General features: G+C 33.5%; 4 protein-coding genes across 16 annotated transcripts; all 4 read right to left on the bottom strand.

Moving 5' to 3' along the window:
• Positions 1-6,909: 6,909 nt before the first annotated feature.
• LOC110650479 (protein FMP32, mitochondrial) lies at positions 6,910-16,155 on the bottom strand. The gene is made up of 7 exons (XM_021805451.2): positions 15,690-16,155; positions 15,464-15,595; positions 15,272-15,331; positions 8,280-8,356; positions 8,137-8,193; positions 7,360-7,426; positions 6,910-7,273 (listed from the first exon to the last, which is right to left on the bottom strand). The coding sequence occupies exons 1-7, from the start codon at positions 15,855-15,857 to the stop codon at positions 7,154-7,156; spliced, it is 681 nt and encodes a 226-aa protein (XP_021661143.1). The 5' UTR covers positions 15,858-16,155; the 3' UTR covers positions 6,910-7,153.
• An 8,269-nt stretch (positions 16,156-24,424) lies between these two features.
• On the bottom strand, positions 24,425-41,775 carry LOC110650480 (zinc finger CCCH domain-containing protein 19). Its single transcript, XM_058146956.1, has 10 exons — positions 40,067-41,775; positions 39,881-39,960; positions 37,406-37,593; positions 34,943-35,864; positions 34,710-34,837; positions 33,610-33,669; positions 33,481-33,531; positions 30,924-30,994; positions 26,797-26,951; positions 24,425-26,703 (listed from the first exon to the last, which is right to left on the bottom strand). Exons 1-10 carry the CDS (start codon positions 41,650-41,652, stop codon positions 24,569-24,571), a joined length of 5,376 nt encoding a protein of 1,791 aa, XP_058002939.1. The 5' UTR covers positions 41,653-41,775; the 3' UTR covers positions 24,425-24,568.
• Positions 41,776-59,221: 17,446 nt separating this feature from the next.
• LOC110646075 (B-box zinc finger protein 19) lies at positions 59,222-97,474 on the bottom strand. 12 transcript variants are annotated; one of them, XR_009148838.1, is made up of 9 exons: positions 97,027-97,474; positions 95,420-95,516; positions 95,198-95,313; positions 94,864-95,106; positions 62,758-62,846; positions 61,521-61,672; positions 60,427-60,917; positions 60,103-60,342; positions 59,222-59,589 (listed from the first exon to the last, which is right to left on the bottom strand). XR_009148838.1 is itself a non-coding variant. In XM_058146987.1 (6 exons), exons 1-5 carry the CDS (start codon positions 97,117-97,119, stop codon positions 62,763-62,765), a joined length of 633 nt encoding a protein of 210 aa, XP_058002970.1. In that variant the 5' UTR covers positions 97,120-97,474; the 3' UTR covers positions 61,748-62,214; positions 62,758-62,762. The 12 variants fall into 12 exon arrangements, 10 of the variants coding, with proteins under 10 accessions (XP_058002970.1, XP_021655088.1, XP_021655085.1 ...); XR_009148837.1 differs by lacking the exon at positions 61,521-61,672; XM_058146987.1 differs by lacking the exons at positions 59,222-59,589; positions 60,103-60,342; positions 60,427-60,917; positions 61,521-61,672 and adding an exon at positions 61,748-62,214.
• LOC110646072 (zinc finger CCCH domain-containing protein 19) lies at positions 62,777-83,961 on the bottom strand. Of its 2 annotated transcripts, XR_009148833.1 has the most exons (12): positions 82,250-83,961; positions 82,066-82,145; positions 79,308-79,495; positions 76,877-77,798; positions 76,647-76,774; positions 72,981-73,040; positions 72,861-72,911; positions 69,982-70,052; positions 69,238-69,392; positions 66,945-69,144; positions 66,295-66,521; positions 62,777-62,852 (listed from the first exon to the last, which is right to left on the bottom strand). XR_009148833.1 is itself a non-coding variant. In XM_021799388.2 (10 exons), exons 1-10 carry the CDS (start codon positions 83,815-83,817, stop codon positions 67,007-67,009), a joined length of 5,361 nt encoding a protein of 1,786 aa, XP_021655080.2. In that variant the 5' UTR covers positions 83,818-83,960; the 3' UTR covers positions 66,902-67,006. The 2 variants fall into 2 exon arrangements, 1 of the variants encoding a protein (XP_021655080.2); XM_021799388.2 differs by lacking the exons at positions 62,777-62,852; positions 66,295-66,521 and having other exon boundaries at positions 66,902-69,144; positions 82,250-83,960.
• Positions 97,475-144,179: the final 46,705 nt, after the last annotated feature.

The following is a 144,179-nucleotide window of genomic DNA, read 5'->3' as shown; positions in this document are numbered from 1 at the left end:
TCTGAATTTACATTTTTTTTAAATTGTTGAAATATTTCTACTCAATTCCCTGAGCATCATTTTTATGTTCTCTATATTGTAAAGCAATTTTCCTAGATTATTATCTTAATTATCTGGAGATTTAGAGAATTGATTAATATTTTTATGCATATAGTTTGTACCGATTTGTATCAAAAGATGAAAAATAAAGAGAGAATGAGGAGGAGAAGGATGTGGGTACGGAGGGAAAAAAAATGAGAAGAGAAAAATAAGGGAGAGGGGGGGTCAATACAGTTTGAATATAAAAAATAACATGAAGGATGAAAGAGTTGATGCAAACAAAGTACAAAGACTAATTAATTTCATTAAGATAGAGGAACAAATAGAAATTGGATATGCATTAAAATCCTTTGACTAACGAAAAATTTGACAGAAGAACTAAATAGTTTAACGGAAGCAAAATACATGGATTAAATAATGGATTTTTCAAAATATGGGGACCAAATAGTTAATTTCATTAAAAGTAAAAATTAAATAGTAGTTTTCCTTACATAATAAAGCTGGTCTCAAAAAAAACTTCACCAAAAAGTGACACGTTGTAAAATATTAGATTTTTTTTTCCAATTATCCATTTTGTCCCTATTAATAAATTTACAACAAGGCTGAATATATAAATTCACCCCTCTAAACTTTATTAAAAAAAAAAATCTCGTTGCACTATAAACTTTAAAATGTCCTATGACATACCTCAACTCATATAAAAGTGCCATGACACACCTCATCTCCTGTAAAAGTGGAATTAAGATACAACAGATTGTCATGTCAGTGCGATTGGAGTTCTCGCAGAGGTCTTATACGAGTTGAGTTGTGTCATGAGACGTTTTAAAAGTTTAGGATGACACGAGATTTTCTTAGTAAAATTCAGGTGGGAAATAATATAATCAGCCTTACAACAATCACAGAGTAACATGTAAAAAATATAATGAAAATGCTAGAATCAGACTTTAGACTCTCTATAATCAAGCTTTTGAGATGGGAGATCTCTAAATCACCCCTTCAATTCCTCTTCCCTTTTCTGTCTCCCTCTTAATTCTCTTGTTCCCTTAATTTTCCCTTGCTTCCATTCCGTCTCAACGTGGCCAACAACATGCATGCGGATTGGCATCCATTGCAACATAATTCACAATATGAAAAATTCTAATTTTTTCAAATATTTTTTTTTCTTGAACTTTTATTTTTGGCATCTTTGCATTGTTTTATTTTTTTTTTTAAATTTAATTTTTTAAGGTGATGTTGGTGTTGGTTTTGTAGGATCTGCAGGCACTTTTGTGTTCTTGAAGCAGTTTCTCCTAGTTTTGCTTATTAAGGTTATTTGATATATGCCTTCTTTGTTTTGTTTAGGGTTGAGAACTTCTATTTTTTCTCCCATTACCTAAGATTTTCATTTATTCATTTTTTTTTTTTGGGTTGAGGATGTTTAGTGTTCTAAGTTTGTCAGATTTGTTTTTGGATTTTCCTTTCATTTACGTATATAGTTATCATCATCGGAGTATCAAAAGTCTTACCTTTTATGGAATTTCTGTTAGGATTGTTCCCAATTGATATTCTTTCATTTTTCTTTCAATTGACATATATCTAATTTCTTTGTTTTTCTGTATTTCATATTTGATAAAAGGTTTGAAAGGTTCCATTCATTAAAGTAGCTGTAATTTATGCTGATTTTCCTGATCTAAATATTCAATAGATGAGGTTGCTGTTAAGAAAATGATTGCACAAAAAAAAATATTATAATCCCACAGAGATTGGAAAGCTGCACACAACAATATAAGGAAGCATTCAGAAGTCTTCAAATAATTCAAAATGTAAGGCACTTCTCTGTGATTTCTGTTATATAATTAGCTTATTTTACTTCACATGAAATTATAAATTAGTTAGTTACTCTTAGTTAACAAAAAAAATTAACCAAAAAAGAAAGACTCAACAATCCATATCCTTTCCCAAATATAAAATACCCAATATCTATATATATATATATATATATATGACAAGCTATTGAAAGAAAAATGGAAGAATATCACAAAAATTATTGAAAAAGTAAGATTTTGATACTATTTGTGTTATTTTCGATTTGGAATTAATATGAAGACAATGATTATACTTGCACAACGCGCGGGCAAAGGTCTAGTATCATATAATTGCCTAACAAATAAAAGCATTAAGCTTTAATTTAGTAGTACTAGAGTTATCACCAAAGCTATAAGATCTCGAATTCGAGTCATAATCGGAATCAATTATAAAAAAAAAATTAAAATTAAAAAAAAAACTAAATAATTGACCAAGTAGAAAGTTAGAGATGTACTGATATAATTATAAAAATGCATGAACGAACTTCTAAATAATGACAATAATTAAGGACCTCATAGTAATTCTCCCTCTAATTTTTATCCCTATCAACTAAACCAAATACATCGCTCTCATGTTATGAAGCCCAGAGATCATACCCACGGGCGGAACAAAGCATGGGTGAGGGGCCAAATATATACATACATACATATATACATATTGCAACTTTTCATTTTTTTTTAAAATATAATATTAAAATGATACTTGCTTTAAAATATGTGCAATTACGTGTTATTTTGTATATCTTTACTTGATTTGCTTCTTAACCAAATTCTCTTAGATTTCGATTCTCATAGTTTTTAATTTCAATTTATAGGTTCCAATTTGTAATTTTAGAAAGTTAATGAAAAAGAATTTAACCATTATAACTATGATTCAAACATTTTATAATTTTAGTTGTTAATCCTTTCATAAATGATAGTGATGTTATTCTTATAATACTAAATTAACTTTTTAATATTTTTTTCTTATTTTCATCTTCAACATGTTTAATAAAATGCCTCAATTTTATATGTCTCAGAGTGATTAATTGACTTTATTTTATTTATTTATAATATACAGTAAATTATTGATCGATAAAACATAATTAATCAAGTGATTAATTGGTATTATTTTATTTATAATATACAGAGATCGATAAAACATAATTAATTTAGTATTAGATTGATTATACTGTAAAATCTTCTTAATTTAAGATATGTGCAATAGTAAATTTGGGTGTGCCTTCTACATGTCACGACCCAACCTATGGGCCGGACCGGCACTAGGACCTGGGCCAGCCTAAAGCCCCCGAGGCCCGTAGTAAGCCTTAACTATTCATTAACCCAGCTCTAAGGCCCATTTGGGCCCAATATCAAGAAAACAAACGGACAGAGTCCGGCCATAAAATGGACTTTCCAACGGGGAGTTTTCGACTCACCCGACCTGTAAACACAATAAACAATCCATTGGGGAGCTCAGCTCACCCTCCACATACTCATCAACATAATAATAAATGGGAGCTCAGCTCCCTCATCCAATCCATCAAACAGACTTAAAATATTAAGTTTACAGGTCCAACATGAATATAATATTACAGACCAATTTCAAATAATTACTGCTAACACATGCGGAAATTCTAGGAGTAATTAAAATTACACAATATTGATAAACAACCTGCGAGGTAAAAAGGCAGGTTAACCTGAACAAAATATCCTCCGTGGCTGTAAAATTTTTGAACAGAGTGAGCGTTCGACTCAGAGTAAAATATCAATTTTAACCATAATCTCTATAACTATCTAAAACTAATGCACCCTGTAGAGTGAAATGCAACATCAACATCATTTTCACATCATAACATCAAAAAGGTAATTTGGATCACTCACACACCCTGTAGTATCAATCATAACATATGGGAGCTGATCCCCTATCTGACTCTCTTAAATCCAACTTTGGTGCCTGAATTACTCAAGCTCGGACTTCCAATTAATAACCAAATCGAGCGTCCCAACGAATTACTCAAGCCGTGACTACCCCTCGAAGGATCGGGTCCCAGCGAATTACTCAAGCCGTGACTACCCCGTCCTATCCATAGTCCACACCACATCACACGCACGCCAACGCACGCACACTGCTCCAAATTACCACAACAACATCATGGCACTTTAACAGTTATCATGCATCATAAATCGTGCCTAGAGTTTAACTACATAAATATATGCATATAAGTGATGCATGGGCATGCTGAACATATAATAATATCGAAATTACAATTAAAATTAATATTTTACTCACAGACTTGACGATGGTCACTGAGGCGGCTGGGCGGAGGAAGAAGGCTGTCCCGGCTCACCTGACAATTTTATTACAATCATTTAATAAATTTGACTCAATACAAACAAAGAAAAAGACCAATACGTCCTAAGTCGTGCCGAAAATCCGGCAGAGTCTCCCCTATACCTAGGACCTACCCAACCTGCAAAATGGCTCAAAACACACTTCTATATTTACAATCCATATATCCACAGCTCAATCATATCACACAGCCCCTCCTGGGCCCATCAAATCAATCATCCATCACAGTATGTAATATTTCAATTTAGTCCTTATAATTGACCATTTTTGCAAAAACTGCCCAAATAAGCTCTAAAAATTCTAAAACTTTGCCCGCGGTCCTTAGCAATATTACTAAGCTATTGCAAAAAGAATCATAATTTTCTAAGCTACCACGAATATTTTACGGATTTTTAATCCTATTTAAGCACTAGAAAATTACGTAAAAACAAGGTTCGGGTTTACCTTTGCCGATTCCGACTTCGGGAACGCGCTCGGGATGCCTGACAATGGTGGGGTAGCCAAAACCTCGATCCAATTCGGAGACTTTTCCGGTAGCTAGTCTGTCTGGCCGGAAATTCACAGATCCGGACAACTGTCAAATTTTCGCGAATTGAGGATACCTACACGAAGCCCAATAATAATATATAAAATCAGGGGTGTTACACTACAAGTCTGAAGTGATGGTCTATTTATATGAATATTATTAAATTTGTATTGTTTAATTTTTTTTTAAATTAATTGTTTGGATATTTAGTAAAACTAATATTGATTATTTTAATTTGTTGCATATATCTATATATGAGTGTGAAAATCATTTATAATTAATAAAATATATAATTCATGAAAAATGATGAATGTTGATTAAGTTTTTCTTATTAATTATTAATAATTATATAATTATTTAAATTTTAGTCACTCTCAATATTTAATCCTGTTCGCCCCTCCATACTCAACTTTATTTTTTTTTTCCCTTTTCTTTTAGCTTCAAAGGTTGCTAATGGTAATAAATTCAGAAAGAAAAAAAAAAAAAAAATATATATATATATATATATATATATATATATTTCTAAGAGTAAATCCATTAATGGAGATTAAACCGCACAAACATAGGATTACAAACACATAGTGCATAGGCGTACAAACCCATAAAACACCAGAATACATCACATAAAAAGAAAAAACCCAAACCCTAACCTAGCAAGAGCCCAAGGCCCAAAGAACCACAACCCTAGAGCTAACCAAAAAAAAAAAAAAAGGAAGGTAGCGGAGCCACCGCCGTCCATAGAACCGGAAGAAGAGCCAGCAAAACGTACAAGGTTGGAAAAACTTTAGATGATGAAGCAAACTTTAGTCCTAGCCTACATAGAACTCAACTGGAATTACCTCTTTACTTTTCATATTTATTGAGGGTAGACAAGACAATTTATGAAAATTATTCTGTTTGAGAGAAGGTGGATAGAATAAATTAATATTTTTTAAAGTAAATTTTTTAAAAACCATGAGTTCTCCTTAAAAAAAAAAATATGGGTTCTCATATACACGAATTAAAGATTTTAAAATCATAGAAAAATCTCTAATTACCTTATAAAACTCCTTCCGGAATTAGTGTTCCCAAAATAACAACATAAAATAGCAATGAAAATGAAGTGGCTGAGACTGGGGTATATGATATTTGCGTCATTGCGTTAGCACTAATGCAATGTGACGTGCATGTTGTTGGGAGAAGGTGAAAAGATAAGGATGGCACTGAAAGCGATGGATTCAAGTAATTGTCAAACTAATGCTCAGCTTAGCTTATTAGATTGATTGATATCTTAAGATGATGCCAGAGAATTCTTAGATGTCAAGGACTTATTCTATGAGCGTGTTATTTTAATAGTTATCAAAACCAAATACCTAAATTATCTCTCAAAAGTAAGCCATTTTTTTTTTCCTGTTTTAAAAAGTAACAATGACAGCTACAATTCTTGACCATGAACCACAGGTTATGCTGTTAGTTGCAAGTTGCAACACATGAATGCTCATCCAAACACAAGATCATCTACCAGATGCGCACAGGATCATCCTGAATGAACAATCAGCTAGGCCCAAAGCAGCTGATGGTTTATTTCAGAAGAAACAGAGTGGGGAAAAGAGAAGAGTCAGAAAGCTTGCACATGAGGGCTATTGAAGGGGAGTTATTTCTGTTAGAGAGCATTAAGGAGCGACTAACACCTGGAGATGCTAACAGAACAAGGGCAGCTCAAATTCCAGAATAATAAGGAGCAGCAGGAGAAAGGAGGGTGCACAAACTTTCAAAGAAACGGCCTAGAGCTGGGGCATGGTTCTTTTGCACGGGGGTGTTTCAAGGTTTATTTTATTTTAAGCATTTCTTGTATTTTTCACGACTGTATTAATAAAGAAGAGTGAATCTACTGCTGAGAAAACAGATTGGTTTTGTAATTGAGATTTCAGTCTTCAATACAATCAAAGTTACAATGCCTGCTCTTTACATTCTCATTTACAGTTTCTAATTCTATCAAATGACAACTTTGGATTGCCAATACTAGGTAAAATTAAAAAAAATATTTGACAATCTTTCAGTTAATGAAAACTCATTTCCTGTCTTCTTCCATACATAGTCGACTCTTACAGCAAAATCACATCATGGTGATGCCTATTGCATACCAATTATAATCGACGAGCAAAGAAATATTCCTAGAGCACATTAAATTTGCCATCAATGATTCTTTGGACTCTGCATAATGGCGAAAAGCCTAATCGCATAGATAGAGTTGCACAAAACAAAATATGCTTAACTCCTTTAGTTAAATTGACAACTGCTCTAATCATGTGGGTATTACCCCTTTTCACAGGGAATAGCTATCAAACAATCAGGCAACAGTTGCCACAGAAAAAGAATAAAATCGGCATTCTTACAGAATTTTACCATTAATCACCTAGGCAAATGAACAAACTACAACAATATACGGACAACGGCAAGCCCAACAGCAGATATTGAAACAAGGGTACCAATGCAGTATTTAATCACGTCATACTTTGCAGCTTCCAACTGTGCTCTTAATGAATGAATTTCCTGCAGATGGAAAAAAGTCCAAGAATTCATGTTATTGCTCTGCAAAAGCGATCGCAACATTTTTCATTTGAAATCACTAAGCTCACCCTGTCAAGCTTGTTCGTAAGGTTGTTGGTTTCTGCACTCTGATTAGCAAGCTCATCACGTATGCGCCTGCATCCAATCAAGTGTAAAAGGTGAAGCAAAGGTAAGCTCACAAAAGCATAAAACTGACAGAAACAAGGATGGATGTATCATCACAAAGACCAGCTAACCTTAGCCACATTCAAGCAGTGGCATAAAAAATGCCTATAATCAATTTTCTTGAGATAACAGTTCCTTACAAGAGGCATAAATGCTAGAAAAAATGATTTTTTTTTTATGTTGCTCTAATTACGTTTTTATCATGACAAGAAAAAGAAAAACTTCACAGGCAAGTCATCATTTAATCTATTCAAACAAAATCAGATCTCCATGCATATCAAAATTATTTTCCCGAATAAGAATCTATTCTGCCCATGCCCCGCCAAGCCTTCGCCCTTCTTTTGGTTTCACCCAGCACTGCTCCAAAACTTGAGAATTGCTAGGCAAACAAGCAACTGCCTTATTTACAAGATCAAATCATAACACTGATTGTCCCCACCATCTTCAGATTGTTGAACCGAACAACAAAAAGCATAGATTTGTTGAGGACACATAAAAAAGAGCAAAAACTTGGATGGAAAGATTGTTAATTTTAGTCCATTGATTCTTGAATTTAAACCACATATCAGGATTGCATCAACAATTTAATCCACTGGTATGCTGGCTCACACAATGGACCACGCAGCGCCATCTTAGGCAAGATTATGCAACTTACCAAATAACAGAGTTTATTTCCTTACCCTCTTTCAAGATTTAAATCCAAACGTTGCCCAGCTGTGACCTTGTCAATTTCATACCTGTTTCAGAAAGCAACATCTTAAACTGTAAACATCAACACATCAAACATTCAAGCAGATGTTAGCAACCGCTTGCTCACACAGACCTCAGTTCACTGCGCATTTTTTCTATGTCACTCCGTAGCTTTTCAGTCTCACGTTGCAACAAAGAAAAATGATGCTCCTGCATTATGGAGAATTATTCAGAAAGAATTTACACAAAAAGCGCCACTATCAATGAATTTCCAGAATGGATATGTAAGAAACAAAACTTATGCTTTTAAATTTACTTATTCTGAGAAATGCAGAAAAATATACATGAAAATGGTTCATCCCAGCATACAACTCAACTCAACTAAGCCTTTATCCCAAAAATTTGAAAATAGTTGATCCCAGCATACAACTCAACTCAACTCAACTAAGCCTTTATCCCAAAAATTTGGGGTCGGTTACATGGATTCACTTTCTTCACTCTAAACGATTTTGAGTTAAATCCTCATAAATATATAATGCTTCTAGGTCATGTTGTACTACTCTCCTCCAAGTCAATTTAGGTCTACCCCTTTTTTTCTTTCTATCCTCCAACCTAATGTGCTCTACTTGTCTAACTGGAGCCTCCGTATGTCTACGCTTCATATGACCAAACCATCTCAATCTCCCTTCTCTCAACTTATCTTCAATTGGCACCACTCCTACCTTTCCTCTAATACTCTCATTACAGACTTTATCTAGTCTAGTATGGCCACTCATCCACCTTAACATTCTCATCTCTGCAACTCTTGTCTTAGACGCATACGACTCTTTCAGTGCCTAACACTCACTACCATATAACATAGCTAGTCGTATGGCTATACGGTAAAATTTTCCTTTCAACTTATTGGGAATCTTATGATCACATAAACTCCCGTGGCACGTCTCCACTTCAACCATCCGGCTTTAATCCTATGACTAACATTCTCTTCACATCCCCCATCTACTTGAAGGACTGAGCCTAGATATTTAAAGTGATTACTTTGGAACAGTACCACTCCATTCAAACTAACTCCTTCTCTATCACCAGTTTGGCCTTCACTGAACTTGCAATGCATGTATTCTGTCTTCGTTCTATTTAACTTAAAACCCTTTGACTCGTACTTCTCCAAAGTTCTAGCTTTCTATTGACTCCTTCTCGTGTCTCATCTATCAGAATAATATCATCCGCAAACATCATGCATCAAGGGATACTCTCTTGTATATGTTTCATCAATTCATCTAAAACTAATGTAAAAAGGTAAGGGCTTATGGCTAATCCTTGGTGTAATCCAATTGAGATCGGAAAATCTCTTGTATCCCCTCCCACTGTGCGCACAATAGTAGTTACTCCTTCATACATATCTTTCAACACTTGTATGTACCTAATAGATAACCTCTTTTGTTCTAACACATTCCATAAGACATCTCTTGGAACACTATCATAAGCCTTCTCCAAATCAATAAAAACCATGTGTAGATCTTTCTTCACATCTCTATATTTCTCCATCAAGCTTCTAATGAGAAAGATCGCTTCCATAGTTAAACGACCGGGCATGAAACCAAATTGAATGAGAGAGATAGAAGTATCATGACGTAGTCGATGCTCCACAACTCTCTCCCACAACTTCATAGTATTGCTCATGAGTTTAATTCCCCTATAGTTTGAGCAACTCTGTATGTCTCCCTTATTTTTAAAAATAGGTACTAGGATACTCCTCCTCCATTCATCAGGCATTTTCTTTGAGTTTAGAATCTTATTAAATAATTTAGTTAACCATGCCACTCCCATATCTCCCAAACACTTCCACATTTCAATTGGTATTTCATCGGGTCCACAGGCTTTACTTACTTTCATTCTCTCAAGTGCTTCCTTTACTTCTAAAGATCTAATCCTTCTAGTATAATTCACATTTTTTTCTATTATTCTATAATCTATATTCACGCTATTACCATTTTGACTATTATTAAAGAAATCATTAAAATAATTTCTCCATATTTCTTTAATGTCCTCATCTTTCACCAACATTTTTCCTTCTTTATCCTTAATGCACCTAACTTGATTGAGATCTTGACATTTCCTTTCTCTCCTCCTTGCTAATCTATAAATATCTTTCTCCCCTTCTTTAGTTACAAGTTTCTCATATAACTTTTCAAAGGCCTGTGCTCTTGCTTGACTAACTGCCTTTTTTGCCTCTTTCTTTGCTATCTTGTACTGTTCATATGCCTCATTATTATCACATTTAGGTAATTTCTTATACCATTCCCTTTTTCTCTTCACTGCCTTTTGTACTTCCTCATTCCACCACCATCTCTCTTTTGAGGGTGGTCCATGTCCTTTAGACTCTCCAAGTACTTTTCTAACTACTTCTCTAATCTTTGATGCTATCTGTATCCACATACCCAGCTTGCATACTTCGGACTCGAGAAGCTCATTTTTGAACTTCACTTGCTTTACTCCTTTGAACTGCCACCATTTTGTTCGAGCTAAATTATTTCTTCTTACCTTACTTGAATTGTTCCTAAACTTGACATCCAAGACCACCAACCGATGTTGACTTGTTAAAGCCTCTCCTGGAATGACCTTGCAATCCTTGCATAGAGCTCTATTTGTCTTCCTGGTTAAGAGGAAATCGATTTGGCTTTTATGTTGCCCACTTTTGAAAGTCACTAAATGTGACTCTCTTTTTATAAAGTAGGTATTTGCTAGTATTAGGTCGTATACCATAGCAAAATCCAAGATGCTTTTTCCCTCCTCATTTCGACTTCCAAAACCAAAACCTCCATGAACATTTTCATAACCTTGTCTATCACTTCCTACATGTCCATTCAAATCTCCACTAATGAAAACATTCTCTTCATTCGGTATGCTTTGCATTAAATCATCCATATCTTCCCAAAACCTTTGTTTACTCTCACTGTCTAGTCCTATTTGTGGGGCATAAGCACTAACTATATTTATTGTTTATCCTTCTAGTACTAACTTTACTAGTATAATTCTATCTCCTACTCCTTTCACAGCTATTACTGCGTCTTTCAATGTCTTGTCTATAATTATGTCCACTCCATTCTTATTTCTCTCCTTTCCGATAAACCACGGTTTGTACCCTGAATTACCCACTTCCTTACTTTTCTCTGCTACCCATTTAGTCTCCTAAATGCAAGCAATATTCACCATTCTCCTTTTCAAGGTATCCACAAGCTCCATTAATTTTCCTGTAAGTGATCCAACATTCCAAGTACCAACCCTGATACTCCTCCTAACCTGCTCCTTCCTAATTGGTATCCTTCTATGATATCTTCTATTGTTTTCTATGTCTATCTTGTGTTCTGTTCCCAGCATGCATAAAACTATTTCAGCATCAAAAAGCACTGCATAAAATATAGCATGTTAAACTATTGCACTATCAGGATATGATCAATTCTAGAATTAACCCCATGTTCTAGAAAGGATCATATAATAAGGAAGCGGAATCAGAAATAATATTAAAAAGTCTTTTTTTATTTAATATTTGATAGAATATTGATTTAGCTTCTAGTTACTATAAAAAATACAAGCTAATTTCAACCTTGCAGCAGGCTCTTGCACAAGAATCATCCCATAAGCTCACAAATGTTGAAAGAATTTAGAGAGTTACTGCCCCGCCAATAAGAGAGCAGAGCAGAGATTAATTTAACATTCGAGGCAAGGGATCAGTTTTAGACAAGTACAATCTGAGGAAATTAATTAGGCAATAAACCAGAGCTCAAGGATGGACATTTACAAGAAGGTGACATAATTATGTTCTGGGTTTAGCAAAAATCATCTGCTTTGATAATGTTTTTGCTTTAGTTAACAGACCTCAATAGCGAAAAAGGATCCATATAGTTGAACCCAACTAGTTTGAGATTAACACTTAATTATTTATTGTGGTGGTGTTGTAACAACAAAGCGCAAAGAATTGTCAGCGATTTATTGATCTCAATTAAAAATATGTAAAGGCGTAATTATATCAGTAATTAGAGGTGAACATTCGGTTCAAACCGAACCGAATCAAATCATGAAAACTGAACTACATATTTTAGAAATCGAACCGAACTGAAATAGATTAAAAACCAAATCGAACCTAACCGCTCTATTTCGGTTCGGTTCTGTTCAAATCGATCGGTTTTGCTTTTAGATTGATTTTTTAATTTAGGCTTGATTTTCAAGTTATTTAGTCTGATTTTGACTTTTGTTTGAACTTAATAACCATTAATCAATAAAATTAAATAATTTATATTTATATAATTACATATAATTCATAAATTTCCCATAAAAATAAATCAATTCAAAAATCAATAAAACAATTCATTTCGGTTCGATTTAACCAATTTTTTTTTCTCTTCAAAAACAAACCGAACCAAAATAACCAAAATTTTTATAATATAAAACTGAACCGAACTGAACCAAATTATCTTAAAAATCGAACCAAATTACCGAATTAGGCGGTTCGGTTTGGTTTATTCGGTTTGAACTGAATAATGCTCACCCCTATCAATAATAGAGTTCATTATTATCTCGACTAACTAGACCTTGAATGGTAGATGAGTGATGAGCTCCCAAAACACCCTACACGTCAGTTTGAAGGTTTTCCAATATTATTAGACCTCAAACCAATTTTTTGATGAAATGACTTTCATGCAAACAAGCATGTAAAAAATTAATAATACATCCCATAACTGAGACAAGTTAACCGGATAGATCAAAAGTAGAGTGAACAAGGTTTTGTGGTTAATGGTAACTTGATGTTCTTAACTAGGGCTGTGCACGATTCTCAGAATAACTGAATTGAAAACATACCGAAATCGAACCGAGAACCGAATTTATACATTTTTCTATGATTTTTTAAATGTATTATATACTTTTAATATATATATATATATATATATATATATATATATATATATATAAACTAAATACAACCTAATATTATATTTCATTTCTCTATATTTTTTAGTAATTTTAGTTATATACATATATACATTAAATTACCTTATAATTCTTAATTATAAATGTACCATTATACTATATATATTTTAATTCATAATTACATTGGTATCTTATAGTCAAATATTACATAATTAATAAATAATTAAAATGTTTATTAGATGATATACTTAACTATTATATTATATAATATATTTAATTCTAAATTATATATGCACTTTATAGTTAAAGATTATATATTTAGAAATAAATAAAAGATATATTATATGATACATTATGTATTAATATTTTCAAGAACCAATAACCGAATTGAAACCGTATCGAACTGAATCGGAACTAAAGAATCAAGAACCGCACCAAATTGGAACCGAAATAACGAAGAACTGAACCAGAAACGTATTAAAATTTTGATTCGATTCTGGTTCCTAGGCAGACCCCAAACTAACCTGGAGCCGCACACCCCTAATCTTAACTATCCCTAGTCCACATGGCACATTACTAGCTGGCATATGCTAAAAGCATGCCCCAAAATTATAAAAGGGATTCAATGCCTCACAAACTACTAACTAGCCAATTTAAGGATGAAGAATAAACTCTCTCTTTGGCTTGCAACATCACACCACAAAAAAAGTTGAAGCAAACCACCACTTCACATTGGAAGGTCATCAGCCATCAGCAACTTTTGGTAGAGTTCAGTCCTATGGACTTTTGACATCGCATAGCAACTCTTTTTATGAATATTTGGGCATTATTTGAGGCCATAGGTTTAAACATACATGCAACAGGCAACAAAAAGAATGATCCTAGACCAAGCAAAATGTAGGTCACCAATTGCATCTGTCTCCACCCTAGCTCCAATACTGCAGTACTATAACCTGAACTTTACCATTGACATTTTTTTATCTCACTACTAGACTTCCACCAAAAGACAATAATCAATGCCTAGCTGAATATATAGAAAGATCCACAGCATACATCTCAATCAGCAAGATGCCACGACCCATTTTGTTACAATAGACTCCTCAACGATAACAGCAACAAACTGCCGCAATTTATTCTTAGTAATTAGTTATTCAATCACATCCAAGTATAAGAGAATTTCATTGCACCAACTACACAGAAGTATGCACGGAAAGGAGAAAAGAATTCACAACTTTACAATTGCTTTAGATGGCAGACAAATAAAAAATGTTTTCCCATATATATACACTTTTAGTGCACTCCTAGACACAGAGCCAGCAACTATTTTCAGGGGTGGCCAAAATAAAATTTAATATGTATTTATATATATTTATAATTTTTTTTTCATAAAAATACGTGGGTAAAAAAATTATTTTAACCAAGCTAGGGGGGGCCATGGTGCCCATCAGCTCCCCTGGCCCCATCACTGGTCTTAGTTCAACCTATTAAATTAGTATTCTAACCTGTAAACAGAATTTGTAAGGATAATATTAATCACCACTCACCACCCTCATGTAAGGACAATATTAATATAGTCTAAATCCACAGTAATAGCCTGTATTACTCGTATTAGCACTGATACACAGTTGCCTCTAATGTGTGACACAAGATCCCTAAGAAGCAGTCTTCCTTTCCCATGAGAAATTACTTTTTAAGTGATGTGATGCCAAAACTATCACTGGAATATCCATCATGAAACAGCCAGTATTTATGAATCTGAAAGCCTCAAAAGTTTTTTAATCACAGTCAGTCAAAATCTAAATTTTCTGAACGGTCAATTCTTTACCCAAGACAAACCTTTAAACACTCCCTAAAACTGTGAATAAATTTTCAGATTTTAAGGTTTCCTTCTAGACTCAAACTGAAAAGGTGCTCTAGCACAACCGTGCCAATTTCCAAACACAAGTATCGAAAAATTACAACACATTTCCCAAACTTTTAGATTCCCTAGTCTAATCTATACATTCAAGGAAAATGTCAATATAATCAGGCCAATATATATCAGATCATATGCTTTCATCCACGATATCACTAAATTAGTGTATTCTTCAAGATATAAATAGCTATTGAAATTCTAAACAGAAAATAAAGTAACCAAGAAAGCTATAAATCTAAAAACTTCACATGAAAGGAATTTCAGGAAGGAAATCAACGAAGTACCTGAGAACTCTGTACTTCAGACTTGAACTTTGACAAATTTGATTCCTGAATCATTTCGCTCTACAGAGCTCAAAAACACAGGGAAAAAATTACCTATTTATTTTACAGTAAAAACGTCGAACAGTATGCATGCAAAATATAACAGCTAAACTGACGAAAAATAAGGGGGAAAAAAGCGATCGAGATCATTACCTTCTGCATTTCAGCCTTGGAAACAAACGAATGCGCCACATTCTCCAAGCTATCGTTTAACACTTCAGTAATAGCAGCTGTTATCGCCTCTGCTTGCTTCGAAGGCACACCTTGCGCTTCCAAACCTCTCACCTTTCCAATTCAACCAAAAATTCAATAAATAAATAAATCAGACAAACAACACTTTTCTCTAACTTTGAAAGGAAGAAAACAGAAAATGAATTACCAGAGCCAATGTATCAACGAGAAAGGCGCGTTTTCCGTTAGAGCTAACGAGCTGCGATATCTGTCTGTCATGAAATCTATAAGTGGAAGATGAATTGATCGGTCGAAAATTGGTTAAATAAACCGCAGAATTCACCCCTAATTGAACCGCTCGCTTACACAGAGCCATCAAATCTCTCTCCAAAAAATAGATAATCTGGTTTTGCTTAGGTTAAAAGAATCAAATAACAGAAGAATGAAAGCGATTGTTACGAAGAATGGAACAAAAGGACTTTGTTCATATTTGTGATGAAATCAAAGAAAGAACGACAGATTCTGAAGGTGCGGAATTGTTGGGAAATGGGAAGGTAGTCGTTGTTGGATAAAAGCAACGAAGGATATACAGTTGCTTGCCCAAAACGCTTGTTAGAGCTTTCAACGAAAGACTTTTCGATGTTTGGGAGGGTGATTTTTATAATCTTTCCTCAACTTCCATGCGTGTTTCACTCCTATATTTTCACTACAATTTGTTATTAATTTTTTTTAAAATTTTAATTTTATTTCATAATTTTTTTAAATTTATAATAACATGTTTTTATAATGAAAAAAATTTTAAATTATAATATGATATTTATAAATATAAATTTAATACTTTTCATTAAATAGTAAAATTAAAGTATCAGAGTAATTTTTATAAAATAAAATTAAAATTTAAAAAATTTTTAATAATAAATTTAAATTAAAAAATGAAAATAAAATATAAAATAAAATTTAATAACGAATTATAAAAATTATCAATATTTGAAAGGAGCGCAAATATCTATAGGAAATATTTTTTAAAATAAGATAAGATAAATAATAAAAGATAAAGTGAAGTTTTTTAATCTCATAAAGTACAGTAACATAAAGTACTAAAATTTTAAAAATATCCTTGTTATAAAAAATATTTTTCACATTAAATATCAATTAAAAACATAATAATAATAATAATAATAATAATAATAATAATTTGTCTTAATATTAATTATTTAAAATTTCTGCAGATGTTTGCTCATGAAATTCATTTTTCTCGCACAGCTATACTCATTGTTAGTTCAACAGATTTTGTACTTTAATAAAAGTAAAATTGTGCATGCTGAAGTGAAATAATAAATGGGCAATAATGTACAAAATTGACAGTTAATTTTAAAATATACAATAAGAATAATATGGGTAATATAAAAATTATTATTTATTAAACATGTTAATCACACACACACATATATATATATATATATATATATATATATATATATATATATATATATATATATATATATATAATGGAAACTTGATTTGATATATTATTAGCCATTAAATTAAATCAGCAAAATAAAATTGTTTTTGATTTTTATATGAAAAAAATTAGAGGCAGATTTGAACTAGACATGGAGTACTTTCTTCCGTTAACACCATGTTTGGGAGAAGATTTTCGAAGGTAAAATATAGATTTTCAAGGTAATATATATGTATATATGTGCTGACGGAAGAATATCTATATTTTGCCTTCGAAAATCTTCTCCCAAACATGGTGCTAACGGAAGAAAGTCCTCAATGTCTAGTTCAAATCTGCCTCTAATTTTTTTCATATAAAAACCAAAAGCAAATTTATTTTTTATATGCGCTGATTTAATTTAATGGCTAAAAATATATCGATTCAAGTTTTCACCCCCAATTTTTATAAAATAAAAACAAAAGTAGTTTTTTATGATAAAATGTTCAATTTAGCATCTATGTTGATTAGAATAGTTCAATTTAACTTATTTTTAATTTTTTGCCTAAATTAAATAATAAGTTTTAATTTAAACTTAATTTAATCTAAAAATTAAAATTTATAAGCTAAATTTTTTATTTAGATCAAAAATAAAAAAGTTTAATTTTTTAATTTTGAGACTAAATTTATTGATTTCTTATTTTAAGTCTAAAAATCAAGAGGCTAAATTTCTTAATTTTTTTTTAATTTTAGGCTAGATTGAACAAAAAAAATTAAAAATTACACATTTTAAATAAGTATATGAGCGCAATTGAACTTTAAGCCCTTATTTTTTATATTTGCTTCATTTTCTTTAATTCATCAATTTATAAGTTCAATAAAATGGTTTTTATATCAAAAAGAATTTAATTGAAAGATTATTTTGAATTTCATTAGTCTCGCAGAATATTTCTTTTTTAATATGATAATTTTACAGTAAGATTTATATTACGAACCAATTCAATCCAAGTTTTACAAAATGTCTCAATTCAACATCATAATATGTTGGATTAAGAGTCTATTTAGTATTGTTATTAAAACTGCTGTTAAGAGAATTATTTTTTAAATGTATTAGTTACAGAGTATTAAAAAATAATTTAAAATTAAGTTTAATAAGTTTTAGTTATAAAAATTGAGTTATAAAAACTTTAACACCCCAACTTTTTAATATAATTATTTTATATGTAAATATTAATATTTTATTTTATTAAATATTTTGGAAATTTATTTGAAATTTTTTGAATTTTTAAAATTAGATTTGATTTTTTGAAGATAATAAATTTCATCGATTTTTAAAAATTAATTTAAAGACCACGTGGCAAAACCAAAAATATATTTAGACTCCAAAAATTTTTTTGAGTTTTTTAAATTTTTTTTGGAATTTTCGGGCCTCGTTTTTTGTCCCAGTACAAAGTAAAAATTTAATTTTGAATATCTCGAATCGAACTGGCCGAATTGAACCAGATAAAATCAAACTAATCGAATCGGACCAGTCCTCTTTTTCTTCTTTCTCTCTTCCCTCGCACGTCACCCTACCAGTCCCCTTTCTCTTTCATTTTCTCTCTTCTCTCTCCTCTCTCCTCCCCTCTCCGGCCAACCGCCACCCCACCCTCCCCAGTTTGCCGGCGCACTACCTGGGCACCTCCCCCACACTGGCTGCCACCATAGGATGCTGAAAAACATGCCCAAAGAAGCCTCCATGTGCAGTGCGACCTTTGATTTTTCTGGCCAAAATCCGGCCGATCTGGTTATCAATCGGATCAGGTCTTGTCCCAAACTTCATCTACACCTCGAGAGCTTTCCATAGACACCAAGATTACAAATTTTCATCTAACAGTTTGTCCAATTTTAGCTCGAGAAGTTTTAGCTCACTTCAATTTTTGAGCTAAATTTCTCCCAAATCAAGAATCCCACGGAGATTTCCAGAGTACCGGCATGCTTCACTATACGAGACCTTAATGTCAACAAAAATTTTAAAATTTTCTGACACTAGAAATTCGATAGGTTCCACAGATTTCACTGTGATTTTTTGAGTTTTAAATGAGCTTATTTAATTTCATAAATATTTTATTCTAACTCCTAGTGTCGTAAACTTTGTGTAGGTATCTTTGTTTTGTGGAAATTTTACTGATGCTCGGATTTGCATTTTCAGGCTCGGCAGATAGGCTACTGGAGCCGTTTCAGAATCAGGTCTAAATTACGGTCCTTTCCACCTTTTTCAGACGTTCCGGACGCGTTCCAAGCGTCAAAATCGGTATAGGTAAACCTAAACCCTAAGTTTCCTTTCCGTAAAATTTTCGTGGGTACTTAGAAAATTATAATTCATTTTATAATAGTCTTATAGCATTGTTAAGGACCGCGGGGTAAAATTTTAGAATTTTTAGAGTTAATTTGAATGACTTTTGCAAAATATCAATTTTAAGCCTTATAATAGAGTTGTTGGTTTGTGTGAGACTTACCTGGTTTGGAGGGCCAAGGAGGGGCCATGTATTGTTGTTGAGTTGTGGATGTGAGATTATGACCATTAGAAGTATTATTTGAATCACTTTGTAGGTCGGGTAGGTCCTAGGTATGGAGAGAACTCTCCTAGATTTTCAACAAAATTTAGGTTGTCATTTGACTCTTTAAAGTTTTGTTTTAAGTAAATATTGACAAATTTGTGATATAATTTTTAGGTGAGCCAGGTCATACTTCCTCCTTTGCCCAGCTGCCACAATGACTTTTGAAGTATTATGAGTAGATATTGATTTTAATTATAACTTTAATATTATTATTTTATATTCAAAGCATGCCCATGCCTCACATATAAATATATGTATTTAGCTATCATAGGCACACGTTGTGTTGCATTATTACTTGATTATATGGATATAGGTGTCGCCTCAGGGTAATTTGGAGCTGTATGCATTTGTCGGCATGCATGTGGTGTACTCGTAATGGCAAATCGACTTAAGCTAGTCTCTCTTGGGGCCTGGTCTTTTTTGTGATAAGTCGGGGTGAGTACGGCTCGAGTTAATCTCACTAACAAGCATTAGATAAAGAGAGTTGTATAGGGGATCAATTCCCATATTATATATATTGATGTGATACACGGATGTGTGAGTGCTACAAATTATTTTTTGTGTGAATATTGTTTAAATTTGATTGAATATGTTGATCTGTGTTGCATTTCATTACTTAAGGATATTAATGTTAGTTATAAAAATTGTAATTAAAATCAATATCATACTCTATGAGTCAAACAATCACTCCTGTTCAATAATTTTTTCAGGTTACAAGAGGACTTTTTCTTGTGATTAACCTACTTTCTTTCTTGCAGGTTTAGAATTGCAGTATCTATAATTTATGTTATTATTTCGAAATCTAAAACTCTGCATGTACTATGAGTATTTTATTTGGCTTGGAAACTGTAAAAGATTATTATTTTAAAATTGTAAACTTAATATTATGCACGTATAGTTGAATACGATGAATATATATATTTTCAATGAGGGAGCTGAGCTCCTTATATATATATATATATATATATTGTGATCACAGATTGGATGAGCTAAAAAATCTCCTTTAGGTAGTTCAATTTATAGTCGGACTCTATCCAGTTGATTTCTTGAAAAAGGGCTTTGGATATGAACTTTAATGTTGTGCTAGAGAATAGTTAGGCTTACTACGGGTTTTGAGGACCTTATGCTGACGCAAGTCTTAATGTCAATCCGGCACATAATTTGGATCGTGACAAAAATACTAAAATGACAAAATAGCTTTTTATAAATTATTTTTTTAATAGCATCTAAAATGATACTTTCATTCAAAAAAATAATTTCAATCTTTTGAAAGTAATGTCAAATAGGCATTAAGTCGGCCGGTTTGGCATTTGAAAAAGTTGGAATGGAGTGCTTTCAATTTTCTATTTCTATAATAAAAAATTATATTAATAAATTAATTTTTTATACATATTTTTATATGGTGATATTTTTTATAAAATTTAAATAGTAAAAAAATCAAATAAATTAATTCATCACACAATCATATTTAAGATATACAATAAAATGACAATTAAATTTTAAAATAATAAATTAAATATTATATTGCCTAAAATATGTTTCCTTTGCTCAAAGAATAAAAGCACTACTAAACTCTATTAGTGTTATAAATTCAACACTTCTAAATTCTGTTACACTCCAATTGTTGGTTAATAATAATTTTAAAAACTCTAAAAAAAAATAATTATGCATATATCAGTAAAGAAATCATGAAGCAGTAAAAAATAATAAAATTTTAACTAAGGAAATATTTTTACCTGCATATCTTTTCAAAGAATCATCTTTACATGTATTGATATAAATTTTTAATGTTGTGTTCTGATTCATAAATTTAAATTTATGAATTTAGATTTGGATAAAATATCTTGTTAAAGAAGCTTTAAAAAAAAAAAGAATGAATTTCAAATTCTAAATCCAAATTTCAAATCTAAATTCATAAACTAAATCACCTGTTTGAAATATAGAATTTTACAATAATTTAATTTAATTAATTTTTTTATTAATTAAGATAAAAAAATTCGTTTTTTTTTTAATTTAAAAAAAAAAAAAACTCATTTTTAGAGAAAGAAAGATCATGTAAGAATTCAATTGAATTTTTTTATTTATTCCAAACGAACTCAATATGTTTCTTCATTAAAACATGCACTGCAAATTTCTTAACAATAAAATAAATATGTTTCTTCAGTATATTTCCTTCTATATTTTATCTATGTGATGTTATTTACTACAGAAATAGAGATGAGATTAAGGGCATATGAATCAAAGAACGAGACATGAACGCCATGGATATCATCAATAGCAGATTAACTCTAAGAAGGCCACCATTTTGCATTTTCTCTTTGGTATTTCAGAAATTTTTAAAATGAAATTTTGATCATAATATGCTGAAACAAAGACAGGCTATGAACTAAGAAAACTGATCGCATGGACCATAAACGAACAAATGCCACAAGGAAGACGACCAAAACCGAAAAAAGAGAAATGCATATACATTGTCTAGCTCTAGTTAAGTAAACCCATTTACTAGTAATAGAAGGTCATTTGATAAGAAAATTGAGTAATTCTATAATAATAATCAAACCCAGAAAGTAAATTTGCTAATTAAACTCACATACAATGAAGAAAATCAATCAGTACAACACCTTCCTTAAGCTGCTGCTGCCACAAGCAATGAATGATACAGTCACATACTCGAGGTGATATGAAATGAAATAAATAATTAAATATTAAGCATTATAGAAAATTAATGTTTTGCTACAAGCTTTGGTGTATCATAATCACAACCAAAAATAGCACAGCAGTACAGAAGTCAGGATTAGTGGCTCAATCAGACTCTTGACTATTATTCTACTTCATCAAAATTAACATGGTATTTCCCAAGTCAGGACTATTCCAAACATACATGGTCACTCAAAAATATACGAGAAGAAAGTAAATTATTACGAAATTTCAATTCAAATGCAAACATGCATGTTGTGTAGCATCAGAAAACTTTACACAAAATCACTGCAATCTTTGTAACTTTAAAGGAAATGAAATATTACCATGCCACTCTACCCAAATCATTGCAAACCCAAATCAGTGACTCAAATCGCTGCAAACGTGAGAGCCCCTTTGAATACAATGAATAGAGAATGAGAGAAACAAGGACAATGCTCAACTAAGGGAGAGCATTCGGTTAAAACTGAACTGAACAGACCGAACCGCTAAAACCAAATTAACCGAAATCATGAATTTTACAAACCGAACCGAACCAAACAATTAACAAAACCAAACTAAACCGAACCATATTAATTCAGTTCGGTTTGATTTGTTTCGATTCAATCGGTTTCTCATTTTATAATTCCAATTTCTACATTCAATATCACATGCATCACAAACACAAATATCAATTATACATATTCAATTTATTCTCAAATTTAGAGTTTCAAGAATAAGAAATTTCAACAAATAACAATCATATAGATTTACATTTGCAATTTCATAATACAATCAACATACAAATACTCTAAAAAACAAAATTTAATACCAAATTTCAATAAACCAACTCTAAACATAATAATTAAAAATTCAAATCAACAAACTCCAAATATACTAAAAAAATTCGTTGAAGAAGAATTAACTTGCATACAGATCGATGTTCAAAACCCAAAAAAATAAAATAAGAATGCCCTTTGAATACCCAAATCATCAAATTCAAAAGACATTTTGATTTTTCCCTTTTGGGATTTGAGGATGAATCATGCATGAAGACCGAAGATGAGGCTCAAGCATGAAGACCAAACAGTATTGTCTCATGGTTATGGTGCTACATGCGAAGAAGAAGAAGAAGAAAAAGAAAGAAAGTGTGAGATGATCACGTCGCTTGGTGATGGTGATGGTGTGATAAGAAGAAGAACGAAGAAGTTGATAGTGACGATGTCATCCCACATCGGTTATGCAGGGAGGTCTTGAGTGTTATATATATGAGTTTGCAAATCTCCCTTTATGAGTTAACTTTTGAGGTATAGTTAGGCAGTTTCATATCATTTGGTAACTCTGTATGAGTTGGTGGACCCTCTTTGGGAAAGGTTGGGGTGAACAAATCATGACTCCGGTTGCTTTACGAGGACCTTCATTTAAAGGGGTCAGGAATGATGCGTCCCACATCAGTTCTGTAAGGAGGTCTTTGCAAAACTCTTCTTATGAGCTAGCTTTTGAGGTGATGTTAGGAAGTTTCATATCATAAGGTTTGTTAAAATGTTATATATATACTGCCTCAAAATGTAGCATTTGAAGGACAACAAAAGAAATCAATTCTATTTGATTTTTATGAATATTTCACTCCAATAACCAAACCAAACTAAACTAAAAAGCCAAATTGATTGAATCGAATTGATTCAATTTTTCGATTTGAACCGAATATTGCACAACCCTAACTCAACTGAGTACTGACTGTACTCCAAAAGAAAGGATACTACAATGTTTGATAGAGTAGAGAAGGAAGAAACAACAATTACGAATCTATCCCTCTCCAAGCAATAGAGAATCAGAGGAAAAATTCTATGATACTACAGAGGACATAAATTTAATACACCCTCTTTCAGAGAAATATGAATCTTTCTCCGAGTGAGCGACTAAAAGTTAACTAGGTGATTTTTAATATTTATTGCAACAACAATATTAATAACAATATTGACAACAATTAATTTTCAAAAAATCAACTGAAGTTAAAATTTAGAAGTTAATAGACACTGTTAATAGTAAATATTGTATCCCCATCACTAGGAATAACTATTCCTCTCTCATCCTATAACAAGTTGTTCCACGAAACATTTACTCAAAATAAGAAAAAAGACTGGAAGAAAATTAAACCAAGCTTATTTAATTGAATATGTTAATGCAATAGGAAGGCAAGCATCCAAAGGCGGATAAAAAAATAATTAAAAAACAAAAAAGAAAGATAAGCTGCTAAACTGCACAGGGTTTTACAAGTATAAAACATAAAAAGATTTTTATAATGTCTAACCTCTTTCAAATAAAATTACTGTACAGACTTAATTGCACTACGCTGCTCAAAAATTCTAAAGCTCAAGTATGCAAATAATCACACGCTGCACCCTTTTTGCAATGCCCACTTTCATGGTACTTGCACACTCTATGCCCTTTGAAGGGGGGCCTAGAAGAGTCTCCCCTGCCAAATGATGACTGCTTATTCCATGGCTTGCCTCCACCATAACCGGTGTCTCCACCCTGAGAACCACCATCCCTTTGGCTTGAGTATCTGTCCCCATTGTTCTTTTCACTTCCCCATGACCCCATGTTCCCTGGAGATGCTGCCCAACTGGGATTTGCATTCCCAGGAGGTGGCCCTTGGCCAGGTGCAACCCAAGCTGGATTGGCATTTACTGGTGTTTGAACTTGGCCAGGTGGCACCCAACCTGGAAATGCATTTCCCTGTGCTTGACCCTGAACAGGAGCAGCCCAACCCAGATTTGCGTTTCCAGGTGCTTGCACTTGCCCATGCACAACCCAGCCTGGGTTTGCGTTTGCAGGTGCTGGCCCCTGACCAGATACAACCCAACCCTGATTTGAATTTGCAGACACAGGTCCTCCCCAGCCCATGTTTGGATTTCCTGGAACCGGCCCCCAACCAATATTTTGATTTTCTAGCCCTTGTTTAGGTGTAACAGTTTGGTTATCAGTAATGCCCATGCCCCATGGCACATTAGATGGAGCAGCAGAAGGTTGAATGTTGGGTTGCCCAGGCATTGGACCTCTCCAAACATCAGATGGTGCCAAACCTGAAGCTCCTGGCGCAGGAGAAACACCGGTTGGGTTGCTTGCAATAAAGGATGAAGCAGAACTATGGGCAGCAGAAGTTGATGCATCGCCCCAGTTACCATACGCACCAGCTTGAGTGGGCATGGAAATTGAATTGTTCTGCTCTGGCTTCTGGGATGGTGCACTTCCCCACCCCTGAGATCCACTACCAGATATTGCGTGTGAAGCGACCATTTCTGGTTTTGAAACTGAAACAGCTCCCCATCCTTGTGTTCCAATAAGAGGATTATTATTGGTCACAGGATGAACCAAATTCTGGAGACTTTTCATATCAATGACAGTATTAACTGAAGCACCACCAGAATCAGGTGCCGGAAGCGGATGGGAAATGACCTGTACCCTTGGTGATTCACCAGACAATGTTGATTGAGAATGCATCTGAGGAGAATTTGCAGAATTCAACAGTTTTGTCGAAGAAGATGGAGTTGAAGAATGTGGCAATTGGCTGATTTCAGGGATAACCATAGCAAGGCGTTGCAGCTCTCCATTACCACCTGGGAGTGAGTTGGCCACCAAGAGAGAACCAGCAGGTTGAGCTGGGGTGGGTGACCATTTACTTTCAAATGGTTTCCCCTTTGTTCCACTTGTGGCAGCTTGGGCTGGTGTTGGGGAAGGCAGGTTTGTCTCAGAACCCCACTTTTCTGCAGAATACTTGGGAACATCAAGGGGTGCTGAAGCAGCTCGACCAGTAGAATTACTAATTTCAGACTGAGGTTTACAATCTCCTGTGCTTGTGGAATATGATGATGATAGATGTGGACTGTGACTTTTCAGGGAACTGCTGTCCACCAATTGAGGGTCTCTCTGGAAATTTCCAGACAATGCATCAGTCAAAAGAAAAGAGTCATCCTGCTTCTCATCAGTTCTCCATATTCTCAGATCAGCAGGGAAATATCCAGTATTACTCCATTTCCGCAGCTGCACCATGGAAAATGGTCCTTGTATTTTTCCAGATGGATCCTGGTAATGCCATATCTTGTCTGTTTCATTAATTTTGATTGCAGCTTGTGTTACCACTGCAGAGGAAGGTGCCACTGCGATATCCTGTTTAACACTAGGAACTGATTCTGATGATAGCACAGGATGGAAACTCTTAGTTTCCAAATTTGCTGCAGATTTTGGGTTCTCCCAACTTTGTGATTGTTGTGTTTCTCTGTCCCTTCCTTGACTCCATAAGCTTTCATTTAGTATCTCACCAGCTCCGGCATTATCATCCCCCTTGTTCAAGAAACCTTTATTGGACAAATTTCTGCTCAACTCCCGATTCGTGCTCGAGTAATTCCTAGTTCCCCACGAATCATTTGAAGCAAAACTTCCTCTTCCAGGAGGAATTGGCTCTCTCCCTCTCCTGTTAAAGCTACTACTTCCAGGCCTCAGATAGTCTGCAACACCAAAAGTTTTGTCAAAATTGAATGATAAAAGGTAAAACAAATATAAATAAGGTAAAGCTTGCAAAGTATAAGAAAATAAAAGACCTTGTCTCTTTCCATCCGTTTGGCCTTCATCTTCCTCAGACTCATAACTTGGATCCATATTTGGGTCAGCATGAATTTCTGGAATTTCTTCCAATCTGCGCTGGCGCTCCATAGGCGATTTCAGAAGCTGCAATTTCTCTACACATTCTCTAAGCGTGAAGCATAAGTTAAGGACTACACTAAACTGTTTCTGTAAAAAAGTGATTGCTTCCAAAGGAGAAAATACAAATGCAAAATAACAAATAAATCTATACAAGACATATTTTAAATTCACTTTCTTTCCTATGGCCGAGTTTATGCATATTACTATTCTAGATTGAATAGCACATTGTAAACCCTTTGCTTTATAGGCAGATGCCATGAAAAGGAAACATGTAAATGCAAAGCTCTGTAATCATCATACATGATAAAGCTACATTCTCAACTTGCAAAGAGCTTTTCATTAGAAATTAATAGAACAAACCTCCCTATTAAAAGAAACATTCCTTAGATGGTATTAGATAGTATCATCAAAGATTCAAAACTTAAAGCATCAAATTCTCATATTCAGTCTCAAAATACTTGGGTTCAATTTAATTTCTAAGTAACTTTGATACTAAATCATTTTTTTTTTCACTATAGCCCACATTATCTACCTACTCTCTTTATTGTTCTTACCACTTGAACTTTCTTACTCTTCCATGTTTATGCATCCACAAGTCTCAATACACCTAAAACCATCTCAAGCATGCCTCTCAATTTACCCTGAATGAGTGCCAGCTCTACATGCTTATGGAGGCACTCATTCCTTATTCAGTCCTTCATTACATTTCTTAATATCCATCTTAGCATCTTAATCTCTTCTTTCCTTGTTTTAGGGGCATACTACTCCACTACTCAAAAATCAAAGCAAGCCTAATCACACTTCTTAGAATTTTCCTTCAACTTAGCAAGGATTTCATAATCATATAGCAATTTTTATCAGCACTCATCCAATCCAACCACCTTTTCTTTAATTTTGTAGATAATATGCCTTTCCCTCTGCATGACTGAACCCAGCTACACAAGCAAGCATCTTGTGGTCTTTCATTGTTTAAAATGAATCAGACATTGTTTTCCCCTCTAACAAGTAAACAAAAACTACAACAAGAAAGACATGAAGGGGACATTAGCCATGCACATTAGGAATACAATTTTAAGAGTCTCCACAATCTACAAGTATGCCCAAATTGTTTCTATATGCTCAAAAGTCCTCAAATTCCATTTTCTCCAAATAGTCTATTGAGTTTCATATTTCTCTATGCATAGATCAACAAGCAGAGCCTCCCCAAGAATTCAATTCCACCAATATTTCCCCCAATAATACAATTATGTACAACAGCAAACAAAACACCAAAAAATCTCTCACATTGATAATGAAGAAGCATGACTCATCAGGACAGCTTGAGCCTTGCAAGAAAATATCCATCAAGAGAGGGGGAAAAAGGCCCCCTTTTCATAAAATTTTCAGCTTTTAAATTCCTTGTCCATTACATGTATGCTTTGCTTGCCATGCCAAATCTCTTAGAAAAAAAGAGATAATACTCAATGTTTGATGAAAAGAAGGCATTTTTTTACTAATATATATTTATAGGCACCTTCACTTTCATATTGCTTCCCATAGAAAAAATACACTCAATAGTCGACATGCTTGACCACCCCTGCCCAAAAATCTCATCCATTTCCCACAAAATCAGTAACTCGATTCATAAAAGTTTTCCATAGCTTCACAATTCCCTCTATCTCTTAATCTTGAGACTCCATTTAAAAAATATACCCAACCTTTCAGGTTTGTATTTTTGCCCAGCTCCTTTGGTTCTCCAATTCCATCTCCTATCTTTCTGTTTCAAGAGTTTCAAATCTAGGCAACTACTTTGACGGCCAGAACCTTGAGAGCATTCGTGTTCAAATTCAACATATAACAAGCTCCATTTTCCTCTCAAGCTCTGTAGGACATAAGCATGGTTTGTTTTGAGGAAGAAAATTGCTTATAACACCTGAAATCCAATATAAATTACCATTGAAAGTGCCAAAGTGGGTAGCAGGATTACAAGAAAAATTGTAATGATCCAAAAATGAAATAACAGAGAACAAATGAGTGGGGAAGATTCAATTAAAATGCTCTGATCTTGTAGGTTAAGAGAATAAAGTAGGTGTACAAGCCTAATTATGTGGAAGAAAATGGCTTGTAACACCTGAAATCCAATATAAATTACCACTGAAAATGCAAAAATGGGCAGCAGAATTACATAGAACAATAGCAATGATCCAAAAATGAAACAAACGATAACAAATGAGTGGGCAAGATTCAATTAAAATGCTCTGCTCTTGTAGGTTAAGAGAATAAAGTTGGTGTACAAGCCTAATTCAGTGGATGTAAGCCTTTTATTTTTCCATGTTCAAACCAGCACATAGATTTCTTCTTAGAAAAACAATAAGCAAATAGATTATTATATTACAGTACATGCTCTCCCATAAACTCAAAACTACTAGTAAAAAAAACCAACAAAATAACATTAATACATGACAATCTAATGGTGCAACAATAGCTCAGACTAACGACCAAAATAATCCACCCAATTTAACCAAATTTACAAATAATACCAATTCTTTGGGAATGCATTATTATAAACACAATTCATGCACCATTTGCAACTATAGCCAAGGTCTAAAATCTGCTACCAGGTAATAGTATAGCTATTAAAATAATGGTACTTATCAATATAATTTTCCTTTCTATGTAATGGAGTAGATAACAAGTCCAATGCAGCTCCCATCTGAGCCAGATGGAGTGATTTGCATTAAAAAAATTAATTTAATGTTCACATCATCACTTGAAAAATTTTACACCTCATAATTGTACTGAGACATCAAACATAGAACATAAAATTGCAATTCCAAAGAATTAGCCATAATCTCAACTTTGGCAAAAGCAGCTATGCTTGTCAGTTGTCACTAACCCAAACTGTTTGCTATTACAAACATGAGTAAACTTGTCGCCAAATTCTCCAAATTCAAGCTACAACACAATTTTGAAACTTTATATCTGAATCCAAATGACCAAATATTACAATAAGTCTGACAACAGAGCATCTAAAACTATTCATAAGCACTTAAAAGTTACATGCTTGTTTTATCCAAAGGAACAAATGCAATGTATATGAATGTGACATGAAAAAATAATAATGCATATCAAGTTCACTTTTCCTGAGCAACTGAATTCAAAATTTTCAATATTTATATTCCAACAAAATGAATTTTATACAAAATATTTAAATTATCATGTTTAAATCTTCTTTGCAAGCCATACAAACCAGTTTCATAGGTTTCTTTTGAAAATTTTATAGGTTCCTTTATCACATATTTTACAATAATACTACATGTGTTTTTGTGAAAAAGGTCATCAACTCATAATGTTCTTACAAAGAGAAAGAGGGCCAAGGTCTGATAGAATGAACAATTAGCGGTGTTGCAATAATGGCAACTTTATAACTGCAATAAGAGGAAAAGTAACAGGCTTCAAAAGGTTAACTATAGTACCAGTACTCTAACTTCCTCCCAAAGGTCACGGGTTCAGCATTTGTTCATGTTAGGGGGTCTATTTTTTTTCATTTCAAATGGAGTAGAACAGTGATTTAATCAGACTGGAACGACCAGTGATCCGGGTCATGGTTAACCCAGTCCGACCGGCTGGTCAGGTCCGATTCTGAAAACTATGAGAATGACACTCATGCCTCGTAGCATATGTTAAGAATGTATAACAGGAAGTAAAAAGTCAACTCAACTCAACTAAGCCTTTATCTCAAAAATTTGGGATCGTCTATATGGATTCTCTTTCTCCACTCTAAACGATTTTGAGTTAAATCCTCGAAAATGTGTAATGCTTCTAGGTCATGTTGTACTACTCTTCTCAAAGTCAATTTAAGTCTACCCCTTCTTTTCTTTCTATCCTCTACCCCTCTACCCTAATGTGCTCTACTTGTCTAACTGAAGACTCCGTATACCTACGCTTCACATGACCAAACAGGAAGTAAAAAGTCAATGACAAGAAACGAACTGAATGAACTAAGAACGTAAAATGGATGATAAAATTCATGAGCAAAGGATATTCCTTTCTCCGGCCCAAATCACTGGCTCGATCACGAAGATGACTGAGACGTGTTACCTCTGATTCCAACGACTGCATTAGAATATAGTGAACCATCATAGAAAAGCAGATTAATATAAAGAATCATCAATTTTTCAAATAGCACAAAGAATGATTGCAGACAAGGCAAAATAAACATTCATCAAGATGCTGAGTAAATAATTGAGTCTGCACTAGTTATAATTTGAACGTATAAGGCGTAAAACAACAGCTAGTATCTCTCAAGCAGAGAGTGACAATTTACAAAATACCAAGGTTTCAAATAATAGCCATTACATAAGGTAACATGACAGCCATTGTTTAACAGATTTTCAGAGTCCCTTTACTGGTGTCAGTAATAGACAAAATATTTCTGCATTGGTAATGACCTATCATAAAGGTTGTTTCATGTATAAAAAAGCAGTTTCTTTTTCCTCTGGCTCATCCAGCAACCATTTTCACTCTTTCTTCAACCTAAATCCTTTAATTCTTACTGAATGAAATGTTAGCTTGAAATATCTAGGGCCTAGGGGCATTTTCACACTTTGCTTTGTTGGTTCACACTTCACAATAATGGAAATAAATCATAGATTCAATGTCTCTATTTGATGTATATGTGCTCATTAGTTAGTTGTACTTTTCAAATTTTTTTATAAACTCCTTTAATATTTATTCATTTTATGCATTTTGCATTTTTTTAAAAAAAAAAAAAGATCTACATAGCAACAAGCCACAACTGCACAGTTTCCATTAAAGGTGACCACAATTGCTATCACAAAATGATTCCAATTTAAATTCATAAAAAGTGCTGTTTGAAAGATATTGTTCCATTTGCTAATCCTAGAGCTTGACATGGTCAAAAGGCTACAGATGGAATTTTATTTTTCTTTGCCCTGTCAGGCTTATCTCCCCAGCCCTAACTCAAGAAGGAATCCTACCACATTTTAATTTTGCCTCAATTTTACAAATATATTCTATAATGTATAGTTTTGTCATCTAAAAAATGTGAAAACTTGTTTAATTTTAGAAACTTCTAAATGATAATAAGAGAGGTTGTCTTCATGGAAACTTAATTCTTTACAGTCAACTGAAAATGACTGGATCCAGATTACAGGTGGATCCAAATAAACTTAACCATTTGCTATTTTTCCCACTGGTCTGGAAAGTTTTTAAATTTACTTACGATCTTTACCTACAAAGTAACATTAGGCCAGAAGTACATGCTACAACACTCTTTCAAATATAACCGTCTAGACTCTTTCAATTAGGGTACTTTGTATCAGCTGCCCTTCAACCTTGAGGGTTGTTTCACTTCCGACCCTCATCTTCAATTTGTTACAACAAAATCCATGAATTTTAATTTTATTTCACGAAAATCCCTCTAACCTGCAAGGCAGGTTTTCAGGTTAAAAATGATAAAATTATCTTTTTGCCTTCCCTTTTAAAGATAAAATTACCATTTTGCCCCTTTACTTTCTCTCTTTCTTACCATCATGATTAAATAAATACCAAATTAATATTTAATCAAAATAAATCTATAAATTATTATTTACTATTTGATTTTTATTTATTTTATTATATTAAAACAAAAAAATTTAGGAAATATCATTTATTAACAAAATAATATTTAAAAATTTAGAATTTATTATTATTATTATTATTAAATTGTTAAAAATTAAATTTTAATTAATAAAAATATATAGAATTAATAATTTTATTAACATATTTAATTGAAATAAAATATTTTTAATGATAATAATTATCAATTAATTTAATAATAAAGGTAAGAAAGAGGAAAAAAAAAGGAAAAAAAGGAAACAATAGTGATTTTATTCTTTTTGAGAGAGCCAAAATGGTAAATTTATTCTTTTTAACCAGAAAACCTGCTATTGCAGGTTATAAGAATTTTTGTAAAACAAAATTACAATTCAGAAATTTTGTAATGACAAACTAAAAAGATGAGGGGCGGAAGTAAAACAAACTCAAAGTTGAGGGACGGTTGGAGAAAATTACCCCTTTCATTTATATACGTACCAACAAAAAAAAAAACAGAAAATGTAAGTGATATGATGTTCTTGTCCAAAGAATTTCATAAAGCCCAAAGTTCATCCTTGATCAACCATTATTTATTATTCCTTTCAAGTTCTAGACCTTAGAGTCTCAAGTTTCAACTACTTAAATTATAAACATACTAATGAAACAAAAGCAGAAAAATTAGGCAACATGATACGTAAAAACATTGAGGATACCATTACTTTTGAAGTAGCAATAATGTTTAGATCTATCTTTTAATAAGTCAACCACAGTTTCTTATTATCAGAATTTTACCTCAGGAAGTCAGCATTACTACCTGGGGGGGAGGACGGAGTACGTTAAAGGGGAGAGTAGAGTAACCACATGGTAGCTCATAGATGGTCAAAAAAAGATTAACTTATTACTTCCCATGAATAGTTTGCTTTTGTTCAAAAATCAAAAAGACCATTTAAAATATTCCAAACGTCAAACATCATAACAGAAGTTGTTGACACTAAAAGACTTACATCTTCAACTCTGACTGCCTGAAGTGCCATGGCCTTTTCCTGAATGTCACCCTACAAGCAACAAATTGTCTCTTCAGGAAATGCAGAATGTAGAAACTAATACAGAGAATGCAAAGTAACATAGCATACCACAGTCAACCGATTGATAAGACCACATTTTATGCTCTGTCGCAGTCGCTTGCATTCATCCTAAGAAAATACAAGAACAAAATCCCCTTTAGCAGAGCAATAATCATAAAAGACACGGAGATAACAAAATAAGATTCATCAATTAATCTTTAATATTATCGATAATGTCTGATACGTAGCAATTTCAGTTGAAATATTGTAAAAAGGAAACACTGCTAAGCATTTTATGCCAAACCATCATAATCTCAATGTTTTAGTTCATGTTTGACAGTATAACAGGTTTACCCATTACACCTGAATATTTCCCTTAAATCATTGCGGGCAAGTGTCCATAACAGAAGGCTCTCTAGCACTAAAACATCATATTTTGACTCCAAACAAAATTCTAAAGTATTATGATCACAATGAAGCAATGCTGAGTTGGCCAGCAAATGAGCTCAGACTCGACTCATTTATCAAACAGCCTCTAAATTTAGACTCAAGCATGCCTCATTTATCAAACAAGTAAACCAACCAAAAAACAACCCTATTCATACATGGCTCATTGGTTAAATGTAAACAAGAAGTTCAATCAAAACTAAGTTCTTTCTCCGTAGACTTGAACTACATAAAAAATTCACAAATCTATTTTTTATATATGTTAAAAATATCAATATACTTAACCATATATGTTTTCTTTTAATATTAGCATGTATATGTGTAAAACATTAAGGCTTACAATGTAAGTATGTAAAATTTTTTTAAGAAAAAAAAAAGTTATTTCTCCATTTATTCTTTTAATAAACATTTTTAAAGAAGACTCTTATCCATGTTATAAATAGAGATACATATAACATAAAGTCAATCAAATTATTAATAGTTCATAAAAATGTTGACTGGTGAGCCTACAAGGTCGAGCTTCACCAAACTCAAGCTTAGCTAATTTACTAAAGAAAACTCAAAACCAAACTAGAGATTAGCACATTAACCTTAGCAACAAACTCAAGCAAGCATTTATGCTATCAAGTTCAGCTTTGAGCAACTCACAAGTGCCTCAGCTTATTTGCTACCCTATTGAAAATGCAAAAATAACTTGAAATAGAAGTGGTATCATTAATCACCTCAGTGAATTCTTGATTTGAGATTATGTCAATTGAAACAATCTCTGTCTTGTTTAAATTTAATATTTCCAGCAGGTAATCAGTTGTCTTTTTGCCAACTCTATAGGGTTCAGAAGCTTTGTTTGTACCTGCATAAGTCATAAAAGAACTTTATAATCATATGACATTTGTTTTCTACTAGACTCGGGCCAAAAATTTGTGAAAAAGTGAAACTACTTAAATACAATATTTACCAACAACTTGGACTAGCCTATATAAATCTTGCTTTTGAGCACTTCCAGATATCCTTATTCTCACAAAAGAACCAACAACTTTATCATGAAATGTTTCAGCATCCTCAATTAGATTCTCCAACAAACTCCGCCGTAAGTAGATTAAATTGATGTTGTGTGTATCAATGGCTGCATAATCATCAAGATTAGATTGCAATCCTCTTCCATAACCCTTTTTACGTGACCTACGTCTCTTGTCCTTACTAGTCTTCATTAGAACATCAGAGTTTCCATCAGCCTCCAACTGATTAGTTTCAGTATCAACAACGCTCCCTTGAAGATCATCTGCCTGAGAATCCTCTTTTAAAAGAAAGTGAGTTTCCAGAAGTTTTAACATTTCAAAATGCCCCACACGTGGCTTCCCAAACAGTTTCTCAAGCCTTGAATCACAAATTATTTGACTTTTACGACGAGGATCGCGAAGTTTATTCCTTTTTATATATTCCAGAAGAAGAGCTTGCACATCAAATTGAGAACACACAGATTTATCACCATTCTTCATATGCATAACAAATTCCAAAAGCTCTTTTGATGCCCACTGCACACTTCCATCAGGGGATGCCTCTTCAGCATCATTTACTGTTGTTGTAATCAGTGAATCCTTCTCCTTAGCATGAGATTTCAACCGCTTTTTGGCCTTTCTTCTTTTAGAAGTAGTTACTTCTGGATTTCCAGAACTGTCTGATCCTGATCCTGCATCATTATGAGAATCATAAGGTTCATCCATGGATTCCCGCTTCCCAGCATGTAACTCGGATCCTTTCCACGGATTTTTAGCTTGAGAAAGTTCGTCTGAAGTTATAGATAGCCTCCCATTTAAATCAATCCAGTAATCCTTGAAGAGATACTCCCAGCTACTTCTGTCATCAAAATTTATTTGGGCCTGCACAATTACAACCGCATAAGCAGAGCAGAAATAAAACAAAATTGTCATCAACAGAGAGAGAGAGAGAGAAAGAGAGAGAGAGTGCAAAATAAAAAATGAAATAAAACTGACACTCAAATTGCAACAAACAAAAAGTAAAAGAGGAAAAAAAGAAGAAAAGGTAATACATAAAGTAGTGGTGCAGACTGCAGACTAAGCAACTAAAAAAATATATTTGTGGGAAAATTCAGAAAAAGAAGTGGAATCAACAACCACCTCAGTATTCTTTCACAAAGCTGGTCAGGCTAAGTAATAAAAAAGAATTAATTGCTGAAGCACCAAGTTAAGGATGGACTGAAGCTTGTTTTATTGTTTAAATAGTTACTACTACAAGTGTGCTGCATCAGTTGTTAAGTAGGGAGAACATAAATACAAAGAGACAAGTCCAAAGGTATCAAGAAATGGGTAGATGGAAACTGGTTTTAAGCAGAGAACCCAATTTGGCAGTAAGCAAACACATTATGCTTCATTATGAGAAAGAAAACAGTATTAAGCAGATGCCAGAAAAGAGAGAAGAAAAGATGTGCAAAACAAGTAAATGGGAGAATTCCCTCTATCTTGTGATCAGTTCTTCTATTTCTTTTATAACATATTTTACGGGGAAAAAAAAATAACATCAAAAACTCTTTAAGACTTTTAATCTCTTTATCCAAAAATCTGCTTAAAATTATGAGAAACGTCATTATAAAGTGAGAAAAAGCAAAAAAAGGCTGACAGGGGAAGAATGTTGATTTTTTTGCATCTCAATTATTTCCACAAATATCATTACTCCAGAAGAACAAGAAATATGCAGTTAATTTCAATAAGTAACATTTAAAACAAAGAGCATAATAACAGATGTAAGTACAGAAGAGCAGTGACAACTGAACCAAGATGGACAAGGAATCTGGTAACATGACAGATAGACTTATAAAAAATGAAAGACATTCCTTAAACTATACAAGTATATAGTCCCACGGTTTCCTGACATAGTCCAATGGAAATAAAACTACAATTCGTTTATGGCATTGACCCCCTAATTAGCTTATTAGCTGATCAAACCAATTGTAACATGCAGATAACACACCCAGGCATGATTAGATGCAAAAAGAAAACACGTCAACAGTATAGTAGATTATGACAAATCACATCAAAGCAGATAACATGTTAGCAATTTAACACCAATCAGAGCCACATATTAATTATTGAAATTCACATTAGGGTATCAAAGAACCCAAGAACACAAGCTTAGTAGAGTTTATACATTCATCCCAAAGCAATCAATTCAGATGTATCTAAAAGAGTCACATCAGTCAAACAAGCACTCATCAGCAATTAAGACAACATCAAAATAACAACTGAATATTTGATAATATTATTTCCTTTCTCAAAGTTTAGTAAATTATACATAATTAAACCAAAACAGTGACAGATGTGCATCCTTCACAGCATCAACCGCAACAAAACATATGAAGAATGAGAACGCAAGAAGAAATTTAAGACCTGAAAGTTCAACATACCACTTCATTGTTTCCCTGCTCATTCCTTTCAATCAACATGACAGTTCTCATGCATGCCTGACAGAAACCTTTGTTACCTCTAACACATAGGATGACAGCATCTTTGACACAGCCCTTGCACAAGGAGAACGTGCATGTATAACACATATAGTAGGCATTCTTCTCACAGATGCTACACAGATGCCAACCTAAATTCAGAGAAAATAACATCGAACATATTAGATTATACAAGCAAGCTATAATAACAAAATATTCATAAAAAGTATATCAACAAATGAAAACATATACGTTGGAATAGACCTTTCAAGAAAACATAGATTAAAAAATAAAATCAAAACAAATCAAATTCATAATGTTGACAATGCCACAAAAATACTTGTACAAGCAAGCACCCTTGAGTAAATTTATAAATGCTCATTTTCTTAGCAATGTGGACAAACGAAGTCCATCTCACATTGTAATAGTTTTTAAACAATTTTCAAGTGCTTAAATCATTGTATGTGAGACCAAGGACATTACAATAATCCATCATTTTCAAGCAAAACACGAAGCAAAGGAAGAAGAATATCACAATAATTGAACCTACAAATTCATACAGCCAAGACCATAGGCTATTCTGAAACAAATCTGATTTTCCTCTTGCCATAGAATGAACTTCTTCAAAAGACTTGAAGTTTAGGAAATTATGCTCTCTACGAGTTGCCCAAAATATCACATATTCCATCCTGTATACCATCCAATCAACAATTGTTGAGCCCCCCTAACTCTATCATTTGGGCTATTTTAAAGACTTAGCCCAACTTAGCAGTCACTTAACCATCATTGAAATAACAAGAGGGTAGGAAAAAGGTCCAAGCAATCTTAACAGAAGTGGTCATAGAAGAAGTGTTTTAGCTTCTAAAGCTGTTCCAATAATACCAGAACAATTGATAACCATCAAGAATCAAGACTAGTAGGGCAAAAGCCAGGCAACAGGCATGTAGTTAGTTGCAAGGAAAGGAAAACTTGGCTGATTGAATGAGTTATAGTGTCCTGATGCTCTGACAGCAAAACTACACCCTGTATGATATTTAGCTCAAAATTAGACTAAATTGTCACTTCCATGTCCCCTATTATTTATTTTGTTTTCACAAGTATTAGTATTGGGGAAGTAGCAAGACAGGATTTCGTGGCAATAAATCTCTCTAAAGATGTAGCCCTAAACTAAATGGAACACAGGAAGTGGATCCATATAGTCTACCCCAACTAATTTGAGAATAAGACTTATTAGAGTTGAGTTGAATATTAGTATTAAGAATCCTGCCTGACTATGTATTCTCCTGCTAATAACATTCTATTAGTCTCTGTTCATTCCATCATAGACAGTTTCTTAAAGTTGGAGCCTGGGCAGGCAAGGAGGTAGTTTTAAACCAAATGCCTGAAACATAATCAAGTCCAAGCCCTTAACATAGGTGATCACAAATGGCTAACATTCTTCTTGCTTACCCTTTTATCCATATAGAATACAGAACTTCTTACAAAGAACAATCTCTATGAGATTATATAGGGCAATCTATCTTCTAGAAGCAGAAAGTGCTGCTCTTCTCATCAACTATCAACACTGATGCAGGTCATTCAAGGAACCAACACAAGAATGGAGCTGAAGTACATTGTAATATTTCCCCACAAAAAGTAGTATACAAAGCTAGGCTACTATTACAATTGCCTTTGAGACCTTCAGTATTTCATAAAACCTATCATGCAGTCACTAAAAGATGATTACTTCGCGGAATAGCAATCACAATTTTGCTGCCTCTACTTGGAAACAAATATCACTAATATCGGCAATTGGTGGGGACTTTCGACAATTTCATGAACACAAATCATTGGAGTCAATGTTACACCTCAAACCACGCACAATAAACCAACTTGGTGAGCTTGCAAAACTTAAAAAGTGTGCTGTGCAAGAGCTTCCTGTCCTTCACACAAGTCCACTCCTGCAAGCTTCGCTGTTGTGTACATGGAACCTTTTCGAAAGAAAAGAAAAGCAACAACTTCAATACTTAAAAAGAAATTCAGGTAAAAGGATACGCTGGAAAATTGGAAGTGTTTATATAGTTGAGATTTGTAAATGTTTTAAAGACCTTTAAAATAAACAAAAATTAAAATTTAATATTTCAAGCGGTGAAGGAAATTATTTACATCTTTTGCTAGAATTTAAATTTCCAAATGTGTACCATCACAATTGCATTAAAACGCCTTAATATAATCACTATGAAATTTATCATCAGCCCCTACATCCCTCTAATTAAAAATTTAAAAATGCAAAAAATGCAAGTGAAGAAAAGCCAAAAGCCACATCAGAAAAGTCCACTGATCAGCAGAAACCAAACATCTGAAACACTACAGAATAACAAGTAACAGAATAATCAAATAAAAATATACCCATCAAATAAAGATGCTAAAAACTTGGAAGCAGAAAGAAAAGCCACTTACCACAATTCCAACGACCCCTAGTTTGAAAGAATGCCTCATCTCGATTAACACAGGAAGGATGATATGCCTTAGGGCACCCCCTACACAACCAATTATATACTTAAACAAATAGTTAAAACCATAGTAGAATAAAGACTTCATCACAACCCATATAAATGGATTAGATGAGTTGTTCTTTTTTATTACCTGCGGTCACAAAGGACAAGGTCACCTCCATCAAAGCAAATGAAACAAACATCCTCCTCCACCTTCTTCCTGGTTGAAACTCTAGTGGGGGCTCTGGCATTCTTTCCCCGCTTCCTCTTCCCACCAGCATTTCTGTTCACTTCCTCCTCTTCATCTCCTGCCCCCTCCGCCTCAGTTCCATCTGCCAGTTCCATCTCCTCTGCATTATCTGCTTCTTCAGCCGTCCCTGATTCTTCTTTAGCATTTGTTACATCCATCTCCTCTTCCTGTTCATTTTCCTCTGTCATGTCAGCCATCTCCATCTCGTTCATGTCCCCATCCTCATTAACAACCTCCTCTGTCTCCTCTGCTACCTTAGTTTCCTCTGCATTGTCAGTCATTTCAGTCTGCTCTGCTGCCTTCATCTCCTCTGCCAACGCAACTTCTTCAGTCATCCCCTCCTTCTCCTCCTCCACATCCGCTGCAAACCCTTTCTCCTCTTCCACCTCCACGGTATCCTCTGCCATGTAAGCCATCTCTGCCTCTTCTGCCGTAACAAAAGCCGCCTCCTTTATTTCCTCTGACATGTGAGCCATCTCTGCCTCTTCTGCGGTGTCTGCAGCCTCCTCCTTTGTTTCCTCTACCACGTCCCTCTTCCCCATATCCTTATCCAACTTTACTGGTCCCTCCATCGTCCCCGTGATATCAGCTTCCACTGCCTTCCAAGAGTCCTCTGCTAAGTTAACAACAACCTCCATTGTAGTCTCTGTTTCCATATTCACTCCTGGCACGTCAACTCCAGCATCCACGACCCCATAATTATCCTTATCTGCATCCTCCTTGGTTTCCTCAGAGATATGAGCCATCTCTGCCTCTTCTGCGGTATCAGCAGCCTCCTCCTTTTTTTCCTCTACCACGTCCCTCTTCTCCATATCCTTATACACTATTGCCAGTCCCTTCATCGTACCAGTGAAATCTAATTCCACTGCCTTCCCAGAGTCCTCCACTAAGTTAACAACAACCTCCATTTTAGTCTCTGTTTCCTTATTCACTCCTGGTACGTCCACTCCATTATCCTTATCTTCGTTAGATGAATCACTATCGTTCAAATGTCCACGTCGTTCCTCTCCAGGAATCAAAACATTATCTTCCTCTTCTTTTCCAGGAATCTCTGGCACAATTTCTGGTGTCTCGACACGCTGGCCCTCCTCTTTCACCTCAGCACTCTCCTCTTCGGCCTTAGCACTCTCTCCTTCGCCTCCCTCAGCCACCGGTCGTTGCAACGATCGTGAAGGAGGAGATTGAGACTCGCCACCACCGCCAACAGCATCCAACTCGCTAAACTCTACAGCGGACGTATTCTCCCCCGCAACCACATCCTGACATTCGCCGTCGTCGGGAACTTTAGTTTCTGTTTCAGGTGGTGGTCGTGACTCGCCATCCCCACCGCCACCACCGAATTGTTGGTCGGGCAACTCGGTCACAGGGTGGGGCGTACATTGATGTTGGGTACATAAGAGGTTGTTTACAGTTTGAGGCTCTGTAGCGGTTGCCGTCATTGATGTTATTGTAGAGTGCCTTGAATTGTCTTCTTCTTCGGTTTCCATTGGAGATATTGAAGTGAGAATCAGAAAACCCTAAAATTTGTTAGGGTTTTGAAATTTAGGTGAAATCCGCGTCGTTTTCTAGCTATTGGAGTCTAGAAAGATGGAAGACATTCGCAGGGGGCAGGTTTTTATTTGCAACTCTTTTGATGTGCATTGTCCCTATATTGGGTCGGGTTTTCTTCTTGTGATTATATGGGCTGAAACCCAATCTCGTAAGGTCAGGTTGTTTTCTATATATTTTTATGAAAACATAAATTATTATTTATAATAATTTTATTAATATATAAAAATAATTACGTATGAATAATATAAATATATATTATTAATTTAATATTATAATTAAATAAAAAAATATTTTATAATAAATATTTTTTTAAAAAATTCTTAATGAAAAATATTTTACATATTTAAATTAATTTTTTAAAATAAAACAAAATATAATTCTGATTAATACTAAATTTAAGAATTTATAATTTTAAAAATAATATTATTATTAGACTAAATCGTATTAATAAATAATTTTTTATTTATTAATATTATTTAATTTAAAATATATTATTGTCAATCATTTTATTTAACTAAGCAATCAAATGTGAGGATATACTTTGATTTTGAAGGTAATTATATATATTTATAAGAAAAAAAATATATTTTTTTATATTTCAAAAAGACGCTCACATGACAAGAACCAAACTGTATTATAAAATATCAATTAATTAATTTTAAGTTAATATAAGGGTTTAATAGTAATTTAACCTTAATTTTATCATTTTGTTTTTATATTACTCATAACGATATTTTAATCATTTATCAATAAAGTTTAACAAATGACAGTTTAATTTATAATCTACATATGTAATCCACAATATTATAAAAGTGAAAAAGAGAAGAGAGAACATTAAAATACTGTTTATTATTTGTATTATTAATAAAAATATCAATAATATATATATATAATAATAATAATAATAATAATAATAATAAATATGTGAATTCATTGTTAATAATATATTATTAGTGACAAGAATTTGTCACTATACGATGGGATATTTATCAGTAAATTTATAAATAGTTCAATTTAAAATATTATTATATTTAATATAAATTAAAATTTTAATATTAAAAAAATAAAAATTAATTAATTAATTTTAAGGATTTAATAATAATTTACTCTCTTACTAAAAATCTGTTCATACGGATGAGATGATGACTCTCAAACCATTTTATGGTTACCTAAAGTTTTTTTTTTTTTCAAATAATTTTTATTTTTTTGTAATTGATTATGATTAATACTTAAATTCAATACTGATTTTAATATTACTAAATTAAATATTATTAATAAATAATTTAATTTATTAGCAATATTTAATTTAAAAATATATTATTTTCGATCATTTAATTTAACTATGCTCCCAAATTTGAGGATATGCTTGGATTTTGAAGATAGTGCAATGAAAAAACTGCCAAAAAACATATGATATTTATATGTAATATTTTTTATTTCAGTTTATTATAATTTTTAATGAAGAAAATAAAAACAAATTAAAAGTAAAAAAAAAAAGTTTAATAAAGGCATTCATTCTGAAAAATCAAGAACTATATTTTGTCCTTGGTTCCTTTTATCTATATTCTAAGAGGTCTAAAGTTTTTTCTATGCTTAATGGTAGCCCTAGTCTCGATTCGGACCGTCTTTGAACCAAATCTAAATCCATCTATGGGGAGCCTGAGATTTTCTCTTTCATGAACCATAATAAAAATTAGTCTGAAATCGATTGATTTAAACTTCAACGGTCCAATTAATTTTTTTTTTATTTTTTTTGAAAATTTTTCTAATTATATAGATGATTTTGTACATCTTTAATCCTAAATCCTAAACTTCAAATTTTAATTAAAAAATGGTAAGAATAAATAAATGTATTGAGAAAAAATAATAGATAAAGGTAAAGTTGAAAAAATATAATTAATATTTTTTAAAATTTTTTTAAAATTGTAAATAAAGTAGGATAAAAAAACTTTTCTATACCATCTATTATTATGGGAAAGAGAAAGTAACTTAATTAAATGATTCAATTGATAAAAATAATTTAAATATTTTCTCACATTATTAATTTTTTAATTATTTTTATTAATTTTAACAATTATTTATAAAATATGGTTCACATGCATAGAACATTGTGTTCATAATCTTATGTGAAATAATCATTATCTTTTATTTAAGTGTTAAAATCCCATTAGTCAAACATGAGAAGTAGTTTTCTAATTAAATGTCTATACATCATAATGTGTCCTTCAGATGGATTAATTTTTAAAATAATGTAATTCAAACAACTATTTATAAATATAGTGTGATTCTAAATCTATTTATCTAAATAATATTTGTTTAAGAAAATATTATTTAAAAAAATATTTTTAAATTATGTCATATCATGTCAAATTATTTAAGAAAATATCATTTCAAATAGTATTTTTTGAAGCGGTGTTATATTACATTAGGTAATACATAAATTGCTTAAGAAAATACTATTTGAAATGACGTTTTTTGAAATTATGTCACTTTATAATAAATAATGCATAAATTAAAAAAAAACACAATTTGAAATGACATTTTTTAAAGAATTTATTCCAGTTTACTTAGAACTTTAGGAAAATATGAAATTCAAAAAATTTATTCTCTACCCATTGTATTATCTACTTTACAATCCAATTTAATTTTTTTATAAACTTATTATAGGCAATGATCTCCTTGGCTATTAACAAAAATGGCAGTAATACAAGTAAAAATAATAATTTTTATTTTATTAATAATAATAATTGATTTTTTTAATTATTCAAGAAAAAATTTTAATTAAATCTTATTTTATTATATTTATTAATTTAATAATTATTTATCGTATTAAATAAACATGAAAATATTTTCCTTTCATTTTTTAAGAAATAGAAAATATTTTCAAGTTTATTTAATATAATAAATAATTATTAAATTAATAAATATAACACAATAAATTCTAATATTTTTCTTGAATAATTAAAAAAATCAATTTATATTAATAATAAAATAAAAATTATTATTTTTATTTATATTACTAATATTTTTATTAATAGCAAGAAAGATCATTGCCTATAGTAAATTTATAAATAAAATTAAATTGGATTGTAGAATAGATAATACAATCGGTAGAAAATAAATTATCTAAACTTCACGCATTCTCAAAGTTCTAAATAAATTTAGATAAATACTTTAGAAAATATCATTTCAAATGGTTTTTTTGATTAATTTCTGTATCATTTAATTTGATGTGACACTGATTCAAAAAATATTATTTCAAATAACGTTTTCTTAAGTAATTTCTGCATTCTTCGAGATGATTTGATACTGCTTTAGAAAACATTATTTAAAATGATAATTTTTTGAGTATTCTGACGTGATTTGATATCACTTAAAAATATTTTTTCAAATAGCATTTTCTTAAATAAATATTATTTTGATAAATAGTTTCAGAATCACACTACATTTATAAATAATTTTTAAATTACATTATTTTAGAAATTAATCCCCTTTAGATTTTCTAAATAATAGTGACCACTTGATTAAAGAGGGTGATGTGTGTTATAATTATCTATTTTTAAATAGAAAAGAAATAATGGATGTTAATGATTCTTAAAAAACATGTCCTCTCCTCTGCTTTTTAAAAAATGTGTTTATACCATCAATTAGCATACATAACATAAGAAGTAAGAAGAGTTGGGAGTGATAAATTCAGTTTTTCTTATGAAAAATTATTATTTAATTTATATATTTTAATAAAATTAATTATTTAGTTTTGTATTTGAAAATATATTATTTAGTTATTGTATTTATCTTTATTTTACTATTTGGATCTTTCGTCAAATTTTCTGTTATTTAATGCTTATCAAAACTATTATTTAGTATTTCTATTTTAGTAAAACTAATTAATTTGTTCATTTATTTTGAAATAATACTATTATTTAATCTATTTATTTTAGTGAAATTACTTAATTAGTTCTATATTTTAAAAAATATATTCATGGATGAAAATAAAAAATTTTGCTGCATGAAAACTAAATATGAATTTACATTTTTTTTTTAAATTATTCAAGCATTTTTCATTCAATTATATGGGCATCAGTTTGTGTTTTCTCTATCGGAAAACGAATTTTCTAAATTATCGTCTTGATTACGGAGATCTAGAGAAATTAATTAACCTTTTTGCTCATATGGCTTATACCAATTTCTATCAAAAGATGAAAAATAAAGAAATTGAGAGGGTGAAGGGTGTAGTGCAAAGGGAAAGAAATATGGGGAGAGATAAACAAAGGAGAAAGGGTCTGGATAATTTGGGTATTAAAAAATAATAGGAGAGACTAAAAGCTAACATTACCAAATTACATAGACTAACTAATGTATTTTTTAAAATATATGTATCAACTAATTAATTTCACTAAAATAGATAGACTAAATAGTAGTTTGACTGGTATTAAAATCCTCCTTTGATCGAAAGAAAATTCGACGGAGAGACTAAATAATTTAATAAAAGTAAATATAGAGACTAAATAATATATTTTTAAAATACAAGAATCAAATAGTTAATTTCATTATAATACAGAGAGTATATAGAATTTTTTCCTTTTCTTAATCCATAAAAGAATTCTTATTCTTTATCACTCAAGAATCCGTTGATCAAAGCATGCCTCTTTTCGATAATTTTTTAATTGTGAAATCTAAAAATCATGAAAATCGTTTATATTTTCGATTTACCTTTAAGCAAATTCTTACATTATTGTTAAATTGATAAAAATATCATTTTATTAAATAAAATAAAATATTATTTAATTAATTTATCATACTCTTTCTTTATATGTATGCTTTTTTTTTATAAATATGCATCATTTTATAAGTTATAATTAAATTTCTTTCTGTTATATTATTTACACTTATTTTATGTTTATATAATTGTTATATTTTTTTTTATGTCAAGCATCAAATTGAAAATAAAATGGCAAAAAAAGTGAATTAGAAGTATAATTAAGTAGAAAGAATAATTTTAAAAAATAAAACAACATTATTAGATATAGTATTCAATTATTATATTTTTTTTACCAATATAAAATTTGCTAAAAATTAATGAAAATATTAAAAATTATTGAATAAGTTAATAAAATTAAAAGAATCGACTAAATTAGAAAAATTAAAATTATTTTTTATTAATGAATAAATTCAAATGTTTTAATTAAATTTATTATTAAAATTAAAAATACTATAAAAATTTTGTGATGGAATTGATAAACTTAAAAATTTTAATTAAAATTAAAAATAACTTATAAAGATTTAAATTTTTTCTCCCACTTCCTTTTCGGTCTTAGAGCTCTCGCAATTTATAGTTTTGACTCGTGAATGACAATTATTCTGGAATTCAATCCGATTCACTCCACACCTGATTAATTTTCTTTGATTCTGTTCTGATTAGATATTGCGTAAGGTGAGAACAAAGAGAAGGTATCCTGCCCTGAATCTCTGTAACTCTCCCATATAATAATATATTATTATTTAGTGTTAAAAATAATTTATTTCTATGTATTTTATATTTAAATATTATAATTTTAAAAAATATAGTGTATTATAAAAATTATATTTAAGACATATTTCTAATTTAAAATTTATAAAGTTATGCTAAATTATCACATAATTTCTTAAAGTGTTTCAGAATCCAATTAAGCCATTCAATTTTTTTTAAAAAAATTAAATAAGTCTTTCAAATTTTAAAAATATATAAAATAAATCCTTTTACTATTTTTTGGATAAAAAAGTCCTTTAAATTAAAAAAATTAAATAAGTCTTTCAAATTTTAAAAACATATCAAATAAATCATTTTACTATTTTTTGGATAAAAAAGTCCTTTAACTTTTAAAAATAGATAAAAAAAGGTTGAACTATAATTTATCTCTAATATAAATCTAGCAAAGGCTATACATGAAAACATTTTAGTGCTTAAGGTTCTTATCAACAATCATGTGTATCTGATTTATAATATCCTGATAGAAATCAACTGTATTTAGAGCAGATTAATAAGTTGTTATTTACGTAATGATTCAATAAACTCATCTACATGAGTTTCTTAAACTCATAGAAAAGTTTCTTGAATCATTCGCAATGAATAATTTATTAATATGCTATAGAATATAGCAGATACTTATCAGAATGTTGCAAATTAGATATGCTGAATTGTTGATGAGGACCTCGTGGACTAAAAAATCTTCGTGCATGACATTGGTTGGATTTATATTAGAGTCAAATTATAGTTCAGTCTTTTTTATCTATTTTTGGAAGTTAAAGGGTTTATTTATCCCAAAAATAGTAAAAGGATTTATTTGATCTATTTTTGAAATTTGAAAAGTTTATTTGATTTTTTTTAAAACTTTAAGGGCTTGTTTGAATCTCAAAGTACTTTAAGGACTTGTATAACTATTGGCCCATACTTTAAAAAGTTCAAAATAGGCCTTTTACCATTTGTTTTTAATAAATAAATTTATCTCATATAATAATAAATTAAAGTAATTTAAAAAAAAAAAAAAGCCTCCATGGACATCCGCCCGCCCCAAAACCAAATTACTATGATCCCTGACCCATTGCCATTCCTTTGTCTCTAACCTTCGTCAAGGCTTCCTGCCGTCGCCTTCAAAGCCAATCATTTCCTCCCTTTTACTCTCACTTCTCCTCAGTCTTCACTAGTGCAAGCTCCTCTAGGTGTGTGCAATTTTCAGGTTAAATCGAAAAATCAAACCAAACCAAATGATTTTATGGTCTAAATGGTTTGGTTTTATTTTTTATTTTTTCATGATTTTGATTTTCGATTCGGTTTGGTTCGATTAATTATCCGAAACTAACCAACAAAACTGAACCGACTGATATTATTTAAACCTTTAATCCTTGCCGTTTTATACCTTAAATAATACCCTCTCATTTTCTTATGTGTTCTCAATTCTTCCTCTTAGCTTCATCTTTTTCTCCACTTGGCCTTTTGTTTTTTCTGCTCATCTTCTTTTCTTTCTTATTCTTTTTTTTTTTTTCTATTTTGTTACCTTCATGTTCTCACTCAGATCTGTTGGTGAAGATGGCTTGTACTCTCGTCTTGCTGTTCACCTTCAAATCCCCTTTACATCTTCCCCACATAGGCGAAGCTTGATGGTTCGTGGCGATGCGATTAGTAAGTCATCTTCCTTGCTCACAAGTCTCAATCATCCCACAAGTCTCCTCGTCATCATTTCATTCCTGCCAGGCTACCATGCATTGAATTGTTAGGCCAATTCTCATCTTTACTTTAACGCTGACAGAAAATAGATGAGCCAATGTGTTATGCCTCTTGAAATCTGAAAATTTCTAATGTTATTTGGGTATGTAATTTGATTTGAGTATTATGTAAATTTTAGCTTTTGCATTTTAGGATTTATGTTATTATTGATTTCTATTGAAGATGTGAAGATTTTAGCTTTAGATTGTGTTGATTCTTTATGAGGAATTTGTTGAAATCTATTTGTTGTTAGGAAATCTGTTAATTTCTTATTGGGTGGCTTGTGAATTAAATTTGGGGATACTCTTAGGCTGCAGGAGAGGGAAGTGTAGAATCTCAGAAACAAATTTGCACGTTGAAATTTTTTATTTGAATATTGAATGGAGGATTGATTTTTGGATCAGAACTAGTGAATAGAATACAATAAGAGAAACAGAACCGATAAATTAAAACCAAATCGATATTTATCGATTTGGTTTGGTTTAGATTTTTTATAAATTTTGGTTTTCGATTTTTCTGGTTAGGTTTGATTTGGTATTGCACACCCTTGCGCTCCTCACTGTCAACACCACTGCACCACCATCGAAATTTATGCCACAACAAGAATAAGCCCATCGAATCTCAACCACAACAAGAAAAGCCCGATAAATTGAGCAGTAGTGATATTTCACCGAGTAATTAGGGGATAAATTTAGATAATTGTCCATGAACTTATCTAATTGTAATATTATAATTTCTCAACTTAAAAATGTGATATAAAACCCCGTCAACTTTCAAATTTTGCATAGTAAAATCCCTCTAACCTCTAATCACCAGTTTTTCAGTTGGACGCTGACCTGGACAGTTCCAAACTTAGTCAGTATTTCTCTTTCTCTCTTAAGCCATGTGTAAATTGAATCATTTTTTCTCTCTATAGACAGAATAATTTTTCATACATAAAGAGAATAATTTTACACTTTATATAAGAGAGTAGAGAGAAATGTTGACTAAGTGCCACGCGGGAGCTATTCACATCAGTTTTTAACTAAAAAATCAGTAATTGAAAGTTTGAGGGATTTTATTGTACAAAATTTGAAAGTTTATGTGGTTTTATGTTATATTTTAAAGTTAAAGGACTGTAATGTTATAACTATATAAGTTCAGGGATAGTTGTTGAAATTTATCTAGTAATTAGGAGAAAAAAAAGAATATTACTATTTAATTTTGTATTTTAAAGAAAATAATTATTTAGTCTATGTATTTTGAAAAATATCTTATTTAGTCCCTTCATTAAATTTTATATTAATTAATACATTTCAAACTATTATTTAGTCCTTATATTTTATTGAATTTAATTAATTGATTTATATTTTTTGAAAAATATTACTATTTGACTTTTTTATTTTATTAAAATTAATGAATTAGTTCATGTATTTTAAAAATACAATATTTTGCAAAAATATTTTTCTAAATAAAAATTAAAATTTTGCTATGTGGAGACTAAACATGAATTTGTATTTTTTTATTAACCTTTTCATATATAAAGCTTATACCAACTTTGATCAAAAGATAGAAAATAGATAGAGAAGGAGAAGAATGTAAGTGCAAAGGGGATGACACTTGGGAAGAGAAAAATGAGAGAGAGATAGTCAAGACAGTTTGAGTATAAAAAATATAAAAGGAAGGACTAAAAAGTTAACAAAATCAAATTAAATGAACTAACTAATGTGTTTTTCAAAATATAAAAATCAACTAATTAGTTTCACTAAAATAAAGGGACTAAATAGTAGTTTGATTAATATTAAATCCTTTGATGATCATAAATTTTAATGAGGCTATTAAATAGTTTAACTGAAGTAAAATATAAGAACTAAATAGTATATTTTTTAACAGACATGAGCTAAATAATTAATTTTATTAAAATATAGGGATTAAATAGTAAATACTTCAAAAAATTCTAAGTTTTTTGTTTGGATTCACAGGAGGGGAAGACTCAAAGCAAACAACTAACTTCTCAATCTAATCACCCTAGGCATAGAAATGCCTTGAACATCAGCACTAATCAGTCCACCAATTTCCTCAGGAGCATCTGTAGGATCTGTAAACCCCTCTTAGCAAACACAGCCAAATTGGCTAGCTTATCTGCAACTCGAGTTACTTCCCTAAAGCAATGATGAATTGTCACATGCCAAGGTTTTTGAATCAGCATCTTGCATTGCATAAGCAAGCCCAACAAACGCAAATTGTAGCCACTCTTACCTAGAACCAGATCTACTAAAGCTTTAGAAGCCATCTCAACCTCAAATATTCCTATAGCCATTTAACCAAGCTAACTCTAGCCCTTGAACCAAAGCACGAAGCTCTGCTTACATGGATGTACACATTCTAAGCCTCATCATGAACCCACCCTTCCAATTACTCAAACAATCTTATAACACTCCACCTCCTCCGCCTCTCCTTGGATTCCTCTTACACGAACCATTTGTATTTAGCTTTATCCACCCTTCTATAGGAGGCTGCCAAGCAATAGCTAAAATAGAATAAGGCTCCCTTCCTAGCGACCCATTCGATTTGAAACTAATCCAAGCCTTTTCATTATAGTCCACTTAACTTTGTAACACAATCAACTCAAATTCCACATCTACCCTTTCTCCTCGAAAAGCATAAGCATTCCTTCATTTCCACAACGATCATAAAGTAATCCCAAAATCTTGAACCATAGCTCTAGTCATAACATCTCCACCTGAAAGGAATATTCTCAAATTTACAAATCATATGTCTCTTAACCCACACCTCTTTGACCACTGGACAATCTCGAAAAACATGAGCAATAGTTTCCTGTTCCACACCACACACTTGACAATTGGGATTCAAAGAGAATCTTTTGCAACATCTCTCCACATTCATCATCAGCTTAGATTGCACAAGCAATGAAAGAAAAAATCTAACATGCTATGGAACTTGTAACCTCCAAATATTTAACCACATAGGATTGACAACAGTACTAGCCCTATCACAAGCAATATAAAAAGCTGATTTCACACTGAACAAACCAGAAGGGGATGCTTTCCATGCTAGTTTATCCTTCACATTACTATCTGAAACCAAATTGATAGCTTTAAGTTGCAAACATACTTTCTCATCCAACCACTGTTTTAACAAAATCCCATCTCCACTCAGCACCAGTCCACAACTTCGCAACAGTGCAGTTTCCCCACTCTTCAGGTGCTTGACAGCAAGCTAAACTATGCAAAGGACGATCCCCAATCCACACATCATCCTATAACTTAGTAAGCATCTCATTACGTACTAATATATAAATTCCCTTGCCAAGAATGACACTACCCTTAACAATCCCACGCCAAATGACAGAGGCATTAGATTTAATTACTAAAGCATCCAACCCATCTTTACTCCTAAAGTACTTCTTTCCAATAATATTAGCCCAAAGACTTGATCCCTATGTTAACAGCCTCCATCCCAACTTAGCTAAGAACGCATCATTCATTTCCCTACAACAACGAATCCTTAAGCCCCCTTTTCTTATTGGCAAAGTGAGTTAACCCCAATTCACCAAATGAATGCGTTTTCTTCCCCTCTGATCTCCCCAAACAAAATCTCTAATTTTTTTATCCAAAGCATTACAAACTGACCTGGGAAGATACATATATTACATAATATGATTGGGAATCATACTCAAAACTGATTTAGCCAGAGTAACTCTCCCCGCCATAGATAAAAGAGGCACCTTCCACCCTGCTAATGGGCTATCCACTTTGCTTAATAAACTATCAAAAATACTTTTTTTCTAATCTTCCTTGCACCATTGGAATACCCAAATACTTCCCCAACTCGTCAGTTTGCTCCATACAAGCCATTTCATGAATTTCTCTTCTAAAAATCACTATCAACATTAGTAGAAAAAGTAATTTTAGACTTCCCAAAGTTCACCTCCTGACCTAAAACCAACCCAAACTCTCTTAAACAATCTGTAATTACCTTTATTTGTTCCACAGAATCCTTTGCAAGAAGAACCAAGTCATTAGCAAAGAAGATATGCAATAATGCATGCCCATGTCTAGTCACCCAAATCAGCCTCCATTTCTTCAACCCTACTAAACTACAAATAAAATGTGTCAAACTCTCAATACATAAAACAAACAAGTATGGCAACATCAAATCTCCTTGTCGCACTCCACGAGAAGGATTAAACTGCTCAGACAACTCCCCATTCCATATAACTTTCATTACAGTTGCCCAAAGACTGCTCATAATAACTTGTACCCAAGATATTGGCACCCTAACCTGAACTAGTGTTTTTTCTATAAAGGACCAACGAAGGCAATCATAAGCTTTCTCAAGGTTTATTTTAAGAACCATCCAACCCACTTTCCCTTTTCTACGCCTCATGGAATGAAGAACCTTTTGAACAATCACCATATTGTCATGCAGATATCGCTTAGGAACAAAACTACTTTGGGCAGGGCCTATAATATAAGGCAAAATTTCTTTCATATGATTCACAATAACCTTCATTATAACCTTATATGATACATTATGCAGACTGATAGGACGAAATTGCCCAACATTCTCTGGGGCCTTTGTCTTGGGAATGAGGGTTATAACCATATTACAACACTCATCTGAAATCCTACCCCCTTTCAGTATTGACACAACCATTTTAATAACTAACGAACCCACAACTCCCCAACATTTTTGGTAAAAACAAGCTTGATAGCCATATGGCCCTAGTGCTTTATAAGGATCCATAACAAAGACCGCTTCCTTAATTTCCTACTCAATGAAAGGCTTAGTTAGAAAATCCACTTGCTCAAAAGTAAGTCTTGGGAACAAAAATGAAGGAATCGCCCTAGCTATATCCGTCTATAACTTTTTATAAAAATTAACCACCATTTGCAAGACTAGGTTAGAATCCCAGCACCACTCGCCCGTACTATCTTTCAAACCCAAAATGTTCTTCTTAGCCCCCTTTTGAAGAGCAACAGCATGGAAGTATGCCATATTTCTTTCCCCCTCCGTGATCCACTTTTCCCTGGACTTCTAAAACCACAACATTTCTTCTTGATCAAGCACTAACTCTAACTACCCACAAAGCTTCTTTTCCAACTTCAACAACCCACCATTGTTTCCCTCATGTAATTTCTCTTGGACACCCCGAATACGAGCCAACAACCTATGCTTCCTATGATGCAAATTTCCGAAAACCTACTTATTCCACTGATCTAACTTTAGTCCAAGATAGCTTAAAGTCTCTGAAAGCTCCAAATTCGACTTCTACTAATGTTGCAAAAAATTCCCAAATTGCTTACGAGAGAGCCACAAAGCTTGAAATCTAAAAGATAACACTCTACCCAACCCCCTATTAGTATGTGTACAAATTAACAATGGACAGTGATTCGATATGACTCTTTCTAAATGACATACAGTGGCATTAGGAAACATATCCTGCCATTTTGAATTACACAAGGCCCTATCTAATTGAGTCGCATGATAATTTCCCCTATCCTTGCCTCTTCATAGGTAAATTTGGGACCAGAGAAACCCAAATCAATTAACCCCATCTGATTAATCCATTGGTGAGACCTTTGATATCTCGCTACAACATAAACATTACTACTAGTAGTTTCCTTTGTGGACACAAAAGAATTAAAATCCCCTGCAAGCATCCAAGGAAAATCTATTCCTAAACACAAGCGATAAAGATCATCGAAAAGAGGACCACTCAAATTAGCTTTCAGACTTCCATAAATAGCTGTGAACATCTAGTTTTACCCTCCACTATTCTTAACCATACACTGAATAAATTGAGAATGCATATGCATAATGGATAACTTAACAGTTTTGGCATTCCACAACACCCATATTCCTCCACTAAAACTAACAAATTCAACACGAATCCAATTGCTAAAACCCAAAGAACCAATAATCACATTAGCTCTAGCCCCATTAACCTTTGTCTCAACCAAAACCACAACAAGCAGCTTATACTGATGATAAAAATTTTTGAGAATACACTGACTTCTCTTTCTAGTGATTCCCTAGCAATTCCACATAAAAAACACTATAAACTAAAAATAAAAGAAAAGGGATTAGATCCAATTATTAGGCAACACAACAGGCAAAAGGCCAAAGCACCAACTTCAACCATCAAACCCTCCATCCTCCAATCCATCAATTGGAGCTGTCTAACCCATTAGCATATTCAAGCTCTCCCTACAATTCAAAAACACCATAACATCTAACAAATCTGGCGGATCTTCCTGATTCTGACCTCTATCCAATTGTGCAATTGGGTCACCATTCAAAACTAAATAATCTCGTCCCTGATCTCCTCATCGCACTGCATCCTCAACAACCCTCCTTTCAACAAATCCATTATCCAACCCTCCTAAAACAACAGTATGCTCCCCCTTCTCTACTGCGTTAGAGGAAGAGCCTTTACTAACATATTTGTTTGAACCAACATCTCCAACAATAACATCCAGCACCATTTCCTCTCCATCATCCATATAGGACTCTTTGTTGGATTTGGACAGAGTCATTTTTTTCTTCAAATTACCTAACCCCATATTATCATATATACTTCTAGAGTCCATCTGGCCCTTTCCCTTTGTATTTGCATTCTTCAACCTAGGCTTAGCAGGCATAATATTCACATCAATGTCATTGAATGCCATCTGCTTACTTGATTCCCTATCAGCTTGTTATTTCCTAAGGTCATCAGGCCCATCACCCATAACTTCCTATACTATTTGATCGTACAATGCAGAGAATCTGGACCCCACAGTAACTGTTTTGCTACCACTGTTGGCATTTTCGACTCCTTTTCCATTTCCAGCGAAATAACCAACTCGAGCACCAGTAGACTGCTTGCCCTTCCCTCCCTTCTTTTTCGCTAACATCCAAGGGCCAAATCTATCCATAACCTTCGTCGGAAAAAACCTCACCCACTTCCATTAAATTTCTAACACCCACATTCATAACCTATTGGTCACCTCTATCCTTCTTTGAGTTACCATTCCCTTCTGTCTCAAATGTACCAGTATGAACCCTTCCCCCTCCTCTTCACATTCCATATTCATCCCATTCATACAATTCTCACTCCTATGTCCATAAAATCCACAAGAAAAGCAAACTAAATGCATATCTTCATATTCGATGAGCCTTACCCATTTTCTCAAGCAAAACTTGAACAATAGCGGCTTGGATAAATCCACTTCGACACACATCCTTGCAAACTTACCCCTAGAAGCTTGAAGAGTATTCTCATATACTCTTATAGGATTACCAATTTTTTGCCCCAGTCGGAGTAACAATCTCCTTGCACAATACTTGATTGGCAAATTCGGAAAACGTACCCATACCAACACTTTATTAATCACATCTCTCTCTAGGTCAAAGTTTGGTTGCCGTTGACGAACAATTAAATAACGATCCGCTACCATCCAAGGTCCTCCAAACATCACCCAATCAAACTCTATATCATTCGTGAATCGCACTAAATAATACCCATTCACCAAACTATCAGATCAACTAGTGATTTCAACATCCAAATCTGATCAACCTAGGACCTTAACAATCAAAATGTGTTTTTATGGCTCCCTCAAACGTCTCTTCTCCTCCACAGACACCTTGATAGTAGGACAATATGGGTTATCCTCCTTTTTATCCTCATCACTCGATTCATCCTCCGAAACATTATCCTCATTTAAAAACCCATCCTCCATATCCTTCTGCCCCACATTATTTCCCAGAAAAGCCTCCTTAAATGATGTTTTTCTCCTCACTTCAATAACCGCATCCTCAGCCATACTAGACACCTCATCTGCTTGCCCATCACCTAATTTCATCTTTTCACTACTGTGATGCAGTTGATCCTGCTCCTCACTCGAGGAGAGAACTCAGGAGCTAGAGAGAATTTCTCACCCATATTCTTTGTACAAGTAATTAGAATCAAACTTTTAGTGTAACACAAATGTTACTCAACTTTAAATTGTATAATTTTTAATACAAAAAATTCTAAGTTCATTTTCTTAAAATTAGGATTACAAGTTGTCTTTTGATTTGATTTTTAGTCAAAAAAGAATTAGAATTACGTGTTGGGTTTTAATTAGAATTGCATGTAATGTTCTGATTTGGTTTATAGAACATTTTCTTGAAATTTTGATTTTATTAAATATAATAAGGTAATTTATAAATTAATTTTGAAGCATGCCAAAAATTATTGGTTATTTTTTCTTTAAATTTGTAATACTTTGATTCCATTAATTTATTAATTTTTTATAATTTAAAATAATTTAACTTTTAAAATTTTATTTTATTAACAAAATAATTCTTATATCTAAATTTTATATTTCAGTAATTATTTATTTTATATTTAAATAATTATTATATATTTTATATAAATATTAAATATTTTTATAATTATAATTATAATTATAATTATAATTATAATTATTTAAATATAAAAATACTAAAAATAATTAAATAATAATATATTTTTTTAAATAATAAAAAAATTATATGTTATCATAGTATAACATATCATAATATAACATAACATTAGCCAGTGGTAACTAGATTGAAACTGAATCGTAAGTCAAAAAGTTAGTTGTGGCTAGTTTGATCAAGCTGCTGAAATAGATTAGTCGACTAGAGAATGATATGGATCAACTGACAGAATGGCTCAGTGGGCTTATTTAGTTGAGGGCATTCTTCTTGAAACGGCAATACAAGTCCTCCTCATCTTCTGCGAAGGCCTCATCTCTATCTTTTACAAAGTCCAAGCAGGCAAAAAAACTCAACACATAGGACCAGCAGATGCTTCAAACACCACCAAGTCTCAACCATGAAATAATTCAAGTTTTAAATCCTATTGGAATTTGGAAGCCAAGTATATAGAGATCATAAGAAAGAGTTACCTTGCCCTTCTATTATCGTAGCTAATTTGCAAGACCCAATCGGCAAAAATTACCAACACTTGCATGAAGCTGGCCTTGCGATCATTTTACGGAGCTCATGATGGTTCACTATTGGATAGGATTGAAATATACCCTTTATTAGTAATAGAAAAAAAAAAAATCAAATGGAGGTAAAATAAGTTAAAAATCAAGTTTTCAATTAAATAAGTTCTGTACTTTTTAATTAAAGTCAAATATATTTTCACTGAATAAAATATTATTTTTTAAAAAATAAAATTTATCTTTTTTTAATAATAAAATATTAAAAATAATTTAACATTAAACAATTAAATAATTTTTGATATTTAACAATTAAGAAAATATATTTTATTAAGTGAAAATTATTTATTTAACTAAAAAATCGCGTTAAAACTTGATTTTATATTTATTTAACCTGCAATTAAACTTATCTGATTTTTTTCTATTAATCTAATAATAGCACAGTTATACACTATCAACCACAGTGGACCCAAAACAAGCATTTTGCTTACAAGTCCAACCACATATTCTGCATGATGGCAAAATTTAGAAAAGAAATCTCCATCACAAGAGGAGAAAGGCTGTGGATGAGACGAGAACTCATTTAAGTCGGTGGGACTGAGCCAATTAGAAGATGCTCAAACATGTTCACAGCAACCCGGGTAGCTTGTAATATTGTTGGAGGTGTCTATTGAATTTTGTATATATGTATATATATCAGTTTGATCCCAAGTTGTGAAAGCTATTTCATTTGATGTTGAAATTGCCATTCCAAACAAGTCACAATAACTTTATTGAATATAAACGCAAGGACCAGCAGGCAGTGCGTGCGTTCAACCGGTAATTGGACCAAACGCGAGCAGTGGCGTCATTTCTTAACACAGGCTATATTGCTTAAGATACACAGGCTGCAGTTCTCCCCATCTAAACAACTTTGCAAAAGGGATGAAAATCTAACCCAAAGAAAATTGGAACAAGAGGTTAATCTACTCTACTAGTCACAAGACATCCAAATATACCTGCAGCCACAAATTACAAGTATGAGAGGGGTCCGCATTATTCTCAGATAGTGAAGACTCTTCAACAAAGCACACGGGCAAGCATGAACTTTGTTGCCTTTCATTTTCATTCTTGAACTACTATACGGTGTCAATTTTCAACTGAAGGCGAAATGATATGCTAGAGATTAATTCTCCAGGCAATAAAGTCATACCAAAGAAACAATATGACCCCGCCTTTGATTTAAACCAAACTATGAATGGTGAAAGGATGATCCAGAAACAAGGCAAGTAAGCAGAAGAAAGCAGCTCATGTTCACCTTCATACAAATTCAACAAAATTTGGTAGTTGAATTGAGATTCAAATAATTGTACCAATTCAAAGTCATTTTTGGCCAATCACATCTCTAAAAAGAGCCTCTTCTCAAATATACTTTATAATGAGGAATACTCATGACTATGATCCAATATTGGAAGAGGAGTAAATTTAGGAATTACATTCATTGTAGAATTATTCTACATCACTAAACATTTCCTCCATCTCTCCACAACTCCACATTACACTGAAAGCCCACTTTTATTCAGAAGCCTTACTAGTATTCACTCCAGAGTGGCATTTATGGGTCTAGGCAATGCCTTCCTTCCTTGTAACAATGCAAGACCTCTATGCAAAAGTTCATAAAAAGAATAGGCCTATTGGCAAAAAAAAAATCCAAACCTTTACATTAGCAGCTCATTTTATCCAAAACTTGAAAATTTGAAAAATTTAATCATAACTTTCAAAATTGAATAAATTTTATCCAAATCCCATAAGCTGATTTGGAGATTTTGACTTTTGCCACTTCACATTTTTAAATATATTTAATACACCTCTCTCTCTCTCTCTCTCTCTCTGTGTGATTTGGAGATTTTAACTTTTGCCACTTATATAGCTAGGTGGAAATGCCACATCATATTTTTAAAAATGCCATATCACATTTTAAAATATATTTAATACACCTCATCTCTCTCTCTCTCCCCCTGATTTGGAGATCACCTCATCTCTCTCTCTCTCTCTCTCTCTCTCTCTCTCTCGTTCATCCCAAGGAACATACACTGGGTGTGGCTTTTCAATCCTACTCTCAGACCGAGGATACCCAATTCAAATTATTAGAGATGAAAATGTCATGAATATAATTTTATCAAATTCTTTAGAGAGGGCCATACCTGTCTTGGTTGGAGGTCTGCCAGTTCTACAGCGCCTAGGATAAGGCAAATCCTTACTACCTCCAATGAAGGTCTAGCAAGATCTTCATCCTTGTCAGGATTGCACAAATCATTATAAGGAGTATAATGATAAATCCTATCATGAAGCTTTCTCTTGCCTTTCCCATAGCCGTGAATGCTAAGCAAGTCTTCATGCCATAGATCGTTAATGCCAGGAGGTGTTTGTGATGGTAGGTAAGCCTGTTCAATAGCATATGCATCACTTAAACAGAACAATTTAGATAAAGGAAAGAAAAATAAGTAACCATTGAACAGTGTTCTCACTTGATTTCTGAAGATAATTCTGCTTTCAGATTATCTTTTTGGGAATGAATCCAGGCATTTGCAGAGAAGAAAAAGGGACCTCCACCCAGACAATGAATTACAATCTCCACCAAGTAGAACTTCTTGCCATGAAGATTGGTAATAAGAACAGCTCCAGGATTGCCAAAGTCGCAAGGAACTGTGAAGTCAGCTGCATGCTCAACAATATGAACATGGTTTGATGGCTTTGGCAACCAGCCTCTAACAGAAGACTGCACGTTCTTTCCTGAGTTGGTCTCAACAAGATAGAACAGAACAGAAAAAGAATGAATTTCAAGCAGAAGCAGCAGCCTTAATTCGAGAGAGAGAGAGAGAGATGCTAACAGTATCAATCTCCTCCCTGATAAGTTGAATCAAGATCCCTTGGCCTATCCCATTAACAAAATACTCCCACCGATCTTCAATCTTCTCATTGAGCGGGATCCTTAAGATTTTCAACCAAGACATCATACCTGCAAATGCAAATATGGTGTAGAGAAATGCTGTAAAAATTAGTTTACTCTACCTCACTTAGATGTATTTATAAATTCTCTTACAGAGAAAGAAGGAACAAGTTTCATGCCAATAATCCAGGTGGGAAATATTCTCATCTTGAAATGAGAAATCAGGTCAACTATAAGAAATATTATGTGGAAGGTTTGCGTCTAGTGAGGTGAGAGAGAGAGAGAGAGAGAGATGAACTAGAATAAATATATTTAAAAATGTGAATTTTGAGTTGTCCAATTTTGAAAGTTATGATTAAATTATCCAAATTTTAAAGTTTTCGATAAAATGAGCAACCAATGTAGAGGTTTGGATTTTTTTTGCTAATAGGCCAAAAGAATAATACTCCGTTTTTCAAGTTTACTTATGTTCTTTTTCTTTTGAGAAAAAAAAAAAGGCTTTCTATTCATCCGGAAGTCCCACATACCCACAAACAAATGAGTTGAGGACCCCGAAAAATAACCACTTAACAAAAGCAGAAACATAGAGGTCATCTGCAGAATGTGCACCTGCAAACAGTGCATATTCACATAGAACCAACTCTAGACCTACAAATGCGGATAAAAGAAAACCTGAAAGCTCTCCAGTTCTTTAATCGTCCATCAGCCAAGCTATAGCCCCCAATCCAATTAGCAAACAATTATCGCCGACAGAAGATGCGAGGATTATGTTTTTAAATTCTGTTCACTAGCTAAACAAACTGTCCTGAATCCTATTCAGCAACTTGTTATCAATCATAGACATGGACCATCTCTAAAGTCATCTAAGATCATATCAGTCATAATCAAATCAATGTCTTTGAACCAATCAACATGAATAAATGATGTATATTTTATCTAATCTGACACCTGAAAAATGTGAACAAGTGTAACATCCATGAAAAGTCCACGAATGAGGCAGTTTAATCATCCACATAACAAACAGTGAATTCTAACATAGCATCTGAACCACAAGCACATCACACGCATGCAACAGTAAAAATTTTCCTTTTCAAGTACACGAGCATCCTTCTTAAGTCAAATATAATATCCAGTTCTCAAAAAAATATTCCTATCTTAGCACAAAAAGAAAATTGGTTATTATGGATGAAGTTGCTCCTTTCTAAATATTCAAAATTTTTGTTTTAGGCTTGTCAATTACAGATTTACAGTGATCACAATAAGGTGGCAGTCAGCAGAACCACGCCTGGTGTAAATAGCTACCTTAGCATCTGCATTCCATTGCCAGTATCAGCTAATTAAATTGATTCATAATGTACGATGAAGCCTGACAGTTAAATCACCCAAAGTTTACTTATACTTCAGCTTTGCATATATTATAGGATAGTCAAAAGATGACTAGCAATTCAGTAAAGGTCATAGAAAATACAGAATGAAAAATCTAGGAAATTTTCAGAACAGATCAAACCCTATACAAGATTTTACCACCTTGTAAAATATGCAGGAAAAGGCCATACTAAACCATAGAACTATCAGTCCCCTAGTTAAATACGAATGACAATAATTACTTCTCTCCAAATAATTCAAGAAATGCTATTTCGTGCAATGCCCAAAAAAAAAAAAAGGAGAATTTGGTTTTTTTTTTTTTTTGGGGTGGGTGTTGTGGCAAAAGGGGGCACACTATGCGTACTACAAGCAGTACAGCTTTAAGTTTTAGACAACAGGTCATGTCTATCCATTAGTTTGAGGAATGCAATTTCAAAGCCAACTTGAAGCTTTCCCATGACATCAGCCTATATGTAAGCTTGATAACAAATGGAGGAAAGGATGTGAACCAGACTTGATGAATTATGAAGAATGTAGATTATACCTTGCTCACATTTCAGGCTCTCTTTTGAAGGATCCAACAGGGACCGCACTTGCAGATTCATGATTAGTACCACTCATAACATCCATACCCTGTTCCTTGAAACAAACAAAACCATGTAATTTTTTAAGATGTAAATCTACTGCATAACTCCGCCTGAGTAATTCGTGCTTAGCCGATCCCAAGCCCGGATAAAGGAGGAGGGTTGCGATAGGTGACAACCAGCGTAAAAATTTCGTTACACCCTATGATATGGATTCAAATGATATAAACGTTGGGGCGTCCTCTACTAACGACGCGCTACATCAGAGCCCGGGTGTAGTGATAAATATGCAAGGGTGTAGGGCGTTCACCGAAAGCGACGCGCCATGCCGGCGCCCGGGTGTGGTGTTAAGTGAGCAAGGGTTTCCACATTATGGACGAGTGTGGGTAAAGAAGTTAGTCCATAGGACAGATAGTAGAACAAATAGTGGAACAGAACACAAGATAGACATAGAAAACAATAGAAGATATCATAGAAGGAGACCAATTAGGAAGGAGCAGGATAGGAGGAGGATCAAGGTTGGTACTTGGAATGTTGGATCACTTACAGGAAAATTAATGGAGCTTGTGGATACCTTGGAAAGGAGAATGGTGAATATTGCTTGCATTCAGGAGACTAAATGGGTAGGAGAGAAAAGTAAGGAAGTGGGTAATTCAGGGTACAAACTGTGGTTTACCGGAAAGAAGAGAAATAAGAACGGAGTGGGTATAATCATAGACAGAACATTGAAAGACGCAGTAGTAGTTGTGAAAAGAGTAGGAGATAGAATTATACTAGTAAAGCTAGTACTAGAAGGAGAAACAATAAATATAGTTAGTGCTTATGCCCCGCAAATAGGACTAGACAGTGAGAGTAAACAAAGGTTTTGGGAAGATATGGATGATTTAATGCAAAGCATACCGAATGAAGAGAATGTTTTCATTGGTGGAGATTTGAATGGACATGTAGGAAGTGATAGGCAAGGTTATGAGAATGTTCATGGAGGTTTTGGTTTTGGTAGTCGAAATGAAGAGGGAAAAAGCATCCTGGATTTTGCTATGGCATATGACCTAATACTAGCAAATACCTACTTTATAAAAAGAGAGTCACATTTAGTGACTTTCAAAAGTGGGCAACATAGAAGCCAAATCGACTTCCTCTTAACCAGGAAGACAAATAGAGCTCTATGCAAGGATTGCAAGGTCATTCCAGGAGAGGCTTTAACAAGTCAACATAGGTTGGTGGTCTTGGATGTCAAGTTTAGGAACAATTCAAGTAAGGTCAGAAGAAATAGTGTAGCTCGAACAAAGTGGTGGGAGTTCAAAAGAGTAAAGCAAGTGAAGTTAAAAAATGAGCTTCTCGAGTCCGAAGTATGGAAGCTAGATATGGAGGCCAATGATATGTGGATACAGATGGCGTCAAAGATTAGAGAAGTAGCTAGAAAAGTACTTAGAGAGTCTAAAGGACATGGACCACCCTCAAAAGAGAGATGGTGGTGGAATGAGGAAATACAATAGGCAGTGAAGAGAAAAAGGGAATGGTATAAGAAATTACCTAAATGTGATAATAATGAGGCATATGAACAGTACAAGATAGCAAAGAAAGAGGCAAAAAAGGCAGTTAGTCAAGCAAGAGCACAGGCCTTTGAAAAGTTATATGAGAAACTTGAAACTAAAGAAGGGGAGAAAGATATTTATAGATTAGCAAGGAGTAGAGAAAGGAAATGTCAAGATCTCAATCAAGTTAGGTGCATTAAGGATAAAGAAGGAAAAGTGTTGGTGAAAGATGAGGACATTAAAGAAAGATGGAGAAATTATTTTAATGATCTCTTTAATAATAGTCAAAATGGAAATAGCGTGAATATAGATTATAGAACAATAGAAAAGAATGTAAATTATACTAGAAGGATTAGATCTTTAGAAGTAAAGGAAGCACTTAAGAGAATGAAAGTGAGTAAAACCTGTGGACCCGATGAAATACCAATTGAAGTGTGGAAGTATTTGGGAGTGGCATGGTTAACTAAATTATTTAATAAGATTCTAAACTCAAAGAAAATGCCTGATGAATGGAGGAAGAGTATTTTAGTACCTATTTTTAAAAATAAGGGAGACATACAGAGTTACTCAAATTATAGGGGAATTAAACTCATGAGCCATACTATGAAGTTGTGGGAGAGAGTTGTGGAGCATCGACTACGTCATGATACTTCTATCTCTCTCAATCAATTTGGTTTCATGCCCGGTCGTTCAACTATGAAAGCGATCTTTCTCATTAGAAGCTTGATGGAGAAATATAGAGATGGGAAGAAAGATCTATACATGGTTTTTATTGATTTGGAGAAGGCTTATGATAGTGTTCCAAGAGAGATCTTATGGAATGTGTTAGAACAAAATAGGGTATCTATTAGGTACATACAAGTATTGAAAGATATGTATGAAGGAGCAATTACTATTGTGCGCACAGTGAGAGGGGACACAAGAGATTTTCCGATCTCAATTGGATTACACCAAGGATCAGCCATAAGCCCTTACCTTTTCACATTAGTTTTAGATGAACTGACGAAACATATACAAGAGAATATTCCTTGGTGCATGATGTTTGCGGATGATATTGTTCTGATAGATGAGACACAAGAAGGAGTCAATAGGAAGCTAGAACTTTGGAGAAGTACTCTAGAGTCAAAGGGTTTTAAGTTAAGTAGAACGAAGACAGAATACATGCATTGCAAGTTCAGTGAAGGCCAAACTGGTGATAGGGAAGGAGTTAGTTTGAATGGAATGGTACTATCCCAAAGTAATCACTTTAAATATCTAGGCTCAGTCCTTCAAGTAGATGGGGGATGTGAGGAGGATGTTAGTCATAGGATTAAAGCCGGATGGCTGAAGTGGAGACGTGCCACGGGAGTTTTATGTGATCATAAGATTCCCAATAAATTAAAAGGAAAATTTTACCGTACAGCCATACGACCGGCTATGTTATAAGGTAGTGAGTGTTGGGCACTGAAAGAGTCGTATGCATCTAAGATAAGAGTTGCAGAGATGAGAATGTTAAGGTGGATGAGTGGCCATACTAGACTAGATAAAGTCCGTAATGAAAGTATTAGAGAAAAGGTAGGAGTGGTGCCAATTGAAGATAAGTTGAGAGAAGGGAGATTGAGGTGGTTTGGTCATGTGAAGCGTAGACATACGGAGGCTCCAGTTAGACAAGTAGAGTACATTAGGTTAGAGGATAGAAAGAAAAAAAGGGGTAGACCTAAATTGATTTGGAGGAGAGTTGTACAACATGACTTAGAAGCATTACACATTTCTGAGGATTTAACCCAAAATCGTTTAGAGTGGAAAAAGCAAATCCATATAGCCGACCCCAAATTTTTAGGATAAAGGCTTAGTTGAGTTGAGTTGAGTTGAGTTGTAAATCTACTGCATAAAACTGAAGTTCTTAGCATGCATATGAATATGAAGTCACGGACTTTAAAGAAAATAAACACAGATTACAGATGGTCAATGGAAAAGTGCTACCTGGTTAGTTGTATTTTGCCCGTGTATCTGCTGAGGTTTGGCATTAAGATCAATCAATGTATTGTCAATCTTGCAATCACCATCGGTGTTATTCTCCATCATTGGAATGGGCGATACTCTGTGATTTTGCTTATTGTCTCTCATCATGAGTTTAGGCAGCTGATTTTGGTCCCTCCATACTTCATTTTGATCAAGAGGTTGCCATCATCATGCACAATCATATTGCACTGCAGACAGAAGGAGCTACCATCTGTCTCAAAGTAAAAGAAAGCCACTTGCATGTTGCAAGGGAAGCATAAAACTCAAACAAGGAGTACATATAATTGCTCACAGTTAAAAACTACAAAAATTAACTCATTGATTTTTTATATTTATTACAACAACAATAATAACAACATTGATAACGATTACTTTTAAAAAAATCAACTTAAGTTCAAACTTAAAAATTCTAAGTTAATAGTAAATATTTCCTCCCCATCATTAGGAATAACTATTCCTCTCCCAACTAAGCCAAGCTTATTTAATTGAATCTGTTAATGGAAAGGAATGCAGGCATTCAAAGATGAAAAGAGAGAGAGAGAGAGAGAAGCTGCTAGACTGCACAGGGTTTTACAAGTATAAAGCATAAAAAGATTTTCATAATGTCTAACCTCTTTCAAATTAAATTACTGTACAGATTTAACTGCACTACGCTGCTCCAAAATTCTAAAACTCAAGTATGCAAATAATCACATGCAGCTCCTTTTATGCAATGCCCACTTTCATGGTACTTGCACACTCTATGCCCTTTGAAGGGAGGCCTAGAAGAGTCTCCCCTGCCAAATGATGACTGCCTATTCCATGGCTTACCTCCACCATAACCAGTATCTCCACCCTGAGAACCACCATCCCTTTGGCTTGAGAATCTGTCCCCATTGTGGTTCTTTTCACTTCCACATGACCCCACATTCCCTGGAGATGCTACCCAACTGGGATTTGCATTTCCAGGAGGTTGCCCTTGGCCAAGGGGTACCCAAGCTAAATTGGCATTTATAGGTGTTTGCCCTTGGCCAGGTGGCACCCAACCTGGAAATGCATTTCCTGGTGCTTGACCCTGAACTGCAGCAGCCAAACCCAGATTTGCATTTCCAGGTGCTTGTGCTTGCCCATGTGCAACCCAACCTGCGTTTGTGTTTGCAGGTGCTGGCATCTGACCAGATACAACCCACCCCTGATTTGAATTTGCAGATACGGGTCCTCCCCAGCCCATGTTCAGATTTCCTGGAACCGACCCCCAACCAATATTTTGATTTTCTAGCCCTTGTCTAGACGTAACACTTTGGTTATCAGTAATACTCACGCCCCATGGCACATTAGATGGAGCAGCAGAAGGTTGAATGTTTGGTTGCCCAGGCATAGGACCTCCCCACCAGTCAGATGGTGCCAAACCTGAAGCTCCTGGGGCGGTAGAAATACCGCTCAGGTTGCCTGCAATAAAGGATGAAGCAGAATTATGGGCAGCAGTAGTTGATGCATCGCCCCAGCTACCATAAGCACTAGGTTGAGTAGACATTGAAATTGAATTGTTCTGCTCTGGCTTCTGGGATGGTTCACTTCCCCACACCTGAGATCCACTACCAGTTATTGCATGTGAAGTAACTATTTCAGGATTGGAAACGGAAGCAGCCCCCCATCCTTGTGTTCCAATAAGAGTATTATTATTAGTTACAGGCTGAACCAAATTCTGGAGACCTTTCATATCAGTAACAGTATTAACTGGAGCAAAACCAGAATCAGGTGCTGGAAGCGGATGGGAAATGACCTGTACCCTTGGTGATTCACCAGACAAAGTTGATTGAGAACGCATCTGAAGAGAATTTGCAGAATTCAACAGTTTTGTTGAAGATGGAGTTGAAAAATGTGGCAATTGGCTGATTTCAGGGATAACTATAGCAGGGCGTTGCAGCTCCCCATTACCACTTGGGAGTGAGTTAGCTCCCAAGAGAGAACCAGCAGGTTGAGCTGGGGTAGGTGACCATTTGCTTTCAAATGGTTTCCCCTTTGTTCCACTTGTGGCAGCTTGGGCCAGTGTCGGGGAAGGCAGATTTGTCTCAGAACCCCACTTTTCTGTAGAATACTTGGGAACATCAAGGGATGCTGAAGTAGCTCGATCAGTAGAATTACTAATTTCAGGCTGAGGTTTACAACCCTCTTCTGCAATTGTGGAATACGAGGATGATAGATGAGGACTGTGACTTTTCAGGAACCCGCTGTCCACCAATGGAGGGTCTCCCTGGAAATTTCCAACCAATGCATCAGTCAAAAGAAAAGAGTCATCCTGCTTCTCATTAGTTCTCCATATTCTCAGATCAGCAGGGAAATATCCAGTATTACTCCATTTCCGCAGCTGCACCATGGAAAATGGTCCTTGTACTTTTCCAGATGGATCCTGGTAATGCCATATCTTGTCTGTTTCGTTAATTTTGATTGCAGATCGTGTCACCACCGCAGAGGAAGGTGCCATTGCAATATCCTGTTTAACACTAGGAAATGATCCTGATGATAGCACAGGATGGACACTTTTAGTTTCTAAATTTGATGCAGATTTTGGCTTCTCCCAATTTTGTGATTGCTGTGTTTCTCTGTCCCTTCCTTGACCCCACAAACTTTCATTTAGTATCTCACCAGCTCCAGCATTATCATCTGTTTTGATCAAGAAACCTTTATTGGACAAGTTTCTGCTCAAATCCCGATTCATGCTTGAGTAATTCCTAGTTCCCCATGAATCATTTGAAGCAAAACTTCCTCTTCCAGAAGAAATAGGCTCTCTCCCTCTCCTGTTAAAGCTACAACCTCCAGGTCTCAGATGGTCTACAACATCAAAAGTTGTGTCAAAATTGAATGACAAAAGGTAAAACAAAAATGGAGGAGGTAATGTTTGCAAAGTATAAGAAAATAAAATACCTCGTCTCTTTTCATCCGTTTGGCCTTCATCTTCCTCAGACTCATAACTTGGATCCATATTTGGGTCAGCATGAATTTCTGGTATTTCTTCAAATCTGCGCTGGCGCTCCTCAGGCAACTTCAGAAGTTGCAATTTCTCTACGCATTCTCTAAGCGTGAAGCATAAGTTACGGACTACATTAAACTGTTTCTGTAAAAAAGTGACTGCTTCCAAAGGAGATAATATGAATGCAAAATAACAAATAAATCTATACAAGATTAAAATGTCTCTGGTTTTTACTTACAAGAAACATTTTAATCTCCCCCAACAACCTAAAGCGGAAAAGAAAAAAGATAAAGGGTTGCAATAGGTATCTTAACACCAAGAAGTAAAGAAATAAATGTTTCAAGTCAAGCTAAATTTATCCATTTTTCTACTCAAAATACCAAGAGTTAGTTTTAATCAGCATCTTTACTCCAACTAATTTGCATGACCATAAATAAATGAACCATGAATGAATCTAAATATGCCTTGGGCAGGTATGCCTCAGGTAGTTATGCATCATATTTAAATAAGAATGCGAAAAGGATAAATTGATTTAAAAGCCACTGAGTCACTGACACATACTTCAAGAGAATGACACTCATGCCTCATTGTAGCATAAGTTAAGAATGTATAACAGGAAGTAAAAAGTCAATGACCAGAAGCCAACTGCATGAACTAAGAAAGTAAAATTGATGATAAAATTTCATGAGAAAGGATATTCCTTCTTCCGGCCCAAATCACTGGCTCGATCACGAAGATGACTGAGACGTGTTACCTCTGATTCCAATGACTGCATTAGACATATAGCGTACCAGTCATATAAAAGCAGATTAATATAAAGAATCATCAATTTTTTAAATAGCAGAAAGAATGATTCCAGAAGAGGCAAATTAAACATTCATCAAGATGCTGAGTAAATAATTGTCTGCATGAGTTATAATTCAAAAGAATAAGGTGTAAACAACAGCTAGCATCTCTCAAGCAGAGAGCGACAATTTACAAAATACTAAGGTTTCAAATAATAGTCATTACATAAGGTAACATGACAGCCATTGTTTAACAGATTTTCAGAGTCCCTTTACTGGTGTCAGTAACAGACAATATTTCTGCAGTGGTATTGACCTATCATAAAGGTTGTTTCATGTATAAAAGAGCAGGTTTTTTGTCCTCGGGCTCCTCCAGCAACCATTTCCACTCTTTCTTCAACCTAAATCCCTTTAATTCTTACTAAATGAAATTTAGCTTGAAATATCTAGGGGCATTTTCACACTTTGCTTTGTTGGTTAATAATAACAAAGATAAATCACAGATTCAAAGTCTCTATTTGATATATACATGTTCATTAGTTGACTTTTCAAATTTTTTTATGAAATCCTTTAATATTTATTGATACGGACCTGGTATATAATAGAACTGAAAGGCGAGAAAGGATCCATATAGCTGACCCCAACTAGTTTGGGATTAACGCGTAGTCTTAGTTGTTGTTGTTGTCCTTTAATATTTATTCATTTACTCATAGCAACAAGCCACAACTTTGCAGTTTCCATTACAGGTGACAACAATTGCTATCACAAAATGATTGCAACTTAACAACAACTTAGAGTTAATCCCAAACTAGTTAGGGTCAGCTATATGAATTTTTTTTCGCCATTCAGCTCTGTTAGACTCTAGGTCAAAATGATTGCAATTTAAATTCATAAAAAAATATTGTTAGAAAGATAATGTTCCATTTGATAATCCTACAGCTTGACATGGTCAAAAGGCTAGAGATGGAATTTTTTTTCCTTGCCGTGTTAGGTTTATCTCCCTAACCACAAGTCAAGAAGGAATCCTACCACATTCTAATTTTGCCTCAATTTTACAAATATATTTTGTAATATAGTTTTGTCATCCAAAAAATGTGAAAACTCATTTAATTTTAGAAATATACCATTTGTTACTCAATGTTATTCTTTTTTCCTCAAATGTTAAGAAATAATATTCAATATTTAATAAATATGTGTATAATATTAAGTGACAATACATAAAAATACAATTTTATTAAAAAATTACAAAATAACAAAAATAAAATGGCCCCGCCTCGCTCGTACTCCGAGGTGGGAATGAAAATGACAAACCCATCTCATTATTCCTAGTCAAAGACACAAGGGTAAGGAAATAAATTTATGTTATCCTATAAATAATCCAACCAATGAAAGCACGTAGGCGTAGATCCTGAATTTTAAATTTTTAAAGCCCAAGAGCATCTAAACATGGCATGCCATAAAATTGCCCCTATTTCAGATAGGACTACAGTGCATGCTACTTTTTCCTATCGAATGAATTTATACTCAAGGAAGCCATGCACGGTTTCAGATTAGACATGCACGCAAAAGTTATTTACAAATTGAACACAATGAATCCTTCCAATAGAAGTCAGTAGATGAATAATTTCATATAATTTCATAGCAATCAAATGATCAAGATTTTCCAACTAATTGGCTTTTTCAAACTTTATTATTGAAAGAATTAAGTATTGGCGGGTGCAAATGATCTTGTATGTTTATTTGTAGTAACATAAATAGGAGCCAGACACCAACCACTGGATGTGGGTGACTCGCATATATTATTTCTAAATAATAATAACAAGAGAGGTTGTCTTCATGGAAACTTAATTCTTTACAGTCGATTGGCAACGACTGGCTCTTGATTACAGGTTGATCCAAATAAACTTAACCATTAGCTATTTTTCCCACTAGCCTGGCAAGTTTTTAACTTTACTTGCGTTTTTCACCTATAGAGTAACATTAGGCTAGAAGTACATGCTACAAGCCTACAACACTCGATTAATTGAGAAAGTAGAAGACACTAAACCCAGCAGGCATGCAACATCAAGCCAAAAGGACTCCATAAAGCTATAAGCTATTCTTCCTTAATTAACCATGATTTAATATTTCTTTCAAGTTTGAGACCTTCGAGTCCAGACTCTTTCAATTTTATACACTCTTTCAATTACATACACACCGACAAAACAAGAGCAGAAAATGAAAGTGATATGATATACTTGTCCAAAGAATTCCATAAAGCTCAAAGTTTGCCCTTGATCAAACATGATTTATTATTCCTTTCAAGTTCCAGACCTTAGAGTCTCAAGTTTCAACTATTTAAGTTATATACAAACTAACAAAACAAAATAAAAGCAGAATAATTAGGCAACATGATATGTAAAAACATTGAGAATATCATTACTTGTCCTTTTGAAGTAGCATTAATGTTTAGATCTATCTTTTAATAAGTCAACCATAGTTTATCAGTATTTGACCTCAGAGAGTCAGCATTATAACCTATGGGACATTCCAGCAGTAAACTCTTAGTAATTGGAATCTCTATCAAGAGGTCCCAATTTTTAATTCCACTAGAACAAAGGCTGGATTGGGAGGAGGGAGTATGTTAAAGGGGAGAGTAGAGTAACCCCATGGTCTAGCTCACAGATGGTCAAAAAAGGATTTACTTAATTACCATGAATAGTTTGCTTTTGTTCAGAAATCACATCATGATTACTTAGAATATTCCAAAAGTCAAACATCATAACAAATGTTCTTGACACAAAAAAACTTACATCTTCAACTCTGACTGCCTGAAGTGACATGGCCTTTTCCTGAATGTCACCCTACATGCAAAAAATTGTCTCCTCAGGACACAGATAATGTAGAAACATATCCAAAGTAACATAGCATACCACAGTCAACCGATTGATAAGACCACATTTTATGCTCTGTCGCAGCCGCTTGCATTCATCCTAAGAAAATATAAGAAGATAATTCCCTTGAGCAGAGAAATAACCATAAAAGACACAGGGAAATAACGAAATAAAATTTATAAATTAATCTTTAATATCATCAATAATTTCTGATACATAGAAATTTCAGTTGAAATATTGTAAAATTAAAACTACAAGCATTTTATGCCTAACCATCAATATCTGATATTTCCATCAAAGTCTCAATTATTTTAGTCCATGCTTGACAGTATCTTGAACTTTCCAGAAACATGCTTACACCAGAATATTTCCATTACATCATTGCAGGAAGGTGTCCAGAACAGAAGGTTCTCTAGGCTCTAGCACTAAATATCATATTTTGACTCCAAACAAAATTCTAGAAATATTATGATCACAATGAAGAAATACTTGAGTCTTAGACACTGAAAAGTAAGCCTGCAAATGAGCTCAGACTCGACTCATTTATAAAACAGCCTCAAAATTTAGACTCAAGCTTGCCTCATTTATGAAACAAGTAAAACAAGCAAAATACAACCCTATTCATATATGGCTCGTTGTTTAAATGTAGACAAACAAGTTCAAATCAAACTCAACTCAACTCAACTCAACTCAATTCAACTCAACTAAGCCTTTATCCCAAAAATTTATTCGGGTCGGTTATATGAATTCTCTTTCTCCACTCTAAACAATTTTGGGTTAAATCATCGGAAATGTGTAATGCTTATAGGTCATGTTGCACTACTCTCCTCCAATTCAGTTTAGGTCTACCATTTCTTTTCTTTCTATCCTCTAACCCAATGTGCTCTACTTGTCTAACTGGAGCCTCCGTATGTCTACGCTTCACATGACCAAACCACCTCAATCTCCCTTCTCTTAACTTATCCTCAATTGGCACTACTTTCACCTTTTCTCTAATACTCTCATTACGGACTTTATCTAATCTAGTATGGCCACTCATCCGCCTTAACATTCTCATCTCCACAACTCTCATCTTAGACACATACGGCTCCTTCATTGCCCAACACTCACTACCATATAACATGGCCGGTCGTATGGTTGTATGGTAAAATTTTCCTTTCAACTTATTGGGAATCTTGCGATCACATAAAACTCCCGTGGCATGTCTCCACTCCAACCATCCGGCTTTAATCCCATGACTAACATCCTCCTCACATCCCACATCTGCTTGAAGGATTGAGTCGGGATATTTAAAGTGATTACTTTAGGGCAATAGCACTCCATCCAAACTAACTTTTTTCCTATCACCAGTTTAGCTTTCACTGAACTTGCAATGCATGTATTCTGTCTTCGTTCTACTTAACTTAAACCCCTTTGACTCTAGAATACTTCTCCGAAGCTCTATCTTTCTATTGACTCATTTTCGCGTCTCATCTATCAGAACTATATCATCCACAAACATCATGCACCAAGAGATACTCTCTTGTATATGTTTCGTCAATTCATCTTGAATTAATGTAAAAAGGTAAGGACTCACAGCTAAATCTTAGTGTAATCCAACTGAGATAGGAAAATCTCTTGCATTCCCTCCCACTATGCGCACAATAATAGTTGCTCCTTCATACATATCTTTCAACACTTATATGTACCTAATAGATACCCTCTTTTGTTCTAACACTCTCCATAAGATATCTCTTAGAACACTATCATAAGCCTTCTCCAAATCGATAAAAAACCACATGTAGATCTTTCTTCACATCTCTATATTTCTTCATCAAGCTTCTAATAAGAAAGATCGCTTCCATAGTTGAACGACCAGGCATGAAGCCAAATTAATTGGGAGAGATAGAAGTGTCATGGCGTAGTCGATGTTCCACAACTCTCTTCCATAACTTCACAGTATGGCTCATGAGTTTAATTCCCTTAAAGTTTAAGCAACTCTTTATGTCTCCCTTATTTTTAAAAATAGGTACTAAAATACTCATCCTCCATTCATCAGGCATTTTCTTTGAGTTTACAATCTTATTAAACAATTTAGTTAACTATGCCACTACCACATCTCCCAAACACTTCCACACTTCAATTGGTATTCCATCGGGTCCACAGGCTTTACCCACTTTCATTCTCTTAAGTACTTCCTTTACTTCTAAAGATCTAATCCTTCTAGTGTAATTCACATTTTTTTCTATTGCTCTACAGTCTATAATTACGCTATTACCACTTTGACTATTATTAAAGAGATCATCAAAATAATGTCTCCATCTTTCTTTAATGTCTTCATCTTTCACCAACACTTTTTCTTCTTTATACTTAATGCACCTAACTTGATTGAGATCTTGACATTTCTTCTCTCCTTCTTGCTAATCTATAAATATCTTTCTCCCCTTCTTGCTAATCTATAAATATCTCTCTCCTTTCTTTAGTTCCAAGTTTCTCATATAACTTTTCAAAGGCCTACGCTCTTGCTTGAGTAACTGCCTTTTTTGTCACTTTCTTTGCTATCTTGTATTGTTCATAAGCCTCATTATTATCACACTTAGATAATTTCTTATACTATTTCCTCTTTCTTTTCACTGCCTTTTATACTTCCTAATTCCACTACTACCTCTCTTTTGAGGGTGGTCCATGTCCTCTAGATTCTCCAAGTACTTTTCTAGCTATTTCTCTAATCCTTGATGCCATCTGTATCCACATATCATTGGCCTCCACATCCAGCTCCCATGCTTCGGACTCTAGAAACTCATTTTTAAGCTTCACTTGCTTTACTCCTTTGAACTCCCACCATTTTGTTTGAGCTATCATATTTCTTCTAGCCTTTCTTAAATTGTTCCTAAACTTAACATCCAAGATCACTAACTGATGTTGAATGGTTAAAGTCTCTCCCGGAATAACCTTGCAATCCTTGCATAGAGCTCTATTTGTCTTCCTGGTTAAGAGAAAGTCAATTTGGCTTCTATGTTGTCCGCTTTTGAAAGTCACTAAATGCGACTCCCTTTTTATAAAGTAGGTATTTACTAGTATTAGGTCGTATGCCATGGCAAAATCCAGGATAATTTTCCCCTCCTCATTTCGGCTACCAAAACCAAACCCTCCATGAACATTCTCATAACCTTGCCTATCACTTCCTACATGTCCATTCAAATCTCCACCGATGAGAATATTCTCTTCATTCAGTTACATAAAAAAAATTCACAAATCTATTTTAAAAAATCAAATTGTGTTAAAAATATTAATATACTTAACCATATATGTTGTCTTTTAATATTAGTACAATACATGTAACAAGGCTTACAATACAAGTATATAAAATTCTTTTAGAAAAAAAAATGTCATTTCTCCATTTATTCTTTTAATAAACATTTTTAAATAGACTTCTATCCATGTTATAAATAGAGATACATATAACATAAAGTCAAAATCAAATTATTAATAGTTCATAAAAATGTTGACTTCTTAGCCTACAAAAGTCGAGCTTCACCTAACTCGAGCTTAGCTCATTTACTAAACAAATCTTAAAAGCAAACTAGAGTTTAGCACATAAACCTAGCAACAAACTCAAGCAAGCTTTTATGAAGTTGAGTTTTGAGCAACTCACAAGTGCCGCTTATTTGCTGCCCTATTGAAGATGCAAAAATAACTTGAAATAGAAATGGTATCATTAATCACCTCAGTAAATTCTTGATTTGAGATTATATCAATTGATACAATCTCAGTCTTGTTTAAATTTAATATTTCCAGCAGGTAATCAGTTGTCTTTTTGCCAACTCTATAGGGTTCAGCAGCTTTATTTGTACCTGCATATATCATAAAAGAGCTTTATAATCGTATGAGATTTATTTTCTTCTAGACTCAGGCCAAAAATTTGTGAAGTGAAAGACATTAAATGCAATATTTACCAACAACTTGGACCAGCCTATATAAATCTTGCTTTTGAGCACTCCCAGATATCCTGATTCTCACAAAAGAACCAACAACTTTATCATGAAATGTTTCCGTATCATCAATTAGATTCTCCAACAAACTCCGCCGTAAGTATATTAAATTGATATTGTATGTATCAATGGCCGCATAATCATCAAGATTAGATTGCAATCCTCTTCCATAACCCTTTTTACGTGACCTACGTTTCTTGTCCTTACTAGCCTTCTTAAGACCATCAGAGTTTCCATCAGCCTCCAACTGATTAGTTTCAGTATCGACAACACTCCCTTGAAGATCATCTGCCTGAGAATCCTCTTTTAAAAGAAAATGTGTTTCCAGAAGTTTTAACATTTCAAAGTGCCCCACATGTGGCTTCCCAAACAGTTTCTCAAGCCTTGAATCACAAATTATTTGACTTTTACGACGAGGATCACGAAGTTTATTCCTTTTTATATATTCCAGAAGAAGAGCTTGCACATCAAATTGAGAACACACAGATTTATCACCATTCTTCATATGCATAACAAATTCCAAAAGCTCTTTTGATGCCCACTGCACACTTCCATCGTGGGATGCCTCTTCAGCATCATTTACTGTTGTTGTAATCAGTGAATCCTTCTCCTTAGCATGAGATTTCAACCGCTTTTTGGCCTTTCTTCTTTTAGAAGTAGTTATTTCTGGATTTCCAGAACTGTCTGATCCCGATCCTGCATCATTATGAGCATCATAAGGTTCATCCATGGATATCCGCTTCCCAGCATGTAACTCGGATCCTTTCCATGGATTTTTAGCCTGACAAAGTTCGTCTGAAGTTATAGATAGCCTCCCTTTTAAATCAATCCAGTAATCCTTGAAGAGATACTCCCAGTTACTTCTGTCATCAAAATTTATTTGGGCCTGCACAATTAACAACCGCATAAGCAGAAGAGCAAAAATAGAACAAAATTGTCACCAACAAAGAGAGAGAGAGAGAGGGAGAGAGAGAGAGAGAGTGTGTAAAATAAAGATGAAAGAAAACTGATACTCAACTTGTAACAAACAAATGAGAAGGAAGAAAAAAAGGTGATACATAAAGTAGTGGTGCAGACTAAGCAACTAAAAAATGTGTGAAAATTCAGAAAAAAAGAAGTGGAATCAACTACTACCTCAGTATTCTTTCACAAAGCTAGTCAAGCTAAGTAATAAGCATTAATTGCTGAAGCACCAAGTTAAGGATGGAATGAAGCTTGTTTTATTGCTTAAATAGTTACTACTACAAGTGTGCTGCATCAGTTGTTAAGTAGGGAGAAGATAAATATGAAGAGACAGGAAATGGTAGATGGAACCTGGTATTAAGCAGAGAACCCAATTTGGTAGTAAGCAAAGACCTTATGCTTCATTATGAGAAAGAAAAACAGTACCAAGCAGATGCCAGAAAAGAAAGCAGAAAAGATGCACAAAACAAATAAATGGGAGAATTCCCTCTATCCTGTGATCACTTCTTCTATTTCTTTTATAACATATTTGAAGGAAAAAATTATTGCAAACACCCTTTAAGACTTTTAATCTCCTTTTCCAAAAATCTCCTTAAATTATGAGAAACATTATTACAGAGTCAAGGAAAAGTAAAAAAGGCTAACAGGGGAAGAATGCTATTTTTTGGCATCTCAATCATTTCCATATATGTTTTTAGTCAAGAAGAACAAGAAATGTGCAGTTAATTTCAATAACATTTGAACCACAGAGCATGCAAGTACAGAAAAGTATTGACAACTGAACCAAGATGGACAAGGAATCTGGTGATATCAGAGATAGACTTTCTAAAAATCAAACACATTCCTTAATCAATACAAGTATAAAGTCCCTCGGTTTCTTTCGACAGTCCAATGGAAATAAAATTACAATTCATTTATGACATTGGCCCCCTAATTAGTTTATTTGCTGATCAAATCAATTGTAAACATGCAGATAACATACCCAAGCATGATTAGGCGCACAAAGAAAACAACATATCAACAGTATAGATGATTACAAAATCACATCAAAGCAGAATTATCTTGTTAGCAATTTAACATCAATAAGAACCACATATTAATTATTGAAATTCTCAGTAGGGTATCAAAGAACCCAAGAACACTAGCTTAGTAGAGTTTATTTATGCATCACCCCAAAGCAATCAATTCAGAATTTCAGATGCCTAAAAAGGTCACATCAGTCAAACAAACACTCATTAGCAATTAAAAGAACATCAAAATAACAACTTAATATTTGATATTACGTTACTCTTTCCTTTCTCAAAGTTTAACAAATTACACACAAGCAGACCAAAACAGTGCCAGATTTGCCTCCTTCACAACATCAACAACAACAAAACATATGAAGAATGCAATGCAAGAAGAAATTTAAAACCTGAAAGGTTCAACATACCACTTCATTGTTTCCCTGCTCATTCCTTTCAATCAACATGACAGTTTTCATGCATGCCTGACAGAAACCTTTGTTACCTCTGACACATAGGATAAGAGCATCTTTGACACAGCCTTTGCACAAGGAGAACGTGCATGTATAACACATATAGTAGGCATTCTTCTCACAGATGCTACAAAGATGCCAACCTAAATTCAGAGAAAATAAAATCATTCATATTAGATTATACAAGCAAGCCATAATAACAAAATATTCATACAAAAGAATATCAACAAATGAGAACATATATATTGCAATAGACCTTTCTAGAAAAACAGTAGATTAGAAATGCATTAGACCTTTAAAGAAAAACACTAGATTAAAAAATAAAACAAAATCATATCCATAATGCTTACAATGCTCCAAAAGTATTTGTACAAGCAAGCACCCTAGAGTAAATTTATACATGCTTGTCTTGTCAACAATGTGGACAAACAAAGGTCACCTCACATTGAAGTAGCTCTTAAAAAATTTTGAAGTGCTTGAATCATTGTATGTGAGACCAAGGACATTATAATAATCCATCAATTTCAAGCAAAACACGAAGCAAAGGAAAAAGAATATCACAATAATTGAACCTACGAGTTCATACAACCTAGACCACAGGCAATTCTGAAACAAATCTGAGTTTACTCTTTGCTATAGAATGAACTTCTTCAAACGACTTGAAGTTTAGGAAACAACTAAAATTCTTATTTTCTATATTTTTTCCTAAAATAAGTACTCCTAAAATCTTTAGGAGTGTATTCTGCATCAAATGCTCTCTATGAGTTGCCCAAAACATTACTTAGTCAGTTAGTCCATCTTGTATACCTTCCAGTCAATATTTGTTGAGCCTCCTAACTCCTCATATGAGCTATTTTAAAGACTTAGCCCAACTTGGCAGTCAATTAACCATCATGAAAATGATATTCGCTTGTAAAGCTGTTCTGATAGTACCAGAACAATTGGTAATCATCAAGGGTCAAGACTCATAGGGCAAAAGCCAAGCAACAGGCATGCACGTAGTTGCAAGGAAAGGAATACTTGGCTGATTGAATGAGTTACAGTATCCTAATGCTCTTACAGCAAACTCCAACCCATATGATATTTAGCACAAAATTAGACTAAATTGTCACTTCCAATTTCCCTTATCATTTATTTTGTTTACACAAGTGCTAATATTGGGAAAGTAGCAATAAAAGCTTTAGCGGCTCTAAATCTCTCTAAAGTTGTAGCCTAAACTAAGTGGAACACAGGAAATGGATCCATACAATCTACTCCAACTAATTTGAGAATAAGACTTAATAGAGTTGAGTTAAATATTTAGTATTAAGAATCCTAACTATTTATTCTCCAGCTAGTAGCATTCTATTAGTCTCTGTTCATTCCATCATAGACAGATTCTTAAAGTTGAAGCTTGGGCAGGCAAGGAGATAGTTTTAAACCACATGCCTGAAGCATAATCAAGTTTAAGCCATTAACTAAGTTGATCACAAGGTGGCTAACATTCTTCTTGCTTACCCTTTTCTCTATATAGAATGCAAAACTTCTTACAAAGAACAATCTCTACCAGGTTATATAGAACAATCTATCTTCTAAAGCAGAATGTACTGCTTTTGTCATCAACAATTACTTTAACACTAATGCAGGGTCATTCAAGGAACCAACACAAGAATGAAGCTGAAGTACATTGTAGTGCCAATCTAGCAATTGAGTTTGGAGAGCCTAAACTGTTTTTCTGAATAAAAGCATCATTTTAGATGCTGTTAAAAAAAGCAATTTGAAAAAAACTGTTTTGTTATTTTAGTGTTCATATGAATAAAACTTATCAAATTTAATTTTAAATTATTTTTTAATACTCTCTAATTAGTATATTTAAAAAAGTGATTTTCTCAACAGCAATTTCAATAGCAATGCCAAACAGGCCCAATATTTCCCCACAAAAAGGTGTGTACAAAGCTAGGCTAATATTACAATTTCCTTTGAGACCTTCAGCGTTTCATAAAACCTATCATGTAGTCACTAAAAGATGATAACTTCGCGGAATAGTAATCACAATTTTGCTGCCTCTACTTGGAACCAAATATCGCGAATATCAGCAATTGAAGGGGACTTTCGACAATTCATGAACACGAATCATTGGAGTCAATGTCACACCTCAAATCACGCACAATAAACCAACTTGGTGAGCTTGCAAAACTTAAATAGTGTGCTGGGCAAGAGCTTCCTTTCCCTTCACACAAGTCCACTCCTGCAAGCTTCGCTGACATGTACAAAGAACCTTTTCCAAAGAAAAGAAAAGCAACAACTTAAACACTTAAAAAGAAATTCAAATAAAAGGATGTGCCTAAAAATTGGAAGTGTTTAAATAGTTGTGATTTGTAAATGTTTTAAAGACCTTTAAAATAAACAAAAATTAAAATTTAATTTTTCAAGCTGTGAAGGAACTTATTTACATCTTTTGTTAGAATCAAATTTTCCAACTGTGTACTATCACAATTGCACTAAAACACCTAAATATAATCACTATGAAATTTATCATCATCCCTTACATTCCTCTAACTAAAAATTTAATAATGCAAAAATGCAAGTGAAGAAAAGCCCAAAGCCACATCAGAAAAGTCCACTGATCAACAGAAACCAAACATCTGAAACACCACAAAATAACAAGTAACAGAATAATCAAATAAAAATATACCCATCAAAAAACTTGGAAGCAGAAAGAAAAGCTACTCACCACAATTCCAACGACCCCTAGTTTGAAAGAATGCCTCGTCTCGATTAACACAGGAAGGATGATATGCCTTAGGGCACCCCCTACACAACCAATTATATTTAAACAAATAATTAAAACAATAGTAGAACAAAGACTTCATCACAACCCACATAAATGAATTAGATGAGTAGTTCTTTTTTATCACCTGCGGTCACAGAGGACAAGTTCACCTCCATCGAAGCAAATGAAACAAACATCCTCCTCCACCTTCTGCCTGGTTGAAACTCTAGAGGGGGCCTTGGCATTCTTTCCCCGCTTCCTCTTCCCACCAGCATTTCTGCTCAGTTCCTCCACTTCATCTCCTGCCCCCTCCGCCTCAGTTCCATCTGCAAGTTCCATCTCCTCTGCATTCTCTGCTTTTTCAGCCGTCTCTGATTCTTCTTTGGCATTTGTTACATCCATCTTCTCTTCCTTTCCATTTTCCTCCGTCCTATCAGCCATCTCCATCCCGTCCATGTCCCCTGCCTCATTAACAACCTCCTCTGTCTCCTCTGCTACCTTAGTTTCCTCTGCATTGCCAGTCATTTCAGTCTGATCTGCTGCCTCCATCTCCTCTGCCAATGTAAATTCTTCAGTCATCCCCTCCTTCTCCTCCTCCACCTCCACGGTATCCTCTGCCATGTCAACCATCTCTGCCTCTTCTGCCGTATCCAAAGCTGCCTCCTTTGTTTCCTCTGACATATGAGCCATCTCTGCCTCTTCTGCGGTGTCAGCAGCCTCCTCCTTTGTTTCCTCTAGCACGTCCCTCTTCTTCACATCCTTATCCACCATTACTGATCCCTCCATCGTGCAAATGACATCCGCTACCACTGCCTTCCCAGAGTCCTCTACTAAGTTAACAACAGCCTCCATTTTAGTCTCTGTTTCCATATTCACTCCTGGCACGTTAACTCCAGTATCCACGACCCCATAACTATCCTTATCCTCTTTTGTTTCCTCTGACATGTGAGCCATCTCTGCCTCTTCTGCAGTGTCAGCAGCCTCCTCCTTTGTTTCCTCTACCACGTCCCTCTTCTCCATATCCTTATCCACCATTGCGGGACCCTCTATCATACCAGTGAAATCTTCTTCCATAGCCTTCTCAGAGTCCTCTACTAAGTTAACAACAAACTCCATTTTAGTCTCTGTTTTCTTATTCACTCCTGGCACGTCAACTCCAGCATCCAAGACACCATAATTACCCCTATCTTCGTTAGATGAATCGCTGTAGTTTAAATGTCCACGCCGTCCCTCTCCAGGAATCAAATCATTATCTGCCTCTTCTTTTCGAGGAACCTCTGGCACAATCTCTGGTGTCTCGATACCCTGGCCCTCCTCTTTGACGTCAGCACTCTCCTCTTCGGCCTTAGCACTCTCTCCTTCGCCCCCCTCGGCCACCGGTGGTTGCAGCAATCGTGAAGGAGGAGATTGAGACTCACGACCACCTCCAACAACATCCAACTCCCTAAACTCTACCGCGGGCGTATTATCCCCCGCAACCACATCCTGATATTCGCCGTCGTCGGGAACATTGGTTTCTGTTTCAGGTGGCGGTCGTGACTCGCCATCCCCACCACCACCACCGAATTGTTGTTCGGGCAACTCGGCCACAGGGTGGGGCCTACATTGAGGTTGGGTACATAAGAGGTTGTTAACAGTGTGAGGCTCTGCAGTGATTGCTGTTGTTGAAGTGATTGTAGAGTGCCTTGAATTGTCTTCTTCTTCGGTTTCCATTAGAGAGAATGAAGTGAAAATCAGAAAACCCAGAAAAGGATTAGGGTTTTGAATTTTTAATGAAATCCGCGTCGTTTTCTAGCTATTGGAGTCCGGGGATGTGAAGACAATTTGCAGAGGCCAGTTTTTATTTGCAACTCCTTTGATATGCATTGCCCTGATATTGGATCGGGTTTGCTTCTTGTGATTATATGGGCTGAAACCCAATCTCGTAAGGTTCGGTTGTTTTCTATCTATTTTTATGAAAGGTTAAACTATTATTATATCCATGTATTTTTTTTTTTAATTTTAATTATATTAATAAAACCAGAAAAAAAACTTAACAAAAATGTTCGAACACCTTATACATCCAATCTAGGTCTAAAAATAAGTGAAAAAAATATCTAAGCAAAGGATTATCATTGAAAAGAACATAGCTAAGAAAATTTAGGGTTTAATTTAAACAACAAAACTAATAAGAAAAAAAGAAGTTTTAACCAAATAGCAAGTAACCTTGTTAAATTACTTAATAACCAAGGAAATAATAATCTATTATTTGATCTAAAAGCAATTTATAATATTGAATCACATAGCAAAAAACAATTCTTATGCATTAACCTCAATTTCTACATTGCATGATGCGTGCATGAGCAAACATTTTAAAGCTTCTTAAATACCTAACGCCATTGCCTTGTGAGGCTAACATAGCCCTTGCACAAAACCTAAACAAGCAGCCACAAATTCCCCCTTTTAATTATGCAACACTGCTCCAAAACCTGTGTAACTAGTTGTTATAGAACAAGCCGCATCAACGTTACATTTTATCTTCCCTTATTCAAGTTTTCTCCAAATATCCATGACCCCACCCATAAGAAAAGTTATACAATAAAATCGATATATGTATAATAGTTTTATCATAACTATTGATTGTAGTACGTTATACCATAATCGATGGTTATAGTGAAACCATTGTATGTATATCGATTTCACTAAATAAAAATTTCATCCATAATAACCTAGCCCATGTTAATAAAACTAGAAGAGCGAGCAGCATTCCACTCATGAAGGATAAGGAGAGCAGCATTAACCATGTCATGCAAAAATTAATGATGTCCATTCCAAACGAAACGATTCCTCAAAATCCAGAGTGTCCACAACACAACACATAATTTTGAAGAGATCTGAAAATCATTATCCTGAAGGAAATTAAAAAGACAACCTGCAAAATCATTTGTAAAATAATGCAAGTTAATATCCATAAGTTGCTGGCAAAGCACCATTTTAGGATAAATAGTATTAACATTTTTCTTTAGGCTTACCTTAAGGTTTTATAAAGTAAAATTTTTCAAAGTAAGATTTTTTATAATTTTTAGACCTTCATAAATTTTTAGTGTTTAAGAAAAAGGAAATGTTTTTTTTTTTTAAGTATTTGGAGGTTTAAAGAGAAAACTTTGTTAACGCACTAATTTTAGTGAGTTGGAAAATTGAGGTTCTCAAAAACCTCCAAAACCCATACCTTAAAAAACCTTATACCCTCCCAAACATAAGCTCAAGGTTTAAAAACCTTGAAAACCTTCAATTACTTCAAATGCACTAATAATTTGATATTATCTTCAAAATAACATATAATTTAATCAAACCCATGTAATTGCCTTTGATGAATTCTATAAATTAATGTCTGGAATTAATTTTAAATTAAGCGATTTTGATTTTAATCTCCAAATAGTCAAATATAAAACCATGATTTTAGTTCTTTAAAATCAAATTAAATGATTATAATAGAGGCTAAAGATTTGTGACGTTATCCTATGGCCAAGAAAAGGCTAAGGCAATTAGAAAATATAATGGCAATGGTGTAGTTTTAAAATATGATATACAGTGTGTTCAATAATATTAGTTGTTCTAATAGCTATTAGATATTATAATAGTTGTCAGCTATTTTACTAGCTGTGAGCTGTTAGAAATTAATTGTTGGTGGTTAACTTTTATATAGTGATTTAAAGCAAAAGTTTTTAGTAAAAATAGTTACTAGACTAACTGTTAAATATAAAAGTAATGGTATCATCTTTTTTACTTGGTTAAAATACTCCCCTAACCTCTAAAAGTTGTGTGAGTTAATATTTCATAAATTACTTTCTCAATCTTTAAAAACTAAAATAAATATTAGACCACTAAAATGTATAAAAAAAAATAGTGTTTTGACCTTTAACACTACCTTAAAAGCTATTTTCGAATATGACTAAAACAATTCATGTAATGGCAATTTCACATGTGACATCCAAAGTCTCATGCAGCCCAAAACAGGTGGCCTCTTTATAAATTGAACAAAACCAAGTTACTTTCATAAACAAAGGACGTGTAGCATTTATGCAATGACGAGCAAAATTATGTCCTCTTTTTTTTTTCTCAATAAAGATGTAACGGCAATGCTATAATAAGAATCAAAATAAAAGTTTTCTTCCAACAACTAAGCAGTAGCTCTTTTGGTAAATAAAAGCAACATTGATATTGCTCTTTCATCAAAAAGAACGATGGCCTTTTTGTAAAATTAAAAAAGAAATCATGCTTTTCGAGAAAACACGATGGTATGCTTGTAATTTGACATAGAAACAAAGCTCTCTAATAACTATTAGCTGTTGAATATAGTTGATAGATGAGAATTGATAGATGTGACGATCAATTAATAGTTGATATATTAAGTATTTAGTAAAATTATATAAAATGATTAATAAAAATATATATCATATAGTTTATCCTATTATTAAAATAAGTATATAATTATTAAATTATTATATTATTTTATTTTATTATTAATTATTGATAAATTATATAATATTATTTATCTTATTATTGAAATAAAAAAATAATTTTCAAAATTTAATTATAAAATAACAAAGTTTTGTCATTGACAAAGAAAAAAATCTTATAATTTTAAAATTTAGATGTAAAATGTGACTTTTCACAATAAATAAGTATTTTATATTTACGTTATTAATAGAAAAAGCTATATCTATCTATCTATCTATATATCTATATTAAAGTTAAAACAAAAGGAAATTGATCTTCTCTTTGTTTAGCATTTTATTTTCCTAATTTTTACAAATTTTAATTTTTTTTCTTATTTTTCTTCACTTTGATTGGATGAAATGAGTTTTTTTTAATGTAAAAAATTAATATTTATATACAATTAATTAAAACATTGAAAAAATAACTATCTTAGTTATTTTATTCATTGTGCATGACTTTTTTTTATTTTGTGATTTTTAATATTTAAAATTTTATCCCATTTTACAGTATTTTAGAATTTTATTTTTTTATCTTTCTTGTTTTCATTGGATCAATTAAGATTTTTTAAATTGAAAAATTAATATTTATATATAATTAATTATGAGGTTGGAAATGCAACTATTAGTTGTTATATTCATTGTATATGACTTATTTTTTTTTATTTTGTAATTTTTAATATTTAAAATTTTATCCAATTATATACTATGTGAAAACAATTCTACTAAATCATAAATATACTCTTCATTTATATACAAAATCATTTTTCAAAGTCAATAATAATCAATAACAAGCAATAATTTTTAAAAAAATCTTTAAAAAATCTATGAAGTTTAAGTTACAATCGATTTAAGAAAGAGATCTTAGATGCTTAAGAGTCATCATATACCAATATATAAACAATATATTTATAATTCTAAACCATCTCTGACAACAATGGACCCTAAAAATTATGCTCCCTCAATCAGAGACGGAGGAAATATAGGTCGAAGGGGGCACTGGGCCCCTCTAGAATTTTAAAAAACTTTGAGAATGTATTAGTAATATTACAACTCTCTATCCCTAAATTTTTTTAACCCAGTTGCAAAGTATAAACCCATAATCTTTGTCTTTTCCTCAACCCTTCCTTTTCTATCTACTCTATAGTTTTGCGGATCATCTTTGGCTAGCTTTATGTAAATCCTAACCCTTAAATTCACTTTAACTCTATAATTTTTATATTTATTTCTTTAATTTTTGTCTTTTTTTTTGTTATAAAGTCATCTTTTTTCTTTTCTACTTTATATAATTTCTCTGCATATAATTAGTCGAAGGAAGGAGGCTATAGAATAATAATAGAGAGCAAATCTGAAAATGGATTTGATTATTATTATTATTATTATTATTATTATTATTATTATTATTAATTTTTCTTTCTATTGGTTTGTTGTTGTTTGACAATTCCAATTTGGCAATTAAATCCATCTAATGAAATTCAATTAGGCAATTCCCTTTTTTCCAAGTAATTTGCAATTAATTAAAATGATAATAATGCATTAGAAAATCTATCATCTCATTCATTATTTTATTTAGTTGATATCTAAAAATGGACATGGATAGATAAATAGATGTATTATTATTATATGCTATTTTTTATAGAAAACATTAGATCGAGTATAAATTTGAAGTTTCAAACTTTAATTAAAATTTAATTAACAAAAAAAGTATACATTTAAAAATGAACATGTTAAAGAAATTATAAGATTTAACTAGATATTTCATTAATTATTTACAATGCAGTATATCCAATCTTGACATCTTTATTATAAAAAAAATGTAAAAATTGTAAAATGTCCTTGTTTTTTAGTTTAATAATAAAGATTACTCATTGTATTCATTGATATTATTCTCTCTTTTCTACAAAAATCGTTTACATATTTTATTTGATAAAATTTATTTCATAGTTGCATTGATATTGTTATCTCAATTTTATATAAATATTGACATTTTTTTTTTGGTTTTTAAAGATACGGAATGATTTAACAGAAAATTAAACACTGAATAATCATCATCATCAATCAATCAACCTATTTAACCAGGACCACCTAAGCACGTGATTGTTGAGGAAGTTGAGGTCGAAATAGAAACATTCCTTTTGATCCAGGACTACAACATAATATAATGAGCTATTCACCTGATATTAGGAATCAAGTATGTAGAGCTTACTTACTTAAAGGTTGTCCATGCCAACCACGCCATCATAAATTTCCTCAAAAGGTAGATGGAGCTCGAAAATGGAGATTTATTTCTTCTTGGTTTGATGAATTTCAGAAGTTGGTTGGAATAGTACTAAAATTAATGTTGCATATTGTTTATATTGTTATCTTTTTGCATCTGGGTGTAGTGAAAGAGGTTATGATACTTTTATATCTGAAGGTGTTACTATTTGGCGAAAGAAAAGAATATTGAGAGAACATGTAAAAGACCATAATAGTGATCATAATAAATGTCGATTAGCTTGTGAAGATTTGATGAACCAAGCTCAACACATTGAAGTTTCTTTTTCAAAACAATCAGAACAGTAAAAAATGGAGTATCGTTATAGGTTAAATGTATCAATTATATGTCTTCGTTATCTCTTGATGCAATGATTGATTTTTCGAAGGAATGATGAGTCTGAAAATTCATTAAATCAAGGAAATTTTCTTGAATTATTAAAAGTTATGGCTTCATGTAGTGAAGAAATTAATAATGTTGTGTTGAAGAATGCTCCTAATAATCTCAGACTCACTATTCTTGATATTCAAAAAGATATCATAAATGCAGTTGCAACTGAAACAACAAAGGCTATCATTAAAGATTTGAGCGATGATTTATTCTCTATTTTAGTTGATGAATGTCGAGATGTATCAGTTAAAGAGAAAATGAGAGTTGTCATACGATATGTCAATGGATTTGGATATGTCATCGAAAGATTTATTGGTCTTATGCATGTCCATAATACAAGTGCAGTATCTCTTAAAAAAGGTATTGAGTCTTTGTTCTCTACTTATGGCTTGAGTATATCTAGTTTGAGAAGTCAAGGCTATGATGGAGCTAGTAATATGCGAGGTGAATTTAATGGCCTTAAAGGTGAATTCTAATGCTTATTATATCCATTATTTTGCTCATCAACTCCAACTCACACTTGCTGTTGCTAAAAAGCATTTAAGTATAGGTTCTTTTTTCAATATTGTTACTCGTTTGTACAATGACAAGTCTTATATAGACAAATCTTACACACAAGGTGAATACAAAGTGAATACAGACAATTTGCTTTTAAAGTGAATACAAATGAATGACAACTCGTTTACACCCCTGGACAATCGGGTTGAGTTGTTTTATTTTGTGATTAATATATAGTTTCAAGAACTTAATAATCAATTTGATGAAGTGAATATAAATTTGCTTTTATGTATGGCATGTCTTGATCCTAATGACTCATTTTGTGCATTCGACACGGGCAAATTGATTAAACTTGCAAAATTTTATCCTCGTGAATTTTCTCCAGTTGCTTTAATTGAACTTGAATCTCAACTTAAGAACTTTGTTTTTGATATGGGTATGGATAAGAAATATTCTGAAGTGAGTGGCACTGGAGGTATTGCTAAGAAAATGGTTGCTACAATAAACCATATTGTTTTTCCTTTGGTGTATTTGTTAGCCAAATTATCATTAATCTTACTAGTTGCTACAGTCACAATGGAAAGAGTTTTTTCTACAATGAATATCATTAAAAGTTTACTTTATAATAGAATGGATGATCAGCTACTAAATGATCGTTTGGTGACTTATATCAAAAGAGATGTATTTGTAAGTATTGACAATAAAGTTATTATGAATAGATTTCAATTAATGAAAAATAGACAAAAATTGTTGTAATTTAATTGTAACAGTTTATTAATATTTTCTAAGTAATTCTCTTCGATTTATATTTGTTTCATGTGTATTATTTTTTCAAATCATATATTTTAATTAGAACCCTCAGTTAAATTTTTGCCTCCGTCACTGGCCTCAATGACTTTCTTTTTTTGACAGTAAAGTGAAACACACGCACACACGGGAGTATATATAACTTTCTTACTTCTTTTACATATGATATGTTAATGTTTTTTGAATATCTCAATGTAAAACAAAGAGTTAATCATGTATCTAGCAAAAGTAACATATTTCATATTTAATTAAATGTGTAATTCTACTTCATATTCAGGTTTATTAATGCATACATCCATTAAAATATAAGGTAAAATAATTTTCTTATTAGAATATCTACTAGATATTATATTTATTCACGTGTAGCATGGAATTTGACTAATATTTTTATAAAATTATCGCATGCCATTAACGTGCTAAATGACGTTACATAAAAAAAGGAAAAAAACATAAAATAAAAAAGGAAAGAAGCAACCAACAACAGGAGTTCACACAATTCTTTTGGATTATGATTAAGGATATTTTTTTTATCAAATACTATAAAAGTAATATTGTTGTTCATGAACTATTCTAATTATAGAGTTGATATTAAATACAGCTGATAGATATTCTATTAATTACCTGTCAGCTATCAGTTACTTTTTTTTTTAAGTTTATTAAACACATTGATTTAGCTATTTGATACTTGTTAGCTATTAGTTGCATTCAACTGTTGAGCTAAATACCCATTATGACTGCTCCACAAAATAATAGTAGCTAGTCATTGGTAGCAATTTCATAATTATTTTGAAAAATGGATTGCCCACAATGGGACTTCTTCTTCCTTGGTCGAAGAAACTTTCATGCAAGACTAGCAAAACATGCGATTTCTCATTTTGAAAATTAATATTTTTCATAAGTTTAAGATCTAAATTCCAATCAGATTCAATCCGGCCAGTATAAATTTTTCCTTGCCTTACATGAACGAATAAGGGAGGACAAAAAAATAATAGAAGAAACTTATATTACTTTTGGAAATTATTAAGTAGTGATGATAAGATTTTCTGGATGGATTGTTGTAAGTCACAAGACATCTATTTTGTTTGGCTTTAATCTTAAAAGATGGAAAGAAAGATATACATTTTTTTTTTGTGATTTTTCATAGACAACGTTACTCAAGAGAGAACACAAAGTAGACTGATTTGGGCAATCTCATACTTAAGTCAATAATAGCATTGAGTAGATTACAAAATTGATTAGAGAAAATAATATACCTAACTATGGAGACCTGACCTTCTTTATTCAAGCATCGAATAGAGTTAGAAGTCTCTAATAAAGTGGATATTTATTTTTAGTAGATAATATTTATATTTTAAGTGCTAATATATCAATAATTTTATTAAAATATGAAAATACATATATAAGCATGATATAAACGCATAATTTTAGTTTAACGTTGAAAATATTTTAGAAAATAATTTCCATAAATGCATTTTTCATATATAAATTATATTTTGCGAAATAAATATTCTTAATTAATTAATCAAATCAAATTGAATATTATATGTATTTTTTGTTTAATTCAGTTTATTGTAAATTTTGATTACGAAAATTAAAAACGAATTAAAAAACGTAAAGTTCTATATTTAAAATATTTATCCATGCGGCATTCATTTTAAAAATCAAGAATTATATTTTCTCTGTGATTCCTTTTATCTATATTCTAAGAGCCCTAAAGCTTTTTTATGCTTAATGGCTCTAATCTCCTATTACTAACAGACTTTGTCATTAATTAATTAAGAAAATGATAATTAATTAAAAAAAATACCAAGCAAGAAAGGTTAGAAACTGGTTGGCTTCGGTTGTTTATGGCTTGGCTGGGCCAAGTAACTAAACAAAATGGATAGACTAAGCTACTAATCCAACTGTTGTCTTTAAATTTAATTAAAACGACACCATTTTAATTACTTCTTATCAAAATCATCATGTTTGTGGCTTGTATGGACCATTGGAAATAGAGGGCAAACTTTGATTTTAATTAAAAAAAAAATTAATTGAATTATCTAATTTAATTTTTATATTCGATTTTGATTATAAAGCAGAAGCCGCTGAAATAGATTAGCTAACTAGATAAGGATATGGACCAATCAACAGAATGGCATTCTTCTTGAAATGGGCAAGACAAATCCTCCTCATCTCCATCTTTTAGGCAAAAATTTTCAGAAGGGAACAAAAAATGGAAAGAGGCCTTTTGTTGATCTCATCAACACAGGGGGCCAGCAGATTGTGTTTCAAACATTCGAAAGAAATTTTCCCCCACGTAGTGAAACTGCTGAATTATTCTGCCAAAGTGATAACCCTATCAAACATAACTTGTGTCGCAGGCCAAACGGGGTACCGACCAGAATCAGGCGGCATAGTTTTGATGAACTCATGGTGGCTACAGGCTAATGATGATAACCACACCAAAGCAGACAGGGCAAGAGATTTCTCTGTATTGTCAATGTCCCTTGTGGCACCCCTATCATTTATGGAGCTTATATTGGTTCACTATTTGACAGGGCTGGAATTATACTCTTTATTGGTATAATAACAGCATACTTTTACTCTATCATCCACCGTGGACTACTTATGAGTCTCACTATATATTTTGCTCCTTAATGATGATGGACAAAGTTTAAATAAAAAATTTCCATCACAAAGAGGAGAAAAGTTATGGATCAGACAATAGCTCATTTCAGTCAGTGGGATCAAGTGGATTAGAAGATAGTCAAACGTGTTCACAGCACGCGGGTAGCTTGTGATGTTGGAGTTATCTATTGAATTTTGCGTATATATATCAGTTTGATCCCAAGTTGAGCAAGCTATCACTTTGATATTGAAAAAAACATTGTCATTCCAAATGAATCACAACCACTTTATTGAATATAAACGCAAGGACCAGCAGGCAGTGGGCGTGTTCAGCCAGTAAATGGACCAAATGTTAACAGTTGTGTCATTTCTTAACACAGGCTATATTGCTTTAGATATACAGACTGCAGTTCTCCCCATCTAAACAACTTTGCACAAGGGATGAAAACCTAACCCAAAGAAAATTGGAACAAGAGTATAGAGCAGGTTGCTCTACTCAACTAGTCACAAGGCATCCAAATATACCTGCAGCCACAAATTATAGGTATGAGAGGGTCCACATTATTCTCAGATACTGATCAACATGAATAAATGATGCATATTTTATCTAATCTGACATCTAAAAAATATGAACAAGTGTAAAATCCAGGAATAGTCCACGAATGAGGCAGTGTAACCATCCAGCAGAACAGAACAGACTTTGAATTCTGACTTCACATCTGAACCACAAGCACATTACAGACAAGCAACAGTACAAATGTTCCTTTTCAAGTACACGAGCATCCTCCTTAAGTCAAATATAATTACCCAGTTCTCAGAAAAAATATTCCTTTCTTGGCACAATAAGAAAATTGGTTATCATGGATCAAATTGTTCCTTTCCAAAGATTCAAAATTTACATTTTAAGCTTGTCAATTACAGTGACCACAACCAAATCAGGCCCCAGTCAGCAGAACCATGCCTGTAGTAAATAGCTTCCTTAATATCTGCATTCCATTGCCTGTACCAGCTAACTAAATTGGTTCACCATGTACAATGATGCCAGCCAGTTAAATCACCCTAATACTCCAGCTTTGCTTATATTATATGATCAAATGGAGTCAAAAGATAGTCAAACCCTATACAAGACTTTACCACCTTATAAAATATGCAGGAAAAGACCATACTAAACCATAAAATTATCAACCCTCTATTTAATTATGAATGACAATAATTACTTCTCTTCAAATAATTCAAGAAATATTATTTTGTGCAATGCCAAAAAAACATAAGAACTTGAACATAAGTGGGCACACTTGGCATATTAAAAGCAGTACAGCTTTAAATTTTAGATAACAGGTGATGTCTGTCCATTAGTTTGAGGAATGAATTTTAAAAGCTAACTTGAATCTTTCCCATGACATCAGCCTATACATAAACTTGATAACGAATGGAGGAAAGGATGTGAACCAGACTTCATGAATTATGAAGTATGTAGATTATACCTTGCTTACTTTTTGGGCTCTCTCTTGAAGGAACCAACAGGTACCACGCTAGAAGATTCATGATTAGTACCACTCATGACATCTATGCCCTGTTCCTAAAACAAACAAGACCGTGTGATTTTTTTAAGATGTAAATCTATTGCATTAAACTACGGTTCTTAGCATGCATGTGAATTGAAGTCACCGACTTTAAAAAATATAAACACAGATTAAAGAGAGTCAATGGAAAAGCGAATACATGGTTAGTTGAATTTTGCCCATGTATCCTCTGAGGTCTGGCATTAAGATCAATCAACTTATTGTCAATCTTGCGATCACCATCGGTGTTATTCTCCATCATTGGAATGGGAGATTCTCTGTGATTTTGCTTATTGTCTCTCATCGTGAGTTTAGGTGGCTGATTTTGGTCCCTCCGAACTTCATTTTGATCAAGAGGTTGCTGTCCTAATTCATCCAAATGGCGAGGCTTGTCCCCTGGAAACTAAATCAGACAATCAAAGGGCAGCATATTAATTTTGGGAACCTTCTTTACAGAAAAGATAAAAAAATGCTCCCAGTCAAGAGACACAAACCTCAACTCTCTGCCTCAACAGGAGATATCTCCCATGGGTTCTTTTACCACCAACATGCACAATCATATCACATTGCAGACAGAGGGAGCTACCATCTATCTCACAGTAAAAGAAAGCTACATGCATGTTGCAAGGGAAGCATAAAACTCAAACTCTTGAGCAGAAGTTCAAAAGTGCATAGCCTTGCAAAAAGCAAAACTACTAAATGTTAAAAACCTATACCAGGTGCATTTTCACATATGTCACAACGGGGCACATCACTAGGGTCAGCAAGCCCAACACGTACATGTCGACTAGCAAGCTTGTTACACAAATGGACCTGCAACTCCAATGCATAAAAAAACAAATGATGCAGTGGCAGTTTTTTTTATTATTTTTTGGGTATAAAGTAAAATATTTACCAGAGACGTGGAAGAAAAGTTTGAAAATTATACAAGCAAGATCACCATATTATCATTATGAAAAGTCCACATTCCACATTTAATTAGTAATAAATCAACAAATAAGCTAACATTATCTACCAATATGAGTTCTTACACACACTTTTCATCTCTGGTGTGAAATATGAGCTTCAATATAAATTCTCCAGTCTCCAAACACCCAAGTTATTATTTAGAAAATACTCCCTAAGCCAATAATGAAGACCCGTATGGTATGTCCTAACACCAAAAATTTAGCACCACAGTGTCCCATTCTTGATCATGTCTAGCAGTCTAGCTCAGAATCTATTATATGTCTTACAATGAAAATGACGTATCTGACTATCTAAACATTGAGAATACATAGATAAAATCAAGTAAGGGCATATTTGGATATCCTCTTTTTTTTTTTTTTGGCAAGAAAAGCATGCAATCATACTTTACAGAGTTAATCAAGTGATTTTGTGTCTATAACAACAACAGGCTTGGGCACACTCAGATTGTTAAATGGGTAAGTTTACACGTCATCAGTTAGATTAGTTTCCATTCCCATAAATCAATCTCCCACCCAGCCCCAGACAACCACAATCACATCTTAAAGTTATACCCTCTCAATAAAAATTTCAAGCATTAACCACCAAGGTGTCCCTTCAGAGGCATTAATTGGCTGAATCACATAAGAAAGAAGGCAGCCTGCCAATGAAAAAGATACTAAACACCCATTTGCTTCAATTTGATAAAAGGTCAATTGATATGATCACATGCTAATAAAGCCAACACTTTTTTTTAGAGCTAACCAAATAAAGCCAACACTTACACCATAAGAGAACGAATAAATTCAAAGTTCCAAAACATCACAAGGGCAATTTGAGAACATTATTCCGAGATTTATCTCTAGGATAACGTGATTATCAGATTCTACTTGCATTCAGTTTGGCAATCAAGGGAAATAAATAGAAGAGAATGGAAAATAAAAATTTTGCACTATGATACCCTTAGAACAAGGATCCTTCCTTATATTGATAAGGTGTTTTGTTAGAAAAAAAATATATTATAGCCTAGAAAGTTCAATTTCCTACCATTTCTCTCCATATTGAGAGGAAACGTCGAAACGTCAGATGAGTTAATTTCACCTCGTTTCTTTTCATTTATGAAATTGAATTGATTTCATTTCCTTTCTTCCCATTTTCCCTCACTTCCCTCAAAACAAACAGACTATATTAAGAGTCAATTAATAATAGTTACTCCAAGTTTTACAAACATCTAAACCATATCAACTCAATCAAAATTTCCAAACATAAATCATATAATTTAACTAATTAATCACAATCTCAATCCAATAGTCCACTTCGATGAACTCAATTACATCCTAACCATTTTTTTTTTAAGTATCACAGGAAAGAAAACTACCTTCTCATCACAAGAGCGGCAAAGCGCGGCTTCATCGGCGGCGCAGAAGAGGATCGCGGCGGCACTCTCACACACGTCGCAAAGCGTTCGCATTTCTCTTTTATCTCTTTTATCTCTTTTTCTTATTTTACATACAAATTGGCTCAATAACTTAGTTTTTATTCTTTAATCAGCGCTGTTAATTGTTCGTCCTTTCTTCTCATGAACGCCATTTCTGTGGTTTGCAGAGTCTTAACTAAGGATATCAGATGAAAAGCATAAATTGAAGGATTAGGAATGATTGCGTATGGCGAGAAAGAAGAAGAAGAAGAAGAAGAAGCAGAGCAGATAAAACAGAAGGAGATGAATGAAAGTCGTCTCGTCTGGAAAGAAAAGGAATAGTTTCGAGCTCTGTTGTGTTGTGTTTCCTTTCTTCACTACTCGCTGCTTGTCCCCGACGCGTTTGTTTTTTTTTCCCAATCCAATCCTATTATAATAAATAATATTCCCAATAAATTTTTCATTATCTCGAGTCTAAAAAATTACAACTAAGTATTTAGGTTTTGCAAAATTTACGAAGTAGTCCTGATATAAATTTATGCGATTCGTCAGTTCCCAAAATTTATTAATTATATGAACTAATTTATCAATAAAAATAAAATATAATAATTAAATTATTAATAAAAATAAAATTTAGTGAGCATTATTAAATTTATATCAGAAATTAATATATAAATTTTGTTAAATTTCAAGAAATTAATTATAATTTATCTTTAATTTAAAAAAAAAACATTTTTTTTATCATTTTTAATGAAATACTTTAATTTTTTAACTTAAAATTTTTATTTTTAAAGAATAAAGATAAATATAATTGTGTAAAAATTTATTTAAATTTTTTAATAAATGATTTATTTTAAAAAGAGCTATATTAAAAAAATTTCAAACCTTGCTATTTTGGAATTCACTTTTGAATTCCATATAGAATTTAACTTAAATATAATCAATTTTGTAAAATAAAATATGAATTTTTATGTTTAAAAAAAAATTCAAAACATATAAAATGTAGAAAACTTAAGCTTTAAATTATATAATATTTTTGATTTTACAATAATATAATAAATTAAGAATTTATAAATTTTATTTTAATAATATTTAAACTGTTTTTAATTATAACAATATTTTTAGAATTATAAAATTTTAAAATATAAATTTTAATTAAAAAACATAATAAATTTTTTATTACATATGCAGGCGAGTATGATGCATTTGATAGTAGCCGCGTGGAGTAGAGTTTGTTGCAGCTGAGTTGTACATTACTGCTGCTAATGGTGAATGAGGCATATTACGAAACACGCTACCTTAAGGACTGTGAAAAGCACGTTCGGTGTTGATGCCACAAACCCATCCGGCGCTTTGGGTAGGTGGGTTTCACTCGTCTGGTAGCAGGTGTGGAAGTTGAACAGATGCTGCCTTTTATGACCATAGCAGACCTACCAAGTACACAAAAATTCATGGTGTCTTCGCGTTTTTCTTTTTTTTGTTTTTGTAATCCATGGTGTGAGAATTAAAATTTTATAAAAATTTAATTTAATTTTTTTTACCAATTTTCATATTTAAAAATTTAGTTAAAGAAAAAAATTTATATAAAAAAATATAATTATGTTATAATTTAATTAAAAAAAAATTTTATAAATGATTTTTTTTCTAAATAAGCTAATTAGTGCAATATTAAATTTATTAAAATTTATTAAATATTCGTATTTACTATTAATTTTATATTCATGACATAAAAATTATTCTCTTCCTGCCACATTTCAATAATTTTTTAATTTTTTTACATAAGAATTAAATAAATGATTGACTTAGATTGTTTTTATAAAAAAAAATGAATAATGGACTAAAATATTTTTATAATATTATTAAAATGTAAAAAGGTATTAAAAAAAATAAATACATTGAAAAAATAATAGATAAGGATAAAATTAGAAAAAAAAATTTTTTTCTTGATTTCCTAAAATAGGAAATAAAGTAGGACAAAAAAATGCTAAATAATCTATTATAATGGGACAAAAGGAGTATTTTCTATATGGTATTACACATTTTCTAAAGTACTATTTCACATTTTTATATAATATTAATAATTTTTTATGTAAAAATAGTGCCTTCTCTATGTAAAAATAGATTTAATAATATTTAAATTAAATATTTATATTAATTTTATATAAAGTTAATATTATATAAATTTTAATATAAATATTTAATTAATTATTATTAAATTTATTTTTATATAAAATTAAATTTATAATCAAATTTATAAAAAAAAAAACTATTAAAAATATTTATACCGGCTTATATTCACTCATAAATCTATATATATATATATATATATATATATATATATATATATATATATATATATATATATAATGAAATACTTAAAATAATTATATATATATAATGAAATATTTAAAATAATTTTACTAGTAGCATCTACATATACAACAAATAATATTTATTTAAAAAAAAAGATGACTGTGGAAATATTAATTGCATTTTTTAAAACATGAGTAAATACCTTTATTAATAAACTAAATTTTATAACATTTTATTAAGTTCATTTATAATTTTGATTCGTAAAGGAATAATTAATTAAAATTGTCATGATTTTAACATCGATTCACTTTTATTACTAATCCACGTGTTCTGCTTACAGACAAAAAAATGTCTAAAAAAAAAAGGCTATACTCAAATTAAATTCTATTATATTTCATATAATTTATGAATGAATAATGATGGAATTTTGAAATGTAATTAAAGTTCATAGATTTGCATAATAAAATCAGAAAATACTTTTTGAAAAAATCTCTCTTTAATATCATTAAAAAAAAGTGATTTGAAATAATTATATAACCATTTAAAGATTTCTATAACTAAAATGTATTAATTTTAATATATAATATAATAACATGTAATTAATATATTTAAAAAATTTTCTAAAGTCGTTATTATTGTTAAAAAAGTTTTTATTGAATACCGCTCACAATTCGAGCATGGAAATTGAATGTCTAAGATAAAAATATATTTAAAAGAATGATTAAAATAAAGAAAATTAAAATATTAACGAGAAAACTCAATTCAAAAGCGATCAATATAAATTATTCATGTCTTAAAAACTCTATATTATTCATTCAATTAAAAAAAAAAAACTTGAGTGGCTCTATACAAATAAAATATTGAAAATTATAAAAAAAGGTGAGTACAATGTCTTCATCAAAATTTTCATTTTACAATCACCTACCAAAAATTAGCTTCTATTCATTTTTTTAACAAACAAAAAGCGTTCTAAAAAAGTTGAAAGCTAGAATTTGGTATTTGTATGTGTCCATTTTTAAATAAATAATTGAAAATTAATTTTATAAAATTGTATTATAAATTTTTAAAACTAAAATTGTATAATTATTTAAGGAAAATATTTATTTATAATGAAAATTTTATTATATTATTATATAAGTAAAAAATAATATTTAAATATATAAACATATAAAATTAAATTATTTTTTAATAAAAATAATAATATATTATTGTACGGGATTATGGGGATTTGGGGTGGGACTCACACAATACTGATTCTGAGAAAATTGATCGAGTTCGGGCTCTGTCAGTTCGGGTTTGAGAACTTTTATCATCTCTAGTTGGACTCCTTGAAAATTTAAATATTGAAATGTAAGTAAAATTTCATGTATTTTAAAATTTAAAATTTTTATTTTTATATTTAAAGGAATTTTTACATTAATTTTGTCACAACTCAACCTATAGGTCGGACCGGCACTAGTACTTGGGCTAGCCTAAAGCCCTCGAGGCCAGTAGTAAGCCTAACTATTCCTCAACCCAACTCTAAGGCCCATTTGGGCCCAATTTCAAGAATTCAATCGGACAGAGTCCAGCCATAAAATGGACCATTTAACGGGGAGTTTTTGACTCGCCCGACCTGTAAATACAATATATAATCATCTGGGGAGCTCAGTTCACCCTCCACATAATCAAATGTCATGAAAATAAATGGGAGCTCGGCTACCTCATCCAATCCAACATACATGTTTTTAATAAGTTTACAGGTCCAATATGGCAATTATATTACAGACCAAAATCAAATAAATATTTCTAACACATACGGAATTCTAGGAGTAAATAAAAATTATACAATATCATAACATAAACAGGCAACCTGCGAGGGATGGGAACAGGTTAAAACTCAAAAATAAACCTTCTGTATCCTGAAAAAAAATAGGTGAACAAGAGTGAGCATTTGGCTCAGAGAGTAAAATATCAATTTTAACCATAATCTCTATACCTATCTAAAGCTAATGCACCCTGCGAAGTGAAATGCAACATCGTCATAATTTTCAAACAAATCACATGAAAAAGGCAATTTGGAGCACTCACACACCCGATAATATCAAATAATACATATATAGGAGCTAATTCCCTATACAGCCCTCTTAATCCAACCTCTGCCAGCGAAGATCTCAGTCGAGCTTTCGCTTAATAAATCAAATACGGGGTCCCAGCAAAGATCTCAAGCCATGTCTACCCCGAAGAACCAGGTCCCAGCGAATCTCTCAAGCCGTGTCTACCCGTCCTGTCCATATCCAACACCATACCACACATACGCCAACACACGCACACTGCTCCAAATTACCACAAACAATAACCATGGCAATCCATCAATTAAGAATGCAATATAAAATGTGCCTAGTGTTTAACTACATAGATATATACCTATAAGTAATGCATGGGCATGCTTGAACATATAATAATATCGAAATTATAATTAAAATTAATATTTTACTCACAAACTTAACCGAAGTCACTGTGACGGCTGGGCAGAGGAGGAAGGCTGTCCCAGCTCATCTGACAATTTTATTACAATTATTTAATACATTTGACTCAATACAAACTAAGAAAAGACCAAAGATGTCCTAAGTCGTGCCGAAAATTTGGCAAAGTCTTCCCTATACCTTGGACCTATCCAATCTGCAAAAGGGCTTAAAACGCACTTCTATATCCACAAACCATACACCCACAACTCAATCACATCACACAGCCCCTCCTGGGCCCATCCAAACAGTTAATAATCATAATATGAAAAATTACAGTGTAATCTTTCTAATTTAACTCTTCTGCAAAAACTACCCAAATGAGTTCTAAAAATTCTAAAACTTTTTTCCGCGGTCCTTAGCATTATTAATAAACTAATGCAAAAGGAATTACAATTTTCTAAGCTACCACGAATATTTTATAGATTTTTAATCCCATTCAAGTACTAGATAATTAAGAAAAAGTAAGGTTCAGGTTTGCCTATGCTGATTCCGACCTCGAGAACGTGCTCGGGACATCTAACAACGGTGGGGTAGCTAAAATATCTGTTTTGATCTTAGTTTCCTCACTTGGTAGTCCATTATGGCTACAGGTTGCTCCTTAAACGTCAAGTCTTCTTTTAGCTCTACTACATCCGGCTGCAGCACATGAGAAGGATCAGGTATGTATTTCCTGAGCATGGAGATGTGAAATATAGGATGAACATGAGAAAGGTTAGGTGGTAACTCCAACCGGTAGGTAACTGCCCAAACTCTATCAGTAACCTCAAAAGGTCCAATATATCGAGGTGTCAACTTGCCCTTCTTTCCAAATCTCATAACTCCCTTCATCGGAGAAACCTTCAGGAATACGTAATCGCTTACTGCAAACTCTACATCCCTCCGTCTGGGGTCTGCATAACTCTTTTGCCTACTGAAAGCTGTTTTCAATCGTTCTCTAATTAAAGGAACTATCTCTTCAGTGTACTGCACTAGGTCTACATCATGCACCTTCGCTTCTCCCAATTCCGTCCAACACATAGGAGACCTACACTTTCTGCCATATAGTGCCTCATAGGCCCTATGCTGGAATGATAACTATTATTATAGGCAAACTCTACCAAGGGTAGCTGATCATCCCATTGACCTCCAAAATCCAAAACACACATGCGAAGCATGTCTTTCAGTGTTTGGATTGTCCTTTTGGACTGCCCGTCTGTCTGAGGGTGGAAAGTGGTACTAAAGTTCAACTGTGTGCCAAGTGCCTCCTGTAACTTCCTCCAAAACTGAGAAGTGAATTGGGGCCCTCTGTCAGATATTATGAAAGTAGGAACTCCATGCAATCTGACTATTTCTCGAATATAGAGCTGAGCGTACTGTGCAACAGAATATGTGGTTTTCACAGGCAAGAAATGAGCTGATTCACTTAGACGGTCTACAATTATCCATATTGAATCATATCCTCATGTGGTACGAGGTAACCCAGTCATAAAATCCATAGTAATCATTTCCCACTTCCATTCTGGGATAGGAAGCACTTGCAGCTTCCCTGACGGCCTCTAGTATTCAAACTTCACATTTTGACAAGTCAAGCACTTGGACACAAAGTCTGCTATGTCTCTCTTCATGCCATTCCACCAATAGCTATCTTTCACATCATGGTACATCTTGGTGGAGCCTGGGTGGACATTGTACAGTGTATAGTGTGCCTCTCGCATGATTTCGTTTCTGAGATTGTCCATGTCGGGCACACATATCCTGTAACCTTGCATAAGGGCGCCATCATTGGCAAATCCAAACTCACCGCCTTCACCCTATTGTACTCTTTCTATGATCTTCATCAATTGCTGGTCTCTGTGCTGGGAAACTCTGACTCTATCTCGCAAGTCTGGCCTCACTGAAAAATGGGCCAACAATACCCCCTCATCAGAAAGATCTAAAATCAGACCTTGATCCATCAGCTCATGTACTTCCTGAATCAACGGTCTCTTCTCTGCTGATATGTGTGCCAAGCTGCCAGAAGATTTTCTGCTCAAAGCATCTGCTACTACATTGGCCTTCCCAGGGTGGTACTGGATGTACAATCATAGTCCTTCAAAAGCTCCATCCATCTCCTCTGTCTCAAATTTAAATCCCTCTATTGGAAGATGTACTTCAAACTCTTGTGGTCGGTGTATATCTCGCACATTTCACCATACAGGTAGTGTCTCCAGATCTTTAGTGCAAAGACTACAGCCTCCATTTCCAAATCATAGGTGGGGTAGTTCTGCTCATGCCTCTTTAGCTGCCTTGAAGCATAAGCCACTACTTTTCCATTCTGCATCAAAACACACCCTAAGCCAACTCTGGAGGCATCACAGTACACGCTATATCCTTCACCATTCATCGGTAATGTCAACATAGGGGCGATGGTTAGACACTTCTTAAGCTTCTGGAAACTCTCCTCACAATCATTTGTTCAAATGAATGGAAGATTATTCCGAGTTAACTTAGTTAGGGGAGCTGCTATCCTAGAAAAATCCTGCACAAAATGACTATAGTAGTCAGCTAGGCGCATAAAACTTCACACTTCAGTGACTGTTGTAGGCCTAAGCCAATCGGTTACAGCCTCAATTTTCTTGGGATCCACTTGAATGCCTTCACTAGAAACCATATGTCCCAAGAATGAGATGCTTCCTAACCAAAATTCACATTTTGAAAATTTGGCATATAGCTGGTGCTCTCTCAAAGTCTGCAACACCATCCTCAAATGCCACACGTGTTCCTCCTCGGTCTGAGAGTGTACCAAAATGTCATCTATGAATACGATGACAAAACGGTCCAGGAATGGCCTAAATATCCTGTTCATCAAGTCTATGAAGGCTGCTGGTGCATTAGTGAGTCCAAAAGACATCACCAAGAACTCATAATAACCATATCTTGTCCTGAATATTGTTTTGGATACATCTTCATTCCTGATTCTCAACTGATGGTAGCCTGATCGTAGATCTATCTTGGAAAAGAATCTAGCCCATTGGAGTTGATCAAATAGATCATCGATCCGAGGAAGTGGATACTTGTTCTTCACAGTCACCTTGTTCAGCTGTCTATAGTCAATACATAATCTCAATGACCCATCTTTCTTTCTCACAAATAGAACAGAAGCGGCCCGAGGTGAAGTGCTTGGACGTATAAAACCCTTGTCCAAAGGCTCCTGTAGTTGCTCCTTTAGCTCTTTCAATTCTGCTCGTGCCTTCCTGTAAGGCGGCATTGATATGGGGTTGCTACCCGGCACAACATCAATGCAGAACTCTATTTCCCTTCCTGGTGGCAACCCTGGAAGCTCCTCAAGGAAGAAATCCATGAATTCTCTGACAATAGGAACATTTTCCATTTTGATACCTTCTACAAATGTATCTCTCACCAATGCCAAATACCCTTCACATTCACGTCTTAATATTTTTCTAGCATGAATTGCTGACACCAAATTATATGGAGCCACGCTCCTGTCACCATCAAAGCTAAATTCTTCCACACCAGATATGTAGAAATACACATTTTTGTTCCTGTAGTCTAAAATGGCATAATGAGTTGCCAACTAATCCATTCCCAAAATTACATCGAAATCCATTACTGATAGAGGAACCAAGTCTGCTGGGAGGATTCTTCCATCCACTACTACTGGGCTACCCGGAAAAACCATATCTACATCTATGTTATCACTAAGCGGGGTAGTTACAGACAAATGGCATTTTAAAGTTGTAGGGTTCTTATCTAATCTCATGGCAAAAACTGGGGAGACAAATGAGTGCGTAACACCCGGATCTATCAAAATAAGAGCCTAATAGGAACAGACTAGAAGAATACCTGCCACAAAATACCTGCCACAACTGCATTGGAAGCCTGAGCATCTTGGTGGGTCAGGGTGAAAACCCGAGCTTGACCCCTACCCTGTATTGCAGAACCTTGATACTGACTTCTACCTCCTGATCTGCCTCCAAATCCATGTCTTCCTTGTCCCTGGCCCTGTTGGCCACTGAACTAACTGCCTGTCATGCTGGAAGCATCAGGATACAGCTGATGAGGAACATTTGCAATAGAACCCTGTGACCCCATCTGTGGCTCGCTGAACACGGGACATTATCTAGCAAAGTGACTCGGCTAGCCACACCTAAAACATACTCCTGAACCCATCATACAAGGTCCTGAATGTCCTCTTCCACACTGTGCGCAAGGTGCAAAGGAGGATCATGAACCAGACCTAGAACTATTGTATCGCGAACTGTGACCACTACTGAATCCGTACCCTGGTCTGAATCCTCGAGATTTGTGTCTAAAACCACTCTTCTTGTTCCTATTTCTTCCTCTGTAATGACTTTGGCCTCCGCTATCCGTAGTACTCACGTGGAGAACAATTGAAGAACCCTCTGCTCTATTTTTCTTTGCCCTTCCACTGTCATCTCGTATATAGCTAATCTCAATCTGTCGGGCTCGATCAATTACCATATCAAAAGACTGATCAGATATCATGGCCAAGTTTGCATACCTCCCGTCCAGCCCCTTTAGGAACCTTTTTACCCTCATATTTTCTGTAGCCACTGATGTGGGGGCATACCTGCTCAGTTCCAGAAATTCTGTAGCATATTCATCTACAGATCTGCCATTCTGCCTTAAGGCCTCAAAAGCCCACTACTTTTGATCTCTGAAACTTTCTGGCACAAACCTGTTGATAAACAGTTCCACAAATTGGGTCCAAGATAATCCCTCAATACGAGGTAGTACGTAATCTGTCATCCACTGTCTTGGCACTGGCCCCAATACATGCTGCACACACTCCATTAGCCTCCTATCAGTCAACTGCAACTCCATCCCTGCCTGTTTGCAAGAATCCAAAAACCGATAGGCATCGTCTAACACATTATAAGTACCAGGCACCAACTTCTTGAAATTTATTATTTGTTTGTAAGGTTCCTCTCTTGGTGCAGTAGACTGCTGCTGTTGGGGAGGGTGGACCATATACTATGCCATCATATCGATGGTTCTCTACAAATCACCTAGAGTAGCTGCCATTGGGTCCATGAAATCCTGAGCCATAAAAAACTGATCCTGAACTAGTGGTGGCTGCTCCTCTACTTGAGCAGCTCTAGGCCTCCTACCCTGCCTCCTCGGGGCAGGTGCCTCATCCTGTGCCAATACCCCATCAGGCACATCTGGTTCTGGTGCAATGGTAGCTCTGCTGCTTCTACGCATTTTCCTGAAATTCAGCAGCATTAGCCCATAAAATTCAAAACAGCATGTTACACAGCTCTATAGACTCATATTTACACACAATTATATAAAGCAGAAACTAGAAGCAAAGATGATAATGTAAGACGAATGTGGACCTTATATTTCGCATGCGACTCCTATTAGACTCTTTCCAACACTTTAGATAATTTTTCTCTATGAATCTGGAGCCTAAGCTCTAATACCACATTTGTCATGACCCAACCTATGGGTCAGACCAGCACTAGGACTTGGGCCAGCCTAAAGCGTCCGAGGCCCGTAGTAAGCCTAATTATTCCTCAATCCAACTCTAAGGCCCATTTGGGCCCAATTTCAAGAATTCAACTGGACAGAGTCCGGCCATAAAATTGACCATTTAACGGAGAGTTTTTGACTCGCCCGACCTGTAAACAATATGTATAATCATCTGGGGAGCTCAACTTACCCTCCACATAATCAAATGTCATGAAAATAAATAGCAGCTCGACTCCCTCATCCAATCCAACATACATGCTTTTAATAAGTTTACAGGTCCAATATGGCAATTTTATGACCAAAGGAGAAGCTTGACATCCACCACCACTAAATATTTCCAATACAAGGAATATGATTCTACAGACAGATGCAAGTGACACGCACTAGGGAGCTATTCTCATTGAAGAAACCAATAGAGAAAAGGACTTATGTAGTCACGCTATTGGAGAATTTAAAGCTGCTAAAAAGCATTATCATTCAGTCTATAAAGATATTCTAGCTGTCAAAAATAGCATAAAAAAATTTGAATTTTATCCTATGAAAATTAAAGGACATTGCCCATGGGATCTTCCTGGTTTAGGCAAATGTGAAACTAATGGTTTCTTGCATAGCTTTGGATTTGTGAGAAGGACATAGCTGGTGAGCATCCTAGAGGAAAACTGTCTGGTGAAAGAATTAAGAAACTGGGGCGTAGGCGTATGACAACTCATTGTATGAGGTATTCTCTTCTTACTCATCATTGAAGTGTATACTATTTCCTTTTAATTCAGGCTCTAATACCATAAGTGGCTGGGAGCCCCTTGCTATACATACCACAGTCATACTTATGCTCAACGCCGCTTTCCTCTCCATAGGTACTCTCAGGCTGGGAGCCCTTTTATACTTACATACTACGTATAGCAAGAGGACCGTCGTTTACAATACCAAAACAGATGCATTTTTGATACACAGGATCCTCTTGTGAGACAAGTGTAGAGCATACATGCAACTGATTGTAAAGAAATAATATATCTTCTTAGATTTTTAGAAGAGAGAGAAGAGTTTAGAAAGCCATAGTAAGAGAAGCTCAAATATTTTATTTCTGGTGAGGTTGATCTTACAAACTGAGAGAGCTTCTCTTATATAGAGAAGAGGCAGATACATAACGACAAACAACATAATTTTAAAGCTAAAGTAAACAGAATCCAGTACAAACTTTAAGTGCATTGACACTTTTAAAGTAAATAAGTGATAGACAAAGCAAGAGACCACATGTGATAGTAGGTCCAAAGGCATATTTTTATGGAGATGTGGATAAATTGAAGTTCCTGTAGTCTGAGTCATCAAAGTCAATTTCTCCATAAAAATGTTAGAACCATGGGCCACATTCTTCAGGTGATGATGCAGCTGCACTATCAAGTGCTTCACGTGCTTCTAGGTCCATAGGGTCCTGAGAGTCTTGCCAAGCTGGATTATTCCAATCAATAGGGCCATCTGGAGTAGAATGAGCTGGTCCTAAAGCAGTGCATGTGATATGTGAATCCAAGGCAGGTTGATAATTGTTCCTTTCGCACAAGTGCCTACCGAGCTGTCTTCTGAATGGTCTCATGTGATTTTTATCTGTGATAGTCCCATTATAGGTTCTCCATACATAATGAGGATTTTGTGATCAAAGGAGTCAATCGGGCCTTCTGAAAAAGGGCTTATGTAGAATGAAGATAGACCTAACATTGTGTTGTTGGGTTATGGGCCTGTCTTCTATTCCATGGACATCCATTAATCTTCTTAGGTCATAACTCCATGCTGAGATGGGTTTGAACCATTCCAGAAACCTCCATAGTAGTGATCTAGTGTTAGTATTTTGGACAAACTAGTAAAGAACCATTAATGTGAACTCAATGGCTGTTGAATACAGTACAGTCATGCACCATAAGAACTACAACTCTTCTAAAAGGAGATCTGTTTCAGGGTGTATAATGAAACATGTAAGGAATGGACAGTCAGGGTGAAACTGTGAGACAGGTGGGACAATCTATTTGAGAGTATTCATGGCACTCTAGAAGTGAAGCAGATGGTTTCTTGCATAGCTTTGGATTTGTGAGAGGGACATAGCTAGTGAGCATCCTAAAGGAAAACTGTTTGATGAAGGAATTAAGAAACTGGGAATGTTTGATATGCATATCTGCTTCAATCTGAGCTATCTCCCTTTTTAAGCTTCTAATCTCTGCTTCTTTCTGATTAAACTCAACTCCAAATTTTATTTGTTGGATCAAGGTTCGAAGGTCTGGTGGAGTCATACTTTTATGGGCTACTGTATCAAGAAATCCAATAGCTAAAATGGGCCTTGAATATTTACTGGGCAGTATATATAGGAAGACCAGTGGAACAAGAATTGTTTGTTGGGTCGGACTTTGCTGAGAGTGGGTTAACTGTTGGGTCAGATGCAGTAATGGATAAGGGTTCTCAATCAATAGGGCTGGAGTAGAATGAGCTGGTTCTAAAGCAGTGCATGTGACATGTGAATCAAAGGAGGGTTGATAATTGTTGATTTTATACAAGTGCCTGTCGAGCTATCTTCTGAGTGGTCCTATGTGATTTTTATTTGTGATAGTCCCATTGTAGGTTTTTTATTCATAATGAGAATTTTGTGACCAAAGGAGTCCATCGGGCCTTCTGAAAAAATCATGTGCTGACTCGCATGCTAATTTTCTGCATGCTCACCCATTGTGGAAAAATACTGAGTTCTTCGTCTCTAAACGAAGTTTTTAATAATATTGTTTCTCTAATGAGATAGTTATGTATTATTGTATTATTTTTTTTATTAATAAAATTTTAAAAAATTATATATATGACTCTGTCATCAATCGAATGGCTTTTTTTTATTACTAAAAAAATGCAAATACAATAACCAATCAAATAAACTTTTAGTGTGTTAATTTTAAATATTTAATAAAGGGTTATGAATAATCTTAAATATTCGTTTTTAATATTTTAATTGAAGGTAGGATTGTAGGAATAATTTCAACGATTCGTTTTTAATATCTTAATGGATACTTGTAACCATGGTTATCTAGGATCAATAATTTATTATAATTATTAAGACTTATTTCATAAAATAATTTATATATGAATTTTTCAAAAAAAGTATTTTTTTAAAAAATATTTTTCATAAAAATATTTTTAATTATTTAATTATAATATTAAATTAATAATATATATTTATTTTATATATATATAAATGTGTTTATATTTTAATAAGATCATCAAAATTTAAAAAATAAAAAATAAATTTTTTAAAAAAATAAAAGTTATTTTTTTAAATAATTTAATTTCTCATTTAATTAGAAAAATATTTTTTATTAATAATTTTTTTTTAAAATATTTTAAATATTATAAAATATGAAAATGTAATAAATATTTGTTAAAAAATATTTTTTATAAAATAAATAGATTTTAAATTAAATAAAATTTTCAAAATTTAGAAATTAAAAAGTGACAAGAAGAAAGTTAGAGAGAAATGGTAGGTGAGGGAAAATAGAAATGGTAGTGAGAGAAAAGTCAGGAACTTTGGTGATAAGTCACAACTAGACAAATACTAAAATTGATAGCCACAAATCTTAAAAGCAGGTGTGAAGTGAAAGCAGCTTCCAATCCATTCACAGCCACTAATCTCATATCTTCCTCATGCCCCACTCTCTCTGTTTTTCTAAGGTCATTGTTTTATTTATTTATGGTTTATGGACTGAATATATTTAAATATTTATTTGTATTACTTATTTTATTTAAAATTTTTAATTTTAAATAATTTAATTATAATTTTTTAAATTTAAAAAATTTTATTCCAAATTTATAATTTAATTTAAAAATTTTAACTTTTATCACCTAAAAAATATACCATAATAATGGTATAATCACAAAAATAATAGAAATCATGTTATAAATCAGAATCACTTGACTATTTAAATGTCAAAAATTAAAATCTCTAAATTATATTATAGATTTTAAATAAATTTTCTTTAATTTTAATAAAATTAATTATTTAATTTTTTATTTTTAAAAATATATTAATTATTCTTTATACTTTTATTTCATTCATTCTTTGACATTTTTAATCATTTTAAGCATTATTTTGAATTTATTCAGTTTTTATATTTTTAAAAAAATAATTATATATTTTTTCTATTTTTTAAATATTGAAAGATTGAATTCTACTACAATAATTTCTCTTTTCGAATGTATTGAATAATAAAAAATTTAATTTAAATTAAATAAAATAATTAAAAATAGACAAAATAAAAATATAACAGCTAAAGAAATTTTTTTTGTCAAAATAAAATGATTAAAAAAATAATTTTTTTTTAGGTTCACTGGGCCAATAGTTTCTTGCCATGTCTGAGTCATGCTAATGCTATGCTGGAGTGGGTCTTCTGGACAGGTAGGGTGTATACTGAGCTTAGCCCCATATAAGTTGAGAGTTTACTCTTGCTACAGTTTTGGCATTATGTCTTTTCCAATTCTACTATATATATTTTTTTTCTGTTTTATATGATATTTCATACATTTAGTTTTTTTTTAATATTTTTATTTATATAAACAGAAAAAAAATACATTGAAATATAATTTTTTAAAAATATTTATTAATTAAAAACATATTATAATCTTAAATGATATATGTATTGTAACACCCCTTACCCGATCTATAGTGTAGCCGAGTAAGGTCCGTCACATTCTGTATCGGAGCACATTATCTTATCTTACTTTATTCATTAGAAATTTTAATTTCAATATTAATTAAATCATAATTTTAAATGAAGAAACTGCCAGAGCTTTCCCTATTTTATTACTATTTAACCTGTTAAAATCAATAACATGTTTATAAATCTTATCATAAATTTTAATCATTTTAACTCATATTTTATCATATCATGTCTTTATCCACTCATATAAACTTTTCAAAATGATTCATGTGAAATTCATCTCATTTCATTTATAAAGTTAATGTACATAACTTACATAATTTACAAAACTTAATACAAACCCAAAATTTAATTACAAGCTTTTCGCATTTACAATGATCAAAATGAATATATATCCGGTGTCCATGGGCCCTACAAATATGGATAGCTGAGGTGACAACTCTCATACTGTGGATCTGATCACTACTAGTCATTGTCTCTAGTACCTACGCGTGGATAAACTAACATGCTAAGCATATTGCTTAGTGGTGCAATAATCAAATTGAAAATAAACTAAATAATTAAAAATAAATATTTCCTGTGTCAAATATCATCAAAGAAATGTATTTTCATTAACTAGGAGTCATTGCACATTTTTTGTAATCTTTAGGAACAATTTAGTTCATTGGGATCTTTTCCATTTATTTAATTAACATCCAATCTTATTATTATTTTTCAATGCCCAAGTAACCTATAACAGACTGTTAAGACTGGATACACAAGAGTATACTAGTTAGACAGCCATGTGCCTATCAGGTATACATCTATCAAGCATAAAGCCAGCGGACAGTTATAAAAGCCAGTAAAACATGTCAGACATAAAGCCAGTGGGCAGGCATAAAGTCAGAAGAATAACTATATTAGACATACATTGTCTATCAATGATCATCCATGAAGTAGGCTCAAAAGCCATGGGCAGTACTGCATCTATGGTCCCTAATTGGCACGTCAATCGACCCAACCCATACATCAATGTCTAGGCATACAAGGGCAAATTTGCATCATTATGTGTTCATAAATCTTAATATTTTATCACATGTGTTATTCACGCTGCATAGCTTTAGTACACTATTCATAGTAGGAACATAAGTCCCAATCACCTATTCATGTGGTTCATATGATCATTAATCCATTTATGTCAAGTTCTTATCACATTTCAAGCCATTTATGAAAGTTTCATGAAATTCCAGAATTGATATTTTAATTTTCCCTAGCAATTTGATTAGGATGTAGAATTAGTTTGGCCTCACTTTCTTCATGAAAGTTGTTCCCCTATGTTTTAACTTTAATTTCCCTTTTAAATCATTCAATTTAAAGTTTTGTAACTTTAGTTATAGTCAAATTACTAAGTGTTGTTCCAGGGTACTAAACCCTGCTTTTTCCTTATTTTCTAAGATTTCACTAAGTTTTGCAACTAGTATCCAAGCATCTTAGGCTCAGAATTGGCTTCAGGTCCTAAAACAAAGTTTTAGGCCTTTGTCTTAAGTTTCTAAATCTTTTTGAATCACTTCAATTGGAGTTTTCTAGAGAAAGTTATGGCCTGATAACCAATCGGAGGCCATGAGGCCAATTTGCTAGATTTCAGGAATTCCAGCATTGTTATTTCTAAATTACTCTAACAATTTCCCTAAGTTGCCCTAAGATCTGGGTTCAGGTCAAAAGATAAAAGTTTTAGTTCCATGTCTTATGGAAATTTTGGCTTTAGAATTACCACATTTGTAGTTTTGTAGCTAGAGTTATGGTAATTTTGCCAAAACTTATCGGGTACCTACATGTTTAGGATTTCAGGTTTAGTCCAGAACCAGGACAGGTTTTATGGACTAATTTGGTCTAGCAATTTAATTGAGTTAGGGTTATAATGGCTCTAAGTTCTTCCTATGAAATGTTCTCCTATGTCTCAGATTTCCATAGGTTCAAGAATCAAGTCGATTGGAGTTTCCTAGAGTGAGTTATGCTAAATTTTCTAAGTACTATTCATATGGTCAATTCTGCCTAAGTCCAAAATGTCAATTCCGGATTCAAGTCTAATTTAGGACAACTTATGGTCAGTTTCTAAGCAATCTTCCTTCATGACATTTCTAGCATTATGTCTTAGGTTTCATCTCTAATTGGTCTCATATCAATTGAAGCTATGTAGCTCAACTTATACTCATTCAAACCTATTGGACTCAAGGGTCCAGAATTCCTACACATTAAGTACACTTCCAAATCATTAACTCATCTCACCAAGCAACTTCATTTCATAATCAATACACATCAATTGGTCAATATTTGACCAAAAGAACATCAATTTCATATCATAGCACAAAATCCCCCAAATTTCCAAAACCCTAACTTCCACATAAACCCAACTGCATGCAATCATTTGTAATTTAACATACCAATCATATATTTCATCTTATCTAAGCTAGGATTCAAGTTTAAATTCAATTAAATACATCAAATCCTCCTCCTACCATGGCTGGCCAAAATTCTACTCTTCTTTTCATGCATGATTTCTTCAAATTTTCATGCAATTCTCTCATAATCAATCTTAAATTCAAGAAATATATAGGAATTTAAGATGAAGATGCACATACCTCACTTAGCAATTTTTCTAGCTCTCTAAATCTTCAATTTCTTTGCTTCTTTTAGCTACCAATCTTCTTTTCAAGCTCAAATAAGAAGTTTTTGTGTTTGGAGCTAGGGAAAATATGGAAAAAAAACTAAGGGAAGTGGAGCTTTGGAAGGTTAACAATGGTGGAAGAATATGGGAAGGGTGGCCGGCCAAGATGAATGGGATTAATTATAATTATTATAATTATAACAATTCACTTAATTCCTTATGTATCCCTTTTAATTTTTCCATACAACTTTCATATTTTTAATTCTTTTTCAACATTTTAATCTCACAAATTTTAATGGGCATTTAGCTCAAAAATCAACTCTAGGAGTGAATTGACCAAAATGGCCCCTCATCGGGTTATAGTCAATCTTTTTCAGTAATACCGATTAAGTCCATAATTCGATGATCACTTTAATTTTTATTCTGCTTATTTTAATGTATTTTCATTGTATTCTTAGTCCTCAAACTGGCCTTGAATAGTACTATTCATTAATTGAAAATTGTACTCTTCAGAGCTTCGAAGTTCAAGATGTTACAACTTTACCCCTCTAAATAAAAATTTCGTCCTCGAAATTTACTTGGTGTAAATAGCCAAGGAAACTGCTACCTTCTTATTTCTTCGCTTACTCGTGTCACCTCTTTAGTGTCCGAATCTGGCTCCTCCCGAGCCTTCATGGCATATACATGTGGTGCTACTCTGGCTTCGGGCCTCTCAACTATTTTAGAAGCAGCTTTCTGTGAAGTACCAGCCACTTCTGTCCTTGCAAGCCTTCTACCCCTCTGGGTTGTTGGGGCGGACCTCTCTGTTTGTGGTGGAGCAGTGGGAACACTTCTCTGTGGGCAATCTCGCAGATAATGATCTGTAGCTCCATAACAGAAATAACCTCCAGTCAATAACAGACACTTTCCTCTGTGTCTCCTACTATAGTGTATATGTTCTGGCACCGGAACTGATTCTCTTGTTGCTGTGCTAGGAGAACTAGCCATAGATACCCCAGACTGGCCACTTTGGCCCTGTGTCTGGCCTTTGGACTTCTTACTAGCAGATATCGGCATGCTAGATTGCCCTAGTCTAGATCCTCTCTTACGCTGCCTATCTTTCTGAGTCTGCTCACTCTCCTTGACTCTGTCCACATTTAGGGCTGCTGCCACTAACTGGGAGATATTAGTAATCTTATGTGCTGCGACCAGTAGTCCGATATTGTCATTCTGTAACACCCTCCCTGTAACGATTCCGTACATTCTACTGTTCCGGTGACCCGTGTCGGTTCGGACAGCTAGAACGTCTGAAAAAATATTTAAACTAAAGTGAGGAACCATAATTAACTCAAATATTAACAAGAAAAATTTAGGAAAAATTTTAGAAATAAAATACAACCAAGTTAAATGAGCTGGTGCCCTAGCGATGGGTAACCCAGTGGGAAGTTGCGGTTCTCGCAACTAGGAGGCCTTGACTCGAGGAAAAATTCATAAAATAATTTTTGGGACTCCAGAGAAGGGTCATTGAGGTTTCTATGATATTAGAATGCCAAGAAAATGCTTAGAAAATTTTTCAATCGGTATAGACAATTTTGGTCTGTTAAGCCAAACGAAGGGCATTTTGGTCATTTCGCCTTCAGAGGTGATTTTTGGCCTACTTGTCTAGTTAAGTAAATAATTATCATGACACAAAATGTGAATAAATATCGCTAAAAATTAAATTGAAAATGAGTAGAGAAGAAAAGGAAAGAAAATGAGATTAAATGACAATTTTGACATCACATGATGTCATCACCCCTATCTCCACCAATCAAAATTAAAAGCCACTAAACTAAGTAATAAAAGAAGATAAAAAGGAAAGAAAAATCAGAAAAGTCATCAGCTTCTCCTTCCCCTTACCAGCCGAAATACCTCTCCATGGCCATTTCCACCATTAAAGCTTACAAAAGCTTTATAACTTACCAAATCTCACTTGAAACCCTTACCTAGCTTCACAAAAAATTAACCCTACAACTTGAACATCCTCTTGGCAGCCAAAAAAGAAAGAAAAAAAGAAGTTTAATTGACTAGAAATTCTGCTCCAACAAGGTTAGTGTCCAATTCTTGTTCCTTTTGCTTTAATTCATGTTCAATGGCATGAATTGTGTACGAAATATAAGAAAATAAAACAAACAAGTGTGTGTGTGCACCTTATAAATTTTGGCAGCTAGGGTTAGCTAGGGTTTGATGATTTTGCTTGGTAGAAAAATGGTTATGAGCAGCCTTTGGTAGTGGATGAGGGATTGAACATAATTAAGTAAGTGAAATGCAAGAATTGTGCATGTATGAAATGAAAAAAAATTGGACACTTGAACAATTCTAGGGTTTGCTCATGTGATGGTTTCTTAACCTTGTAATGGTCAATTAGTGACCATTTGAATGTGGGTGAGGAGGTAATCAAGTGAGTTGTGGCTTAGTATTTGAGTTTGGTTAAGCTGCCTTGGCTGACCTGCAGGACTGAGTATGAGTCCAGTAGGTTTGGGCAGTTATAAATGGAGTTGTAGAGGTTCAATTGGTGCAAGGCTAATTAGACATGAAACTAGACACATAATGGCACAACTTTGGTATAGAAACCCTGTCTAGAAAACTAAACCAAGTTGACCTAAAAATTGCCCTAATCCGAGTGACTTGCATTCTGCCTGGGCAAAATGACTAAATAAACAGTGTTTATTCATTGGTCATAACTCAGTGTAGAAAGGTCCAATTGACCTGAAATTTTACCAGCAGAAATCTGAGACATATACCTACAACTTTCATGAAGAACACAAATCCAAATTCTGACAATAACCTAGTCAAATTGCCAACCAAACTTAGGTTACCAAATCTGGCAGAACCAGTTTTGCCCAGAATTTTGGATTCTGTCCAATCAGGCCAGTTATGGCGTTTAGGCTATAACTTGAGTTACAAAACTTCAAATGGAGTGATTTAAAAAAGGAAATGTAACTAGACACAATAAGGAACAACTTTCATGCAGACAATTTTGCCAAATTCCTACTGTACAAATGACTAATGGAATAGTAAACTTAGTGATTGCAAATCTGAAAATTGTGAATAACCAACACTAAGCTTAGAAATGGTATTGGCAACCAATACCAACAATTTTAGAATGTAAAATGTGGTATGTTGGGAATATTAGAACCAATGTACCTATTTTCTATGCAAAAGTCAACATTTTAGTTGACTAATAAAATGAATAGTAACACTTAAACTTCAATTTCAAGAATTGTGAAATTTAAAAGTGTAACATGCCCTAGTACACCTAGTAAGATTGGTTTGGATAGGTTGGCATGCCAATAGGGTTCAGTTAGCAGTACTGCACATGGCATTATGCCATTTTGTGATTTTATGGCTTTTACCCATTTTGACATTGTGTTGAGACTTGGCCTTGTGCCTAATGTTATTACAGCTTATTAGCTGTTCTGTTGCATACTGGGAGACACATATGTGACCGATGGTGTGATGGCCCGAGGTACTTGATACCCAGTGCCAGTTTACCCGTTTATCCAGTTCAGTCGTCCAGTATAGGTTACTTGGGCAACGAAAAAAATGAAAGTGGATAAATTTAATGAAATTATGAATATAACAAGTACATAATAAATAAGACTATAAATAATTATCGAAAAATTATCTGCATAAGACATCAGGACATGCACTGCATATTTATTTTCTGTTATTTCTTTTTATTCTATTATTGGCACCACTAAGCATCATTGCTTAGCGCGTTGCTTTTGCCACGCGTAGGTTCTGGAGAGACCGATAGAGAGCCCAGTAAACCACAGACTGGGTGAGATCATCTGCAGCTCTACATAGTGTCCGTGTCACCTCACCGACATCAGTACATTGGTAGGATACTAGGTTTCATTTTGGGTATTTGTAACTAACTTTTATTTTCTCATATGTAATTGAAACTTATATAATGTATTTTGGTATTAATGTAAATAGTGGAAATTGTGTTTATGAATGAAAAAGTGAATATTTGTTTATGACTTTTACATGAATATCATATGAGATGAATGATTGAGAAATGGAAATGTTGTTGAAAAATATTGAGATTTTGTTGATGAAATGGAGTTTGGGATTGATTGAAAACTTTGGAAGTGTTTTTCACAGGTTCCGAAGAACTGTTTTCTCCATTTTTAGCTGGTACTCTGCCGGATTTTCTATAAAATTTGCGGAACCTCAAATAAATTAATGTTTTCCATAAATGAATAAAATAAATTATACTTCACCAATTGTACTTCATAATTATAAAAAAATAAATAAGGGAGGATAAAAATAAATGAAATAAAATATGGTGTTCCGGTACACTGTGTGGCATATCTTGCTCGGCTACACTGTAGACGGGTAAGGGGTGTCACATTTAGTGGTATCAGAGCTTAGTTTAGGCGTTTCTAGGCCTAGATCAAGTCCATACCATGCATTGCATTTGTAAGAGTCGAGGTGACACTAATGCAGATCTGTTTGTCTTTGTTAAATAGGATATGGACCCTACATCTCAGAGGGCAGTTGAGGAGGAAGTGGAGAGTCATGCTCCACCTACAGATTGAGGCGGGGTAGGGAGAACTCGCCCGACTCCAGTGAGCTCGCCCGGCTCAGCAGAGCACCTTTCGGCCTCCACAGGCCATGCTCCAGCAAATGACCGAGTTCTTCAGACAAATGGCTGGGGTAATGCCACCACCACCACCACCTCCACAGCAAAAATCACATCTGGAAAGATTGAGAAAATTTAGAGCTGTGGATTTCTTTGGCAAGAGAAAAGATGATTATGTTGTAGCCGAAAACTGGTTGAACAAAACAGGAAGGGTTTTAAAGCAACGCTACTGCACTCCAGAGCAAAATCTAAAAGTTGTTGTATCTCTGTTGCAAGATGATGCCAACCAATGGTGGGATACAGTGTCTAGTGAAGTGCAGCCATAATTAATAACTTGGGACTTTTTCCTCTCAGAATTCAAGAAGAAATATGTGGGTAGTGTATACCTAGAAGAGAGAAGAAGAGAATTCATTAACCTGAGACAGAGACAGCTGACAGTGGCAGAATATGAAAAGGAATTTGTCAGACTGAGCCGCTATGGAAGGGAGATAGTCCCTAATGAGGCCAAAAGGTGTAAGAGATTTGAAGAGGGATTAAATGATAACATAAAGATCATGATTACTGCCTTTAAAATCACAGACTTTACCAAGTTAGTGGAAGCTGTAATAAAAGTTGAAAAGGTTAGAATAAGTGAGCAGACCAGAAGAGAGAGACAGCAGAAGAGGGGCCTGGGTCAGTCTAGCTCATCTCCTGCAGCTGGGAAGAAGTTCAAAGGTCCACCTGCACAGAGTTCAGGTCAACCTCAAGGTCAGGGTCAGTCCCAGGGGCCCAAGCCACTGTTCACCCCTAGGAGAGGTCAGTCCACACCATCAGTGGGCAGCTCTCTAGGGACGGGGTTCAGGGGACCAGCCCCAGCATCTTTTGTATATCTGCATTGCCTGAAGTGGCATAAGGGGGAGTGTTGGAGAGTGACGGGTGCCTGCTTAAGGTGTGGGTCGACAGAACATTAGTTAAGGAACTGTCCACGCAGAACTGCTACAGCTGCTCCAACACAAGTAGACAGACCTGCTCCTGCACCTCAAAGGGGTAGGAAATCTGATAAATCTGAGGCAGTGGAACCATCACAGAGACCTGCATCTAAGCTAGCAGAAAGGCTAGAGGTCAGAGCACCTGCCAGAGCCTATGCCATGGAGTTTCCTAGAGTGAGTTATGTTAAATTTTCTAAGTACTGTTCATATGGTCAATTTTGTCCAGGTCCAGAATGTTAATTCCGGATTCAAGCCTAATTCAGGGCAACTTATGGTCATTTTCTGGGCAACCTTCCTTCATGACATTTCTAGCATTATGTCTTAGGTTTCATCTCCAATTGGCCTCACACCAATTAGAGCTATGTAACTCAACTTATACTCATTCAAACCTACTAGACTCAAGGGTCCAAAATTCCTGCACATTAAGTACACTTCCAAATCATTAACTCATCTCACCAACCAACTTCATTTCATAATCAATACACATCAATTGGTCAATATTTGACCACAAGAACATCAATTTCATATCATAGCACAAAATCTCCCAAATTTCCAAAACCCTAACTTCCATATAATCCCAACTTCATGCAATCATTTGCAATTCGACATACCAATCATATATTTCATCTTATCTAAGCTAGGATTCAAGTTTAAATTCAATTAAACACATCAAATCCTCCTCCTACCATGGCTGGCCGAAATTCTACTATTCCTTTCATGCATGATTTCTTCAAATTTTCATGCAATTCTTTCATAATCAATCTTAAATTCAAGAAATATATAGGAATTTAAGATGAAGATGCACATACCTCACTTAGCAATTTTTCTAGCTCTCTAAATCTTCGATTTCTTTGCTTCTTTTAGCTACCAATCTTCTTTTCAAGCTCAAATAACAAGTTTTTGTATTTGGGGCTAGGGAAAATATGGAAGAAAACTAAGGGAAGTTGGTGGAAGAATATGGGAAGGTTGGCCGGCCAAGATGAATGGGAAGAAGAAGACGAGTTTGTGATAAGAATGAATTAATTTCCTTTTGTCTTATATATGTTTTTGTCCTATTTTAAATAATTTCAATATTAATTATAATTATTATAATTATAACAATTCACTTAATTCCTTATGTATCCCTTTTAATTTTTCCATATAACTTTCATATTTTTAATTCTTTTTCAACATTTTAATCTCACAAATTTTAATGGACATTTAGGTTAAAAATCAACTATGGAAGCAAATTGACAAAAATGCTCCTCATCGGGTTATAGTCAATCTTTTTCGGTAATACCGATTAAGTCCGTAACCCGATGGTCACTTTAATTTTTATTTTGCTTATTTCAATATATTTTTATTTCATTTTTAGTCCTCAAACTGGCCTTAATAGTACTATTCATTAACTGAAAAAGATACCATTCAGAGTTCCGAAGTTCTGGATGTTACATGTATGATTATATATATCATTATAATAAATTAAATTATTTAATAAATAATTTTTTTAATTATTTTATGAAAATTATGTTAAATTTTTTTGTATATTTATTTATTTATTGAAAAATATTAGTATAAAAAATTTAATTTTATTTGCAAAATCATAGAACGTAATATAAAAAAAATTGAAATTTAGAAAATTATATTGTTCATTTATTACCCATTTTAAATATTTAAAAAGTATATTATATTATAATTAATTAGTTTTCATGATTTAGGTTTAAATTATTATATGTCATAATTATATAATTATATACTATTTAACTATAATTATTCTAAAATTTTATATTTAAATTAAATAATTACTTAAATCTCAAAATTTGAATGGAGAAATTGTTTTATTAATAATTTAAAATTTAAAATATGTAATTGTTTCAAATTAACGACAATTTAAATAGAGGAATTATTATATTAAAAAAATAAATTTCACAAACTAAATTATTTCTTTGAAAAATATAAAAGTTGGCACGTGTTTTTTTTATATATAACTCTTTATAAATATATTAAATCCTTTTTATTCATATAAAAGATATTGCCAATATTTATTTACATTTTTTTTACTTTGTTTATATTTATATGTATAATAATCTTTGTAATATTCTTTACATATTGATACATTTCATAATCACTTAATTTGTTTTGTTGAGTTTCATCATCATCGAGCTAGGAATAAGTAATAACTGATAAACTAATTTGAAATGTTTTAATTTGATTTTTCTGTTCAGTTTTTCAATTGATTTGATTCAATTTAGGTTTCGTTTATTTTGTAAAATATATTTTTTTAATTAATTCATATATTTAAAATGAAAAAATTTAATGTTTTGATAAAAAAATAAAAATTAAGTATGATTACGTGAGAATTCAATTAAATTATTTTCTTGTAAATAATTTATTTTAAAGAAGCTTTTTTTTAATACTTCTTAATTATTATTTACAAAACAATATAGTTCAATATTATAATCATAAATATTTTTAAATTAATTTGTACAATATTAAAATTCAATTTTCTAAAATTTAAGAGTATATTATCATATAATAAGTTAATGCATTCATCTTTCCTTAGTGATCTGCTTCTCCCAGGTGAGCAGTCATCGAACATGGATTTGGTCAACTCGCTCTTTAATGAAAGGGACGTCTCATTGATTCTTAGTATTCCTCTTTCTATGGATTGTCGGGATGATGGTTGGCTTTGGGAATGGGCCAAGCAAGGTGCTTATTGTGTTAAAAGTGGTTACAAGGTGCAGTCGACAGCTCAAAATGAAATACGGTTCATTACTGCTGAGTTTTGGGTTCGGATGTGGAAGATGGATGTCCATGCAAAAGTCATATCATTAAAAGTTATATCATGCTGAATCTAGTCCTGTTTTCCCTATGAAATGGTCTCCCCCTCTTTTTGGCCATCTTAAATGTAATTTTGATACTGTTTTGAACTCTTCAGGTGGGTTGTGGTGCTCAAGTATGGAACTGTAATAGTGCTTTTGTATTGGGTAGAGGTTCCAGGTTTACGGATGTTATGCAGGCTGGTATGGCAAAAGCTCTTTACTTCAGAGAGGTGCTTAGTTGGATGGAGGCTGCTGGTCTCTCAAATATGCGGCTAGGGATGGATTCCTTGTAGATGATACAAGCAATTCATACTAAGGAACAGGATTAATATATTATGATATTATGAGTGTTGTTGTTGATTGTAACTGCTTCATGTTAGTTTATCTTTTTAAAAAAAAAAAAAAAATCAGCAAATCAGTCAGCTCATGCAATTGTAAGAGCTGCTCTTTCTATGCCTGACGAGATTTAATGGATTTCCAATCCCTTTATTTATTTTGCAGTTTAATAATAATAATAATAATAATAATATATGAAATTTCCCTTTATTTCAAAAAATAAAAAATTGGTGCAATCTTAACTCTCTCTGATTAATAAAAAGAAAAATAGAAGTTGTCATTTTTATTGATAATTATTACAAAAAAATAATAAATTCCGCTGCCGGCAATCGAACCCGGATGAAATTCATCAATTGACCAGTTTTATTTGTGCTACAGCGGATCCAAAGTGATGTTAGTACAAAGCATAATCAATATATTTATAACACTTTTTTTTTTAGGAAATTATTTTCCATGTATATTTTTTAAAGAGAATTTCAGATATTCTTATTAACAAGTAATGTGTAATTTTTATAATGTTCATTATATTCTTTATAAATTTAATAATCTCCTTGGCTGTTTTGTTCAGTCTTGCCATTGAGAGAAAGGAAATGTAAGAGAGTGCACAAGCTGATAAGACAAGAGATACTTCCTAGTTCTCATTGCTTTTGTTTTTTAATTTTTTTTTAATAATTGTTCCTATAGATATTTTATTAATTAAATGATTTTTTTATTAAAATAATAAATTAAATAAAAAAAAACTTTTTAATGCATTAACATCCTAAAGTGGGTAAGGAAGTTATTGCAAAATTAAATAAAGTCAAAAGGAAAAAGATCATCTACAACTAGTGATGAAGTCAGATTTTTAGTTTAGGAGTCTCAATTAAAATATATAATTTATTAATAAATTAGTTATATAGGTTTTGATTGAAGGAATTAATTAATTAAAATGATAATTATTTTATAATTATAAAATAAAAATATGTAATAAATATAATAATAAAAATAATCACTATAATTTTTTTTAAAAAAGTTGATTTGTTAAAAATTAAATAGAATTGCTATTAGTTTAAAAATATAATGAATGATTAATATTGTGAATTACTAAAGCTAAAATATATTAATAGCCTAATGTTAAAAAATTTATCCAATTTATCTCAAATCTATTTCTTTAAGAAAAATTATAAGAAGCAAATTTAGTTAAAATTATAAATTAAATAAAATAAAAAATTAGGAAAAATAAATTCAGTTAAAATTATAGATTAAATAAAATAAATAACATGATTTAACTTTTAATATTATGAAATAAATTTTTTTTAACTTGAGTATGAAGATATTTTAGCAAGAAAAAAAATCTAAAATGATAATGAGATTACAAGAAGAAATCTACTAATATTTTAAATTGATGAAAAAATATGAGAGAATTATATTAGATTTTTCTTTAATAATATTATTCAATAATTTAAAATTTAAAGAATAAAAATAAGTGATTGCAGATTAATTAGATGAAAAAATGATAAAATAAAATTAATGAAAAATATAGGATTAATAAACAATAACGATTTGAATTGTTTTTAGTTCGAAGAATTATATTTTATTGTAACATTCTTTTAATAAAAAATTTGGAGTTTTTTTATATAAAATTACTATTAAACTCACTTAAAATTTTTAAAATCCTCAAGCTCTCATACTCATCAAAATTTAATATAAGAATTGAAAAAAAATTTTGTTTTAAATTACTATTAAATCTTCAAAAATTTTCAAAATTTCAAGGGGCCAAATGCCCCGTTGGCCCCCGCATGGCTTCGCCTACGTCTGCAACACACTTTCTAGCAAGACAATGGGCTATAGAATTCCTAATCCTGTTGACCTGTTGACATAAGCAAATTTTACCATATCCAATTCTTTACACAAATGAATAGCGCTAGAAATAATATCATGAATGGATTGAATATTGCATAAACCTTTGCACTAATTAATTCCCGATAGAGCATCGCCTTCGATAATAACTCTTCGGAGCTTCATGCAATTAGCTAGAACGGTTGCTTCTCGACAAGCCAAGGCTTCCAAAGTCATAGGATTAGTGATACCATAGAACCTCCTATAGAACCATCCCAGTGGCATGCGATCAACACTTCTAGTTATGATAGCTACTGCACCCATCTTTGAAGACTGGCAAACTACTCCATCAAAGTTAGTTTTGACAACCCCTTATGGGGGAGGGAACCAAGTCATGGGTGGCTGATGGGTTTCTGTTTGAGGCCTTGTTAAGGCTATTGAAACAAAGATAAAATCTTCATACTCTAAAACTGTAGATTAAATTACTTGTCTATGCTCCATCTATGAAGCATGAAAATGGCACTGGGTCACGTTTCTCAATGTCAAAAACGTTTCCTATGGGAAACGACATTACAAAGCTCGAAAACGTTTTTGGGCTGTTTCCGAAAATAATGAAAATCAGAAATGCATTTTCGTGGCTGGAAACGCATTTCTTGAAAGAAAAAAAAAAAAAAAAAGAGAAGATGGGTAGGTTAAAATTGCAAATAGATCGCAGGCCACTTCACATTTACAATCAATATCAACAGAAGACAGATATAGAAGAAGAAGGAGAGGATCAGACCTTCAATGGCAGCATCGTAGGTAAGGATCACATCTCCCTTTCTCTTCTTTTCTCTCTCATCTGCCCTATCCATTCTCTGATTTGCCTTATCCATCCTCTGCTCTGCTCTGTCAATTGGCTTTTCTCGTTCTCCTTTCTCGTTCCCGATCACACTCCTTTCTCATTCCCTATCGCATTTAGGTTTTATATATGGATTGTTTGATTAATTTATTATTATTTAATTTATTATTTTTATTATCATTTAATTTATTATTTTCCTTTTTCAATTTCTTTGTAAAACAATTTTATTAAGCAATTTCCATTAATTAATCACAAATTTATCACATTTAATATCAATTTTTTCTCTAAATGTATATTCCATAGTTAGATTTTTCTCAAACCAAATTTGAAGAGTTGTCATAAATATTTTTTTTTTTCAAAAAAAGAAAGATAAAAAAATTTCTCTCAAATTCACTAAAAATTTTCAAGGATAAATGTAAATATATTTTTAAAGTTATTTTTAAAATTATAAAATTTTAAGTTTAAATTCTAATTAATGAAAAATTAAAAAAATTCCGACATTCAAAATTTGTATTTAATATTAATATATTTTATATTTTTGTAATAGTTTATATATAATGTGTTTAATATAATTTGTTTTATGCATTGTTATATTATATATTAAAATTTTTCATAATAATTTTTGTAGATAATTTATTCAATTTTATTATTTAATTCTTTAATCTTTTAATATATAATTTGCATTGTATTTAATCTTTACTATATAATTTGTTTAAATAATTTGCAAATTGTATGAAATTGCATTTGCTTTTTATCTTTTTAATAGGACAATATTTGAATGGATTCTTCGAATTTTAATTCGACTCAAGCAAATAGCACTAATGCCACTTCTTCGAAAACTAAGGAGGAAGAATTTAATCTTTTGTGGAGATATGTGACTAAACTTGAGAAAATCGAAGGAGGGGGTAATTGTATATAGATATATAATTTTTGTGGACAAGAAAAGCAAGGGACTTATACTAGAGTGAGGGCTCATTTATTGAAAATCACTGGAAAAGGGATTGGTGTGTGTAAAAAAGTGAGAAATGATAGTATGTCTGAAATAAGAAAACAGGAGGATGAGGCAACAAACAGAATTACCAATTCACAATCTAGGCGAGTTCTTTTGCCTATTAGTACAACTTCTGTTCCTTTATTAAATATAACTAAACCAAGTATTTTAGCAGCTTTGAAGAAAAGAAGAGTTAATCATTCTCCTTTTGGTAGAGCTTTTAACTTGCAAACTAGAGCTCAATTAGATGCAGATATTGCTAGAATGTTCTACACTGGGGGTCTACCTTTTAATTTTGCTAGAAATCCTTATTATGTGAGTTCTTATTCCTTTACTGCTAATCATGCTTTGGGTGGTTATGTGCTGCCTAGTTATAAAAAATTGAGAACCACATTACTTCAACAAGAAAAAACAAATGTAGAGAGGTTGCTTGAACCAATTAAAAGCACTTGGTTAGAAAAGGGTGTTAGTATTGTGAGTAATGGATAGAGTGATCCCTAGAGGAGGCCTTTGATTAATTTTATGATTGTTTTTGAGTCTAGCCCTGCGTTTATCAAATCTGTAGATTGTTTTGGTGAAGTGAAAGATAAGCAATTTATTGCTAATTTGCTAAAGAAAGTAATTGATGAGGTGGGTTATCAAAGGATGGTATAAGTTATTACTGATAATGGTTCGAATTATAAGGGTATTGGAGAAATCATTGAGAGAATGTTACCACATATTTATTGGACTCCTTGTGTTGTGCACACTCTTAATCTTGCTTTGAAGAATATATGTGCAGTAAAAAATTTAGAAATTAATCAAGAAACTTATGATGTGTCTCACTGGATCATTAAAATCCATGGGGATGCTTTGCAAATCAAGAATTTTATAATGAATCATTCCGTGAGGCTTGCAATTTATAATCGATTTAGCCCTTTGAATTGCTTTCAGTTGCTGACACTCATTTTGCTTCTATTGTTATGGTGCTTAAATGATTTAAACTTATTAAGCATGCCTTAGAAGCAATGATCATGAGTGATCAATGGGCACAATACTTAGAAGATGACCAAGGCAAAGCTAGATTTGTTCATGACAAAGTGGTGGATGAGGATTGGTGAGAAAAGGTTGATTACATCCTTGCTTTTATTGGGCTCATTTATGACATGATTAGAGTTTGTGACACAGACAAATTATGCTTTCATTTTGTTTATGAGTTGTGGGATTCTATGATTGAAAAGGTGAAAAATGTTATTTTTGATAATGAAGGAAAGTAAGCACATGGGTTTTCTCCTTTCTATCATATGGTTCATCAAATTCTTGTTGATCGTGGGGCAAAGAGCAACACTGTAACACCCCTAATTTTTAAATTTATTATTTTATGGGTAATTATTTATATTTTGTTTTATTTAAATTTTGAGAAATTATTTGAAATTTTTCGGATTTTAGAAATCGGGTTCGATTTTCAAAAAACATAAAACTTTGATGATTTTTAAAAATTAATTTAAAGACCACGTGGCAAAACTAAAAATATATTTGGACTCTATGAATTTTTCTGAGTTTCTTAGAATTTTTTCAAAATTTTTAGGCCTCGTTATCGGTCCCAAGGTATAGTAAAAATTCAAATTTTTATATCCTAAATCAGACTGACCGAATCGAACCAGACCGGTCATATCGGACCGGCCCTCTTCCTCTTTTTCTTTCCTCTTCGCGCGTCCTCGACGTCTTCTCTCTCTCTCTCTCTCTCTCTCTCTCTCTCCCATTTTCTCTCTCCTCCTTCCGCCTCTTGCCGCCCCAGCCTCCCCAGCTCGCCAGCACACCACCTCAGCCCTTCCCCCTTGCTGGCCGCCTCCTGGAACGCTGGAAAAACGTACCCAAAGGCGCTTACGCGAGCGCCGTGCCGTTTCACCTTCCCGAGTTGATTTCAGCCAATCCGGCCACCAATCGGATCGGTTCTTGTCCCAAAAAACTTCTACACATCGAGAGCTTTCTATAGACACCAATAACACAAAAATCTATCGAGCGGTTTGTCCAATTTTTGATCGAGAAATTTTAGCCCATTTTGACTTTTGGGCTAAATTTCTTGCAAACTGTGAACCCCACGAGAAAACTGAGAGTACTGGAGTGCTCCACTCGTCGAGAGCTTCACGGCAATACCAATTTTAAAATTTTCAAACACTGTTTTTTAGTGGATCCCGCGAAATTTCATAGTGTTTTTCCGAGCACTAAATGAGCTTCGAAAATTTCGTAAAAATTATGTACCAAACCCCTGTGTTGTAGGCTTTGTGTAGGTACCTTCAATTCGTGGAAATTCAACGGCTGCCCAGGTCTGTAAATTTGGGTCAGGCAGATAGGCTACCAAAAAAGCCTCAGAATTGAGTCGAGATTTTGGCTACGCCACCATTGTCAAATGTCCCAAATGCGTTCCTGGGGTTGGAATAGGCATAGGTAAACCCAAACCTTACTTTTTCTTAATTATCTAGTGCTTGAATTTGATTAAAAATCTATAAAATATTCATGATAGCTTAAAAAATTATAATTCCTTTTACATTAGCTTAGTAATATTGCTAAGGACCGCGGGGCAAAGTTTTAAAATTTTTAGAGCTCATATGGGTAGTTTTTGCAAAAGGGATTAATTATAAGGATTAAACTATAATTTTTCACATTGTGATTGTTAATTGTTTGGATGGGCCCAGGAGGGGCCATGTGATGTGATTGAGTTGTGGATGTGAGATTTATGGATATAAAAGTGTATTTTGAACTCTTTTACAGGCTGAGTAGGTTCTAGTAATAAGGGAGACTCTGCCGGATTTTCGGTATGACCTAGGGTGTCTTTGATCTTTTCTAAGCTTGTATCGAGTCAAATATATTAAATAATTGCTATGAAATTGTCAGGTGAGCCGGGACAGCTTTCCTCCTCCGTCCAGCCGCCGCAGTGACTACGGTTAAGTCAGTGAGTAAAATATTAATTTTAATTGTAATTTTGATATTATTATATGTTTAAGCATGCCCATGCATCACTTATAATTATATATCTATGTAGTTAAATATTAGGCATGATTTATGTTGCATTTTAAATTGATGAAGTGTTATGGATGTTGTTTGTGGTAATTTGGAGCAGTGTGTGTGCGTTGGTGTGCGTGTGGTATAGTATTGGGTATGGACAGGATGGGTAGACACGGCTTGAGAGACACTCGCTGGGACCTAGTCCTTTATGGATAAGTTAAGGAAGACACGGCTTGAGAGACACTCACTGGGACCTAGTCCTTTATGGATAAGTCAAGGTAGACACGGCTTGAGAGACACTCGCTGGGACTCCGCACTTGGTTTATTAAGCGAAAGTCCGGCTTGAGAGACACTCGCTGGCATAGGTTGGATTAAGAGGGCTGTATAACGGATCAGCTCCCATATATGTATTGCTTGACAATGTTGGGTGTGTAAGTGCTCCAAATTACCTTTTTGCTGTAATGATATGAATTGTATGAAAATTATGAGGATGTTGCATATCACTCCACAGGGTGTATTAGCTTTAGATAGCTATAGAGATTATGATTAAAATTGGTATTTTACTCTCTAAGTCGAATGCTCACTCCTGTTCATCTATTTTTTCAGGCTACAGGAGGATTATTTGTTGTGACTAACCTGCTCTTCTTCTTCGTTGGTCTATTAATAGTATTTAATATATTTTGTACAATTGAGTTAAATTTTAGACTCCGTATGTGTTGGAAGCACTTATTTTTATTTTGGGCCTATATTATAAAAGTTATGTTGGACCTGTAAAATTATTAATTGTATGCATGATGGGATTGGATGAGGGAGCCGAGCTCCTATTTGAGTTATGACATTTTGATTATGTGGAGGGTGAGCTGAGCTCCCCAATTTATTATATATTGTGTTTACAGGTCGGGCGAGTTAAAAACTCCCCGTTGAATTGTCCATTTTATGGCCGGACCCTGTTCAATTGAATTCTTGAAATTGAGCCCAAATGGACCTTAGAGTTGGGTTGAGGAATAGCTAGGCTTACTACGGGCCTCGGGGGCTTTAGGCTGGCCCAGGTCCTAGTACCGGTCCAGCCCATAGGTTGTGTCGTGACAAATGTGGTATCAAAGCTTAGGCTCTAGATTCATAAGGAATATACGTCTAAAGTTTTGGGAAGAGTCTTATAGGAGTCACATGCGGAGAATAGGGTCCATATTCGTCCTTGCATTGTCATCTTTGTTTCTAATTTTTGCTTTGTATAATTGTGTGTAAAAATGAGTCTATAGAGCTGCGTAACATGCCGTTTTGAATTTTTGCGGGCTAATGCTATTGAATTTCAGGAAAATGCGTAGAAGCAGAAGAGCTGCCACTGCACCAGAACCGGATGTGCCTGACGGGGTGTCGGCACAGAATGAGGCACCTGCCTCGAGGAGACGGGGTAGGAGACCTAGAGTTGCTCAAGTAGAAGAGCAGCCGCTACCAGTTTAGGAATAGTCTTTTATGGCCCAGGGTTCCATAGACCCAATGGCAGCTACCTTAGCCGGATTGCAGAGAACCATTGATATGATGGCACAATATATGGTCCACCCTCCCCAATAGCAGCAGCCCACCGCACCAAGAGGGGAACCTTACAAACAAATAATTAATTTTAAGAAGTTGGTGCCTAGTACTTATGATGTGTCAGATGATGCTTATCGGTTTTTGGATTCCTACAAACAGGCAGGGATGGAGTTGCAGTTGACTGATAGGAGGCTTATAGAGTGTGTGCAGCATGTATTGGGGCCAGTGCCAAGATAGTGGATGACAGACTACGTACTACCTCGTATTGAGGGATTATCTTGGACCCAATTTGTGGAACTGTTCATTAACAGGTTTGTGCCAGAAAGCTTCAGAGATCAAAAGTAGTGGGCCTTTGAGGCCTTAAGGTAGAATGGCTCTAGTGCTAGTGGGAGATTGTTAGTAATATGCCCTAGAGCATATCATTTAGTATGTATCTTGTACATATTTTTAATAATAAAAGGCATTTCCACTTTTCCGTTTACATAATATATTTATGTGTAATAGAAAAGGTCCATTGATATTTTGTTAGAAATATTATTCTTAAGTTGTTAAGAATATGAGTGACAATATTTCTAGCACAAAGTATCATAAATAGGTTCACAATCGAGGATACTTCATAATAAGGACATGACTTATCCAGAAAGATTGTATTCATGTTTGTTCCCAAGTTATTTATATGCGATATAAATAAGATGGAATGGTGAGTCTCATGCCATATAACAAACATGATAGGCACTTATAAATGATAAGTAGGTAGAACCGGTGACACTTATGACAAGCACATGGAGTTTACTCTTGTCAATATTTTGTCATAAATCATATCGTGCATATAATCTTTAGACTGAGATAGCACAGTTATCTTGTATATAGGTAGTTTGAGTTTGATACTGCTTTCATACTTGTACTATGTATGGGTATATGGGCATGTGTTGGCTCCTGCTAGTTATATATGGAGGTAGGTGTTGATCAAGATGGAATCTGTTCCTCTAAGTAAATAGAGTTAAAATCCTATGTTCATTTAATTGTTCTTGATGTTTCAAGTTCTGGCGGAGACAGATAGATTTATTGAAAAGAGTTTCGATGAGAAAAATCTTTTAATCAAGAACTGGAATTAAAAGAGAACATAATATTCATAGCAAATGGAGTTTGACATAAACCATGACTCCAGCTTGAGTTGGGATTTTGTAACAGAGAGATTCTAGTGCATGGTAACATATGATTATAGGTTCATTTAAGGTAAATCTTATTACTAATTGGGTGGCCATGGCATGCTATGCTAGGTGTTAACCATGGTCTATGAGGTTCATAAAATGATTTAGAGAAATCATTTATGGTAAGAAAGAGTTACGATGATATTAAGAGTTGATATCATGTCTCATTGCCAATTAGTGATGAGCCTAGTAAGTCACACACATACACAAGTTATCACCTATTTAAATATGATTTAATTAATTAATTAAAGAGTTTAATTGATTAATTAAATAGATTTGGTTTGCAATTAAATTGCAAAGTCTCTAGCATGACTTGAAACCAAATCTAGATTATTGGATGTGTAGTATAAATTAAATTTATATTTAAAGTGTTTAAATATGAATTTAATTGATGAGAAATTAATTAATAGAGATTAATTAATTAATTTATATTTGATATAAATTAATTAGAAGAAGAAAATAATTATTTTGGGTTAAGAACTCAAAATTAAGACACGAGGGCATTTTGGTCATTTCACGATTGTGACACGTGGCACCATGAGATGGTGACACATGGCATAACACATAAGCTTGCCAAATGTTTTTTTTAATCATGTAAGATAATTAAAATCAAGATTAAATATAGGTTTGACACTTGGCACAATGTGATTGGGTCACTTAAATCTAGAGCTAATCAAAAGGTGACATGTGGCTAGGGTTTAATGTGTTAACCTAGCTATTTAAGTGTGGTTATGAAAAGAAAACATAACCAGCAGCCTCTCCTCTCATATGTCACGCCACTTTGAGCCTCTCCAGCTATTTCTCTTCATCTCTCATCAATTCAAAGAGATTAGCCATCAATCTCTTGAATTAAGAACACTAGAAATTGTTTCTAGTGTCCTGTTTGCATCTCTAATCTCTTAAAAGGCAGAACTTGAATTTCTAATTAATAGAAAAGGCTTTAGAAGCTGTTCAAGGGCTGCCATAGGTGTTCTTGGTGTGGACAAGCTAGAGGGACAACATCTGGTGTCCTGAAGACGAATCTCAAAGCGCAGACGCTGCGGCACATCAAGAGGTTAGTGTAATCGTTCTTGATTTAATCTAGGGTTCTAAAATTAATCTGATTAATTTTAAAATCTTAAATGGCAAATACAGATCCAAAAACATATTAAAAGAGTTTTAATATGTTGTTTATCATTGAAATCAAATAGATAAAAATAAATCTTGCATGGTGCATGTGACCCTAGGTGAAAATTTTTGAATTCAATGGTATAATCTTGTGTTTTTCACGCATCCGTTCCTTCAATTGGTATCAGAGCCACTATATTTGCCATTTAGATTGTTGATTATATAATTTAATTGTGTGTTTGATCATGAGATCAAGAGATTCATTGCTGGTTGGATCATGAGATGTGGCGTCACACATGGAGAAGCCACCATTGGTGGCGGCAACAATGGTTCCATGGGTGATTCAAGGTTTGGCTTTTAATTCTGCAATTGTTGTATGATCTAAGGCCTATTCTTTGACTAATTAAAGTGTTTAATTAGTTGTTTTAATCACACAATTAAATTATGATTCAAATCAGAATTTTAAAAAATGTTTGAATGTGATTCAAATCTGAATTTTAAAAGTTGTTTGAATGAGATTCAAATCTGAATTTTTAAAGTTGTTTGAATCATATTTAAATCTGATTTTTTAAAATTGATTCAATAAAATTCAGATCTGATTTTTTAAAAAATATTTGAATGTGATTCAAATCTAATTTTTTAAAAAATGTTTGAATGTGATTCAAATCTGAATTTTTGAAGTTGTTTGAATGTGATTTAAATATGAATTTTTAAATTTGTTTGAATGAGATTCAAATCTGAATTTTTAAATTTATTTGAATCATATTCAAATCTGGAATTTTAAGTTGAATATGAGATATTCAATTTAATTTAAGAATGTATGTTTTATTTAATTGTTAAATAGTGATATGCATGATGGATGATCATGGACTATAAAAGACCAATGTGATTGGATTTATTTCTTTTATGTTTCTTTGGGATTGTAAATTAATTAATTTATTTTAATTTATTTTGGGCATGTATTATTAAGTTTGTAATATTTTTGGGTTGTAATTTCATTTATTTAAGTTCTTGTAAATTCGCCTTGGTATGCCAAGGATTACTATGTAATATTGGATTGCAAGAAGTTCAAGGAGTCAAGAGCATTGGTGGGACCGTGGGAGGAATTCAATATCAAGTGTTGATTATGTACTCCTTCAGCAACTCTTGTAAAATGAATGAATGAAATGCACCTAGGAATGCCTGATTCAATTCTTGGTGGCTCAATTGAATCCCTTAGAAAGTCCATGATCATACCATATTTATCGCTTATCCATGAATGCATGAGATGTATGGGAATGTATGCAAGTATATGATATATGCATGCTCAATGGATCATGTGCAAAGTGAGACCTTAATAGTAATTAGGATGGCTATAAAATCTTCCAAACAAATTATTAAGTTGGAAATGCTATAATTAAAGTAATTATAACATAAGCCAACCATTGGGGCAATTATTTTAAGAAATTTTAAATAGTTGCATGAGAGGCAAGTAATTTAAGAGATTTTCTAACGAATACATGTTCAGCATTAGATGTTGTAAATATGTAAATGGATTGTTGGCCAATATTGGATGTACTGAGGACATTAAAATTATTTGCATAATTCTTGGCTCAATGGGATCAACTTAACTAATGCAAGATAAGTCAATATTGGATGTACACGAGATTTTGAGCATTAGGGGCTAGTAAAAGGATTGAACCTCACATGAGATGTGATGGGCAAGGAGTTGCTCACTTATAGTTTATTGTAATTCCAATAATGGATGTACTGAGGATGATCAATAGAATTATAAGAATTCAATCACCCACTAGAAATCCATCCAACTAGGATTTAGTTTTCTACTTTTGAAGTGTTGGATTCGCTAAGTTAGTGGGAGGACCAATTTGATTAAAAGACCATAATCATTTTGGTTAAGTACATGATACATTTACTAATTAATCTGGTTATTTTCTGCAGTTAATTTTCTGATAAAAATGAGCACAAAACAACCACCACCATCCAATATCCTTGCAAGCATACTTGATCACAACAGTTGTGAGGACCTAATCATGCGATTGGCTAAGAAATTTGAAACTTGTCCTGAACCTTGAACATATAGGATATGTTCTAGATTCAAATGTTCCTGGTCCCTTACCTCCAGAGGCCACACAAGAGGAACATGAAACTTTGGACAAGTGGAAGGAGCATGATATGAGAGCTAAGTGTTACATGCTTGCTTCCATGAGTAATGAGTTACAGAAGCAACATGAGAACATGCAGAGTGCGAGTGAGATTCTCCTTCACCTACAAGAGTTGTATGGTGAGCACAGCAGGAATGCTAGGTATGAGATATCTAGACAGCTATTCCGTATGAGGATGTCTGAGGGACAGAATGTTGGGGATCATGTCCACAAGATGATTCGGTTGATTGAGCAGTTGGAACATCTTGACTTCAACATGGATTTCCAACTACAAACGGATTTGATCCTTCAGTCCCTTCCTGAGTCTATTGGGAATTTTGTGACAAATTTCCATATGACTAACAGGAATGCACCTTAGCTGGTTTACTCAACATGCTGGTTATTGCCCAAAAGAATATGCCAGGCAATAAAGGAAAAGACGTAGCTTTGGTTGCATCTTCTTCTGCTGGAAAGTCCAACAAGAAGAAGGGCAATAAGAAAAAGAAACCTCAGATTCCTGGTCCTTCCAAGAAAATAGCTAAACAGAAAGGGAAGACCAAAGCTGACAAAGGCAAAGGAAAGTATTTCCACTGCCAACAGGAAAGTGTTTCCATTGGCAACAGGAAAGTGTTTCCATTGCGATGAAAGTGTTTCCACTGGCCAGAGTATAGCAATCTAAATAAATGCAATGCCATGGTGAAAACCAACTCAAGTTCAAAATATATTTGGCACTTAAGGTTATGTCATGTTGCAGAAGATAGGATTGCAAAATTGGAGAAAATGGGGATTCTATCCTCATTGGGCTCTGAGCCTACTCCAACTTGTGAATCTTGCCTTCAAGGCAAAATGACTAGATCACCCTTTATTGGACAAGGGCTAAGAGTTGAAAATATTTTGGAGCTAATACATAGTGATGTATGTGGTCCATTTAAAGAAATGGCTAGAGGGGGCTTTCATTATTTTATTACCTTTACTGATGATAAATCAAGGTTTGGGTATTTATATTTGATGAAATACAAACATGAATCCTTTGAAAAGTTTAAGGAATTTAAATCTGAAGTAGAAAATCAAACAGGAAAAAGTATTAAAGCTCTTCGATCAGATCGTGGAGGTGAATATTTGAGTACTGAATTTGATGAATACTTGAGAGAGCATGGCATTGTTTCTCAGCTGACTCCTCCAGGAACGCTACAGCTGAATGGTGTATCTGAAAGGAGAAATCGTACCCTATTGGATATGTGCGTAGTATGATGAGCTATCTTGATATGCCAATCTTCTTTTGGGGATTTGCATTAGAATCAGCTTTGTATATTCTGAATAGGATTCCATCAAAATCAGTTTCTTCCACACCTTATGAGATATGGCATGGAAGAAAACCAAGTCTAAAGCATGTTAAGATTTGGGGTTGTCCAGCTTATATCAAAAAGCTGAACACTGATAAATTGGAGACCAGATCAGAAAAAGGTCGATTTGTTGGATATCCAAAAGATAGTTTTGGATATTATTTTTATTTGCCTACTTCACAAAAGGTTATGATAAGTAGAGATGCCACATTTCTTGAACAACAGTTTGTTCAAGAAGGAGGCAAAGAAAGGCAAATAGAGTTAGAATTCTCCAATTCTGACTAACCAACAGATCAGATGGATATAAATCCATCTAGTCAACCTATACCCATTGATGAAACATCTACAGCTGTTCCTCGTAGAACAACCAGGGTATCTCACCCACCAGTGAGATATGGTTTTCTTCATGAAGAAGAACAAGAGTTGTCTACTCATGAAGAAGTAGATCATGGAGATGATCCACTTACCTATGAAGAAGCTATATCAGATATAGACTCTTCAAAATGGATTGATGCTATGAAATCCGAGATTGATTCCATGTATAAGAATCAAGTTTGGGATCTTGTTGACCCACCTGAAGGTATTGTACCTATAGGGAACAAATGGGTTTTCAAGAAGAAAATTGGGTCTGATGGAAAGGTAGAGACCTATAAGGCAAGGCTAGTAGCGAAAGGGTTTCGCCAAAGGCAAGGAATAGACTATGAGGAGACTTTCTGCTTTGTTGCCATGCTTAAATCAATTAGGATTTTATTAGCAATAATGCATACTATGATTATGAGATTTGGCGGATGGATGTCAAAGCGACTTTTCTCAATGGATACATTGAATAAAACATTTTCATGGAACAACCTAAGGGATTTGAATCCCAAGATGGTTCCAAGGTATGCAAGCTAAAGCGATCCATTTATGGGTTGAAACAAGCTTCGAGGAGTTGGAACATCCGTTTTGATGAAGCCATAAAATCTTTTGGTTTTATCAAAAATGAGGATGAGCCATGTGTATATAAGAAGGTTAGTGAGTGCTATCACTTTCCTTGTCTTATATGTGGATGACATCTGTTGATGGGTAATGATACGGGTATGTTGTGACTATAAAGGTATGGTTGTCAAATACATTCTCCATGAAAGACTTAGGGGAGGCAACCTATATTCTTGGGATTCTCATCTATAGAGATAGAGCGAAAAGAATAATTGGTTTATCCCAAAGTCTATACTTGGAAAAGGTGTTAAAGAGGTTTAACATGCTTGATTCCAAGAGAGGATTGTTACCAGTGAGACATGGTATCCACCTTTCTAAAGAGATGTCTCCAAAGACACACGAAGAAAGAGATAAGATGGTCGGGATTCCATATGCTTGGCTATTGGAAGTTTAATGTATGCAATGTTGTGTACTAGGCGGATATCGCATATCTTTGTTAGTTTGACTAGCGGTATCAATCCAATCGAGTTTGGAACCTTTGGATAGTTGTCAAGAATATCCTTAAGTACTTGAGAAGAACTAAGGATTTATTCTTGATTTATGGAGGTGGAGACTTGCAATTGGATGGTTATCACGATTACGATTTCCAATCGGATATCGATGATAGAAAGTCTACCTCTGGATATGTGTTCATTTGTAATGGAGGTGCGATCGGTTGGAAGAGTTCCAAAGCGAGCATTGCGAGAATCCACTGAGAAATTTGAGTATATTCTTTGCATCGAATCTTGCAAAAGAAGTCATTTGGATAAAGAAGTTCGTGAGAACTTACAGTTGTTCCTTCCATTGAGTCAATGGTTCCACTACCTGTGACAATAATGGAGCGATCATCTGAGCTAAGGAACCAAGGTCTCACGAGAAATCCAAACACATAGAAAGGCGCTACCACATTATCGGAGAAATAGTTGGGCGGCGATGTAGCCATGCGAGAAAATAGCATCGGTGAAAATCCGGTGATCCATTCACTAAGCCTATGTCACAGACTCAGTTAGACCGACATCTTGAGAAGATAGGTCTAAGATATTGTAATGAATGGCTCTAGTGCTAGTGGGAGATTGTTAGTAATATGCCCTAGAGCATATCATTTAGTATGTATCTTGTACATATTTTTAATAATAAAAGGCATTTCCACTTTTCCGTTTACATAATATATTTATGTGTAATAGAAAAGGTCCATTGATATTTTGTTAGAAATATTATTCTTAAGTTGTTAAGAATATGAGTGACAATATTTCTAGCACAAAGTATCATAAATAGGTTCACAATCGAGGATACTTCATAATAAGGACATGACTTATCCAGAAAGATTGTATTCATGTTTGTTCCCAAGTTATTTATATGCGATATAAATAAGATGGAATGGTGAGTCTCATGCCATATAACAAACATGATAGGCACTTATAAATGATAAGTAGGCCGAACCAGTGACACTTATGACAAGCACATGGAGTTTACTCTTGTCAATATTTTGTCATAAATCATATCGATTGCATATAATCTTTAGACACGAGATAGCACAGTTATCTTGTATATAGGTAGTTTGAGTTTGATACTGCTTTCATACTTGTACTATGTATGGGTATATGGGCATGTGTTGGCTCCTGCTAGTTATATATGGAGGTAGGTGTTGATCAAGATGGAATCTGTTCCTCTAAGTAAATAGAGTTAAAATCCTATGTTCATTTAATTGTTCTTGATGTTTCAAGTTCTGGCAGACAGATAGATTTATTCGAGAAAGAGTTTACGATGAGAAAAATCTTTTAATCAAGAAGCTGGAATTAAAAGAGAACATAATATTCATAGCAAATGGAGTTTGACATAAACCATGACTCGGCTTGAGTTGGGATTTTGTAGAGAGAGATTCTAGTGCATGGTAACATATGATTATAGGTTCATTTAAGGTAAATCTTATTACTAATTGGGTGGCCATGGCATGCTATGCTAGGTGTTAACCATGGTCTATGAGGTTCATAAAATGATTTAGAGAAATCATTTATGGTAAGAAAGAGTTCTGATGATATTAAGAGTTGATATCATGTCTCATTGCCAATTAGTGATGAGCCTAGTAAGTCACACACATACACAAGTTATCACCTATTTAAATATGATTTAATTAATTAATTAAAGAGTTTAATTGATTAATTAAATAGATTTGGTTTGCAATTAAATTGCAAAGTCTCTAGCATGACTTGAAACCAAATCTAGATTATTGGATGTGTAGTATAAATTAAATTTATATTTAAAGTGTTTAAATATGAATTTAATTGATGAGAAATTAATTAATAGAGATTAATTAATTAATTTATATTTGATATAAATTAATTAGAAGAAGAAAATAATTATTTTGGGTTAAGAACTCAAAATTAAGACACAGGGGCATTTTGGTCATTTCACAGTGTGACACGTGGCACCATGAGATGGTGACACATGGCATAACACATAAGCTTGCCAAATGTTTTTTTTAATCATGTAAGATAATTAAAATCAAGATTAAATATAGGTTTGACACTTGGCACAATGTGATTGGGTCACTTAAATCTAGAGCTAATCAAAAGGTGACATGTGGCTAGGGTTTAATGTGTTAACCTAGCTATTTAAGTGTGGTTATGAAAAGAAAACATAACCAGCAGCCTCTCCTCTCATATGTCACGCCACTTTGAGCCTCTCCAGCTATTTCTCTTCATCTCTCATCAATTCAAAGAGATTAGCCATCAATCTCTTGAATTAAGAACACTAGAAATTGTTTCTAGTGTCCTGTTTGCATCTCTAATCTCTTAAAAGGCAGAACTTGAATTTCTAATTAATAGAAAAGGCTTTAGAAGCTGTTCAAGGGCTGCCATAGGTGTTCTTGGTGTGGACAAGCTAGAGGGACAACATCTGGTGTCTCAAGACGAATCTCAAAGCGCAGAACATTTGCGGCACATCAAGAGGTTAGTGTAATCGTTCTTGATTTAATCTAGGGTTCTAAAATTAATCTGATTAATTTTAAAATCTTAAATGGCAAATACAGATCCAAAAACATATTAAAAGAGTTTTAATATGTTGTTTATCATTGAAATCAAATAGATAAAAATAAATCTTGCATGGTGCATGTGACCCTAGGTGAAAATTTTTGAATTCAATGGTATAATCTTGTGTTTTTCACGCTTTCGTTCCTTCAGTATGCTCCTATAGCAGTGGCTACAGAAAGTATGAAGGTAAAGAGGTTCCTGAAAGGGCTGGATAGGAGGTATGCAAACCTGGCCATGATGTCTGATTAGTCTTTTGATATGATAGTTGATCGAGCCCGACAGATTGAGATTAGCTATACAGGAGATGACAGTGGAAGGGAAAAGAAGAATAAAGCAGAGGGTTCTTCAGGTGTTTCCTACATGGGTACCACGGATAGTGGCGGCCAAAGTCATTACAGAGGAAGAGGTATAAGTAACAAGAAGGGTGGTTTTAAACACAAATCTCGAGGATCCAGACCAGGGTATGGATCCAGCAGTGGTCACAGTTTGGGTTACAGTAGTTCTGGGTCTAGTTCAAGATCCTCTTTGACACCTCGCACACATGTGGAAGAGGACATTTAGGACCTTGTATGATGGGTTTAGGAGTATGTTTCCAGTGTGGCCAATAGGGTCACTTTGCTACAGAATGTCCAGTGTTCAGTGAGCCACAGATGGGGTCACAGGGTTCTATTGTAAATGTTCCTCGTCAATTGTATCCTGGTGCTTCCAGCATGGCAAGCAGTCATTTCAGTGGCCAACAGGGCTGAAGACAAGGAGGACATGGATTTGGAGGTAGGTCAGGAGGTAGAAGTCAATTTCAAGGCTCTGCAATGCAGGGTAGGGGTTAAGCTCGAGTTTTTACCTTGACCCACCAGGATGCTCAGGCTTCCAATGCAGTTGTGGCAGGTATTCTTCTAGTCTGTTCCTATGAGGCTCGTGTTTTGATAGATCCGGGTGCTACGCACTCATTTGTCTCCCCTGTTTTTGCCATAAGATTGGGTAGAAACCCTATAACTTTAGAATGCCCTTTGTCTGTAGCTATCCTGCTTAATGACAACATAGACGTGGATATGGTTTTTCTGGGTAGCCCAGTAGTAATGGATGGAAGGATCCTCTCAGCAGACTTGGTTCCTTTACCAGAATGGATTTCGATGTAATTTTGGGAATGGATTGGTTGGCAACTCATTATGCCACTTTAGACTACAGGAACAAAAAGGTGTTTTTTCACATACCTAGTGTGGAAAAGTTTAGCTTTGATGGTGACAGGAGCGTGGCTCCATATAATTTGGTGTCAACAATTAGTGCTAGAAAAATGTTGAGGCGTGGATGTTAAGGGTATTTGGCATTAGTGAGAGATACATCTGTAGAAGGTGTTAACATGGAAAATATTCTTATTGTCAGAGAATTCATGGATGTCTTTCCTAAGGAGCTTCCAGGGTTGCCACCAGGAAGGGAAATAGAGTTCTGTAATGATGTTGTGCCGGGTACAAACCCCATATCAATGCTGCCTTAAAGGATGGCACCAGTAGAATTGAAAGAGCTAAAGGAGCAACTACAGGAGCTTTTGGACAAGGGTTTCATATTTCATACGTCCGAGCACTTCACCTTGGGGTGCTCCTATTCTATTTGTGAGAAAGAAAGATGGGTCCTTAAGGTTGTGTATTGATTATAGACAGCTGAACAAGGTGACTGTGAAGAACAAGTATCCACTTCCTCGGATCGATGATCTATTTGATCAGCTCCAAGGGGCTAGATTCTTTTCCAAAATTTACCTACGATTAGGCTACTATCAGTTGATAATCAAGAATGAGGATGTCTCCAAGACAGCATTCAGGATAAGATATGGTCATTATGAGTTTTTGGTAATGTCTTTTGGACTCACTAATGCACCAGCGGCCTTCATAGACCTGATGAACAGGGTGTTCAGGCAATTCCTAGACCGTTTTGTTATCGTATTCATAGATGACATTTTGGTATACTCTCAGACCGAGGAAGAGCATGTGTGGCATTTGAGGATGGTGTTGCAGCCTTTGAGGGAGCACTAGTTATATGCCAAATTTTCAAAATGTGAATTTTGGCTAGAAAGCATCTCATTCTTGGGACACATGGTTTCTAGTGAAGGCATTCAAGTGGATCCCAAGAAAATTGAGGCGGTAACTGATTGGCTTAGGCCTACAACAGTCACTGAGGTGCAAAGTTTTCTGAGCCTAGCTGGTTACTATAAACGCTTTGTATAGGATTTCTCCAGGATAACAGCTCCCTTAACTAAGTTAACTCAGAAGAATGTTTTGTTCATTTGGACAGATAATTGTGAGGAGAGCTTCCAGAAGCTTAAGAAATATCTAACTACCACCCCTGTGTTGACATTACGGATGTGTGGTGAAGGATATACCGTGTACTGTGATGGCTGCAGAGTTGGCTTAGGGTGTGTTTTGATGAATGGAAAAGTAGTGGCTTATGCTTCAAGGCAGCTAAAGAGGCATGAGCAGAACTACCCCACCCATGATTTGGAAATGGCGGCTGTAGTCTTTGTACTAAAGATCTGGAGACACTACCCGTATGGTGAAGTGTACGAGATATACACCAACCACAAGAGTTTTAAGTAGATCTTCCAATAGAGGTATTTAAATTTAAGACAAAAGAGATGGATGGAGCTTCTGAAGGACTATAATTGTACCATCCAGTACCATCCTGGGAAGGCCAATGTAGTAGTAGATGCTTTGAGTAGAAAATCTTCTGGCAGCTTGGCGCACATATCAGCAGAGAAGAGACCGTTAATTCAGGAAGTACATGAGTTGATGGATCAAGGTCTGATCTTAGATCTTTTAGATGAAGGGGTATTGTTGGCCC

This window comes from Hevea brasiliensis, chromosome 1 (genome assembly GCF_030052815.1).
Source record: "Hevea brasiliensis isolate MT/VB/25A 57/8 chromosome 1, ASM3005281v1, whole genome shotgun sequence".
Taxonomy (NCBI): domain Eukaryota; kingdom Viridiplantae; phylum Streptophyta; class Magnoliopsida; order Malpighiales; family Euphorbiaceae; genus Hevea; species Hevea brasiliensis.
Note: the sequence above shows the minus strand (reverse complement) of the source record. Positions and strands in the feature narration are given on the sequence as shown.

What these genes read in the sequence shown, in the direction of transcription:
- LOC110646075 (XM_021799391.2), bottom strand. Translation starts at nt 97,119, where the DNA reads ATGCGAACGCTTTGCGACGTGTGTGAGAGTGCCGCCGCGATCCTCTTC. An exon ending in GCCGCTCTTGTGATGAGAAG is followed by an intron (nt 95,517 to 97,026) that starts GTAGTTTTCTTT and finishes TTGGAGTTGCAG; the next exon opens with GTCCATTTGTGTAACAAGCT. An exon ending in CATATGTGAAAATGCACCTG is followed by an intron (nt 95,314 to 95,419) that starts GTATAGGTTTTT and finishes ACATGCATGTAG; the next exon opens with CTTTCTTTTACTGTGAGATA.
- LOC110646072 (XM_021799388.2), bottom strand. Translation starts at nt 83,817, where the DNA reads ATGGAAACCGAAGAAGAAGACAATTCAAGGCACTCTACAATCACTTCA. An exon ending in TAGGGGTCGTTGGAATTGTG is followed by an intron (nt 79,496 to 82,065) that starts GTGAGTAGCTTT and finishes CTCTGAATTTAG; the next exon opens with GTTGGCATCTTTGTAGCATC. An exon ending in AACGGATGAAAAGAGACGAG is followed by an intron (nt 69,145 to 69,237) that starts GTATTTTATTTT and finishes TTGATGTTGTAG; the next exon opens with ACCATCTGAGACCTGGAGGT.
- LOC110650480 (XM_058146956.1), bottom strand. Translation starts at nt 41,652, where the DNA reads ATGGAAACCGAAGAAGAAGACAATTCAAGGCACTCTACAATAACATCA. An exon ending in CTTGTCCTTTGTGACCGCAG is followed by an intron (nt 39,961 to 40,066) that starts GTAATAAAAAAG and finishes TTGGTTGTGTAG; the next exon opens with GGGGTGCCCTAAGGCATATC. An exon ending in GATTTGGGCCGGAGAAAGGA is followed by an intron (nt 26,952 to 30,923) that starts ATATCCTTTGCT and finishes CTTATGCTTCAC; the next exon opens with GCTTAGAGAATGTGTAGAGA.
- LOC110650479 (XM_021805451.2), bottom strand. Translation starts at nt 15,857, where the DNA reads ATGGCTCTGTGTAAGCGAGCGGTTCAATTAGGGGTGAATTCTGCGGTT. An exon ending in CCAAGGCTGAAATGCAGAAG is followed by an intron (nt 15,332 to 15,463) that starts GTAATGATCTCG and finishes TGAGCTCTGTAG; the next exon opens with AGCGAAATGATTCAGGAATC. An exon ending in AAAATGCGCAGTGAACTGAG is followed by an intron (nt 8,194 to 8,279) that starts GTCTGTGTGAGC and finishes TTTCTGAAACAG; the next exon opens with GTATGAAATTGACAAGGTCA.